The 144179-nt window shown below is 39.4% G+C and overlaps 3 protein-coding genes across 4 annotated transcripts in view; 1 reads left to right on the plus strand and 2 right to left on the minus strand.

Moving 5' to 3' along the window:
* Positions 1-14270: 14270 nt before the first annotated feature.
* On the minus strand, positions 14271-84258 carry SLC26A7 (solute carrier family 26 member 7). The gene is made up of 18 exons (XM_037379083.1): positions 84040-84258; positions 67085-67195; positions 62824-62996; positions 54276-54440; positions 47277-47429; positions 45793-45875; positions 44027-44174; positions 41893-42006; positions 39764-39841; positions 38368-38463; positions 31860-31966; positions 29659-29722; positions 24343-24480; positions 22548-22596; positions 19746-19843; positions 16663-16717; positions 16470-16573; positions 14271-14306 (listed from the first exon to the last, which is right to left on the minus strand). Exons 1-18 carry the CDS (start codon positions 84230-84232, stop codon positions 14271-14273), a joined length of 1965 nt encoding a protein of 654 aa, XP_037234980.1. The 5' UTR covers positions 84233-84258.
* A 28707-nt stretch (positions 84259-112965) lies between these two features.
* OTUD6B (OTU deubiquitinase 6B) lies at positions 112966-124741 on the minus strand. Its single transcript, XM_037380889.1, has 7 exons — positions 124597-124741; positions 121959-122113; positions 120428-120523; positions 118671-118983; positions 117057-117118; positions 116262-116368; positions 112966-115151 (listed from the first exon to the last, which is right to left on the minus strand). The coding sequence occupies exons 1-7, from the start codon at positions 124688-124690 to the stop codon at positions 115067-115069; spliced, it is 912 nt and encodes a 303-aa protein (XP_037236786.1). The 5' UTR covers positions 124691-124741; the 3' UTR covers positions 112966-115066.
* An 18822-nt stretch (positions 124742-143563) lies between these two features.
* The window catches only part of PIP4P2 (phosphatidylinositol-4,5-bisphosphate 4-phosphatase 2), a 24758-nt gene continuing 24142 nt past the window's right edge, over positions 143564-144179 (plus strand). Inside the window, exon 1 of one of the 2 annotated variants that reach the window (XM_037380917.1) lies at positions 143564-143976. In XM_037380917.1, coding sequence (XP_037236814.1) covers positions 143871-143976 — 106 coding nt within the window. In that variant the 5' untranslated portion in view covers positions 143564-143870. The remainder of the gene's footprint in view (positions 143977-144179) is intronic. The other variant, XM_037380916.1, reaches the window with a different exon arrangement.

The following is a 144179-nucleotide window of genomic DNA, read 5'->3' on the forward strand; positions in this document are numbered from 1 at the left end:
TGATATTACAGACTCCTAGGTCTAGGGAGAAGCGAGATGTATTCAGACTATGTTGGTCTATAATACAGACATATTTGCTTAAAATTACACATATCTTCAAAGAAATTGATGGCAGAATCAATCTTTCTAGCCAGAGGTGATAAGTCATAGCTACACATGCATTCTACGGGAACGACATGCTGGGAAATGTGAGCTATCCAAATAGGGCTCCTATGTCATTCTATAGACTGCCCAAGAAACTAGGCAACCGTTGCTTCATTCAGTGACAGGTATCTTGAACTTAAATATCTGTTGGGTGTGCAAGTCCATTTTAAGCAATATAGTAGCCGCTCAGAATATGTCTTGTTACCACTAACCAATTGTGTGACCAACTTCAAGGAGAAGTATCTACACTGCAAAGTCTATCAACAAAACTAGTGCAAAGTAATCTGCTGCAATCTCTGCATGCAGATACAGGCCTGGCCAGGGATAATGAATTAATTCTCTCTGGGACTGAGACAAATGTTGGCAAAACAAAGGGAGGTTGACAGTGATTTTAATTTTTTTTTCTTCTTTTGCTGTGTTTTAGTAGGCTGGCTGTGGACAGATCTGCAATCACTGAATTTTTTGCTTAAGCAACTACCCTTTTTGAGTGAATGCAAAAAAAGCTCAACCTGGTGAATTTATTACATTTTTGCATTTATTGCATTGTAGGAGGAATCAGATGACACCACAAATGAAATCATGAGAGAGTCCTCCAAAAGGATTTTAATGGACAGAAGTATTTTCAATAGTAGGACATTTGCCTAAAGGCTGTTAGAGAAACCTCTCCCCCTTTCTTTTGGCTTTAGGTCTATTTTGAAACATAACATAGCTTTTTTGCCCTTTTACCCTTCTACTGTCACTGTTTTTAGCTGGAAATATTTTTCATCAGATAGGAGCGTCCTGTACAACAGGGAAAGAAAACATTTTTGCTCTTAAAAAAAACCCAAACAACTATTCAAAGGTTTCATTGTGGAATGAGAAAGGGTCTGATGACATTTTCTAGCAGCCAGCAAATCGTGCTGTCATGCATAGGGAAAAAGCCACTAAAATATCCCCAGCTAAAATATCGCAAAATTATGTAGAGCTCAATCCTAGGAAGCCATCTGCCATGTGAAAGCTCCACTGATTTCTAAAGGCGTTCATCACAGGCAGGCTTGCAGGACTGGACGCATAATTTGTCCCTTTTAGAAACTGTAGCTGTCGAAAAGAAGCCTTCATGAAAAACACTTGAGTGGCAGAGGCTGCCTGAAAAAAAGTCTGTGAATTCAATTGGGCAAAAAAACCCACCACACACCCTCAAAAGGAACTTCTCTGCTGGCTGAAAATGCACCACAACTGCAGGTATAGAAATGAGCTACCCATGGAAAGGTTTGATCCTGCCATGTGTATGCCTGGAAATCTGCCTGCTGTCAGGGAGTTTTCTGCTCCAAAAAGGTGCAGACATGGTTCCTCCTCAGTAATTGTCCTTTTCTGAATTATCAGCCCTTTAAAACTAAGGGTACATAATGCCAGCTCATATGGAGGAATTTTTGACATATACTACACATATATGGAAAGATGTGTATATATATTAGTATTGCCTTTTATTTTCTTTATTAATGCCTCTTGGGAATGGTTTAGTGGGTCCTGTCTTGGGACAGGGAGATGGCTGAAGAGCCTCTCAGGGTCCCTTTCCCAGCTCTGTGTTTCTGGAAGCTCTAACCTCGATGTGGAGGAAACAGTCTGCAGAGAGGCAGAAGGGGATGTGTTTTACAAATTGCAGCCTGATGAGCTCTTCAACAACATTAAACACCCATGGAGAGTTACTATAATACAAATACTAAATGAAAAATCTTTCATGGCAGTAGTGAAAGCAAAGTCTTTGATATATATATATAAAATAGATAAAATTCCATTAATTTTCAACTTGGGACAGACGGTATATTTGAATTTACAGACACGCCAAATGGTAATTTTGGCTTCCAGTCTTTGAGATATGGCTGATCTATTATGGGTGATAACAGCATATGCTACTTTCTGAGTCAGTTTCTGTTATGTCATGAGAAGCACCACTGCTAGTAATGGAAGGCATTTTAATATTACCTAAATTGCCAAATGAGGTTCATAGCATAGAAAATACGTGGGCTCCAAAGGTAGATTCAATATTTCAGATGAATGTCAGATTCTATACTGAGTAAATAAATCAATGAAAGCAAATCTCACATGACAAATCAACACAGTATGTAGCTTGTTCAGAATTTTTCTTTGACGATGTCAAAGGGTTGTGTATCTTGACAACTTTCTTTAGCTGGTTATGCCTGGGAGAATTAATGGAGACATTTGGCCTTTGTGGGTCTGTGTCCGAACTTGTATGTCCTGGGGAGGTAAGTTGCTGCTTGAGACGCTGAGGAGCAGCAGCAAACAGCCGAGGAATGGGAGCATCTGAGTGCGATTTGATGGAGCAGATGTTGCATCCCAGCACTCCACAGCTGCCTCAAGGCTTTGTCTGGTGTCAGCCTTCTCCTAAATGAGTTTTTATAATGAATTTATCTGTTAATTGACACATAAAAATCTATGTTAATATAACATTAAGGATCTATCTTAAATTTACAAATGCCAGGAAACTGGAGGGGAAAAATAAAAGCCTAAGCTTGACTGTCACCAAAACCTACCTGCTGTTTTCCATGGGGAAGAAACCACTGATGCAGACACACAGACACACTTTACATGCCACAGAATTAAACATGACTTTTTTTTTTTTTTTTTTTCTGGTACTGGCTAAAGGAAATAGTATTTCTGTGGAAAGATCCCTTTTGACAACTGCATGGGCAGAGGCAGCACCTCCAACACCTGGTAAAGGTTTTGGCGGTTGCTCCTGACTCTCGGGGGTGTTGCAGTATTAGAGCACTTTATTTGCTTTTACTTGTTGTTCAGACTTGTGGCTCTGGTGGCACCACAGTTGTCCCACCACTGACCAGGCCAAGCAGTAAAGCATTTCCCTTACTCCTTGCAGAAATATAAAGATGCTCCTCATTGCTCTTTCAGTGTTTCCACCATTTTGAAAACAAAAAGCTAAAATCCTTAGTGGTGGCCCGCATTTCAGATGTAAGCTAGGGCAGCTCCTTCAGTACAGTAGCCCATTTTTTACCTTATAAGCTGAGAAATCCAGAAACAAACTCCTTCTCAGGCTAATAAGATTAAAATCTATGTTTTATCTTCGGGGGAATAGCCTTCTCACTGGTGAGATAGGATACATTCCACCAAAGCTATACTAAGAAGAGTTTAAGCCTGAATTTGGGTAGTGTGGGAAAAGGAGAGACTCTGTTTTAGTGCCTGGTCAAGCCATATGAATGGGGAGCTCCTGGGCACCAATCCCTCTTCTCAGGACAATTTATATATTTAATGTTAAACCACCACTACAAAGACCAGATCCCAGGAACTCCACATTAGATGGCCAATTCATGCCCTCTGTTGCCTTTACCCCAATGAATCTTGTTGCTCTCTTTTCCATGCAGAAGGGTAATGTCCATAGGAAGGAGAAATTGTAGAAGAGTTAAGGCACCTTCCCAAGAGAGGAACAGGAAATGCATGGCTGAAAATATCCAGCCAGAAACAGTGATTAAATCTGGACATCTTGGCTTTCAGGAGGTTGTTTAAACCATGAGAACATGTAAAAGGGCACAGAAAGCCTAAGCCCTTCTCCAGCTGTGTCTTGAAAAGGAAAGAGGGAACCTTTTTTACTTTGTTAGAAGAAAATAGTCAGTACCCACCTTCATGAAGCCGAGGCTGGGAAATGAGGGCTATTGCACCATGGTCTCCACAACCCAGGATGTGCTTTATATTTGAACAATATTCACATAAGACTGTCCAGACCACCTGACTGTGTCCTTGTTTACATACTGGCTGATAGCCAGTGTTTAAGACTGCAATATCAGTTGCATCAGATTTTGCTGCCTGTCTGGAGATGGGAGAGGGCTGCCACCAGGCGCCTGTACAAGAGCTGATGAGAGGCAGGGTGGCAGCCAGCATGTGTAGCAAGAAGGCACACTTGGCCAAAGTTGCTGTGGTCCCTCAGGCACACAGACTCAGAGAGACGCTGAGGTTGAAAGGTACTTCTGGAGGTCCAACATCCATGCTCAGACCAGTCAGCTACAGCAGGTTACTCAGGGCCATGTTCAGTTGGGTTTTGATTATCTCCAAGGATGGAGATTCCACAGCCTCTCTGAGCAACCTGCTCCAGTGTGTGAACACCTTCATAGTAAAAAGCATGTTTGAATGGAATTTCCTGTACTTCAGTTTGTTCCTGTTGCCTCATGTCCTGTTCCTGAGCACCACTGAGAAGGGTCTGATTCTTTATTGCCCCATCAGATACACCCAGGTAAGATCCCCCTGAGCCTTGTGTTCTCCAGGTTGAACAGCCCCGGGTCTATCAGCCTCTGTTCCTATGTCAGGCTTCATGGCTTTTCTTGAACTCACTTCAATACATCCACCTCTTCTGCTGGGAAGCCCAGACCTGGGCACAGTAGATTTTAGTGATCTGGTGATACTCACTTTAAGCTCTCAGACCACACCGTGGTACACACAGCCCAGGCAGGCAGGATGCTGCCTTTCCAAGCTGAGGACCATGTAGAAGACAGATTCAGCAGCTGTTCAAAACCACACAGATGCCTCTCTCCTGATAAACAGTGTAGTAATGCCTCTGGCTACAGTAATGCCTGGCTGCCCTGTGCTAAGTGGGTCGCAGTAGTCCTCTGTGTAGTGCCTGCACATCTCCAGGGTACTCCAGTGCAGCTCTGAGGGTGCATGGAGGGTACTAAAGACATCTGTCTACTGTACCACCTCGTTTTACACTCCCCTGTGTGGGCAGAGTGGCGACACGCACCAAGGCACAGGGAGTCATGTCCCCATGAAGCTCTATCAGCTTTGTTCTTAGCTAACTGATGACTAGTCCTATCTGACAGGTTATTCTAAAACCATTATCGCAGTTTTGAGTTAACCTTTCAACTGAAAATGTTTCCCCTTGACCTTTCTCTCGACTCCTATCCTAAATTTTTTTGGACAAATGCCATGAACAGAGCTGCCACTACCCCTGCTGGCTCCTGATGAAGTATCTGGGTGGTGACATTGATAGAGAGGCAATTGAAGTGCTTTGAACACAGTGTTTGCAATGACTGTCCATAACACAGAAGTGGTAATGGTTGGGATACACCTGTTCCTCCTTGTGGACCACCTGAAAAAGTGTAGTCTGTGAGGCTAAAAAGAGGCAGATGTGAGCTTGCTTATACATGTATCTCATGCTTATACGGATGAAACACTTATGATGCTGCATTTTGTTTGAAAAAGAAGTCTTACTCTAGAAAATCACACAACTCTGTTATTGATATGATGTAACTGAAATGTTATTCAAAGCACATTAGCAGGATCAATGGCATTGTGGGGAAACTATCCTTGTGTGAGGCAAACTGCACTTTGAAGAAAATGACCTCGCATGCTGACCCAGGGCCTGCCAATAGCAACTGGTTAAATTTTTTTGTTGTCTGCTTCTCCTTCATCCAACACCTCCATGCAGCCTGACATCCCAGCTGCACCCTGTGCTCTTCAGCTTTTTCCTCCATTCACAATATCACACAATCTCATTGCCTTGAGATTTCTTCATCCATACACCCTCTTCCCACACCCTGCTGCCCACCCCAGTGCCCTTCTCCTCCCAGTCCCATGCACCACAGCCTCACAGGCTACCAATATCTTAGCTCTGGTCTCCAGCTTTGCATCTGCACTGTCTCACATGTAGTTCAGCCAATACTGCACCCATTAGCACTTGGGCTGTGCAGTGTGTAGAGCAGACTGTCTCCTGCTGGGAGGGATAGGAAGGAGGAAGGAGCAAAGCAAGCAGTCCACTGGCCTGGAGAACATCATGGGTCCCTGTCCTGGTTTCAGCTGGGACAGAGTTAATTTTCTTCTGAGTAGCCGGTGCAGTGCTGTGTTTTGGATTTGGTGTGAGAACAGCGCTGACAGCACACGGATGGGTCTGGTTGTTGCCTCGTGATGTTTATACCAAGTCAAGGACTGTTGGGTTCCTTGCGCCCTGCCAGCGAGAGGGCTGGAGGGGCACGGGGCACTGGGAGGGGGCACAGCTGGGACAGCTGACCCAAACTGGCCAAAGGGATATTCCATACCATGGGACGTCATGCTGAGTGTATAAACTGCGGGAAGAAGAAGGAGCTGGGGAACATCCAGCATTATGGTGTTTGTATCCCAAGTAACCATTATGTGTGATGGAGCCCAGCTTTCCTGGGGATGGCTGGACACCTGCCTGCCAGTGGGAAGTGGTGAATGAATTCCTTGGTTTGCTTTGCTGGCATGTACGGATTTTACTTTACCTATTAAACTGTCTTTATCTCAACCCACAAGTTTTTTTACTTTTACCCTTCTGATCCTCTCCCATATCCCACTGTGGGAGGAATGAGCAAGTGGCTGTGTGGGGCTTAGTTACTGGCCGGGGTTAAACCAAGACAGTCCCCTACAGGTCACATCTCCGTTTCATGGGACTGGGAATTGAAGAGGCATACTGAAGATGTGTGAAATGGGGGCAACAGTGGACCCAGGCCAGTGCTGAACCTGAGCTATGATTGGCAGATTTAAATACAATTTTACTACTGAAAATAAAACGAAAACGATCACAAATTGCAGATTTCAAATGTAATATTCCAAAACCTGTTTCAAATCTGGAAGCACTCCAAGACCAAAAAAGTGCACTTTTTTTTCTTATCACTTAGGATTGCTCTCATTCTTTCAAAACATGTCTTCCTTTATGGAGTTACTCTGAATTAAGAATTTGGCTATAGGAAACAAGCTAAAACAGAAAGCAATGAAGTTCCAGAGATTTAAAAACAGTTGCAGAGAGAGCAAAGAGAGAAAGGAACTTGAAGCAAAATGCTGAGAGTGTTTGAAATTATTAGTTTGTACTGGGCTATAAACAAACCACACTGGGGAGCCAACTGACAATTCCAGTACTGTGACTATTAAACTCTCTTGGACAGGAAATGTCATGATGTTATTTCAAAATATATTTTAGGACTTTACTAACAGAGATGTAAACACAGCAGGTCCATAAAGGCAGAATGGAAAATTAGCTATAGATGTTACAGCAAAATAATGACCACTGATACCACAGAGAGTTGGATCCTAAGGCAGACATGATGTTCAGTGTCTGGTGCATGGTGTATACCAGGGGCCCTCAAACTTTTTAACCAGGGGGCCGGCGCGCGGATGCAGTGGCAGGCAGTCATCTGCAGCTGCTTGGTTTCCCCCCCCAACCCCCGGCGGGGGGGGGGGGGGGGGGGGGGGGCGGGGGGGTCTGTAAACACCGGGGGGTGGATTGAGGACCCTGGGGGGGGCCATATCCAGCCTGCGGGCCGTAGTTTGAGGACCCCTGGTGTATACAAATGGACAGTCCTCCTCAAAACTGCAGGACTAACAAAACTCTGCACTCCCCCTTTGTCACAGAGAGCATGCAGGATGGACATGATCTGCCAATTACTTTATTCTCAAGACTGAATGAGCAAATACCATCTGCTCCTTCCTCCTTCTATACACAAGAGCAAAAGACAGGAATCTTGTTCCCCCCAGCTCATAGGCAGATTTACAGGCTGACCCAGGAGTTTGCAGATTAAAGAATTTGCATAAAGAACATGCGTGTATGAAGGTCGATGAGTATTAGAGCAGGTAACAGCAAGCGGAGGTGTATGAAGTACTTCAGGATAGAGTTGTATGACTACTCTTTGGGTAACATTACTTTTCGTTTCTGAAAAAAACCCTCCATCCGCCAACTACCACAACTGAATTGTTGCTATAATCACTATAGCCTGTTCAGGCTTCAAACAGCAAGTCAAGTCCCAGGCAGTGATGGCTTTAAAGATTATTCTTTGTGATTATAAAGCATGGTTACCGGATTGCACAGAAAAGGCAACTTGATGATGGAACAGGTCCTTTCCAGTCCTCTGTTTGTAAAATCATCTACTTTTTCTATCAGTTTATTGGTTCAATCACCCCAGAAGCTACAAGTAGTGCAAATTTGAAACCATCCAAGGGATGTTATGTATCACTCTGTGACACTCCATCACTTTGCCTGTGGACTGATAGACACCTAATTTCTGAACTAACAAGCAGCAAGCATTTTTAACTATACTACCTGGGTCTACAAATGACAGCCTGTTTTTTCTATTTGCTGATGGCATTGTTTAATAAAGTTTATGATTTACTCAACAAAGCAAAAAATGTGCAAAAAGTACTTTCACCCAAAACTTACAACTATTTAAGTAATATTTAAGAAAATTTCCACAGCATTGTAGAGTTTTTAAGAGTTCCTAAGAGTTTAAACTGTGACAGCATCACGATCAAAGTGTGGGGACAAAAAGTATTACCACCACTGAGTCAGTCAGAGCAAAAACCCAGATTTAAATTACAATCTGTGCAACACTACGAGCCACTCCCTTGGTCTTTCTTAATTCATAACCACCTGAATGTATCCAGCACAAAACACCTCTTTATTGGAGAGCATATTAGAAAAAAATTAACCAGCCATTTCTCTGCTTTTGCTCGTCATGCTCTACAGAAATGCTGCAGAGCCAGAGGATTCCTGTTAGGGAAGGACTTGCTTCTTGAGTTACCTTTCAAGTCCCTGGTGAGAGCTCATCTTGGGCTTTTGCATGCACATTCTGGGAATGAAAAGAATGATGTTGCTTGGCCATCTCACTCCAAGGTGGTTTCCTTGCTATTGTGTGAGTGTAATTGAGAAGTATAACTCTAGAAAATAGCCTTTATCTTTAAGTGTATCATTAAGAACATTTAGCTGTATAGCATCTAGGAGTTTATGGCACGGCAAATTGTTTATACTTTTGCAAGCCACTGTAAAATTAAAAATGTAGAGGTTGCATTAATTTTGGTAGAGGCAAATGCCGTCATGTATTACCAGACTTGAAAAATTAGGCTGCTACTTTCAAGGCCATTTTTTAAAAAAATATGTCAATATATTTTCCATTAATGCCATCCTAACTGTTGGCAGAGGAGGAGGGTTTACCCATAATTTCCTCTCTACTCGGGTAAGCCACAGACTATATATAAGCAATACCATCAGTATGTACAAATTGGATATAAGGTGCACCATTTACTGATGCAAATGACAAAAAGACATATTCAAACAACTGTATATGCATAGAGGCAATATTGGAAAAATTGCCCCAAGATTTCTATGTCTCTTATGGAGGTAAAAACATCTGTTATATGCCATACACCTCTAAGAACTGTGAGGTAGTCAAACTTATGAATGTTAATACAATTTCTCCTTTTTCCTTATTAAGATTTAATACATTTTGAGGTTGAAGAAGGCAACATATCTCATTACAGACTGGTTAGTGCAGAACGTAAAAAAAAGTCTTTTAAGTATCGAAATAATGAGGGCATTTTCTTCCTGCTACATGTAAATTGTCTCATATTCCAATTTATTTCCATAGAAATTTATTGTTGCATATGCTAATACACAGAATTTAAACAAGAAAAAAAAATTAAATGCATCGTAAAACATATGGAAACATACAGATTATGTGATCTTTACTAAAAATCCATCTTAATGATGAAAGCACCATTTAGCATCCACTCTGGAACTGCACTCCTTCATTTATTTATGAGACACTACTTTCTGTAGACAAAGAAAGTATCTTCCAAAAATAGGAGTGCCATATTTTCAAAGCATACTGTGTATTTTATTTTAGTAACTAGTAAATGTCAAACAATATTCGTACACAGTATTGATGCATTAATGTTTTCATTCAACAGTGAAGATACCTTTCCTTGTTACATTATATATTTATGACACACAGAGCTGTCAAATAAATTATGTCAAAGCAGCTAAAGCCAGACCTTGTGACACTTGAATCATAGAATCAGGGCAAATAACCTTTAAAATGAAAGACATATGATGAGAACTGGAAACATTTAATTTGCATAAATATAATGTTAACAGTGTTTCCCTTATTACATATTTCATGCCTAATTTATAATTGTCACTATATTCATTTCTTAACATCAGTTTGCACTCTATTTTTTTCCTCATTGCTTGCTTTGTTTTGGAACGTGTGAAACACAAATTCTGTAAGAAGCATATGATCAGATCGCCATTTTAATATACTTCAATTAGCACATCTTAATTTTTGTGGAAAACTCTTCATTCACATAATGTACTATCTGATATTTAGAATTAATTCCTAAAAATAGCTAAATATTCCTAAACACATCAAGCAAATATAATGTCTGAAAATACTGGGCCATCTCTTGAAAACAATCTTGTATCAATGTTTTCCTGGGAAGTGCAGAATACACCAAAACGAAAAATACAAAACCCCAAAATGTTCAAAATCGAAACAATGATTTTCATAAACTAGGTGAGCCATACCTTTTGAGTTTAGGAATGTAAAATCTGAGTGCCTAATTATACCTATGGGAATCAAAGTGAATGGTTAGATTTTCAGAATTGCTTACTACCCAGAATACTAAACTTGTTGGTTTTATTAGCTGAAACCTGTTCATAAATGAAAGACTTCTTTGAGCTTCTGCTGGAGGGTGCAGTCTCTCCCTCACGCCGTTAGAAAGAAGGTAAGAACAGAGAGCGCTCCCCACTTGGCAGACTCTGCCCATATTTCTAACATGGCACAAGCTTATGTACACAGGCACACTTAATAAAACTTTGCATTATTCTCAAAACTCCCTAGGGATATTCAAGTAAATAAGGCTAGAAAGTAGAAAGATGAATGCCTGCCTCAGGAGGGCACAGTAACGACAACCCTTATTTTTACTGTCTTGTAATTCACCTCCACGTGGATGGCAAGACCGGGGTCTGCACCGCCATAAGGAGACACAGACTTTGTGCAGCCTCTTTGCTACAGGGCGAGTTTGGCTCACTCAGCCCTTCTGAATCAGAAGAATAAATATGGTTTATTCTTTTCTATTCTGTAATATTCTATTATTTTATAATAACTGCAGTTGAACTAGATGATAGTTGTAGGTCCCTCTCAACCGAACTATGTTATTCTATTCTATTCTGTTCTGTTCTGTTCTATTTATTCTATTCTAGTGAAACTAACTGGGAAGTTTTGGGTTAAGCTCCTGTATATTTACATAGTAATTCTTCCTGAGAGCCAGAGGGAGGCCAGTGGACAGTCTATACAAAGAAGCATTGAGGAAAGGGTTGAAACAGATAGCATCCTCCAAAATTTAATCTAGAAGGTTTAGGGTATTTCCTTCAAATCTTCACCAAAGAATTGAGCAGCTGTTTATCAGCTGACTCCGCAAATGAAGGAAACACACCACCACCACCCCTAGGGATTTGCAAAGAACAACTCGGGCAAGACGCTAAGCAACTCCCAGCCCACCAGCAGAGCACCTAGCGATCTCCTGGTGCCCAGTCACCAGTGCATGAGGACTGATGGCATGTCAACCAGGTCGTTTGAAGACAGGCAACGTGCAATCACCAGTTTTAGTAAATGTCAATAGCTCAGAGGGGTAGTGATGGAGAAATTCTTCAGTAGTGAAGTAATTAGCCCACCTAGGTCAATGGCAAAAGAGAAATTACCCTCCCTCACCCATTAACCATGGCTCTGTAAAGCAGTTCTAGTCTGACGGAGCTTAAACTCAGTACAGGTGTTTTAGAAGCAATTAAAAGGGCAGCTATAGTCACAAGTCCCTTGAATGCTCTGTTCTGCTAAGAAACAACTATTCTAAGTGCTGTCACTTGCCAGAAAGGGAATCTAATTAACCATGTATATTCTCAGAAATAGAAAGAAATCTAGGTTAATTATATAAGGTAAAATATGTTACAGGAATATTACAAGTATCCCAAAGCCCAGTATTGAAAGGTTAGGAAATTTAGAGTTATGATTAAACATTTTAAGGAAAGGCACGTATTTCATCCCTGATTCTGCCCTGAGAGGCAATCAAGCAGTAATCACATCATTAGGAGACTTTAAATTTGAAGTCTTACACTGATGAAACACTTTTAAAAATGACACTGTGTCACAAGAAGGTCTTTGAACTAATGGGAAATAAATGTCCATCCCAAACCAGCCATTTAGCTGGGAAAAGTTATTCTTATTGAAGGCAGTGGGAATTGGGAGCCATTTTGATTAGCACTACAAAATTGTTAATTCGATGCAGAGATACAGTGGGTTTCATCAAGGGCTAATAGTACAAATAGTATCTGTGTTGTTCCATTTACAAGATAATTCAGAACAAAACCAGAGGTCCCCTGGTAGAAGCTATCTTTGCTAAAGACCTATTTTTAACAATTTCATTAATCAACTTATCTGTAAATTTTCAGAAAAAAACATTTAGCCATCAAAGAATAAATACTGAACTTGGTAGAGAAGACACCATTTATTCATTTGTTCAGTTTGCAATTAGGTAGAGATCTCCATTCAGCTGTGACATAAAATTGATGCTTCTACAATGAAAGTACATTGTAAATAGTTTCTGAAGAGTTAATAAATTACTAAAACTGTTTGAGGAAATTATTAATCAAATGTTATGGTCTGTTACTGAGTCTGAGGATGTAATGAGTCATTTGCATTCAACTACAGCATCTGAAATGAATGCACTTGGGACAACATACAGAACTTATTTCTCCTGTGTACAGCAAGCATCTCACAGTTACTAATCAACCCTTTGCATATTAATTACGAAGGCAGTCTCAGAAGAACATGTACAGAACAATTCTGGTCATCTGTGGGACAAAGTGGGGAATAACTCCAAGAGTCACCTATGACTGAAAGGGTAAAAAAACCCATGGCTCTCTCCCGTTGTCTTCTAGAAGCGTGGACTCACCAATACCAGAAGAAAAGCCTTAACACAACTATGCGGAGATGTGAAAATCACTCTATGAAGCAGGCAGCTGCTTTGGGCAGACAGAGCAAGGAGAGTCCAGACAAGCATACATATGTAACTGTTGCTGAAAACAGGATACTTAGCATTAGATTTTGTCTATACGCTCCAGGTGCACGAAACACCCTTGTACTTCTCCTCTCTGTAATACTAAGATGGCCATTGCGGCTGTGCCATATTCATTTACCTTTTACCTTCCATAGTTTTTTTAAGTCAGCGAGGAAAAATCCTACTTCCTCATCCTTTCTCGTTTTTTGTTTGCTTTTTGCTCAACTCATGTTTTACTGCTAGTGTTCATGTATGGCAACAAAGGCAAGAAGAAAAAAATCATACATGTTGCCACATAACATGATGCTGATATGACAGCATAATCTGATACGATTGCTGGCAATAGTTACAAGCCAAATACTCAACCTGTGAATTCCTCCACCCCATTTGTGTGCTCCACATAGCACTGCACATCAGGATTTGGGCTGAAATGTGGCACACACCATATGTGTCTCTCCGCTATCATCTCAGCTACCACAGCTGAAGATTTCAACACCGAACAAATCATAGCTCAGAATGGAAATGCAGAACAAGTTTTGGAAGAATATTACCAGTTTTTCCTCTTCAATCTGAGCTAAAGAATACCTGTGGCTTTGAAAATGTAGCAAACCATAATAATAACTCATGACAGCCACTGGAGGGGGAGGCAAGTCAGTGCACTTAGCCAACATGCATCTACCTTCTCTGAATATACAGTGCTCCCACTGACCCTGGCAGGCATTAAAAAGCATACAAAACCAAGTATGAAAAATGGAAGCATACGTTAGCTGTGATACAATGCTGTTCCTGCAAATGGCTGTCTTGAACAGAAGGAAGGGTAAGTAAAGCCATTAGAAACAGTATGCATTGTTCTGTGCCTTCCTGCATCTACTGTATTGATTATAACACACTATTTTTAAGAGTTCATAACATCTCATTATTCCATACACAAAAATACAGATGTGTATTACAACTAATGTTACAATAGAAGATATCTAAAAGAATATATCTCACTGGTAAGCAGTCAGTACCTCGTGTCTGCTTTCTAATAATTTGTATCTAAACGTATATAAAAATATTATATAAAACCACTATAGAAGAATTGCATGAACATTCTCCAAGTGATGGCAGCTGAAAGATTTTTTTTTTTTCTCTGAATGGCAGATCAGTTATTAGTGAATGTAGCAAATACATACGGCATACAAAAGATCATCTACGAGATCTCCTGGAGAAAAAAGCTAAGGAGAAACCATGGTGTAGTTCATTCTGAATATGAGCAGATTAAACTAGCCATATTCAATGGGTTGACATCACACTTCACTCTGTTCACTAAACTTGCTGTAATTCTAAATAGGGGAGAAACAGGAAAAAAAAACCATATTATAATATTTTCCTAGAATATAATGCAAAATTAGCAAATGAAGCAGTGCTGGCTTGAAAATGCCACCATTATAAAGACTAATAAATAAATTAAAAAAATTATGATGAGGATGAACAGATGAGTTTCTCATCAACTTATCAACATAAACACGAGCATTACAAAACATTATCCTTGGAGAATGTAGATAAGAGCACCTTTGCATTTCCAAACAGCAGCAGAGATTAAAAGGAACCATGAAGGCCTCTTGCCTCTGCCTTTCTGCCAGTGAAAGACTATTTCCTGCTGTGGGGTGAGGCTCAAATGTAAATTGGAATGAAAGACTTCCCCTAAATCTCCAACTCCTTCCTCCTACCCTTCCCTACCCTTCCCTTCCCTTCCCTTCCCTACCCTACCCTACCCTACCCTACCCTACCCTACCCTACCCTACCCTACCCTACCCTATCCCATCCCATCCCATCCCATTCTATCCTGCCTTTTTTCCGTCATGGAAATACTCAAAATTCCTATTGACCTTAGCATCTTTAAAAGACACAGAGAGGTACACAGACTGTGTCAGTTATTGTGCGGTGCTGCTATTGCAATCATTCTGCCTTTTTACTCCTGTTCAGCTTATCTTCAGGTGTTAAACATAAGGAACACACAAAAAACCCCAAAGCACATGCTTTGAATACTCTGAAGAAGTATCAGCAGCACATATACACAGTTCATAATTACATTTAAAATTTGAGGCTGTGAGTGAGCCTTTTGGATTAATCTGCTAAACCACTATTCAGAGTTTTGATTTGCCTAGCAGCTCTGGTAGAAACACGTGATCAGTTCCTAGAAAAGTGGGCTTCTGAGCTCTAACTCCACCTTTTCTCTTTGAACATTTGTCCTGGTCTGTCCCTATCCCATTTTTGTAAGATGGAAATGCTAGCACATAAATATCTTACAACAATATAGGAACATTAATTAATGTCTATAAAGAATGCAGACATTTTATAACACAACAATCATCCTAATTCATCTAATCAGACCCAGACAAAATATTCAACAGCCATCCCCATTATTTTTGCCCTGCAGTTACCATTTCAGTAAATTATTTTTTGAGAACAACAAAATGAAAAATGTTGAAAAGCTCTGAAAAGAACATGTTTTTTCTGGTCAATCCACTGGATCAGCTGTGCAACTTACCTTATCGAGATAAATCAATGGAAAGTGATTTTGTCCATAAGCAACTCTAATTCAATTAGTAAAATATAAAGTGAAGAAAAAAACCCACCCTAAACCACAGACCATTATGAGTTTTAATGTCTCTTGGAGAAGGCTCTGAGCCAAGTTCTAGCCATGTTTGGAATCATAAATAAAACCATAGGAAAGCACACTACTTGTAATGCATGCTCAGTTACGTTGGGATTACAATGGAAAAGGCTCACGTGGTTTATGAGGAAAGCCCAGGTTTACAGCCTTTTAACAAGGAATGCAAGAATTATTGAGCAAGTAAATACATGTTCAAGCAAATGCATATTCAAGCCTCAAGCCTCAGTTTCTGAGCCAAGCCTTCCTTCTCCGTCTAGCTCTCTTTTCCACCTCATGCAACTCTTCTCCCCTTTATCCATCAGTGAGCAGGCACAGCACACTACAGTACAGGATAGTGACAAACTTATTAGCTTGAAACAAACTTGCTAAGGCTCCAGAAGCATCACGGTCAGAACAGTGCAGTGCTGTGTGAAGCTGATTTAAGCAAGCCAGGCTGAGGAAGGGATGAGTGTAGTTTCAAAAATGCAGAACTGGGTGCGAGGTAGTTTGCCTCCCTGAGAGGCTGTATTAGGTGTTTCTAGATGACATTACACTTTGCAGTGGAGAATGCACCCAGACTGATGCCCCACAACACAGCATCTCTGGATTTAGAAGACTGAGAAGCTGTTGTTAAAGGAGAGATGGTGATGGGAAGAGAGCGCTAGCAGGAACAATTTGGTAACTGCAATCCAGATGCTGAGGAGCAGTTGTAGAGAATAGACAGATAAAAAATCTCTATCTAAACGGAACACTGGGTAAATAAGATTTTCCCAGACTTTAAGAAATTGCTGTGAGCATCATGTGTGGAGAAGAAGCACTCCACTTCACCTACCCCTGCTGTAAGTCTCACCCTGTGAATTTGAATGGCATCAATTGCTGAAGAAAGAGATTCAAAGAAGACAGGTTTTTCAGATTCAAGATTTCCACCATGCTGCATTGCTTTTATCAAGGAAGCTGCAATAAAACAAACATATGAGTACTGATAAGGTAGTGAGGATAGATAAACCATTATGTTAAGAATTTTGCAGTAAGCTGATACTTGCCTTTGCAGTGTGCTAGCAACACATCGATGTGTCTGCTTTTACAGTCCATGTAAATCTATATGTGTGAAAACATGAAATTCAAAAAAACTGTGTAAAATACCAACAGAGAATAAAATACGCAAAAAAATAACATATTCAAAGCAAGGCAGAGTGCATGGAGTGCTGCTGTTGAAGCTATACTGCCAGCAGCCACCAGAGCGAGCCCTTCTATAATGCAAACACCACGAATCCACACCAATTTCCTCCCCGCTCCCCAAAGTACTCTATACGGCTCTGCTGAAAAATAAATCTGAACTTGATTGACAATTTTGCATTTTTTACTATATTTTTTAGGGTTTTTTTTTCCCCAAGTTCTCCTTTATCTTCTTTATTAGCAAGTTTTCCCATCTCCTCTCCTTATGCTTACCTACCAGTCCACAAGACAGGAATCAGATCTAAGAAACTTTAAGACTTTTGTCAGTCTATCAGAAAAGCACCATAACCATCATGCTACATTCTACAGTAAGTTGTTCTTTATTCTTTCTTTACAAAGAACTGTTGTGGAGTCTCCTTCTCTGGCGACATTCAAAACCCGCCTGGCCACAATTCTGTGCAACCTGCTCTAGGAGAACATGCTTTACCAGGGGGTCGGACTAGTTGAAGTCCAGAGGTCCCTTCCAACCTTGACCATTTTGTGATTCTGTGAAATGTTCAACTTTACAGAGACTAAGTATTCAGTAAGCTAGAAAGTAAAAATAAAAAAAGAAAAAGTGAAAATAACTTTAGAACCAGCATAGGGCCTTTTCCTGGGAGATAAGGAACATCCAAATCAGTCCCTGCTTCAAAAAACGGTTAAATAATCCATGTAAAGTGGAACCATGCTGAGAGAACAGATTCAATGAGAACCACATGAGAAAACTCTATTTTTAAAAATAAACCAAAAGCCTGACTTAGTCTAAAAATCTCTCCAACCCTAGCAGTAGTGATGATATTTCGAGGAGTGTAACAACAAGGACATGTTGAATGTGCTCCTCCTCTGAGTAACTCAGTTTTGGACCAGTCATTCACTCAGAGGCTGCACTCCCAACCTGTGCACTTCACAGCCCACAACAGGCTTACCTGTCAAAAAACTGTCAAACACTTCTTTGACATAATTTGTAGTTCCGAGCTCTCTTCAACCTTTTGGAAATCATTTCACAATTTTTTTATAATTAATGCTTTATTGAATGCCCTATACTTTGAGGGGTGATCTTGTAAAGAGTAACTCCCACTAACCTTATTTTTCCAATTTTCTTTTTGAATATATCCCCACCTATATATGTAGTTTTAATTTAACATTTTTGAGGCAGCACTTACTTCACTGCTTAATCACTGCAGTAAACTGAGAAGATGTTTAGGATAAGCAAAGGCCTGGGCTGAAACCCAAGTCCAAATCTAGTCTTCTATCTTAGAAAAATTGCATGAATCCAACTGTGCATATCCACTAAAACCTGTACCTGCTACACAACAATGGAAACATAAGAAAAAGCTTTTGAACACAATTTTTCATCCACTATATAGAATCGCTCATTATGTGGAATCATAGTCATAGAATCATTTTACGTTGGAAAAGACTTTTAGGATCATCAAGTCTAACTGTTAACCCAGGACTGCCAAGCCCACTATTAAACTATGGCCCTAAGCACCATATCTACATATCTTTTAAATACTGCCAGGGATGGTGACTCAACCACTTCCCTGGGCAGCCTGTGCCAATGCTTGACAACCCTCTCAGTGAAGAATTTTTCCTAATACCCAATCTAAACCTTCCCTGGTGCAGCTTGAGGCCGTTTCCTCTTGTCCTGTCACTTGTGACTTGGGTGAAGAGACTGACAATCCCCTCGCTGCAATTCAGGTAGTTGTAAAGCAATAAGGTCTCCCCCGAGCCTCCTTTTCTCCAGACTAAACACCCCCAGCTCCCTCAGCTGCTCCTCACAAGACCTGTGCTCCAGACCCTTCACCGGCTCCGTTGCCCTTCTCTGGACACGCTCCAGCACCTCAATGTCCCTCTTGCAGCGACGGGCCCAAACCTGAACCCCGGATTCGAGGTGCGGCCTCACCAGTGCCCAGTGCAGGGGGACGATCACCGCCCTGGTCCTGCTGGCCACACTCTCTGATACAGGCCAGGATGCTGTGGGCCCCCTTGCCCCCCCGGGCACACTGCTGGCTCATGCCCAGCCGGCCGTCAGCCAGCTCCCCCAGGCCCTTTTCCCCCAGGCAGCTTCCCAGCCGCTCTGCCCCAGCCTGCAGCGCTGCCTGGGGCTGCTGTGACCCAAGGGCAGGGCCCGGCACTGAGCCTGGTTGAACCTCCTACAACTGGGCTCGGCCCATCGGTCCAGCCTGCCCAGATCCCTCTGCAGAGCCTCCTGCCCTCCAGCAGAGCAACACTCCCCCCAGCTTGGTGTCAGCTGCCAACTCACTGAGGGTGCACTCGATCCCCTCATCCAGATCACTGATAAAGGTATTAAGCAGGACTGGCCCCAGTACTGAGCCCCAGGGGACAGCACTTGTGACCAGCTGCCAACTGGATGTAACTCCATTCATCACAGTAACCAATGATTACTGGGTTTAGTCTTCTGAGAGCTTCTTGGAGCTCCTGTAATGCCTGAGGAACCCAACTTGCTAGGTATGTAGCCCACAGGAGAAAACATGGAGATTTTTAAGACCTTAGACTTAGCAGAAAGCAGGACATACAGATAAAATCACAGAATTAAAAGCTGAAATTTTAAAGGAGCAAATCTATACATGGCTCCACTTCAGCTGACATGACAGGGTCAAATATGACCTAAAACATCTTTAAAACTTCAAAAAAAAAAGTTCAGAAACACTTCTCCATTCTATACAGATATTTATATTTGCACTGAATGTCACTCAAAATCTTTAGAATTATTTTTCATATAATTTTATATATAAACACAGTGCAGTTTAATACCAAATCTGTGTTCATATTTTCCATGAGTGACACGTTTATCCACTGATATAGGTGGAGTGACTAGAAGCTTGCCCCAATAACTCATATGTATAATTATATTTCCATGTACAGAATTTTCTGATGTTATGAATACCTGAAGCAGCACTGATATTCCAGTGTAGTCAAAAAAATCCAGTCCACTGCAGTCTAGTATCAAAACACATCGCTCAGTGTGACATGACTGCGACTCACCTACACATTTGATAAACGAAAAACTTTAATTAAAAGGGAGAATAGTCAAGAAATGTGTATAAGAATAATGATAGTTCAACAAAATAAACTCAGAATATCACAATTAAAAATTACTATTAGGTACTGGGGTATCATTAAGCATATGGCATATTTTACAAGCACAAATGGAGGACCTTCAAAGCAATGAGATGGAGTGATGATGGGCAGAACATATTATTAGTGAGATGTTTTAGACAGGAATAGTCTTTCAAGAATTTAAGAACTGCTTCTTTAGAATTGATTTTCTAAATGAGTCAGGATAATACCTTGGCTGGATTGGAAGAGTTTACATAGGATACACAGGGAATATAGCTCTCTTTTAAGTTCTGATATGACATTTATTTCTGTAGTGCTTAAACACCTGTCTATGGCTTAACTAATATCTGCCCATAATGAAGAAAAATATGTAAAGTGAAGTGTTTCATTTTCCTATGGTTTTATTGTGCTGGTTTTTGTTTGGTTAATTTTTTTTAATATAATATCACATAGTGATGCTGGAGAAAAAAAGATGCTAGTATGGTTTGTGAAGGCCTTATACTCATACTTCAACCTCAGGCCACCTTGTGCGTAAGCTAAGCCTGCACTGTTCCAAATGTGTCCTGAACTAACACATAGCTAAACGATTCCTGGCTTTCATGAAAGGAAAACTAGAAAATAATGTACATCTTATTTACATTTCTCTGTGAACAAATGTTCATAATAGTTATCATAATGTACAAAACTCAAAAAAAAAAAAAAAAAGGAATTCTGAATGTAAAGAAAACAGAGGTAAAGATTTTAAACTCTTGAGGGGACAGTATTTCCCCATGGTGTAGGTTTAAAATGGAGCTAACTCCTTTCTGACAGTAGTCTGAAAGCCTTTTGGACTTACACCTCCAGAGATTTACTGCCTTTGTACTGTCCAACATACATTAACAGATACATACCGAGCAAAAATACAGAATTTTAAAGCGAATCTCCTGCTTGACATCACTGTAATGGAAACTCAGAAGGGACGTAAGAGAACTCCTAGCTGCTCACTGTAATCATTTGTATACATTTCCTCTGCCTCCAAAACAAAAGAACATAGTCTTTTTCCCTGTTACTTACCCCTGCTACCTTCCCACCCAGCTGGCATCCTGCATTGCAGTAGAGGTTGCCTGGCTTCTAAATGGGGAGTAGGGGCAGACCTGCTCCCCCCCTGAACCAGTGCCAAGGGCAACAGTAGCTGTTTAGTTTGGTGCTGATACAGACCAATGGCAAATTGGTATTCCCCAGAGGGAGAAAGATTTTGACAAACATGTAAGTTGCTGCATTTTCCAGGATGACTGCCATTAAGGATTAAAGATTTTGCCCTCCTGCTCCCATCCTTCCTGAAAATTTAAGCTCCACGGTTTGTTTTTCTCTTTATAGGAATTTTTCTTTATTCTTTCTGGGTTTGGGGGGGGGGGGGGGGGGGGGGGGATGTGTTAAAGCCTCTGTGAAGTGTCACCATAGGCTGGTTTGTACAAGGAACAACAGGGCATTTAAGTCCTCAGGGTAGGACTTATGCTATCAGAAAGGAGGTCTTGTGCTGTCTGTCAGTTCTGTAACATGAGAAACCAGTTCATCTAAAAAAAGACTGACATATGTACTGTCAAGATCTTCTCACACATAGGGTGCTGTGCAGTCTTTTAGTATTTTACAGTATAGTATATATTCTTCAGTAGCCATTACCATTATGTTGCTACGGGTTACAGAAAAACACCCTGTCACCTCCAAGTAAACTAAACACTGTAATATCATACAAATGTCATGATACTAGTTAATAAATGTAAACATTCAGACAACAGCCTCCAAATCAGATTCTCTACTGTGGTCTTAATGCTTATAAGTGTTTTAAATAAACACAGTGGTTTAATTCCATCCGTAATAAAGTAATCTGTATAAAGTATCCTCTGCAAAAGGTTGCTGCAGCTCTTCTGTGGGAATGTATGTGCTTTGGTTTGTTATATATATATATATATCTATATATATATATATTCTCAATGTGTGAGAAGAGTGGAATTATCCAGCTTAATCCTTAATTGAAAGCAAACCCTTAGGTTTTTTTCTTTATTCTATACTTTATTGATATATTGTACAATATTGGTGCCCATTGTGTCACTGATAATTCAGTTGACATTTTCTGAGATTTTCTCCTAAGTGGCTTTAAAGGTCACAAAGATTTAACACAGCTGTAATCTTGTCCTATTTTTACTTTTGCATACTAATATCCAAGGCTCACTGTGAATGCAAAAAAACAAGACCAGAACTTAGCAAAATAGCCTCTTAGGCCTTCGTCTGAAGACAACCCAGGCAGTAAAGTGGGAAGTGATTCCCACCACTGTGTACCTGTCTCAGTACACACACAGTGGTTCCTGTGAAGTAAGTAGGGACTCCTGCAGAAAAGGTATTGTCATGGGCTTCCTGCTTTTGAAATCTTCAAAAGTCATTCAAAACCAGAAAAAAAATAGAACCTGTTAGGCCAAGGTTAACAAAGTTCAACACTGTTTATCACTCATGCTTCATTGAATGTTTCATCCAACTGAAAATATTAGTTTCCAGACAACTTAAGTTCACCTAGAAATAAATAGAAAAGTATAGAGCCATTTTGCACACTTACATCTGTCTTGGTTTTAATATCATTAATAGATAATTAACTCACCATGACAACTTCCATTGGAAAATGAACAGAGCAATGTGTTCTGGTCACACTGAAATAAAAGCAACAAACTATTAACGTACCAAGGAAAACTAGTCCAATGCAAAGTAACCAGAAAAAATCAATGCAATCCATAGGAATTCTGTTTCTCAATATCAAAGTTAATTCCTTTTCTCCAAAATCATGTTCTACGCAACAGCCTATTGGATATGTAATATTCGCTGGTATGTATGTCAGTATTCTAAAGTCATACCAAACTGGTATTTTGCTTTTCTTTTTAGGTGTCTCAAACTATTGTCATGTTTGGATCCACTAGAAAGCATATAATGAACATGATGCTTTTGGGCAAGCAGGGGTTGGTTAAGAAGTGGTCAAAAGTGGGAAAGATGTTCTTGAAAAGATAAATTCTAGACAGTGATTTTATAAGAGTATCTTCTGATTCATTTTTCTTCTTGCTGCATTCTCATCTGCTATGCTAATATTTCAGTGAAACCACTTTGACAAGTAAATTTATTAAGGAATTACTTTTACCTGGATAAATGTTTTTATGATTTCAATATGACTGTTAATTTCACAGGAGAAATATATGTTAAAACCAGAAATACAGCACAAAACCAAAATGCAAAATGCAATTTTTTTCACTTCCATTAGGTGCTACAGAAAGACTCTTATTCCATAAAAAAAATATTTATGCACAGTATTTCAGGCAGCTCTACTGCCAAGAACCTTACAAAAGAGACAAAGCATAAAAATTTTCTTCCTAAGTACTTATACATTAACTTATTAAATTAACTTATTACACTTATTAAGTCATAAATTAATTCCATGCAAATCCTCAGTAATTTTCCTCTGTTTGGGGGTTTGTTATCATGCTAAACCAAATCAGTTGGCCTAGTAGAATCAAGGAAAAAAGCAGCACAATTTCTGAGCTGAATTTCTGAACGAGAAGTCACCCATCAAAGTAGGTTGGGGTAGCACAACTCTTTGGCAAGAGACGGCAGAGGTGGTAGACCCACATTGCTGAACACTGTCTTAACAACCTATCTAAGAAATAGCTCTGAATTTTGTAGCCCAATTTACCAAACTGCATGAAATTGCCTACAGTAAGCATTGTATGGTATTGGAATATATTAATCAAAATGGTTGATAAATAACACTTTTCCCCCTTTTAGGGAATGTTGTAGGAAGTCACAGTAGTTATGTACAGATAAACTCAAAAAATACTATTCTTACAAAGATTTTCTCTAAAATCAAGTTATATGTTATTTGTATACTGTTAATTTTTCCAATGCAATCAGTGCAGAAAATGAAAAACTACCTTTGAGAAAAACTTTAGCCAGTCTGTACCTTCTTTCTAAGTCTCCTGGAATTATTTATAGTTAGAAACAGAAATGAAGTGTCTCTCTTATGGACTTATTTCCAGGGAAAAAAACCCAACACATTCTGTTCAAGTAGATTTGTAGCTCATCATTGTCTTTTTAAAATCACAGCTTTGTATTAGCTGAGGTTATGTGCGTTCTGCCAGAAATTTTTAAAGAGTTTTGGGACAGTGCTTTAATGTCTCTTACAAGATCATATACAGAAATAATAGAGAGAGTCTTTTCAAGCAATAATAAGAAAATAATCCATATTGAATCTGATTAAGATAAGGATTAACTTTATTCTAAATTAATCATTTGCAATATTACCTTTTTTTATCTCTTTCAGTATCTCATTGCAGTCTCTAAGAAATGCAAAGAAAGCAATCATGATCTTCAACATTGTCATGATGATTACTGAAGCATATAGCACATCTTACCTTGTTTACATCTTCACATGCCTGGCTGCTGGTGCTATCCTTTTGGATTATCTTTATCAGGTCAGCATGAAATTTCCTGGCATTCAGAAAGACTAACGGGTTGTTGACTGAAACTATCTTTACCTGTTTTAATGATTCCTGTGGAATGAAATAAACATAATGCTGAAAAGATTATCTTGGGTTTGGAGACTAAAAACCAAACTAATTTCTTTAAAAATCCTGAAAATTTCTGTATAACAACCTAGAAGGAGCTTTGGATTGTGAAAATGATTTAACAGATAACTATCTTGATCAGTCTTCACACATAACTGAAGTAAAAAAGGAAATATAAGTAACCTATAAGGAAAATACCCTTAATTCAAGATAACATGAAAGAAAAATCATATTCACTATGATGCATAATACTAAGACCTATTATCTGGCAAATAATAGTAGCACTGTTTCAGTTGGTATGATCCCCAAACGTAGGCAAGACAAGGCTTGCAGACAGGGAAGATTTTCTATCACACAAACACATGTACTGGAAAAAGTGCATAAGGTTTTGGGACAAACACTGTGAATGGTTTGGGGGACACTGGAAATGCTCATCTTGGTCATCTGAAGATGGCTTTGGTACAACAGGGGTATTTCTCCATGGAAATACTTAGTGGTTCCAGACCAAGCTTGAGTGACACATTTCAAACTTTGCCAGGACATATCTACAACCAACACAATAAATAATCTACAAGAGAACGATCAGCTGACCCAAGTCCCATCTCTGCACTTCCTTGAATTAGTTTCAACCAGTTCACCAGGTACCTTCAATGAAACTGTGTAGCTGATAACATGGACATTGCAAAGCAGAACAATTTCTGAAGGGCATCAGATAGAGGTCAGAAACCCCCAGGTTCCAGAAGAGAACCTTTCCCACAAAAAAAGGACTATTTCTTTCAAGGTGGACTTATAAAGCACCTTTACAAGCCATGTTCCTGAAGGACAGCACCCCATGGAAGGGACCCACCCCACTGGAGCAGTTTGTGAAGAACTGCAGCCCATGGGAAGGACTCATGTTGGAGAAGATCATGGAGAACTGTCTCCAGTGGGTGGGACCCCACGCTGAAGCAGGCGAAGAGTGTGAGGTGGAAGGAGCAGCAGAAACAACATGTGATGAACTGACTGCAACCCCCATTCCCTGTCCACCTATGCCACTCAGCACAGGGAAGAGGCAGAGGAACTGGGACTGAAGCTGAGCCTGGGAAGAAGGAAGTGGTGGGGGGAAGGTGTTTTTACAATTTGGTTTTTCGTTCTCATTACCCTGCTCTGATTTGAGTGGTAATAAATTAAACTAATTTCCTCAAGTCAAGTCTGTTTTGCCCCTGATGGTAATTGTGATCTCCTGGTTCGTATCTTGACTCACAAGCCTTTTGTTATGTTTTTTCTCCCCTGTCTGTTGGAGGAGGGGAGTGATAGAGTGTTGGCTTTGGTGGACACCTGGCATACAGCCAGGGTCAAACCACCACATATTTATATATAAATATATTGGATATCAACAATCACAATCTCAGCTGAAATACTGGTTTTGTAGGTAGGTAGAATTAAGGTAATTCTACTAAGCTCTCAATTTTCCACAGGTTGTGAAAGATGCCTCTCTTTTCCTCAGGCAAATTAGGTCTGAGACAGACGAAATTCAATGTGGACCACAGTTGCTTTGATTTCTGTTGCTTCTATTTCAGACTTCAGGAAAAGTCTGTCGGTTGTTGCGGTCTTACTTTTTCCAGTTGTACTACTTGATCTAGTAAAAGATATTACATCTACTTATAAAGTTCTTTATGTATATTCCAATAAATAACTGTATTAAGCTTTTACACATCTATTGCTGTAAACAGGAATAAGCAGGATCATGTGTGGCCTGTAAAAGTTACTAATATTTTCAGTAGCATTTTCTTCTTTCTCTACCTGACCAGCATGCATGCAACTAGAGAATCTTAAATAGTCACAACAACACTGTTCATAAATGCCAGTTGCCAAAAACATAATAGGATTATTTTTCCTTTCAGGCATATCTTTTATGGAAGCTGGCTATCTCTAGGTTACATGTAGAAGTTCAGAATATTCTTCTTCCAGGTGGAAAATGGGAAAAATGGGTCCTTGATCGCACTACCGCATTGCACAGCAATGATTCCCACTAGGTGATTTCACATGCAAAAAATGGTATCGCCTATCATCAGCTTCAACAGTCTCACAAAAAACTTTGCTCACTTTTGAAGAATGAGAGCAGGATGAAAGACACCATTCTGCTGATTGTAATGGGCATACACTGCAGCTGACAACACCACAGCAGGTCAGCAGCAGGCTGTGAGGGCACATCAGCAGATCTGGTTCCAGGAAGTTCTCCAAAAGGATTTCAGTCCACAAAAGTGCTATATGCAATAAAGTATGCTATCACTAAGTGCAAAAAGGGGTCTGGATACAGAAAATATCCATTTACTACTTAAATAAAATATCTGATTTATGTATCAGCTCTCCTGTTTGTGGCAATGGCTATCAGGAAGCAAAACCCAAGAATTTGCAAGAGAATACAGGTCAAAAAGCCACTCTTCTTCCTAACAAAAGTCATGTAACAGGGTCACACTCAAATACAAGTAAGTGAAGCTGACACAGACTATTTTTTAAAGTAGTTTCAAAATGTGTGGGATTGCATTGAAGATACGCAGTTTACCCAACAGACCTTCAAGCAAAACAGGAATGGAAAACTTCACCACAAACCACACAAGATACCCCCTTATTGTAGAGTTCTATTCAGACTTCTGGGAACCAGATGATGTCTTGGACACCACCACAAAGGAAACATTTCAAACATCCAAAACTGAGTCAATGAACCTCAGACTATGTATAGGGACTTTGTGCAATTTACCTATAAATGTGATTGTGGTAAATATCACATCACCAACATACTTTGGTCAATCAAGTGGCAAAGCCTAACTGGCAATTAAAAGAGCTAAGATTATATGAAAGAAAGATCTAAAGTAAGTGAAAAATGGAGGGCAATATGTTTGAATGGAGAAATACTCCAACATCCCACAGATTCCCATAAAAACAGTTATACACAGCTCAGTGCGGATACAAGGGAGCATCTTGGTGCCATAGCAGAACTGGCAGAATGGAAGATGAAAACTAAGAAAAAGGAAGACTAATGTGCAAAGGTCAAAGCCTGTATGATCAAGAAGCTGATAAGCTTCCAAAAATACGAGGTGGAAAACTGGAAAGGCTTAAATTATGAGACTAAATCAAGCAGATGGCAGACTTAGACACAATCTTTTGTCCAAGATGGGCAAGGACAACTGTACCAAATTTGGCTAAGTTATTTCTGGCTCTGGCTTGGTTCTAGCTCCTTTCTTAATAAGAAGTGTTATGAGAAAAATAGACTTTGTCATGTCCTTACTAGGAAAGAAAATTATCTCAGGTGACCTATCCCCGCTGCCACTTAGAAGGATACTGGCAATTGCCCCATGCACTCTGCACAGCATTGTCTGGGCTTGGGTAAGAGTTCAGCTCAGTGAATGCCTGTGATGCAATGTGTTTCACATAAGCTTCTAAATACCCTCTTGATTTTTTCCACATTAAATTGTCTTTTCTCTTATTGATGAAATAACCCCTATAAATCCACAGACCTTAATGGCAGAGTAGATCATTAAGCTTGCATATTTTCATGTTTAAAAGTCCTGTTGTTTATGTCTAAGTTGTTATTTACCAGAGAAACTGGGATCAGTCAAATATTCATACATTAAAAATTACTCTAAATGCCTGCTGCAGCTCAGTGACTCTAAATTCAATTAAAGGCATTTTTCTAGAGCTTGAAAATATTTTCCTTCTTTGTTTTGTGTAACAAGCTCTTGAGCAATTTGCTTTGTTAACAAGATGTTATTTTCCCCACTGCCTGCAGACACTAATGTGTTATTACTTGGTTACTTGCATTAATCTTAATGATTAAGATAAAAAACCAGGGGAGCAGTTAGCTGAAAAAAAAAAAAAAAAAAAAAAAGACATACATTTGGATGGGATTTGTACAAAGTATTTTATGAACTTATATGAAAAAAAGTGTGCATATCAAATTTTGGTAACCCATCTCTGACAAAGTTACTCCAACATTTTTCTTAAGAATGAGAAGTGATTTAATAATTGACATCTGGGCCAACCTCAACAACAGTGTTTTTAATTCACATTTCAGAGTCCTTCCCATCCTCATATACCTTTCACATTCCATCATTGTTCAACATGCCAAAACAGTAAATGCCTCTGAGCCAAGTTTAGATTTTGAACCCCAGATAGATCTTATGGAAAACATTTGTCAGAAAAAATAAGTTCTTTAGAGGACAGTTTCTTAATGGTGAGATAATAACTGCTAAGCATGTTGCTTACTGATACGTAAGACCCTTCATAAGCATTAGGAAAGAGGACATAGTTGAAACTGCTACGGTGAGAAGGCACAATGTCCTAATGATGGAGCTCTGCACTGAAAAGACACATGGTTCTACTTCTCTCTTGGCTGCTGACCTACCATTTTATTTCAGAGGAGGGAGTTCACCTCTCTGGGTCATTACCCCTCTTTTCTTACCATAGGCATGACCACAAGAAACTTCAATGATAATTGCAATGAAAATAACCAAAATAATTTAAAATCTCTGACTGGTAGGTTTAAGTTTGTAAGAAACCGCATTTTAAAAGCACCGTCTTTGGGAGAGATTGTTCCATTCAGTTTTCACATGAGGGTACCCTTGTTTGGGTACAGTGGCGAGATGTGTGGAGCAGTCTGTGACAACTTCATGCTGCTGTCCCTCCTTCCCCAGCCACACACAGTATCCTCTGGGACAGTCCGATCCCAAGGGGCTGGTGGCAGAAAAGGGGTCAGAAAAGAGACTGCAGATGATGAGAATATCAAAGGACTTTCAGGAAATGAGGAAGTCTGATAAGAATATAAAGACAGCTATTGTCTGCTCTGATGGCCCCTGCCCTTGCTGCCAAGACACTTCCTTAGACTTTGGGATTAAGAAACTTTTACAAAGAGCAATTCCTAACTTAAAAGTAACAAACAAACAAAGATAGACAGATCTAACAGGACTTGCCTAACTTCACTTTGTACACCAAAAACAGAACCAGGAAAATATTCCAATTTCTGATTCCCAGACTGCTTTTGTATTTACTACTTCATACTGGCTTTAGATTTCAAATGGTCATACCATAAAAATGTTCCCTTGGCTCACTGATTACAATCTGGTAACCAACTAGAGAAAATACATAAATCTGAATGAGTGGAACACACACACACACAAAACTTACACAATTATCTTCTGTTTTGTATTTATATTCCACTTTCACATTTTTCAAGTTCAGTGTCTTTGCTCTGTAATCAATACACAGAGAAATTCTGTAAGGCAAATTGTTAGCAGTCTGGAACAGAAGCAGCAAGAGACACATCCCAAAACTACAGCATAGAACTTTATAAAGTTGTGGCAATGAATCCATACATATTTTCAAGCATACATAGCTTTTTTTTTTTTTTTTTTTGTGTGTGATAATGATCCAGCTGAAGAGTAAAAGGCACATTTTAAAGTTGCAATATATCACTTTGAAGATATGAATAATGGAAATTTATGGTAAATAAAATCTTAATTTTAAATTTCTGTTTTGTAGCTGGCCAGAGAGCTATTCTTAAGTCAAAGTAGCTAAAACATAATCCACGGCTTCAAAATTAGAAAGGTATAATTAATATTTTTTTACCTGCAAAATCATATTGGAAGGAAAAGAAAAAAAAAAAAAAGAAAAGATAACAGAGAGCTATGGGCCATGAAAACTAAGGACATTTTATTTGTCATTTAAACATTGCACTCTAGTTACCAAAGTGAGGGACCTAACTGGAAAAGCCAGTACCCCTGTGCTCTCTACACAGCCAGTGAAAAGAGGACGTTGCCTTGACAAGGCAGCTCAGTGTAGGACCTTGTGCTTCAATACATCCCTTGTGCAGAACAAGAAGACTACAAAACCAGCTATCAACAGCTCTGTGCCTAAAGCAGGTAATGGAAATAATACCAGAATACAAACATTTACTAGATGCGTCAATGTGCAAGGAGTATTTGCAGGTACTGGGGTCGGCTAAATGAGGCTTGCAAAAGTCAGCTGTTCTCTCCCGTTTGCATAAATCAAGCTGTAGCTGCTGCTGGTTTTAATACATTCTGATATATAATGTACTACGTCCAATACTCTGGCATCTGAGCAGAAACTTCACAATAAATCATCTATGGTATTTTTCTTGCTTCGCTTTTGCTGACACCTTTACCCATGGCTTACTACATGTTCTCCTGCTAACCTCATCAGCACAGTACAGATTTTAGGTCTATTAGCTGTTCAGTGCCTTTAGATTGCAGGGACAATCATGTGCAACCTGACTGAAGAGAACAGAAAACACTGGGAACAATCTTATTTACTTTAATTAGTGCACGTTCAGACTGAGGTCTCTGGTAGACTAGGCAACAAAGGACCACAGTCTTTTGTGTCAGATATCCCTCCCTTTCTGCTGTTGGAGAACCTCAGACGTAAACAATGTGAAAACTTGCCTTTTCCTTTACCATCAGAATTTATCAAAAGTTTAGTTGGCTGAGTAGAAGAAGGTTACCACAAATGTACTGATTGATTTTAACAGAAACCATTCTTCTATAATTTGTAATTGCTGTGCAATTTTGAGCTATTTTCATGGTAGTTCTGCAACTTACCCTATGAGAACAGAGCTATTAACTTTAACAAGCATTAAATCGAGCTGTCTGTATTGTGCTTAATTTCAATGTTCGTGCAAACAAGTGCCTGCAAGCAGCAAGTCATTTCTAGTACTGGTGAGCTATGGATTAATTGTGTAGCACAAAATGATCATGAACATTAGCTGATATTTTCCTTTACTCATGATCCAAAGCAGCAACTGTAATGCATGCAAAAGAACATATGAATTTCTGTTTGCTTGTTTCTTCGTCTTCACTTTTCTAATTCATACATAGAACGTATATTTTTTATTAGGTGTTAGAATAGTTGTGCAGTTATGTTTCATCAATAAATATTAGAAGTGCAAATGTCAACGATCAACTCCTGTGCAACATAGTTCCTAGGAGTTTACAAAGGTGCCTAGTTATTAAGACTTGCCAGATACAGTTTCTCCTTAAGGAGCAAACAAATATCTAATGGAAAAAAATAATTTTATTGATCTTCCTGTTGATCCTATGCTACCTTTACCTAATGAATCATACAGATGTATAATACTAAGAGAAATCACAAAATAATACCATAGTATGAAATGTCTTGGAGATCCTTAGCCTACAGGAAATACACGTTTGACTTCTTTTGAATTGTAGTATACTATATTTTCTGCAACTAAAAAACTGGTTTCATTGTTAAATTTAGTATACCGTATGTCTATCCTGACTGTGAAGCAATGCGGCACCAGAAAGAAGACATAATGATGTGCTACTAGAACATTTCAATAAATTGTTTCTCACCTGGGAAAGCGGAAAATCATGGTTACTGTAGTGCAGACAACACCATACAACAGTCCCACGTTAGCAGCAAAACATATTGTAAACACATAGGTACTAACCCATATGATCTTTAAAAGGAGGGAAACAGAAAGAGGTGATTAGTTGTTTTCATTTTTGTAACAATGTGCATTTTATGAATCAGAAATAAAGATTTTAAAAATGAAGATAGTTTCTCAGAGGTGAACATTTGGATCTTTGAACTGGCAGATATTGCAGACTGAATTAGTGATTTGAAAAAATGCCCCTCTATGGGAGAACACATATGACATGGCGCTACTCATGCCAATGCTCACAGAGGCTCCTTTCAGAGTTACTTAAAATAGCATATGTAGTTGCACTAACAGCATGACTCAGAACGAACTTAGTTGTTTTGTAAAACCTGTATTTATTTTTCACATTCAAAGGTTTTGTCAGTTTCTTCACTGCACCCATTTAAAATCCTCCTTTCCTTTTACACAATGAGGTACCCTAAAGGTCAAAAACAGAGAGCTCTTCTTCCACTAATTGTGTAAGTGAGAATCATAATTTGCAAAGAGGTTAATTAAAAGTGGCATTTATCAAAGTACAGCTGCCTAAACCAATTCTATAACAAATAAAAAGTATCGGGGAATTAATTTCTTCATTTGGAAATGGTGAGATTTCAGATTACTTCCCCATCTTTCAATATTTATTAATAAAACTTTGGGTTAATTTTAAATACAATTAAAAAAATACAAAGAAGAGTATCTGAAACAAACATCACTTTGGCAAGGAATTTAAAATATTAAAAAAACCAAAAGATTTTAACATTTGAATTTTTAAAAAATATTTTCTAAACAGAAATGACCAATTATATTTCCATGCATCAATGTTGTGTAGGGCTGAGAAATATCCAGATATGATTCAAAGGAGAAAAGAACAAATTACTTGATTTCTGATAGCAACCTAATGTCAGCACAAATTTCTTTCCTTGAGGGAGCCTTAAGCAAAGACTGCCACATAATCTTTATATAAAAAGTGTTAAAGAAAAATGGAAAGTATTTTCACTCCTCTAGATATACTGATCTCCACAGGTGCCTGTTTCAACAATTACAGCACTTCTTGTTAATGTTCGCAGAGGAACAGATCATGTTACAATGGCACAATCAGTGTTAAAATTATCCTTTCTGATGCTTTCACTCAGCTCAGGAAAGCCAGAGACAATAGAATACTTTCAGCTTAACCACAGGAATTTTGTCAAGCAGATTTCAGAACAGTTAGTTTATGAATAATACAGTATAAGTCATACCATACTAATTTGTGCTTCACAGAGGACAGTGTGTTACATGACTCTACCAAGAAACCTTTTCCTCCCCCGTCTTCAAAACTCTAAGCCGTTGCAAAAGGTTTTTGCAGTCTCTTCTACAGCACAGCTGCTAGGTAAAGAGTTAGTTCATTCTTTGAAATGGTGCTTGACCTCCAGTTATATTTTAAAATTACATCTTTTACAAATTGTTGCATATATATTTGCAAAGAATACCTTTATAAGCAACAAATACTGAGTTCTGATTAATCAGTGAGAAAATTATAACATTTACAAATCAAATATATATTTATGAAGGAGCTTACTGGACATGAAAGGGCTAAGGGAAGTACTACAAACCTGAAATTCAGGCAGGATCAAGAACTATCAGTCCTGATAAGCGTGAACCCTTCCCAGCACCTGAGACCAAGCAATCCACTTCAGCTGCAGACCTGAGCCTCATCACATGTAACTATATCACTGCTGCAAGACCTGCAAAATTCTTCTGTCTCAGAATAAAATGGAAAGCATGCAAATACAAGGTCTATATAAGAAGAATCAAAGCCAAAATGTTTAAGTACTGCTGAGTACTGCAAAAGTTAGTTGACTGGGTCTTCAGCAGCCTAATATCTTACATCTTAAATGTAAACAGAGACTGCCATTGTTGTAGAGGACCAGCCAAAACAATCATATTCTCATCTGTCGGTCACTGGTTCAGTGCTTTGTACTGGCCTGGAGTCAGAACTTTTTAAGGTAGGGTAGCATCAAACTGGTAGAAAAAAGTTATGTTGATATGACAGACATTTTTTTAAATCATAGGTTGTCACTAGGTTCAGCAAAGAAGTCATAAAAATATCAAAGTTCTCTTTAGCAACTTATTTCAAGATGACTATTAAAGACTCCAGGACAGATAGAACGTAATCATTCTTCAAATCTCAGCAATAATGTGTTACAGGCACATTTTATTCTTAAAAGTCAAAACAAAATCCACCTTCAAAGTATGTCTGTACTGTAAAAATTAAAAAAAAAAAATATCTAAAGAAATTCTAAACAAGCAGAAGACAGGGATTTATGTTGAATCCTGCATATATCAGAAAGTGTTAGAAGCATTGAGAGGTACAGTGACTGTCTATATACAGCAGCTGCCTCTGAAACTCGGTGGACAGTGTGTTTCCACCTAGAGCTTTTCATCTCACAGAGTCTACACATACACCACTGAGGGGAGTCTAAAATTGGAACTTGCTAGTAAAAAAACATATAAATAGGAGAAGTGGGAGAATACTCTGTGAGCCAATGGCTAAACAATGCAATACTAAAGTACTGTGATACTAAATGTTTCTGTAGCACTTCAAAATCAGATTATAAATTTCCTTTTTTGTTGCAGATTGAGGAGATGATCAGCTATTGCCTGAATGGGTAGGGCTTCATTTCACTTGGCTTAACGATCTACAGTACAGATGCCTACAGCTGGGTGAGCTGTCCACATTCCCATCATAATCAATGGAGATTTAGTTATAAGAGTGAAGAGAAATCTGGATGCATTCATCTAACTCCCACCTGATTATGCTGGTGCCTACTTGAGGAAGAGATGAATCATACCCTAACATGCCTTGACTGACCAGCTCTGTACTGTCTGTAACGTGAGGTTGTGATGGCTTGCTCTAAACAGAGGCCCATGCAGCAGTCACCAGCACACAGCCAAAGGAAGAATCTTATTGAAGTCCTGTTCACTCAGTGAGTACCTTGGCAAGGAAGATGCTGGAGTCCTGGAGGAGGGTCTGGCTCCACAGAGGCTGAGTAGCACACCCATGCTTCTACATCCTTCTGCAGGCAAGTGACTGATGTGTGCATACATCCTCAGGGTACCCTTCCTCAAAACTTATGATTCATCCAGCTCTGGGCTCCCCAGTTCAAGAGAGACAGGGAACTGCTGGAGAGGGTCCAGCGCAGGGCTACAAAGATGATGAGGGGGCTGGAACATCTCCCTCATGCGGAAAGGCTGAGGGAGCTGGGCTTGTTTAGCCTAGGGAGAAGGCTGAGAGGGGATCTTATCAATGCACACAGATATCTGAAGGGTGAGTCTCAGGAGGACAGGGCCAGCCTCTTTTCAGTGGTCCCCAGTGACAGGACAAGGGGCAGCGGGCACAATCTGCAACTCGGGAATTTCCACCTGAATGTGAGGAAAAACTTCTTTACCTTGGGCATGACAGAGCTCTGGCACAGGCTGCCCAGAGAGGCTGTGGAGTCTCCTTCTCTGGAGACATTCAAAACTCACCTGCACATGATTCTGTGCAACCTGCTCTAGGAGAACCTGCTTTAGCAGGGCGTTGGACTAGCTGATGTCCAGAGGCCCCTTCCACCCCTGACCGTTCTGTGATTTGGTGATTCTGTGAAGTGTTGAAGTGAGGACCACTGCAGCTGTACAGCAGGAACTGCTCAATAGTAAAGTGGTATATAGTAGTTCTTTAATATAATTTTTCACAAGCATTCCATACACAATGGTTGAGAGGGTATTTGATTGCAAGCTGCCCTGGAGACAGATGGACTGATATAAATAATATTCTTTAAGAAGAATTTATATGGTAATCATACTTCCAACGGATTAAGCATTTGTAAATTCCTTCCCACCCCACCGAGACTAAATACAGCAAAAGTATTATAACTCAGGGTAGTATATTCACTAATGCAGGAAAGATATAAAATCTCCATAGCCCTAGGATGTCATAAGCTAGAAGTATCCATGTAAAATTACTATCATAGAAGAGACAGCTTCCTACTTTGTGGAAAATTGTTTATATAGCAGAGCCCTCAGAGCTCTCAGAGTCCTCTCACAAACTGGGACCCCTGTGTGATGAATAGCTGAACAAATCTAAAAGTCCATCTGCCTACTGAGGATAATATGTTAAAAAGTTCTAAAAATACAAGTAATTGCACCAGTTTGCTCCAAAATTCCATGGAAGACCCTCCCAGGTCCCCTCCTCCAACTATTTTGACAAAATAGTTTGACAGGGTGGTTGGATCCATGTCTCAGAAACCCACACTGGCAAGATCTTGGAGGCTACTTGTTGAAAATGTGACCCTCCTTGTTGGATCCACTTTAACTGCTGAATTAGTATCATCTTTACATCCTTACATACTTCTACATTTAAAAGGATTATGTTTTAAAAAGAACTAATCAACAAATGAATATTACTCATCCTGTTTGCATTCAATGAGAAGCTTAAAGAAGCATGAAGGAGCAAGGTAACAAACCCCATGATATTCTGTTTCCTTGCACTATCATTTACCAGACCTGTAAGCGTAACAAACCTGACTTCTATGCTACGTGACACACACCCTTCAAAGAATCAGTTCCAGAAAGGACAGCTGCTAATTATTTCCAAATGTTTTGTTAGAGTTTCTATCTTCAAAACACTTTGGATAACCTGAGTAGTGGAACGGATTCATTTCCAGTGTGTTGTCGATTGCTGGGGTGAACCTTTTCAGGCCAAAACCAACACCAATGTAGTTACTCAAATGCCTGGGCTTGGTGGGGCTCCTCAGACCAGGCAGCAATGTAAGATCAACGTTTATAGCCTTACTTTAGATTATACTGCTTAAAGGAAGATGATTTACCCTGTCAGGCTAAGAACTCATGGTATAACTACTTGAAGATAAATTATTGTTCAGGTATGTTCATTCAAAAAGATAAACCCAGCAAACTCCCCCACTCTATAACCTCTCTTTGAGATATAATGACACATGTCAGAGATGTACTAACTAACTATTCACCCATTCTTTCCTGCCAAACCCACAAAAATAAAAATCAGTCAGGCTAGTCTATCTGTGAAGATGCATCAAACATAGTGAGATTACAGAATATGCTGCTGGAAAACTTATCTACTTATTATCTCAATGCATTAATAGAGAAGCTATCTCTCTCTTCTATAACTACCGATTTTCTTTAGTCCACTGTCCCCAAAATAATTCCTGATCCACATCATACACCATTTGCGTCACTGGCAATATGGGATAAGTTGAAGATCAATACAGTACAAGTGATAGAAAATATTTTCAAAATTTTGCTGCTTGAGGAACACAAGATTTCCTGAAAGACAGAGCTTTTCTTCTGGATGATAAAAAAATGAACCACCAAACAAATACCCACAACAACAAAAACCCACCATAGTCTTCTGCAATGAAATGTGAAAAATCTCGCATAGCCAAACTTGATGTTGTTTACTTAGTGCTGCTTTTCATGCTGAAATCCAGTACTCTTAAAAAAAAACCAACAAAAACACAAGGTTTTATTCAGTCTAAACCTAACATTACTGCTATAGAATAATAAGTCACTGGTGAGTCCAATGAAGTCCAATATTACCTCCAGTAAACTATATTTCTCACCACAGAGAAGGAGGATATGGCCAAAATACCTTTCTGAATACTTTTTAAATAAAACAGAAGTTCCAAAAGCTTTATGAGATGTCAGTATGTATTTATGGAAGTGGTTAGAGCTTTTGGTTCCACTAATCATCCAATACATTTAAAAATTCCCTTAGAAGAGAGGTCTAGGAGTCCTCCTAAACCTGGACTCATCTTTCACATTTGCTAGGTATTCTGTGCAAATGTATGTCAGGCTATTCAGAATTTGCATTAAACTAGATTTTCATACTATGTCTCTTTCCATCTCTCTCTTTTTTCTGATGTATTCCTCCTCTCATACTGCAGAGTCTTTCATTACGATCAAACAGTAGCACTCTGCAAAATCTGAAAAAGTTAAGGCAATTTACTCACAGCACCCTCAGACATGTATCTTTCTGCATCTCTAGTGTTCCCAGTTGTGTTTGTCCTGTACCTGTACCATTCCATAGCCCCAGAGGACAGAGATAACAGAATCTCTTCAATAATACTACAATAGCAAAAGCATGCTAACCACTTAGAGAATGCACACAAAATTAGACACACATCTGCTCAGATTAACCTGATCTGTCCATATACACATCTTTAGCATTAAATCAGGTTTGATTCTTTATCATTCACTAAAATTCCATTTTTTAACACAATTGACATTACAGATACTGTTATTTGGTGAAAGAAAATAAGCCAATAGTACACAAAACCCTTAATAATAATGGCTCAGACTTATCTCTTCTGGGCCACGGTACTATTAAAGTTTATTTAGCAGGTATAGGGTCTCAGGAAAACCACCTTAGGTTATGTTTCACTTACCCAGTCTATTCTATCCACGTTCCAGTATTTTTTTAAGTCACGGAACTGCATTAGCATCCCCTTTAAGCCCACAACAATAATGCTTGCTAGCACACACTGCATAGAAATAAAAAACAAAGGCTGTTTTCAGAACTGGTTTTTTTCAATCTAGTGGTCAATATTGTAATTCATCTATCAAAAATCTGAAGTTAGTGTTTCAAAAATGGGATGAACACAGGTGTCCTTGTGACACAAGCAGTAACAGTATCAAACCCATTTTTCTCTTCCTGAAGACAACCTATAGGCCACCTAATTGTGAGACAAAAATGACAGACATTAAAGGCAAAAAATCAATTAACTCTGAGGCAAACAAAATACTTTATTGATCTCTGAATCAGAAGGGGGAAGGAGATGGCTGAAGAAATAATCTGGAACCAAAAATGATGGAGTACAAAACGATGGACTTGCAGTGCATAGGTGGGGAGGGCTAAAAAAAGCAGAATAAAAAAGAAATAAAACATTAAGAAAGCAACACAGAAAAGGATTTTTAAACCATGGGAAAAGAAGCCTACAGGAAAACAGTTAAAATTTACATATAATCCGTACAAAAAATGAAGGGAGGAAAGCAGGATAGTAAGAAAAAGGACATATTGTGCACCCATCTTCAAGTGTCCTTGCTTTGCATGGTTAAAATAAGCTATGAAAGCATCTGTGTTTGAAAAGTGAGAACTTTCAAATGACACTGTAAACAATAGCACAAAGTGAATTTAAAACACTGTTGACTTAAAATTTAATGTACAAACACGGCAAAATTACAGATAATTATGGAGATGTATTTTGCATCTTTGACATGCCTCTAATTAAAATTCACTATTAATTGTAATACCAAGCTAGATATGGCTTATGTGAAAACACACCACATTGCTTTTCAGAGCCTTAGTGCAGATGTGTTCTATGACAGAGATAAGAATACCTTATAATCTTTCTGTAATTAAGCTTAGATCTCTGTCTACAATCATTTGTGTCAAATTTATTTGAAAAGCAAAGTCATCCATTATATGCATAACTAAAGAAAAATTGAGGATCTTCATTAATTTCTACCACACTGTCAATTTACAAATCCACAGCAATCTGGATGTATATTTTTCATAAACTATGTGCCAAAAGTAAGTAGAAAGGAAATGCTTTCTTATATACTTATGTGATAGCCTATATATTCAACTATACATGTGTAAAATCTGTATGTATTATGTTGTCACCTCTGTATTTTATGATTTCAAGACTTGCTGTGCCCTTACTTTTCTTTCCCCCATTAAAATTAGAGCTGTTTTAGAAGTAGCACAATCTTTTCCTGAAAGAAATGAAGTCATTAGCAAATGTTTAATATAATCTTTTAAAAAGATGGTAAGTACCATACCATAGGCAGCCAGTACAGCATAGGTCCAATTGCATAGATCACCACAAGAATTAATACACAAGAGATAAGGCAAGCCACCTAAAACAATAAACAAGAAAAACAGATTATTCAGGCTAAAAAAAAAGGAAAAAAGTAAAATATGTGGAAAGGACTAATTATCAAATATTGCAGACAAAGTCAAGAATGAGATGTTGAAGATGGTAGCTATTAATGTATCTATGGATTGCAGATGCGTACGATTTTAGTTTTATTCTCTGGTGATTATCTTCAGCCAACTACAGTGAAAACAAGAGATTTCAACATCTGTGCTTGACTCCGCTGACATCACACAGACACAGACCACAGCATCACTTACACACTTGGTTATCAAATGGAGTGTGTGTGAGCAGAATCTCATCCCAGAAGTTCTGCAGCACCCACTGTCATTCTGTAACATATTTATAATCATGCACCCTAAATGCTGCACTAAATAACAGATCTGTCATGTGTTGTCATTTTTGCACAAGATTTTTAACTTCTTTTACTGGGATCAACACTAAAAGGAAATTATTGTGTTAAGTCAGAAACCACCAATGATTTCATGTTCATATCAGTAGACTTTAATTTAGAAAATGTAGGAACATTTTTTTTATATATTAAAAATTATATTTAACACAGGTGACATGAATCCAGACAAATATACAGTCTAAGAACTATGTTTCTTCACAGTATTGTAAGATATTAATTTCATGGAAAACTACAGTAAAATTGCACTCTCCTACTCCACTCTGACTGCTCACACAGCAGAATACTTCTGGTCTCATTAAGATACTGTTCAGATTCACAGAAGGTTTTTGACGATAAGTAGACAGATGCTTACTTTATTTTTGTATTGATAATATGTTTCTTTACTAAAATAATCAGGTTTCATTTTAACAGACAAGTTGTTAAAAACAAAACCAGACAAGTTGTTAAAACACTAGAAAATTAAAGCCATGGTGTACTGAAAAATACCATCAAGAAGGATAGACAGAGTGTTTACAGGAAAAGAGACGCAAAATCTGCTGGTAAAGTCACAAGGAACTTTTCCCTCTTTCCATCTTCCCAAGAGGAGGAAAAAGAAAAAAATCGTTGATTCCGTTTGAAGGACACTTCTAGCCCATGATCATAGAATCACAGAATCAGAATGGTTTGGGTTGGAAGGAGCCTTAAAGATCACCTGGTTCCAACCCCCCTGCCATGGGCAGGGACACCTTCCACCAGACCAGGTTGCTCAAAGCCCCATCCAGCCTGGCCTGGAGCACTTCCAGGGATGGGGCATCCACAGCTGCTCTGGGAAACCTATGCCAGGGGCTCACCACCCTCACAGTTCAGAATTTCTTCTTGATACCTAATTTAAATCTACCCTCTCAATTTAAAGCCATTCTCCCTTGTCCTGTCACTACATGTCCTTGTAAAAAATAGAATCATAGAATAATACAGTCCGTCACTTCTGTTTTCTCCCAGGAAAATATATCACTGAAGAATAAATTACACCACTGAATCCCAGATATAGCTGTTAGAGAAAAAAGGGCTGCATGGAGCCCCTGAATTTTGCATTTCTTTCATGACATATGCCAGAGTAAACTTAGTTCTGTCTGTGTAGTCAAAGGCCAAAGCTGGGAGATTACTTGGACTTTTTTAACAAGTAGCAATTAAGGTTACTTCCACTTTATTTTGAAAATCAGATAGAAGCACTAAATTAAATCCATTTTTTTTTCTAAAACTTTAGTTCAGCCTGTACCATTAAATCCATTAAACACCATTAGAGGGCACTTATGTTACAGTGCTGACTAAATCACATAAAACTGAAAGGGTTTGTGTGTAGTTTCCTGCAGTCTTACAACACAACTCCAAACCTCCTTACTGCCACAGACTTTAAAGTCTATATTGAATCAAACAGGTAAAAATGAATAAGTGGAACCGTTAGCTTTTCCAGTAAGACAGCTGCTGCATTCCATGCAGATTGTTAGAAATAACAGAGCAGAGTCATTTCCCAGGACAGAAGGAAAGGGAGAATAGGGAAATACAACGAATAAAATTCAGTAAAAGTTCCAGTGAGCAGTTCCCATAGCCTTAATTCTCCTGTGTACCTCACTGTAACACGTTACCTGTGTTTTGGCGCCTGTACTGTACAGAAGTGCCGTCCGCCCCATTGCTGCAGCACTTGGTATGCAAAAGAAAAATGAAGGAATCACGTTGCTGAGGCCATGAGCCAAAAATTCCTGCAAAGTTATTAAATAGATGTTAAAAAGAATATGGTTTTTTTTCCTATTCTGTCATTTCAATGCTTCTTGTCAACAAGGGATTGCAAATATTAGCAATGACAAAGGATGGCCATGTTTTTTTGGGAAAAAAAATCACATATGTGTATCATAAAAGATCTCCCAACAGAATATATTTTCTTACAACTCAGAACTAATCTGAATGATAGAACTGCTGAGCAAGAGTCATCAAAAGCAGGAGGCACATTTTGTTCACAGAATAAATGGTATTGCTAAGTTTTGAAGATGAACTTCAACCAAAATATTTACATCTTGATCCATATCTGCTTTTTAACAGGCCAGAGTCTCAAATAGTGGGATCTGGACGGTGTCCAGGTTGTTTCTGGCTTATGATTCTACTGGAAAAAGACAGCCACTGATTTTATTTCTTTTAAAGCATGCTTTAGTGAAAGTGAAGTATGGTAGCAATACTATCTGCATGCTGTCTTTCATTACAAATGTATTTGGTGTTTATTCACACTCAAATTGCAGCTATGTCTGAACAAAGATTTACAGAAGCAAAAGTGGAGAAGCCACCTTGTATCTGCAGCCTAATCTGAACAGTGTTTTCTACAGAAAGCACAGCAACTTAGCTACCCAACATCAGCCTTCTTCCCCAGACTACAAGGAGAAAAGAAGTCAGTACTGCTAGAAGTGCTTAGGACACAAATGTTTTTGTGTCCAGCCATGGTCATAAGTTTGTCTTCACAGCACAGGACAGCATCACCTTAAAGGTCCCCAGACAGCCTCACACACCCACATGCCACCACACAGAGCCCTGTGCCTGGCCTCTGAATGCAGTGCAGCTATACCACCCCACTGCCATTGTCATCTCTGTTCTCATAGAGGTTTTGCTCTTTCGCTCCATAATTCAATGCAGACACACACATAGTTTCCAACACCTCAGTAATTAAGCTGTGCAAGCCACAAGATCTCTGAAGGTGCAGAAAGACACACAGGTTGCTGTGCTCCATTCAGTGCTCTTGAGCCAATGCAGCATATCACCCTGAAGTCTAACCTGTATTGAGCTCCAAGCATTTTTCCTTTGCTCCCTAGAAAATATGGCTCTGAAGCATCAACAGAAATTAATGACCTATTCTATTCATTCTGAAAAGCAATTGAGACCTGAGTAGACAAGAACATTCCCACCAGATTTTCCAATGATGCAAGAGTTGTAAAGGACATGAAAGGATGTTAGGAAGACCAAGCTGTGTAGATAGGGTGTTCAAATAGACCTCCACCTGCAAAACCAACTGTTCTTCATTTATCCCAGATCACTTAGGAGAAAGGTGGAGGCAGCATTTTTACCACACCGCACTATTGCTAGTCACCTAAATATGAGCTTTTCTTACCACAGTGCTTGAATTACTGTCTCCGTGGATCTCAGTTTGACTTGGAGTTAATCACCCGCCATGACAAGCAGTGGGGCTGTGCAAAAGGTAACATCTTACTTTTATTTAAGCATCCCACTTTATTTAACTTTGCACAGAAAGCTTCTGTGGCTGCAAATTTCAGGCAGCACTGTCTGAACCCACTCTGCTTCTTTAATAAAAATAAATCTTTATTTGGGATGAGACTTCTACTTGGCGTAAACTTAATTTTATAACCTGTTATAAAATGTTATGTCCCGGGGCTATAAGTACCTGGTTTGGTTTTAGAACTGCTTTGTTGCTTCAGTCAGTGGCTGATTTAACATCTTAGCTTGTTTTTAAGAACTCAGCTGCCAGAGAAGATGTCTCATCTTAGAGCACTGGAAATACATTAACACCCCAGGCCTGCACTGAATACAGCATTACAAGATTATCCTGAAGGATGCGTTTCCCCAAAAGAAGTAGCTTAACCAATTAGGGTGTTCTGCAGAGCAAGGCCTCAGGATCTCACATGGAACATACCCTTTCCTACTGGGCATTCATCTATAAGACATTTCCAAAATGGTGAAGCAATTTCAAGGCTTACTGACAGCAAGGAGAAAAAGCTTTACCTGGTTGTCATCCACAGTGTATTTAAACTTTTTAGCAGAGCCTTGAGCAAGAGATAGTGATGCTACATAACCAACCAGTGCTACTCCAAAAGCTTCAGTGACTACTTCAGGCAGGACGTTCATGGGTGGTGGTTTTGGTGATGGTAACCTATAAAAAATAAAGACAGTCCTTTTTACAAAGCCTGATACATAGCCTCAATACGCTCGCAATTCATGAAAATACAAGAAAAACAATCTTCACACACAGCCAGCTAATTTTTGTAATACTTGTGACATTTTTCAATATTTTAGATTAACAAGATCTGAGTCTATGGGGAACTGCAGATGAAAACTTGTAGAAGATGAACTAGTTTCAGATGGAGTATTCCATTTGTAAACGTCAATCTGAGAAACTATGAAAAGATTAAATTATCTTCCTTGCTGACAGATGAAATCATCAACCATTCCCTAATTTTGTAATGCTCAATAAAAGAGACTCTACTGCATACTTTTTCTTTTTTGTAGTTGACTTTTCTGTAATGTTTAGTTTAAATCTTTTAAACAGTATTCCTGTAGGTTACGAACAGTATGGACATTTATTTCATCTAATGAGACCTTCTAATTGGGACTGCAATGAATCGCCTCGGTTAAGAACCAAATCACCCCAGATTGCCTCTGTACTCCACAAAGAGACTTCACTCTCCCCAGAGCACAAATCAAACTGCCTAGGAGCCAGATTGAGCTCTTAAGGTTTTTCATACTCTCCACTGACAAGGCAGTTAGGTATTTCAGGTAAACGCCTAAAAACGCATAGGAATGGTCCAGGCTCTACTTCTGTTTTTCAACACTACACAATCTTCTCATTAGTTAGGAAAAAAATTAGTTCCTGATTGAGTCTACATTAATACAATTTAACTGAAGTTATTTAATTTAGCACATATCAAAAACCCACACTTAGCTCTCTTTTAACTTCAGATACATTGCATGTAATAGCATGCCCTAAATACTTTAACACAATTTTCTTTCTCAGGAACTTCACTTATTTTACTTTATCAGTGCAAGCTACCACATATGCACCCATGTTGTCTTGGACTTGTACTCTGTGAAATTGAGGGAAACCCTGCAATTTCCAAAGGAGAGATTACACAACAGCTATTCTATTCCTTACTAACCCTTAGAATTTGAACATCCTCTCTAACATCTAATCTAATTTCTCTTTCCAGCTAATTATTGTGAATATTTTTTTTTCCTTCTCTTCAAGGTCATGGAGAAAAATGTAATGCTATCTGTAGTCAGAATGCCCTTTTCTAGATTAAGCATATCTAAATCCTTTAAATTTCCTCAGAAACAACATTTCCTAAAATTACTATATAAGTGAGTAGAGAAGAACAAAGTCGAGTAATCTACAAGCCTTATCTCACTGCATGTCCTTTCTGCTACAGTAACCCAAGGTAACCCTCAAAAAGCAGCCTGCAATAATCTTGTAGAGAGTGCTCTGCCCTCCTGTCATACATCCATCAGCCATCAACAGGTAGTTAGTACCTACTTTTCATTCCATAAAGTAATAATCTATGAAAATGTGCAAGAAAAGTCTGCATTTCTATGATATCTATACAGATGTACCTTGTTAACATGGGGTTGAATTGGGGGACAGTATTTGAGGAGATGGGAAATAAACATAATGGATTTTTGCCAATTTTTATTTCAGAAAACTACTTTGACCTCTTCAGAGAATGTTCTCAGAAGTAAACATATTTGAAAGGCACGAGCTAATAAAAACACATTACCCTTCAGGAATATGTCCCACAACTTCAAGCCCGTAGGTGTATTCCATATCAGCATAGTAGCAAGCAATTGATGTAGCAATTATCTATTGATTCAACATAGAAAAAAACATTATGTTTCTATTGCATTTTACTTATCACATGGTCCCTATTATTGCCATACCTAAGCACATGATATTCATTTATCCTTAGATCAATCCAGTAAGACAATGAAGTATTATCACAAAAAATTTTGCAAACATAGAAGAGATGCAAAAAAACCCTAAAATCTGTATGCAATAACTAATTTGCAAAAGATAGCTGAAGAAGAACTATGGTGGAGTTTGTATGTTCTCTGTTCATGAAAGGGATCTGTACGATTCTGTGTGAAACCCCAGGAACATTGCCAATCAGTGTCCCCACAGCCTCTGTGCAACATGTGCCCGAGACCACTGCCATTCACACAAGCAGCTTAGAATGATTCATAATTTAGGTGCTCCTGAGTGGTCTGATTCAGCTGATATTCTCCGAGCACATCTAATCCAGATGGGCAGTGTCGACATCGACACAAAACACAGCAAAAAATGGGGCTGCTTCTTATTTTTATGTTCCAGCAGGTATAAATCTTGGGGAGGGAGTGAACAGTTTGTCCCTGAGAAGGTTCAAACTCACTTCCTACACTTTCAATGAGATGAGCAGACAAATCCCAGCAGAACAGGCGCAGGTACCAGTCCATGATCCTCTGTTTGCCGGTACATTTTAGCCAATATTGCTTAAAAAGTAACACAGAAACAGATCTTAGAGCAGGGACCAGAACCACACTACCTCTTTTTCCAGCATTTTGCCCAAGAAAAATTATTTTTTTGTAAATATTTTTTTCCAGCGAAAGAAGAGTAATTGTGATGATCCACTCTGAAAAGCACCGACCCTTCATTTTTTAAATTTTCTTTGAGATCTAGAGAAAAACAGAAACCTTCTGTGCTGGTGCTGATTATTTGACTACAGCTTAATCCTTAAAGCAGGGATTTACAATGTAATAGCTAATTTCAACTTAGCCTATGACATGTGAAAGGCCATGTAAGTAAAATTACAGAAAGCAATAGCATACCTATTTAACTTTGTTGCAGATAAATAGCAAGCAACATCTAAGCCACAACTACCCAGCACAAGACTTGCCTGGAGTTACAACATGCCAATTATTCATTTTCTATTTCAAACTTCTTACACTTTAATATTCGAGGCTTTGTATTCTTGTGATTATGCAAAAACTAGTAAACACATGAAAAAAGTTAAACAAATTAGGAACGTATGCCATTTCTTTCTTAATTATTTAACCAAACTCTTTCCTGTTCTTACAATTAACATACAGCCATGAAAATGAGCTATCCATTTAATACATGGCAGGTGTGGCTGTGGCTAACTATAGACAACACAGCAAACTTCAGCAGATTAGTTGAACCGCTAAAAGCTTTGTAAGCAAAAAGTCTGATATTTGATTTTGTACTCACCAAAACAAGATCGATGGGAAGAACAATTTTAATGTTTCTCTGAAATTTCTCATTCAGTTCTTTGACAAGAACAAGCACCACAATGCTCAGCAAGGAGAGAAGTAAAGCCTCCAACTGAACTGATCTGATATTCTCAAAGATGTAGGCATAAATCTACAGTGAATGGTAAATAACAATCACAGATTAAAAATTATATCATAACATCTTAAATAATCTGTGAGAGCTGAATTGATACAGCAGGAGTTGAGTCATCTGACAAACTGGCCTACACTTAAGATTTTGCAGGGAAGAAAGTCAGCAATTTACTATTACTATGGACTTTGAACACTCAAAAAATACACTGAATATTTGTATATATGAATTTACAAGTTTCTGTTGGTAGAAGCCAAGAAGATTCCAGTAAATGTGATGCATGTCCTTTTCTTATTCAGTCTCATTAAATTTAGTGAGATAAATGAGTGTTGCACAAAAATGTTGAGATGCTTCCATACCCAAAGATTTATTTTCAGTGTCCATATCTCATAACATCCGTCAAGTTTAGTAGCAAAAGTTACTTCTGATGAAAAACTTTAAAAGACAGAAAGGAGGGATAAATAAAAGGAGAGAGAGGAAGAAGAAGAAGGGAAAGAAAAATGCAGTAGTGGCTGGATGGAAGAGAAGCAACAGGAATCTTCCTAGATGAGCATCCTCTTCAGGACACCCTCTCCGGTGCACAAGGGAATCCATCCAAATACTTTTCCAGAGTAACTGTATAACTTCAGCAGGGCCCACTCAGTCTCCCCGTTGGTTGCTGCTGCCCATTACACTAAAAGTGCTCCATGGACCATGCTTTTATCACATCCAAATGCTGCACGTGCTAGTGAGCTGTCAAGCTTGTGTATGTATGCTGTTGTTTATTTAAATAACTAATGTTCATCTGCTAGGCTTGTTTCTTTCCTTAGCATACACTTGTAAGTTAAAAGCTGCAAAAAAAAAGGTAAAAAGAGGGTAAGGGAAGAAGGGGTGATTTACACATCAGTGGCAAGTACTTTCCAGGGGAAACTGTCCACAGCAAGGTGCAGGAATTGCAGGTGCAAGGGTGCAAGGGTGGGGCGTGCTGGACCACAAGGTTCACAGCCCTGCCACAGCAGTCCATGGGATGCTGGGGAATGGATACATCACTGCACTTGGCATGCAGATTACAATGTTAAAAAAGAACGAGAAGACCGGAGCAGATACATGGAGCTGCAAATAGGATGCTTTCAGCTTTTCAAAGGTTAAGTTGTGGTGCAGTGTGCTGTAAAAGATGGCTAGAAGAGTATAGTCAGGTCTATGATGAAGAAAGGAAATATGGTGCTGAACATAAGGAAGATGTGGAATAGAAATATAGAATAGGAATAGAGTGACCAGTAGTGATGAATAACAGGGATCACTGATGATTAATGCAATTTTGTAAGTAACAGCCTTAGAAGAATGCAGTTGCCTTCACACCAGCACAGATGACACAGTGAACTGTAATTTCAGTACTGGTCTGAATCTGAGGGTCTGGAAAATGAGACATAAATCAGTATGACAACAGATTAACAGAAAGTAATGAAAAAAATTGCAAGTTTACTGTAATGGTTAGAAGAGGTGAAGAAAGTCAGAGGGAACCTTGGTCCTAATAAACAAAGAAATAATTAGATCCCCATCACAAATTATTTTAAGGCTTCATGAATAAAAGCAATAGTCTAATGCCTGGAGGAAAAGAGAGGCAAGAAAATTGATATAATACACATGCTTACGAAAGCTGCAGGGGAAAAAAACCAAGGTAGCCTCAGTCCCTGGGATTCTGCATTTATATTCTGGGAACTATTGTGTAGCCTGATATGTAAACCACGGAGAGAAGAGAAGTTAAAATCTAGGATGTAGATTTAGACTGCATCACAGTAACTTCTTTTTAAACCACAACATTATGGATAATAAAATCAAGCGGCTGAGGCTTGAAATAATAATATTAAAAAAAAAGTGTTTTCCCTGGTAATGACTCAGACCACTAAAATAAATGAAAAGTGACACTTGTCGTTTTATGAAAATAAACATTAATAATTTTCTGCCCCAGAGAACCCATTCACAAATACATGTATAAAGCTAACATGGTTTGACAGTTTGGAGCTTAAATACATATATTTGTATTGCACAGGGAGAAGTACTAGAAAAAATATCTTAGGAAAGAACCTTGTTTTAGCAGAAAGGTGGTCAATATGATGATAAAAGTTTTTTTGTCCTGTTCTGATTCTATCACTCCTTGAAGAGATGACGCTCATTTTGAAGAATGAGTAAATTAAAATAATTTCCTGATCTTTCCTCTCTCATGCTTTCTAAGAATATTTTCATAATCTACAATGGGAAAAAAAATATTTGAAAAACACCTAAAACTGGTTACAGACAAATAGACAAAATTTTAGTCCAGGCCTTGGAAATTTAGCCCTTGGAATTGTGATTAAGGATGCACAGTATAACCCAGCACAAACATTTCTCAGAACCCAGGAAAACATTTCAAAATCTACTTGTTAAATAATATGATCTATATATGTCATAAATCTGAAGAATGGTAATGAAACCACAGTTTTTAACCACATATGGCCCCACTGTAATCAGACAATGTGTGGATTGTGTCTTGAGTGGCTTGGGACTAGTCTCTATACCCATAATTTTCCAAGAACACATTTTCAAGAGAGCACAGGATTTGGCTCTGTGCGAAGCAGAAGATGTGATTAATTAGGATAAAAGGAGGCGATCTGGAAAACTGTATTGCAAACTGCGCCCACAGACTCACGAAAGGCTGTGCTAGATCTAAGATGAAGTGGTAAGAAAAGGGAAGAAATAGACTGATTGATAATCGTTGAAGTCAAAGGGATATGGGCTTAATTTGGAATGAACGGTGTCTACTGAAGTGTCAGTATCAGCTCTCTGCGTTTATGGCATTTAATTTAATTTTCCTAGACAAAGAGAGACATGAGTGAGATTGGGTGAATACGATTTGAATGAAGGCTTACAAAGAGATACGTATAAGCTTTTATAATTTCTGTTCTTCTTTATAAAAAAGAAGCTTCCATTTAATTCTTAAAATATATAGCTAAATCTTGTAGACCTTTGTCACAGCTTTTTCAGACTTTGCAATAAATACTTTATATGATCTGTCTTGTGTATTCTGTGGTGTTTCTCTTCAAATTGTGCCCTTCAGTATACGGTTTACATCAGTCAATGTTTTGTTGCTCGTACAAGTTCTGCAGTGTCTGTGGTACACTGAAACAATGCTGGCAGTAATACATAGATATTAAATCATTTACTACACCAGGCTAAAGAGCTTCTATTGACTAGTCTGTTCCCAGGTAATCAAACCGCTCACAGGCTCTTCAGAAAGAGAAAGAGTGTGGTTCTTAACATGAATGTAGCTAACATATACTAAATCCATCTCTCTATGCTATACAGTTCACATGTTATACTGTCCAGTCAGTTACTGTATTCAGCCGAGCCGAAAATGTAAATCCTAAACATAAGGACCTAAAGTTCAAGCTTGTCATAGCACTGGCATCTGATTCAAAAGAAATACTTACAAATGTTCATCACAAACCTCGTTATGAATTCAGTATTTTACATATTTTGATGATGCACTTACAGAAATAATTTAGAAGTCATGTAGCAGAATTTAGTTTGATATTGCAGTGTACAAAACAATTTGTTGTGTCATTATATAATTAACAACATTCTAAAACACAGCAATAATATATTAATTGAGCTTTTTAATTGCCTTTTTTTATTGTTGTTGCTAGTTTTGTGTAAAGATTTTTAATGGAAATAATCTGACAATAATAGGAGGAATCAGTGAACTTTTTGGCAATCGATGCAAATTTGCACATAAGTGGAAAAAGCAATTCTCTAACTTTGCACACATATATATACTGACACTGAATGTCCCTATTCTCATGGGAAATTAATGGCTTTGAAATCCACTATATTTTCACCTGCTTTCATAGGGCAATATCACATATATGAATAATGTAATGGTTTATATTCTAGAAACTATGTGTATTCTGATGTGCTAATGAAATGCTCTGAGTTCTTTTTCTTTAATGTAGATATGAAAATCCAAAAGATTCTAAAGTGAGTATAGATGTCGAGGTAAACAAAAGAATTAAGAGAACATATTACTTAAAATATTTAATACAGTTTAATAGTAGATGACCTCACTGCATTTTCAAATATGTTTCATTATGGTGCTTATTAGACAATTGGAACACACTGTGGGAAAAAAAGTGCAGGCGACTACTGTGAACTGTATAGTGAATAAACTGGGGGGGGGGAGGGGGGGGGGAAAGGAGTAATAGCAGGAACATGAAGGATTTTTCAACACAACTACAAAAGACCCTGTTTTGGAAAGTCAGTTTGTTATGTTGCAGCTCATTATGCAGTGCTGCATTTTCTCAGAAACCTGTGGAAGGATTAAATATATCTACACTGGGATAAAAGGAAAATATGTTTTTGTGATTTCAGATATTAAGTAAATCTTGATGACACTTTTCTTCTCCCTTGTAAAAATTAGATCTTACATGTAACCTTCCTTCACCATTTTTCTTTACCTTCACCTTGTCCTTCCCATTTGCAAAATACTGATTGATGCTGCAATGTGCAGCTCAGTTGGAGTATTACAAACCACGTACAGCGAAAATGATATTTAATAAATTACATAAACTGTGTAAACACAAAGATCCCATAGGCTCAATGCCAGTGTAGTAGATATGTTCTCCATATGCAAAGCTCATTTTTACATATTTAATCATGATCTCACTTGCTATAAAGAATCCATTTCACGGGCTTGCCTTACTTTCAACTCTCCTATCACACTTTATTAAACATTCTTATTCTTGCTTTGCCAACCCAAAGGCTGCCTGAGGCAAAGCAATTGGCTTTGTGAGTGGGAGGTGATTTGGAGTGGAGAAAGAAAAAGAAAATGTGAGCAAAAATACCAGTCTTTGGGTTTCAAGAATTTGGAGTAAAGAACATGCCCAGAGAGACATGCCAAATTTGCCTTTCACTCTCTAGTTACATGTGCACACTAACACATATCTAATTAGTATAATTTTTATTATTTTATTATATATAAAAATTATTATTAAAATCTGAATCTGATGCTTCTGACTGAGGTGCTGGATCTTTTTAAAGCAATCCATAAGTCTGAACAGGTACCAGAAACCTTTTAAAATACCTGTATGGTAAAATTGTCCCTTCTAAGTAAGGAGACATTTTTCTTATTCTTTTAAGTTGTACAGAGGGGTTTTTGTTTGTTCATTTGTTTTCATGCAATTCTAAAGAGCCATTCAGAACCTTAGCAAAATCAGGAAATATTTTCTTTGGAAAACGTTCAGAGGGGTTTCATTTCAAAAGTGAAGTGAATAGCAAAGAACTTACTTCAAATACATTAAAAAATACAAGGGATAAGGGAATAGATTTCTTTCAGAGAATTTCAATGACCTCATTTATGATATCACCAACACACCAACGTGGAAATATTTCTTCGTATCACTGCTGTTCTTTATTATTGCTCATAATGTATATTTTGATTATGTCTTGGCTGTGGTGCTTAACACCAGTCATATCTAAAAGATGACAATATTCCTATATATAAGTATAGTCACCATGGAAACACCATGAAAAAAAGGCTAGTCACATTTTATATTAAGAAGTATTTATGAAAAGGCTTTAAAAAAATTAAATAATATTTTGATATATGATGAATAGTCTTACAGGCCAACTGACTACTCATAAAAATAGCTATGACACTTTTAGTTATGTCCCTACAAGATAAATAACTTGTCAAGATAAATAAATTTTATTTATTGCATGCTCCTGATTCTCATTAATAAATTGGTCCTGTAAAAAACTTACCAATGGATTAGTCATAAGAAATGTTATCAAATTTATAAAATACTATGAAATAGCAGTCTAAAACCAACATATTCTCATCACAGAGTTCACATTAACAAATCCTCCCAAATAATAGGAAAAAATAAAGAGCACAGCATTACAAGAAAATATAGTGCTTTTAAATAAGGTGTCTTAATCTAGTGGCTAACTAGACGAAGCCTCACTTCATCTGGTAATCAATTCATTTGTTGCTATAAATGCAATTAAATGTCACCTCAGCAAGTAAATAAAATTTTATTATGAGCAAAATACCGTTTTGACAAATACTCTTGCAATATACTCTTGTAACTAATGCTCTTGTAACAAAATACTCTTGTAACTAATGCTTCTGCCAAGAGATTATGCTCACAGCACCTAAACTCAGGGTTTATTGGTATAAGTTACCATAAAGAATATGTTCTTATAACTTTTACGCAGTAAGACTATACAGCTTGGCCCTTTAAGGTTTCAGCCAACAATATCTACTTTCCAAAGGGAGTAATCATGATACTGTATGAAAGGCTGTATGCATTGTACAAAAAATACCTTAAAGCTGTACATTTTCTGTGGTTTTGGCAAAGTAGTATCATGTCATAAAGCAATGAGTAACATAGGTAAGGTAACTTTTGCATAGGAGATCTACAAATCATGGTTTATTTTCCTTTTACCCCAAAATAAGCTGTCAGCTGTCATTCAGCAAAATATGAAGAAAATATGTTTGGATTGGTGTTTGGATATATCCCTCCCACATGCTGATCCAGAAAGAGTTAATCCTCCCTGTTAAAGTGTGTAATTGCTCAGGATAATAAATGTAATCATTGGTGCTGTAATACAAATATTTCAAATTGATTACTGTATCCTTTCAAAAGAAGACCCATTTCTGCTAATTCTTCATCAGGTTTTCCTAATCTGTTCTCACAAACAGACCTAGCAAGATTAACATTTTGATATTACATCTTCCATTCATTCACACATATGCCTAACAAATTTCTTACACTTACATATAGCCAAATAGTGCAGTTATTTAAGAAAGTATTAGCTAATGGAATAACCCATGTCTTTTACTGAACTCACATGAAAAAATCCCAGTGGTCCTGATATATACGGCATTTTCATTCCCAGCAGATACTTCACTTGAGAAGTCACAACATGTGTAGCTGCTCCCGTGGTCATCGCGCTTATCACTGGTTCTGTTAACAAGAAAGTGGCACTGCCCAACTGCAGCATAAACATTGCTACCTAAAAGGCAAAGGTACGAGTATCAGCAATTACAATAAAATGCAGCTTCCTGGTGACAGGAAAATGTGCCAGAGTCCTTTTAATAAACTGTAAGATAAATAAGATAAAGATAAGAAGCAAAAATCCTTTGAAGGACAGCAATACCTGAAAACAGAACCCACTGAAGCTCTGTGGGTTTACCTGAATTATCTTACTCACATCACTAGTTTACCAGACTTTAACATTAGTTTAGTAAAAAAAGAGGATCAGAGAAACTGTCTTCATGCAATGCTTAGTATTCTCTCCCACTTAAATACGTGAGCACAAGAAACACTATAAAAACATCAGCTCAACACAGCAACATGAAGTAAAGCAACTCAAAAGGCAAGGGTGATGCTAAGACTCATTCCTGCCCCACTGCTATTCAGCCTGCACAGGCAAAGGGCCGTATATCTTTGTCCAGCTTACAAACTGCCAGCACGTTGATACCAGGATTCCCAATGTTAGTAATTTCAACAGCTGCAAAATGTGTTAGGTGCTAAAACTACAGAGCGATGAGTCCATGGTGAGAGCTCCATCATCCCACAGAGCCCTGCCCCACCCCAGGCTGCATCATCATCAGTTTTCCTTCTCATGCAGTCACACAACTGCTTTGCTCCTCCTGCGGACCCTTAGTCTCCTGATATCCCACTGTCTCTGCACATACAGTTCAATATACCATGATACTTGATGCTCTCATGCTGCAATATCATAATATCAAATACATCAAGTATCACCAGTCCACTATCTCTAGTTACATCAGCTTCATATGTTGAGGTGTCTGGGTTTACAGGTATCCAGGTGAGGAAGCAACAGAAGTTGCTTCACATGGTGGAGGATATAAAAATATTTATCTTCTTTACAGACAAAAAGGGATGTTTATATAGTTATGTGTTCTGTATGAACAAACTTTATAAACTTATAGTAAAAGTAAACTATTTTAAAGACCTTTAAAATCTGCTTCCTATGCATGTGGCAAATGCTTGACCTAACAAAGTAGAATATATGTATACAGTCAGAAAACTTAAAAAAGGAAGAAAACTTCAATGTCCAATTTCATAAACACAATCACATATACAAATTGGATTTCTCTGCTAGAAATAGAAGAGCAGGCTTTGGCTCATCTGTATTTGACCTTGACAATTATTTCAGCTTTGTTGCAATTTTTACAGAAGTTATTTCAGAGTACAAGCATATAATGAAAGAATAACATTCCTCTCTAATCCAGGAATCTGGACTACAGCTGAATCTACAGCTATTGTAGATACTTTGTAGCAATATAAGCCAAATACCCAAGGTATTACTGTGTCCTGCTGCATTTTCTCCCCTTATCCTAGACGGCAATCACTCTTTTCCTCTGAAGAATGAGATCTGACACCTCTTAATTCTTTGACCAAGGTTGTTACATACCTACAGGTGCTACTGTGGTTTGCATAACAATTAATCCTTTTCAGATCCATATTAAGATATTAAGTTACATTTAAATCATCTCCTCTTAAAATGAGTTCTGCAGATTCATTAGATAAAAAAACAATTTCATACATCTATAGTCTTGCATTTGTTATTCTTATGCCTGAAAAGGTACATGTTCTTGGCATAAAGTTGTTCATTACAATACTTTCTAAGAGGATTATTTTGTGTTTAGCATACTAAATATCATCCTTTTGGAATATGTGACAGTCATCTTTGCTTTATTTTGTTTTGTTCTGAAGCTAAAAGAATAATTCTAAATGTTATCATTCTTTATACCTGAACACTATTTGTGTTTTCATCATGAACCTCACCTGTACGCAGTGAGCCATAATAGCACGAAAGATATAAAAATACCAAAGTGAGTGGCTTTTAATTTACTACAGAAAGCTCTAGTGAACAATTTCCTCTTCCACCTGAGAGATTAATTCTGAGATTTTTTTTTCTAACTCCCCCTAATAGCATGTGAATGGCACTGTACTACGAACAATCAGAATATCGATTGCCATTCAAGATTGGACCCCCATAGTGATAATTACTGTTCTACCCTCAGTAAGTAATAATTTAGTTAGTTGGGCCTAAAACTGATAATTACTAACTTCAGATATTTTGTTTAGATGTTTGTTCTAATAGTGCGTCTATTCATGTATTTAGAACATTTTTCACAGTAGCAAAGTTCAATAAGAATTAAATTCTCCCTTCCCTAGTGAATTTTTGTTTGTTTTCTAAGATCAGTTTGCATTGTATGGATGCAAAATTTCTAACTGTGTAATACCTTGTTTTCCAGAGAATGAGATGGATGTTTATTTAGCTGTGGAATCAAAACCACAGAGACAATTCTGTGAACTACATAATGTCACAGAGAAATATTAGTTAATATTAGCATTTCAGATGAAGTTATTATGGTGAATTACAGTGACATGGAAACATGATTGCAGGACTTCACAACTTCAGCACCACTCATATTTACTTCTTTTTTTTTAACTTTCATTTTTTTACTTTAAATCTTCATTTTATTTTAGGGAGATGCTTCACAGATAGTAACTAAAAGGTCATATTTCAAAACTAGTTTTTATTGGGTTTTTATAACCGTAGGTTATGTAAACTACATCCAAACTGTGTGGTTTCAGGTAGACAGTTTCTGCAGCCTCTCAGTTAAACAAGCAGCAGCCTACATTTGATCCCCACCTGTTACTACAGAAGGTAGCTCCAGAAACAAAAGCTTCATCAACACGTACATCTTAGTATTTATTTACATTCTAGTTAAATAAATATAATGTGCATCCACGTATCTTCCATGGTGAAGATCTAATAATGAAGCACCAGAACAGAAAACACCCAGGGAGGAGAGTGGGATTGTCAGCATAAGCTGCTGTGAGAAACTCCTGCTGTCCTTGCAACATGAGTCATCTACAGAAACTGCTTAGATCAAGATGGGGCAAGAAGCTGTTCTGAAACCAGTCTCCCAAATCCAGTTGCATGTGAGTTTCCTTGACAGATAAAATTTTTAGCATTTATACAGGCCCAGACTGACTCTCCAGTGAACCCTCCGTGCCAGGCAACAGGCACATAGCTTGGCTGCCACTGCGTTTTGGGTAAACACTGTTTGAAACTAAGCTGAGCTGACAGCATAAAATTGCATCACATTGCATTATGTCATAAAATGTTTCACCCGCTAAGCAATAACCAAAATGTAGGAAGTAAAATATTCTTAAGGAAATTTCTAACAATCTACTTTATCTTCATTGTGGTTGTGATGCTCAGTTTTGAGGAATTTCCATCTTATTTTCTGATATATGGCATGATTTTTCTTCCTTCTACAGATGAACTACAGGGAAAACTGACAGTGAAGTGTCAGAACAGCAAAAACTAAAAAAAAAATAAAATAATGTCAAAGGTAAATGGGTTTCTCTTTTCATTATTTATACTAATACTAGGCTTTTCTTAAACTGTAAAAGAAAGAAAATTTTCATATATTTTAAGATTGTCTCCAGAATTGTCTGTTTTTCAAAATTCAGTTTCTAGGGGATGAAGGAGTGTTTTAGAGAGAGAACAATTATAGTGACAAAAACGGTTTGAAAGGCACATAACTAGTTTATTTGTGCAGCTTTTCCAGTACATCATACTATGTAAAAAGGCTCATTAAGAAATAGCTTTCTTGAGATGAACTTTGCTTTCGCCAGGTAGACATTCTTGATTAAATTAATGTGAATGAAATCAGGAGCTGTCAGGGAAAGGAATAAAACACAGGAGAAAGTAAGGAAAAGCTGCCTTGAGTTAATGCACAGTAAAGGAGAAAAGGTCATGGAAACAAGTTATAAAACCAAGTGATTAGACAGAAATGGTGGAAGGTGAGATTTCTGAACAAAAATATAGAATAATATTGAAAACTAAAGTTTAGAATGGAAGAAAGATAATACACAGGGAACCTTTTCCTGCAGCTGTCTTTACTGTTCTGGAATTTGACAAGTAGAAGAAGAGAACAGGGTTTTAGCCAGGAGAAGTGAAATGAGTAATTGAAAAAAGCAAAGCCCTCTATGTTCATTAATTCAAGCCCTTTTGGTTCTTGTCCACTTTCAATACTTTCTTCCCATGACAACACGCTTAGTTTATTATTGTTAAAATTCCACTCTCACTGTGTAGTCAATCTAGCTTTATGGCCAGTAAAATTTTTTATCATTTAACAGCTCTTTGGGAATCACTAATGTCAAACTTTTTGTCCACAGTAATTGAAAGGCTGATATCGTGTTACCCGCTGCTTGTATCCAGTTTTAGAGAATAGATTTTAAACCCCTCAAAACTCAATGTTCTGGAAGATGCAACTTTTTTTCACCATTAAAATGAACAAAAAGTGGTGGTATTCTTTCCGGTAATTTGCTGCATGGGCCAAGAAAACAAGGTCAGCCATCAGGAATCTCTCTTGGAGGGGAGCAGACTGTGAGCTTCTCATTTAGTATGTTGTATCGGTTATCTCAAAATCAGAGGTTGCAAAAGTGAAGACATCTATGGACCACCTGGAGACAACAGTCAGACACAGACAGTTCCCCTTAACTAAGTCATCCATTTAAAATTCTTCTTAGGCTGTTTCAATATACATTCTAATTGTTAGCTTTTGGTCTTCTGAAATGCAGCTCTGAAGTTCATTCTGGATGGCTTGAGAGTGTTTGGTAGCTTCTGGTGGTGTGTGGAGTGACCTTTCCTCACTCCAGGACCTGTAGAAGACTTCTTTCTGTGGTCTTTCTGGACTAATATGTAGCATGCTGTACAATTGTGGGAACCAGGACTGCCATCCAGCCCACCTGTATTTTTCAATAAGCCTGCAAGAAGTTATTTCCACTGTGAAAGAAAAGTTAACTCTTTTCCTGATTATCACTGTACAACAAAGGCTCATGTTTGTACCTCATGAAAAACTCTGTGTAACATAGAATAGTGCAGCATAATTTTCCCCACAGGGAAAAAAATCTTTGGACATGAATACTAACCTTGCAAAAGCACACTTCATCTTCAAATGTGCTCATTCGTTACTAAGTAAACTGATAATAGACCATGTAAATTTGTTCTCCTGATAACCAGAAATACTTTCTATTTTCAATACTGTATATTAGAAACAAATTATATGTAAGTTTTTATAATGCAGTAGCTGAAAAATTTACCAATGAAACTGTAGAAGACTCGAATGCAATAACCACCTATTTCTCATTTACAGCAGAGTAGCACAACTGAAGTCTGTAGCATTGCAGTCCTTAAGAGAATAAAGCCTTTTTTTTCTAGGATGAACATTATTTTTTTCTCACTTTGCACTGCAAGTGGCTTTCCTCTGTTTATTCAGCAAATTTAATGTTGAATTTCAGTTTAGTATATTGATGTTTTTTATAGACACCTATATTTATGCAAGCGTTCCTGCACATATAATTTAATAAGAGGGGGAAAAATCTTACCTAAAAGCCTTTCTTTTGAGGTGTTTGTTTGTTTTAAATGTTATAAAGGCATCATTCAATTCTAATTACAAAATTCTTCCACAGGCATCTGTTATGTTCTGCCATTTCCTCTTCCCATCAATACCGCGGAGGTATTTAATATCAGGGAATAATTCCATTAACTTGATTAGCTTTCCATGCCCTGTTTATATGTTTTTTATGTATGTTACACAAACATAAAAAAATCTGCACTATACCTTCAATTCCGCTTTTAAAAATGAAATTATGTCTATGAATGCATTATATTAAATGTTTCTGATAATTACAGGTCTTATTTTATGTTTGCTTATTTTCTATTTTAATACTGTTATCTTCATCAGAATGCCTCTTAAGATAACTAAATATCTTCCCTCTTCTATGAACACTTCCTCAAACATTAGATACAAAAAGTAGTTTAGCAATCTGAAATCGATTACTTGAAAAAAAATTAAACAGCTAAGCCCCAAATTTCAAATCTTATAAGCTCCACCTACTCTTATGTGATGATCAGAAACCAGTTCTAATTTATTTCATACCTAGATGGCACTGAGATTCACAAAGCCTGCTCAGAGCTTGCCTCACACACAAGCGCACACTTATGGGCTTCACAAAATACAAGCCAAGCAACAGCAGCTAATCGCAAAAACACATCTCTTGCCTTTGCCTTCCCTCCATGACTTACTATTTTGTATTGGTTTTTTCCTTTCTTTTCTTTAGCATTATTTGCTGATTAAAGTACTTAGCCAGGGTACTAGAAAAATACTGTCAAATTGCTTTTGTGGCCAAGGAGGTTCAGGTCTTTGCCTACTATTTCTAAGATGGAACCAGCTGTTTTGGAGACGGACATTTCATCCTTTGTGTGGAAGCTGCTCAAGGTGTGGAATAGTCATAGCATCAGTCATCTTTGTGTAGTTAGCAGCTGGTTAGAGCACTGCATTTTGACTTTTTTCAGAATAATGAAACAGTAGACACCATAGCTCAGATCTGCTCCCTTCACAGAGGAGTACCATCCCAACTGTCAACTACACTGACAATTCCACTTTGTGTATTTCATTGTGTCTTCAATGGAAAACTGTTGCCTCAAAATGCATCAACTTATTCCTCTTGTGCCAGAATACCACATCTATTCCAGGCTATTCATTAGCTTCTAGTTTAACATGATAGGTAGAAGCAGGTCACTGACTTAGCTCCCCATTAACAGTAAGATATGCCCTGTCACCTTATCTGGGAATTGCAGCAGCTGTTAGCCAGGAGCCTGGAATCATGATGAGAAATGTGGATTCTAATGCTTAACAGCACCTGGGATGATAACAAGGTCAGCCTTGATCACAGCCTTGATCCAGACTTTTACTTGCGTATTGTGTATCAGTAGTTTCAAGGCACTCGTCTAGGAAAAAAGTATTTTAATCTCATCTCTAACCATTAAGCTCACATAAATGACTAGTGGTGGCACTACAAGCACCAGTTTTGTCAGCATGACTCTGATGCAAGTGGCATTACTGACCTGGGAGAGAAGCCCATGCACATAGCCCAGTTTCCTATCAGACCCACTTTGAAGATGCAGGCAGAGTATTTTCTAGTTCTCATTCCAATCAGGCTTAAACAGGACATAGGCTGAGATGAGTCAGCTGGTGTGGCTGGAGGCATGTGAAAAAGCAGAACTTTTCAGAATGAAAGAGTAAGAAGTCTAGAGGATTTACACACCTAATGGGATTCTGCAGCAGCCAAGCAAAAAAAATCTGCATCAGGTTTTGAAGTTAAATCAAATGCAGGCACCAACTTCCCACTTGAGGCATTTTGGCCTCTCTGGGGGCAACATAGGAGATTGTCAGGCTGTGAACGCAGCCCTCCCACATGAAGAGCTCTGTGTATGCTCAAAGGACTCTGTTATTGCAAGCACCTTGCACATGGATGCAGTGTTGTGTTGCACACACTGGTGCAATGGGACAACACATGCAGCAGCCAGGCACAATGAGCACCAGCTCTACTCCATACGTTGTCTATAGGGTTTCCCTCATGCCGCTACCCCAAGTCATAGTTCTGTAACCAATAAAAGAATGAAAACAAGTGCTACAGAAATGATCATGCTTACTGATATTTCCTACTGACTAACATAAGCATATGCCCCAGTTCCTGCCAAGCATGTCAGCCACTGGAGATCCCATTCCAGGCTCCTTCGCTCATCCATGCACAGTAGAGGGATTCAAAGCACCGAGCGCAGGGGTCTGGGTTTCTTTGAGAAGGTTTCTACCCAGGAGGTGTTGCAATGTTGAGTGCTGGAACATCTCTTCCATTTTAATATTTACAAGGAAAGAGGGAAACCTTCTTTGAAGACCTAAGCAACTGGCAATGGATAAAGCAACTCAGCACTTGTGGTCAGAATAGGAAGAGAGAAGAAATTTAAAAGACCTCTGATCATTTGAATAAGCTTTGGGGAATCACTTAAAGACATCTGTTTTACTAATTTATTTTGCTTTAATGATGGGTGTGTGAACTCTAAAGAGAATTTAAAGATGTTTTCCCTACTGTTTTTAATTATTGAATATTGTATAGTATTTCTCTTCAAGCCAAGAGCAATAGAAAACCTCAGGAATATGTCAGTGCTTACCAGGAGCTGATTCATGATTTTTTTTTTCTGAAGGAGAAGGAAAGAGGGCACCAACAGCAATTGAATATTATATTAGAGCTGACTGAATGTGGTCTTAATTCATATTGCAACACCCTAGGAGCATGTATACATTTAAATTTCATAAATACTACATCTCAAAAAAAGGAGCAGAAAATTTTTAAAATACATTAATTACATCATTCATGAACATTGGACCAGATCCATGGTTCATTTTTCTCAGAAAAAAAACCAAAAAAAAAACATTACAAAAGTCATAGCTGTCACCAGTGCAATGCATCAGTAGCATATAGAATGTGTATGTGCCACTGACCTGAATGATTCCTCCCAGAAATGAAACTGCTGCTGCAACTCCAATCCTCTGCATTTCAAACTCTGATAGGCCCAAAACTTCTGAATTATTGTTTGTAGTGAAATTAGTGCTGACTGAAGGAAGGAGACGCTCAACTGCGTTGGCTGATATTAAGGAAGTCAAGGCAAAAGTACCTACAAAAAAAGCCACACATCAGTCACCAGTAATTCTGTATCTGTCTGTACTCATCACTCACTGTCTCTTTCTCAAAACTTGGCCGTTAGTGCCATTGTTGTGCATCCCTGTCATGATAAGAACAATTTTTAAGGTAATCTTGTAACACACATTTCTTCATGTAAAATACCATTTGTACAGACAATTTAAATGTAAATTTTTTGGTGACCATATTAATTTAGACATGTTAACAAAAGAGGTTCGAACACAACCCACAATTATTTCAAGCTGTCAGAAAGGCTTTTAACTCACCCTGGATGAGATGAAACAGCTTTTCGTCTGAGAATCCCAAATGTTTACCATTCAAATTTCTAGGGCAATTAATTCATGCTATATATACAGTACCTAGCCCATTATAGTTAGCAGATGTGCAAGTTCAAAACCTCATCAATCTGCACTCTAAGAAATGGAGGCAGATTATGAGAGAAATTTTTATTTGCTGAGAAAGGTAAAGCAAGTTGAATGACACGCAGATAAATAAGGATGGTAATTCAATATAAAAAAGCACAAACACATTCATGCAGAGATCTAGGAGCGTGAAAAATGCCTTACTGTGTCAGACAAATGGTCCATCTTGCCCAGTACTCTGCCTCCAGCTGTGGCAATCAGAGGTGTTACCCAGGGAGAGCACACAAGCCTGGCCATTTTCTGCAGACTAGTCCCCTCATAATTTCCCAGCATCCATAGCTGTTGTGTCAGGGAAGTGTATCCTTATCTATCCCTTTTAGATTTTGTTTATGGACTAGCATTCACGAATCAGTCAAAGCTCTGTTTGAACCTGCTTGTATTTTCTGCCTCCACAATGTCCTCTGGGAGCAGGTTCCAGAAGTTCATCATCTGCTGTAGTATTTTCTTTAATCTATACTGTAAAAGCCTTTTAAAGTGATGCCTCTCCCATGTCACTGAGCTCTCCTTATTTCTGCTGTTGCAGGGCACAGTGAACACAGTTCTACCTTCACCTCAGACTTCATAGAATAAACCTCCTAGCACGAATTCCTTGGGAACCTACCAGGGACACCTCCACCATGAAAAATGACCACTAATTCCTACCTTTTGCTTCTTATCCTTTAACCTGCTAATAATTAATAAAGGACTTTTCTTCTATCACAAGGACAACTTAGTTTCTTTAGTAACCTTTGGTGTGGAACCTTATCAGTAGCTGACCCTTCTGATATCTTATATTCAAAGTATTTCCTTTTCCCATGTGCTTACTGACACTCATACAATACTCTAGGAGGTCAGTGAGGTAGGATTTTCCTTTACGGGAGTCATATTAACTTCTCTCCAACAAACTCTGATTATACATATATTTCAGAATTCTTACTTTTATTATAGGCACATCTGCAGTTCCCAGGGTACCTTCCAAAGACCTTCTGACAGTGAAATTACACTGGAAACTTGACAATTCTGTGACCATGTCACAGAATGTCCCTGTTACACCTTTGTCAGGAAGGTATCCTACCAGTTTCCTTCCCAAAGTCTTGAAGTAGTTGTATTTAAAGAACCTTTAACTAACAGTTGGATCATCCTCTCCATGGCATTCTTCAAATCCCTTCTTTTAGCCTTCTAACTTCCTGTATATGTTTGACCTGTTACATTTCATGGCTTTCCTGCTCATCTCATTTGTCCAAGCTTTCCGTTTTTCAAGTGCTAAAACCCTTCCTTATGACATCCCCCTTAATTCTCCTGTTGAACCATGAAGGATTTTTTTTGATCACATTTTCTTTTTTGCATCATGATACACATTTTACCTGGGCCTATAATATTTTTTTTTCAAGCAACGCTCAGGATAGTTGTATATTTTTCTCTTCAGATTGCCCGTTAACAACAACAACAAAAAAGTTTACATAAAATTGGATTTGAAAACAATTTATATAACATTTTATCCAAAATCAAAGAGCTGTATGTGGTATGATGACAGATGAAGTGCTCTCAGAAGGTGCCTCAAGTTCAATTACCCCAAAAACAGTCAACAAAAAGGTGTAGGGGTTAGTTGCTCAGGTGAGTAATCTTTTAAAGTAAATCATCTATCTCACAGAAGAGACATTTCAAGTGAGTAAAAGTTGACAAAACTGGGCCATTGATGAATTTTCTATTTCATATTAGCATGGCAGACTTCACTAACAAAGGGCACTTTTATAGCCTGTATACATATGGAGAGCCCTGCTGACCTTACAGAAAATGCTGGCAGGCGAAGAGATTGTCATCAATGTACATGAGTAATTATGGAGCATTTGGCAATCTGAGGCAGGTGGTATAGCTCCAGTTCAACCTGCACACCGTAACACCTTAACCAAGGCTGATGGGACAAATGCATGAGACATTTCTACTGAAAGGACCAACAACATATGTCAAAGACATTTATTTAAAAAAAATCTTCGTGACTACAAGAGAACATTTCTGTTGGTTTTTTTTTTGCTTAAGATTAAATTCTGTAATAGAAACCTGTGGAAGGAGGTTCCACACCAAGGACTGTACAGGAATACACAACCAGGGAGCTGTGGGACTCAGAAAATCATTCTCTGAGTGGGAATCCCTCCCAAGAATAAAAATCAGACTTAACAGCTTGTACTTACCCTTTTTATCATCCATTTTCATTACTAGAATTTGTGTCAGCCAGATACTTTTCTGTTTTCCTGCATATGGTCATATGATGGATTCTTGTCTTCCTAATAATCTTACACCAACAAACTACTGATAATACACTGCTAAATCATTCATTTTGAAACAGCTTTTTAACATAGGTTCATGTTTTAATAAATATACTAATCTATCTCTACTCAAGAGTCAAAATTACTTTCCAGATTCTAAATTTTCACTTTTTTTGGAACGCTTCTCTTTTTTTACATGAGTTGAATACATTCTATCTCTCATTATAGCATCAGATCACTAACAGCATCCACAGATCCTTCTCGAACACCAAAAGACTCAAATATTTTCTGCGCTTCTAGGGAAAACAAACCTTCAGCTTTCCTGTTTCTCTAAGACTATTTATAGCTGTTCAGCAATTTTCAATAACTTAACAGCAACTTTGAACAAAAAGTGCTCAAAATATGTGGCTAAATTCTTAGTAAAACATTGCATACACTCAAGAGCATACACTCAAGCAATCAGATTCTGCAGACTTAATTTTGTGTGTGATTACCCCAAACCATCTTTCCTCCTTTCAGGAGTTTTCCTCCTCCACAAGGAAAACACATCTCCTCCCTGCTAAAATCTTCTGACAACCACAGAGGCTCCCTTCCTTCACCCAGTCCTACTGGGCCTGTCTCACCCTTCCTGAGAACTTCAGAGGCCACCAAGCGCCCACTTCTGCACACCTGAAGTGCTTGTGGCTAGATCTCGTGAGTATTATTTCTAACTTCCATCCATAATTTGGTTTCTTTGGAGTCAGAGCATTCACCAACCTATTAGGAGATCAAAGCCATTCAAGGCTTGCAGCTGCCGTTGGCTCTGCTGAGGGTAAGCAAGTAACTCAGCGCTACTAGCATAGTAGCTAGGGCACGCCTTTCACTGCCCATCTAATTAGTCTGCAAGTGGACAGGAGTTATACTGAACTCATTGGGAGAATCTCTATCTTTAATACTGTAGCAGGTAATAGGCACAGAAAGCTTTTTTCCTGAGAAATGCAGGTTTTGTGTTTCAGACAGGTGAGAAGTAATGTGTGTTTTCTGTGGTTTAAGAAGTGATTGAGCCCTTTTCATTCCTGTTTGCACATATCTTGTTGGCTGAGCCCTCTGTTAAAATCTTAGCCCGAAGCAGATTTCTAGAATTAAAATACAAATGCCCTTAATAAACTAATTTACAAAGGAAGTGTCAATGGAATACTAAATCATAATGGCAGGAGTAACTCCAATATATTCTTAATGAGGCTCTTTGAAGTACTTAAACTGGCAAAAAAAACAGTTGTAAAAAGAAGCACAAAACCATTTTATTTGTGTTTAGTCTCAGATAACTTTCCTTCCACTGGGCTTATAACACCCACAAAAAAAAGTTTTGGTTTCCAACTTCTTGTTTCTGAAAATGTTTTTAGCAAATAGACACTTACCTGTTGCAACATGACGTCCCATTCCAAATATGGCGTAAATAATGACAGGGAAGAAAGAGCCATATAAACCAAAAACCGGATGGACTGAAGACAGAACAGCAAAGGCCAGCCCTATAGAAAGTTGAATGGCATTACTTCACTAATGAAGATAAAATGTTCTGCATGCAATTTTTTTAAATGAGGAAACATCTACGATTTTATTAGAGCAGGAAAAAACACACCTTCATTTACAAAAACCTTGAGCATAAGTCAACTACTATACAATTAGGATCAGGAAGGACTGTGGAAGGTTTTTCATCAATTGCCTGTCACCAAAACCTCACACTTTCTTCTGAGTCCTGGTCACCAGCAGAAACAATTAGGTCACAGATACAATCTATGGCACCAGCTACCATGTTTCCAGGTTGTCTCCATTAGTCATTCCAAACGTTTTTTATTAGCCAGTCCTCACAGGAGGAAGCAGCACCATTTCACCCCTACCCTCGCAAACATGGCTTTGAGACTGCCAGGGCTCCAGGCAGTCAGATGGTTATTTCTTACAAACAGTTCAAAACCTATAATTTTGGTTTGGATGGAGCGCGTTCAGTCTGCTTTGTTCTAATTTCTTAAATAAAAAAATATCCCAGTGTTCATTGCCTTTAGATGCCTGAGTTTTTAATCCTTTAGCTATTAACATTTTTTTCATTATGTAAAGCTGTCAGTCCTGAAACAGAAAGTATTTTATTTTCATATTGAGATGGAAATGAACTGAATTGGTTAGGATTTAACTTTACAAACCTACCAGTTACCTTTATTGCTTAGCTGTAGACAGCATCCATCTTTTTCTTAGAAAGCCTAAGAATATGCCAAGAAATCATCTTTTACCAGAGACATTCCTGCAAAGCAGCAGCTTTGATTGTTTAACTTTAGAAACCTAAGACAGCGACCAAGTCTGCACTGAATTTTTGCAAGTCAGCAGAAAGAGACACTCACCAGACTATGCTTCAGACCAGCAGCCTCTACTGCCATTTCACTGCCCCTAGGAACTAAGAGTAGGAGAAATGGCCTGGCAGAGCTGCCCCATAAATCTTGGTGAATACCTTGCCGTGCAGTGGGGAAGGCAGGACTGGCTTCTGTAACACACAAGATGCTTTTCTAAGGTCCACCTTCAACCTGAGTGGCCAGTCTAAGCTAGTGTATATGTGTGTGTGCTGAGAGAATGAACATGGCAGAGGTGATTCAGATCTATGAAATGGGGCTGCCTTCTGTGTTACATTTGAAATTTCCAAAGAAAATTAAATGCATAGTATTAATTGTTCTCACAATTGTTCTCACAAACTTTCCTGACTGCTGCAGAAAGCATTTTTTACCTGAAACATTGGTGTATGGGGTTTGAATAATATGCAAAGTGCCAAAAGAGTATCTTTGTTTATAGGCTTTCAGTGGCAATTCTCAAAATTTTGATTCAAGAGTTCTCCTCTTGTATTTTCGTTTGAGTCTGTAACAAAGAGCACATGATAGGGGGAGGCAATAAAACACCAGAAGGCCAGAGGCATCAAGTTCCCTGTGAAGTAAACAAGGCCTAACAGTTCACCTGTTCTCAGAAAAACATTACTGTGAAGATCTTGCTGAGATGGATCTTACATGGATCATCTTCACTCACACTGCGCTCAACAAAGCAGCACTATCACTTGTGGCTTGGAGAGGAGAGATTTTAAAACATTTATGTTTCAAAACTTTGATGCCCTTTTTAAAACAGAAATAGACTTTGTTGCCCTTCTGCCTTTTAATTAGCATATGTACAATCATTGCTTCTGCTCTTTTCTTGTAGCACACCATTATCATGAACCAGAAAGATCTTTGAAATTATAGTTCTACATCCATGTTCCCATGATCAATAGACATAAAAGAAGGTTCTGACCCAAAAGCAACACAGAAGGGTGTGCCCGAGGAGAATAAAAACAGCACAGGAGAGAACTGCATGACCCTATCCAGACAAAAGTGAGCACAGGGGAAAAAAATAAAGAAAAGGAGAAAAAGATTTTTAAGGCTTGCACTGAAAATCTCTTCCACTATAACCAATTTATGAACAAACAAACAAAAAACATGAAACCACAAACGTGGCAATTTATTCACTAGTAGAATACCACTCACAGATATTCCAGGCTTACAAAAAAAGCATTATGCAAGGCTAATTTATTTTACTTTCCAAAAAGTTAAGGATTCAGTAAAATCAGTCTGAGTTCAGTCATACTTTAATTATAACAACATAATTGAAATGAAGCAACCTCTCTGTGTGGACAAGCATAGGGAAAATACACAAGATTCAGCACTGAATGTTGAGCCAGGTTTGTACTTTACAAGATCGACTGGGAAGAGGTCTATAAATCCTGGTTAAGATGATCTGCAAAATGCTCTGTTTCAGATCCTAATTAAATGAAAAGAATTCTCTAACACTGAACCAGAGAATTACAAATATAGAACATTTTCATCTGAAAACATTCCTATTTCCAAAAATTTCCTATCTGCGTGCTGCAGAACTTCTACACAATGCATAAACTCACCTAGCTGAGTTCCTTTGCATGCTTTCCTCCTTACTTTTTTCTTTTCAGCAGCTATTACAAGGGAAGCACAAAAACTTCCTCTTCACCAAGAAAGGTTAACAATTTTGGAAGATATATTTTGAAATATCAAGTTCATTTTGCGGAAGGCAGATTGTGTCCACATCATTGTAAAGTTTGTGCTTCCACTGTCTTAATTTTGCACCTTGAAGTTTTCCTTATAAAATCGACACAGTTCAGTTCAAATTGATTTTGACCCTAAACAACTTTACCACTCAGTTCAAGAGGAGGCTAGCTTAGAAGTTGTACAAAACAACACTGAAGAGTACAGTAATACACTGCAGGCTAAGCGTCCTGGTTTCAGCTGGGACAGTGTTAATCCTAGTAGCTGGTATATTGCTGGGGGTTGGATTTAGTATGAGAATAATGTTGATAACACACTTATGCTTTCAGTTGTTGCTAAGTAGTGTTTATGCTAAGTCAAGGACATTTGCAGCTTCTCAGGCCCTGCCAGCGAGAAAGCTGGAGGGGTACAAGAAGCTGGGAGGGGGCGCAGCCAGGACAGCTGACCCGAACTGGCCAAAGGGATACGCATACCATATAACATAATGCTCAGTATGTAAACTGGGGGGAAACCTGGCCAGGGGCCGCTGCTCAGGAACTGACTGGGTATCAGTTGGTGAGCAGCGAGCAACTGCATTGTGCATCACTTGTTTTGTGTATTCTAATTCTTTTATCATTACTATCATCATTCTTATTATTTGCTTCCTTTTCTGTCCCATTAAGCTGTCTTCGTGACAACTCAACAGTTTTCTCACTTTTATTTTTCTTATTCTCCCTCCTATCCCACTGCAGGGGTGAGTAAGCGAGCTAGCGGCTGCGCGGGGCTCAGCTGCCAGCTGGGGTTAAACCATGATACTAAGCTAAAATATTTCCAGAAGAGGGACTCCTAGCTCTTTTACTATTCAATATTTCCAATTAATCCAGGTTTAAGAACAGCATACACTGTTCTTTCCTCTCAACATTTATGAGGAAAACAAGGGTTCAGCTACCACAAGATATTCTGTCACCATCTGGCTGTAAAAGCCAATTCTTATTTCTCTACATATGTTTACTTTGGTTTTATGTTTCCTAAGACCTTCTGAGTCTGAAACATTTGACAATTACAGTCAGACTGTGTTTGATCCAGCATAAACTGTACATGTTGTGGGTAGAGCACAAGAAACTCAATCCAGTCCCAGATCACCCACACAGAAACTTTGTCAACAGCTCAGCTCAGCTATCTGAACAGGGCTGAGTGGAACAAAGAGGCACAAACTGAGCAAACCCTTACAGTCAGAACTGGCCAACAGAAATCTGGCATGAGTCCTGTAAAAATGTGGAAAAGGGGTTACCCTGCCCAGCAAAGCCCCAACATCCAAAAGGAATTTTTCTTTACTCACAGACTTGTTGCTGAGAAATATCTCTTGTTTACAGGCAGACAATCTAAACATAAACCCAGCCCTTGTTTTCTGCCTTTCATGCGTAAACCTTTCAGAATCTTTTTGTACTTAGTTTCTAGAAGCTGTGTCTCCTGTTTTTTTCATGGTGAGGTCATGGCAGTCAGGACAGAGCTAAAATTACCAGCCTCTGACTCCAGTTCTGGCTCTGTTTGTTAGCTTTTTGCTCCCATTACTGAAGCAGGTCAATCGTGTGCAAGAACAAAGAAGCATTATAAAACAGAATTAGTAAAGTCTTCAGGCTTTCTGATTTGGCATATAACGTTCTAAAAGGTTCAAATACTTTTAAAGATATAATCAGTAGTATATTTCAGCTCATTTCATTAATTTTCATATTAAACTTCACCACAATGCATTCCATATGCTCCAGAAGTAGTCAAAAGACAGGAAACATTATTTTAAATTTTTCATTCCAAACAGTAATAACACTCAAAAGAAACAGATCATAAAATAAGGATCTCATAATCTTCACTGGTAATATGGAGAAGCCTCTATGGCAGTGACATTAAGGTTTTCAAATAAGTATATAAATTCCATGGAAAGAAATGCAAACAAAGAATGAAAAATAAGTTCAGATACAGCACATCAATATTGTTGTTCTTTCTTTTAACTACCTCCTTATCATAAGATAACATTGTGTGACAGTCTCATTGAAAACCATGCTTTCTGACTAGCATCAGATGCGTAACAATCTTTTAGTATGCCACAGCAAAAAGCAAGAGTTGCTGCACCACTTCTGGTAAATGTCAAATGCAGGTAACTACAAAATAACAAGCCTGATACAAATAGAATCAAGGCCATGTCCTATCACAGGAGAAAGGTCTCCGTTTAATAGCTTCTGATAAGTAGGCTAGTGCCAAACGTACAGCAATAAAAAATATGTTTTCCGAAGAAAGAGCTATGAATCATCAGAGTATGATCAACTAGTTAACAATTTTCTGCATCTGGAAATACACTCATGTTACATACATATATTCTGAGCAAAGCTACACCATGTCTTTTGAAAATACAATATGCAAATCAGAAATTTAAATGAAGAAGCAGGAAAAGTAGTACATCTATAGATAATCCAAGGAGTTTCAAAATTTGTCTCATTTACTACTTACTGTGGAAAGCTATAAATTTAAAAGTTTTTCTGGTAGTGTATATATTCAAATAACTTTTTATTATTGTAATATTCTGTTTTTAAATGTGACTATATTAAGATGGTCCAACCTCAAATTTAGGGAACCCAAAATTACACTGATACATCTTATCCCACTCAAAATGCTATCTGCAGTTGTGGTCACTGTCTGATGCTTCAGAAAAAGATAATTTCTCCTTTTGTTCACAAACCTGAATTACATAGTAAGAAAAGTATTTCCTGTAGATGCCCTAAAATGTAAAATTAACACATTTTAACAAGTCTCCTGCCAATTTTTCTTTGAGAACCTACAAATCAGGCACCCAATGGCTCATATCACAGGCTTTAATTTCTAACTCTGGGATAGCTAACTTCCACTGAAGAAAAAAAACCCAAACAAACAGAAAACACTTTTAATACTACATTTCATAACAATTTTCCTATACAGTCCTACAGTTCTGGAAGATTATTTGACACTGGCTTGTTAAAAGTTATTAACACAGAATGATCCTTTGGAAATAATGTCATTTACCTCCAAAACCTGGAAAGTCCAGTGTCAGCTCTCTCGGTGGTGCACATGTACACCTCATGCTTGCAGATCTCTTTCCTAATGGCACCATTTGCTGGGGCTGTGCATGTGCATTATACCTTCTGTCTGATTGATTTATTTAAAGAGAAAGTGATAAGAGCTTAAAATCATTCCTTAGTTCTTCTGTCATTCAAAGCCTGAGGCAAATGAAGAATGTAAAAGCAAGCTGGGAGGACATTTTTCAAAAAATGTACCATTTATCTTCAAGAGACCACACAATGTTGAGTTAGCAACCATTTTCTCTTTTTTGAAGGATGCTTCAGTGCAGCTCCTTCCCATGCAACTGTCTCCTTCAGACTGATGAGAATTAAGCATCTCAGCTCTATTAGTCATAGTACCTGAACTCACAATAATTAACACTATCTGAAATGCAGCTCTGCCAGTGTACCATGTGACAACTGTGTCAAAGGTATGTTTGAGAAAGCACTGTTCTGTTTCTGCCACTTTGCAGATCTCCAGATACTGACATTTGTATCCTCATGTTCAAGACAAAAGATATGTAAGTATTACAGTAGAAGAAACAAGTGGGCTCTGTGACCCATTTATGAATTCTCTATTTGAGATAGCTTGACCCTTCTGTACATAAAAAAGCTTGGATACACACAAAAACAGATGGGGGTAGGGGGTGGGAGGGGGAAATAATCTAGTATTTTATTTTCTTTTAACGGAGCTCATGAAAAAAAGAGCTATGACTCTTGACAGACAAACAGAGATTGTCTCTAAAATAAAATTAAAGAGGCATTTTGCAAGTGGATTATAGGGAAAGGTGTCTGCATCTCAGTAAGAATAAATAGAGAATGAAACCCATAAGAAGCTTCTGGCAAGCAGGTAACTATGAGGCAGCCTTTTGAGAATGTCATGGTTTAACCCCAGACAGCAACTAAGTATCACACAGCCACTCACACACTCCCCTGGCTCTCCCCAACGGGATGGGGAGGAGAATCTGGAAAAAGGTAAAACTCACAGGCTGAGATAAGAACAATTTAATAAAGGAAAGAAAATATAATAACAACAACAGTTGTAATGAACAGAAGAGAGAGGAAGAGAGGAATAAAACCCAAAGGAAAAAAAACCCCAAAGTGATGCACAATACTATTGCTCACCACCTGCTGACCGATGCCCAGCCAGCCCCTGAGCAGCAATCAGCAGCCCCCGGCCAACTCCCCCCAGTTTATATACTGAGCTTGATGATCTGTGGTATGGAATATCCCTGTGGCTAGTTCGGGTCAGCTGCCCTGGCTCTGCTCCTGCCCAGCTTCTTGTGCACCTCCCCACTGGCAGAGCATGGGGAACTTGAAAAGTGCTTGATTGAGAGTAAGCACTACTTAGCAACAACTAAAACATCAGTGTGTTATCAACATTATTCTCATACTAAATCCAAAACACAGCACCGTACCAGCTGCTAAGAAGAAAACTAACTCTATCCCAGCCAAAACCAGGACAGAGAAGCATCAACCCTGTGGAGAAACAAAGACCAGTTGTGACTGATAACAAGCCTCAATCAGATGAACCTGACTTCTTGAAATCCTTGAAAAGGGCATCCATTTTGATAAATTGGTGGCCAAGGATCTCAGCACAAAGGGTTTTCCTGGTCTCTCTGACATGGAAGATTATAGGTGAAGTCATTTCTTCTTCTTCCTTCAGGGAGTCAGCATTCCCTGGACTTGTCAGTCCCTGTCCATGGTGCTCTGGCACCCCCAGGCACAGGGCTCGGACATCTGTGCGGCTTATCGGGTCATACTAAGACACGTGCACATGGAGATTAGGCCCCAAAGGATTTAGAGGTCATTCAGAAGCTGAATTCACATTTCTAGTACTCTGTCAGAAGGTCTGTATTAGCACATATGTAACTTGGAACAATTTTAAGAGGTTAGAAATGAGATATTGCATGCACAGCAGCATTAGTGCCTTTCTCCTCTGATGGAAAGTCGTATAAATATGCAACATTGCCCTACATTTGCTTACTAACATGTTACATTTCATGATCATCTTACAGCATTATTCTTCGTATGGGAGAACTGTAACAGAGTTCAGCTGGACACGTTTTCACGAATAATTTATGACCTACATGGATTCTCCAATGCCTTCTCTAGGAGATTTTTCTGGCTCTGTTTCCAAATATGCTTATTCAGTTTCATCTACACATGATATTTGTATGCCAGATGTATATTTACAAGACAGCTCTACCTCTTAATAAAATTATTAGCTCCAGTTAGTCTGCTCAGAGAATATTTATGTCTACATTTATGGGCAGAGTCTGAAAAAAACCCTAGCAACCACCACCCTTGAGAAGACACAGCTGGAGCTCCTCCATGAAAAGCTAAAAAAAAAATAAATATATATATATATGTATGTGTGTATATATATATACACACACACACATATATATATAAAAAGTTTTTGGCATCATGCCTTCCAAAACACTGGGCACCAGTTCTGGAATGCATGACGGCAGTATAGTTCATTTTCTTAATGGCAAGGTCTCCAGCCAGTGTTAAGGAATCAGCTGTTCAACAATAAATCCAGCTCAAGATTAAATTAACTTTAATTAAACATACGAAACACACCAATCCTCAGTGAGTTATTATTGGACTTGCAGAATGAAAAAAAGAAGTTGGCCGGAATAACAAAACCGATTTCATCGGATGCCATCTACATATTTTGCTTTCAGAGGAAGTATGTCTCAAGAGCCCTCCACCTCCCAAAAAACAGCCCACCAAAACCCACTTAATCCAAAGCATTTCTTGCTCATGATAGGTCATAGAAAAGGCAGCAAATGCATAACACTGCTTATAAATACTATATGAAGTATATCCATGCGCTAGCTGAATACAAAAAAAATATATTTTTTTAAAAATTACGAACTGCTATAGTCCTAAATGTGATAAATTTGAAAGTCCAAACCTTATACCCTCATACTCCCACATGGGCAACTTTTGAGTATATGCAGTACAGCACATGGACAGATGTTTATTTTAAAAAAATAACATAATGTTTATGAATTCAGCTAAATACCAGGAACTCAGCAAGATAAAGCTTGAATCCAGAAATACAGTGACAGTTTTTCAGTTTGAAAAAACACACAGAATTGTCTTAACTTATTGATAGACACACCTCAGTTCAAAGCTTCCCATTTTTTTTGAGCATCAGCAGATATTGAAAGGAACTATAAACTTGTGAAGGAGCCCCCTTGTGCTCTGTATTCTTTTCCTTCTTATGACAGGCAAACATGTAATTTAGTACATCTATGAATGCAATTACGTGATAAGCAGATGCATCATTTTATCCCAATATTGTAATGAATATTTTTAGAACTACTTCCATTTTTAAGTCTAAACTTATTCCTGCTACTTTATGCTCATTTAATCATGTGCTGCAACTGTCTTTTACGTTAAATGCCTTTCCTGATAAGGAAAAAACTTTCTCTGGTTGTAATTAACCTGTCCAAGCCATTTAAATCTTCTCCCAAATATAAACTTTGTTTTTCCAATCCTTCTTCTAGCCTTTTCTTCTCCTACTGAAGCTTAAAATCATCTTCCATGAAGAGAGGCAAACAAAATTACACATTGGATTTCAGCTAGTGGATCAACAGTCAGCACTACCTGTAGTTATCAGCCTCTTTGCAGCTCCTAACCCACCTAACAATCCCTTTTTTTCAAATAGGCTAATTATTTTCCAGCAGATCATTAAAATTACCCCTAAATGAGAGCATCAGCAGAGTTGTCTTTAGAATGCATACATAAATCTGAAGCAAAACCCACTAGCTGTCCTAGAGCCTTGTTTCAGAACTGTGTGGCAGATTCAATCACTATGGTATCCTTTATTGCTATACATGCAAATATTATTTTATTATCATTGAAGGGAAATATTGCTTGCATCTGGTCCAGTCCCTCATCTGCAATACAGACTTGTAACTTGGATACAACACTATACTCACTATGATCTAATCATAGAATATCATTCCAAATTTGACAGGATCATCAAAGGTACTTGTTACCGGACTTGCAATGTCACTTACGTATTCCCTCAGAGTTCTGAGATGATAATTACCTGTCTCAGCCCTTGATCTGAGTATGTTTCAACTCCTGTGTTTAAACTTGGTTACATATCCATGCATTTGACCATTTCCCTCATGGGCAAAGTCATTATCCTTCAGTAAAACTGAGATAAAGTCCCAATTTTGTACTGAGCCTTCAGTTTAGATCAAATATTTAAGTAGAAAGTACCATGTCTTGGTTTTGTCCTCTTTTTTCTAAGGCTGAAAAAACATTTGTGGGTTTGTGTTTTTCAGAAGAGACTGTCATGGTTTAACCCCAGCTGGAAACTAAGTACCATGCAGCTGTTTGCTCACTCTCCTTCCCCCTGCCCCAGTGGGATGGGGGGTGGGGGGAGATTTCGAAAAAGGTAAAACTCACAGGTTGAGATAAGACCAGTTTAATAGTTGAAATATTGTTTGAAAAAAAATAACAAAAAGGAAAAAGGGAGAGAGGAATAAAATCCAACAAGATGAAGTGATGCACAATACAACTGCTCACCACCCACTGACTGAGGCCGAGCCAGTCCCCAAGCAGCGACTGGTGGCTCTATCGCAGTTAAAACCAGAGTAGGATCTAACTCAGTTGTGATGCTGGACATTCATATTAGTAGCAAATAATTGAAACCTGTATTCTTTGCACCATAAACTATCAATACATGATTTTGCATGAGGCATTTCTGTGTTTCAAGAAAAAGCACTTTTGTGTTTCTAATTTCTTTCCCCATATACTTTTCTATTACTGGACAGTGTAAAGAGCTCGAAGATGCTTTAATGAAAAGTACAGGTTGCAAGTATTATCATCACCCAGTGAATGACAAAACAGAATTTAAATCATGGGTTTGTTTAAGCAGGAGTCTCTCTGATCATTAGTGGCTTGCAGAATAGTGTTATATCACCAAAATCTTAAGCGAGATCTTGGAAGAAGCTTGCGGGGAAGGGTTGATGCCTGAAGTTAAATACCTGCATTAGGAATTTACATCCAGAAAGAGTAAAGCAACTTCATGTGTTAAGCAAAGCACTTAATTTTCATATTATATAATATCCTAACCGAAGTACTTCAGATATATTTGTGTCCCCTAACTATATAGAGAATGATGTACATAAATTATGTACACTAATATACATATTCAAGCAGACTAACTGGGGATAAGTTCTCCATCAATTAACTCAGTTGCACAACGTTTGTATTTGTACAGACTTTTTCAGACAAACTCAGAGTTACATTTTTTAGAGCCCATGACAGTCAGAGAAGCTTACTGATGGTTTGCAGCATTACCTACATGGCTTCTAGATGCCAGCCTTTTTGGACAGTATGCGTGGTTCTACCCAGAAAAAAAATACCAAAACAAACACACAAACAAAGAAACACATTCTAAATAACAACCCAAAAGCAAAAACTGAGATGTGATGTACCAGCCAACACGCTTTGCATGATTTAAATCCTAAGAGAAGGCACAAAGCTATTTGTTTGAAAAAGACAAGATTGGATGAAGGCGGCTAGCAAAATGGATTAATGAGAGATGGATCAACAGCTTGGTGATGAATAAATGATGCCAGGAAAGATCAGCTATGAAAGGCCTTGAAAGTAAAGATGAGTAATTTGCTTGGTGCAATAAAAAGTTACCACAGACTGTGAAAATGAGCTAAGCAGCTGCATTCTGAAGAGATATGAAGGGGCTATAGCACATGTTCAGAAGGCTGCAGAAAAAACACAATGACATCTTTATGAGATTTAGCTACATGAAAGACTGCATCATAATGCATCTTAATATTATCATGCAAGGAAACTGAGACAAATTCAGACGCAGCTTGATCAAAGTATGCTTCTCATACAAGTAGGTGGTGTCCAGGTCACACAAAAAAGCCACAAAAAGAATCCTGGTGTTATTGTGACAGGTCAATGGATGAGTTACAGGAAAGAAAACAGTAAGACTTGCCTTAACCATGTTGAGCATGAACTGTTTATTACCCACAATGACACAGATATACTAGCTGAGAAACATCTCACCTAAATTTTGATGTCTACATCATCAGTGTTTACACCTGAGTGACTTGCCTGTTACACTCCATGGAAATCTTACCAATATAATCAATCAGACTTAACAAAGTAAAGGATTAGGTTTAGTCAGATGAATCACACCTGTGGTGAGTTGATCCTGGCCAGCAGCTAAGCACCCGCCCAGCCACTCATTCACTCCCCCTCAAAGGGTGGGGGAGAGAACCAGAAAAGCAAAAGAGAGAAAACTTGTGGGTCAAGATACAGTTTAATAAGTGAACAAAAGAAAAAGGAAAAAAAATATTCATGGAAAAGCAGTCATTCACGAACTTCCATAAGCAAATTGCTAAGTCTTATCAACCAGATCTCCAATGACTAGTAAGAAATACAAGAGTGGCTTGTTGCAAACTACATATTTACACTCCAGAAAGTTTGTTTTATTAGCAAAATTTCAAATTGGAGAGAAAAAAAACCAAATTAGGCATTTATGAGACATCTACATGGACCTAGGAATTGAATTTGTGTGTATGGGGGAAGAACACAGAATGAAACGGAAAGAAAAATCTTTACATGATGATTGTTGATGGGGTATTTATAAATTCCAAAGGAAAAGAGAAGAGAGCAATGAAGTCATAGTCCAAGCAGCAAAGGATTTCTTTGTTCATGTAGAGACATCTTGCTGCAGTCTATCAATAACAGGTCTTTGAGAAACACGGACGAATTGGGTAGTGATTACCAAAACATGAAAATCAAATTTCTTAACTGTCTGTGAAAATATACAGCAAACTTGAAGACTGGATGACAAAGCTCATTTTAGATTCAAGGGTTATTTTTCGGCCTTAGGTATCAGAGTAATAATAAGAATACTGTGTCTGAAAAATAAGGTGTTGAGCTCTGTATTACTAAATGATAGCTGGAACTAATGAAGCCTAAATTCTTTTACTGGTTTTTATTCATGGCTGACTGACTTTACAGTCTGAGACAGTGCAAGTTCCAGCAGAATTTTTCCAGTAATTCATGCGTTTGAAAGGGCTTTTTTTTTCTTTTTTTTTTTTTTTTTCTACACAGATTACCTAATGCCTAACAAGGTATAAATTTGTATTATCGCTTTTTAGAACTTGGAGGATCTGTTTCCACTGGTCATTTTCAAAAAATCTGAAGAACATAATTATCTTTGACACTTTCCTTCATCTTCTGTATAATTAGCTAAACACCTCTAAAATTAGAGGATATACACAGAGACCATAGAAGTATTGCCTCAATAGATTAATAGGACATAAGAGTTAAGCATTGAATTTTGGGGCTCATGAATTAAGACTAATTTGGCATTTTTAGTGGTCAGTGAAACAACTACAGGAAAACTTGGAAAATGATTACTTGGTTTCAGCCATGACTCATCACAAATGCCAAGCAGCACATGGTGATAATGCCATGCCTTTCCTTCCCATCTCCCACGTTCCTTGGACTCCTCACCTCCACCCCAGTACTGGATCCATTTGTTGTACTGAATGTTGTTGATCAATGGATTCCCTCTGAATGGTTAAATATGACTTGGGCATGTGTTGTAGTTTAAGCCCAGCCAGCAATTAAGCCCCACACAGCCCCTCGCTCACTCATTCCCCGCAGTGGGATGGGGGAGAGGATCAGAAGAGTAAAAGTGAGAAAACTTGTAGTTTGAGATGAAAACAGTTTAACATGTAAAGCAAAAGCCATATGCACAAGCAAAGCAAAACAAGGAGTTCATTCACCACTTCCCATCAGCAGGCAGGTGTTCAGCCATCCCCAGGAAGGCAGGGGTCCAACACGCGTAAGAGTTACTTGGGAAGACAAACGCCACCACTCTGAATGTCGCCCCCTTTCCACCTTCTTCCCCCAGCTTTATATGCTGAGCATGACACCATGTGGCATAGAATATCCCTTTGGCCAGCTGGAGTCAGCTGTCCTGCCTGTGCCCCCTCCCAGCATCTTGTGCACCCACAGCCTGCTGGCTGGTGGGGTAAGATGCAAGGCAGAAAAGGCCTTGACTCCGTGTAAGCACTGCTCACCAACAGCTAAAAACATCCCTGTGTTATCAACACTGTTTTCAGCACAAATCCAAAACATAGCCCCATACTAGCTACTATGAAGAAAATTAACTCTACCACAGACAAAACCAGCACAGCATGCTTTAAACAGGTTTCAAAAGCATTTGAAAAGTAGTGGCAGAATTCTCTGCAGAATTTATTACGTAATTTCATGTGGATTCTTTGATAGCTATTGTATTCTTTATTGGATAACATTGTGAGAGAGTAAGGTTAACACCTTAGGCACTGAGGCATATGGTTTTACACTTAGTTCAGTGCTAGGCAAGGTAACACCTTACCTTCTAAAGATCTATTTCTTCCACACTGTACATAATTACTCAGGTAGCGTGCTTTTCTTGTACTCCGTTCCTAGACTCTGTCACCACGGGACATAATTTCTAGTTCATGTGTGTCCTGATGGAAGACATTTAAACCTAAATATGAGCTCAAGTGTTTCAATTTTCAAGTAGCTGACTTGAAGGTATCTTGCAGGAGTCTGAAGTCTTTAAGTCACATCTAGAATCTAGTAATTTTGACCCTGAGAATGATGAATAGTAGTAGTTCTTTAAAACTTAGTCCAACATAAAAGATGGCATAAGAACAGCTATTCTGAACTATCCTATACCTTTATAAAAGACTTTTTGGGAGAAAACATTACCTGCATACATTGATTGCTGTATTTATATTACTTTGCTCTTTTATTTTTCCCACTTACAGGGCAGAAACCAAAACCTGCTATTGTGTACGAATTCTCCATAAAGAGTTTCTGAAAATTCTGTGAGAAGCAGCAGTTATGAGCATTTTTTTTTTGTTGCGTTCACTACGACACACTAAGGACAGTGATTTTCCTCTTTCCTACCTTCCTTTACAAAGGGAAGCCAGTTATATCATCTAAAATTTAGCTTAGATGTTGGAACACAGACACATTACACCAGATCAGAGCAGCTGCCAACCTGAATAGTCTGAACATGGCCAAGGCCAGATGAGTAAGAAATCCCACAGTAGGAAAATGTGAAAAATGCAGCCCAGTTGGAAGGTCTTTCTTAATTATTCTCAAGCTACTGGACTGCTCTCTACCCTGGAATATGCAGCTTCCATCACTCAGAAAACTGTTGCTTACGAATACAACTTGCAGGTTTTTTCTGTATGCTACCATAACTCAAGTTTATTTCCATATACTTGAATTTACTTAAACATGTTGCTGCAACACCAAATGACACTGCTCTGCATGTCAGTTACCACTGGTTACTAAATTTTTCTTACCATTGTTAGAGTTTCTGCTTTCATTTAATTACAAAACTTCTTGTTTTGTGGATGGAATGAAACAGACACATATAAGACCTCTCAAAATTCAGGGTCTTTTCCCTTCATGCCGTATGACAAATGAGTCTTTATTTTCTTGCATAACCCTCTCTGTGAAGACATTAAAGGATAGTCCTGATAACTGGAAGGCTTACAACACTAGGAAAAGAGCTAATGCAAACAGGGTCTAAATAAATATGTTGTGTTTAAGCTAAAGCACCACAAACATGGTAAAATATTTTGGTATCTAACTCTCCTCCTTTTGAATCCCCTAATATCATTCTGAAATCTTGAAAAGTAGTGAGGAGAGAGAAAGGAAAAACAGATCAGCAGGAGGGAAGAGTTTCAATGTATTTGGTTTTAAACAGCATAAAATAAGGATAAAATTGTTTCTAGAGTACTTAAAAATAATCTAGAGAGATAAAACCAGTATTTCTATCTTCCCAGGATCTTCTTAAATTTATCTGTTACATTAAATTACTTCTTGGTACAAGACTCAAACAAGAAAATCCTGGCTAAAACTAACAGTAGTGCAGAACTGCTGTTTAACTTAATGTTTTTGATGAATTTCAACAATACTGTTATTAGCAGCATTTTAAATACAATTGCTGTATAGGCACATACTAGTGAAATCCGATACTTTGCAGTGTTACATATTAAGGTTCTTAAAGTTAAATCATGCCAATGCAGATGTTCCTAATTACTTTAAAAGCACAAATACTTACACAAATTAGTTGTTTCCAACTCCAGCATAATTCAATTAAAGGAGTGCTTATAATGTAACAACATCAATGACAGTTAAGCATAACTAATATGGGAAATTGTTAAGAAAGAATCAACATGGTTTACATAAGGGAAGGAGTTAAAGTCCATTTGAGCAAGATAAGCAGCTGTGATTTACCTGAGGCAAATACAAAATATTGCCAAATGAAGGTGACACTATCAAAGACACATCAAAAAACTGAGAAAAACATTTAATTCCCAGTAGCAATCACTTTACAAACCCAGATTACTGGGACTTCAGGTTTCTGCAGGTAATTGTGCAGGCTTTTGTTTTGGGGGAGTTTTTCCTTTTCCTTTTTTTTTTTTTTTAAGCTACCAAATGGAGTCTAGCTCCACCCCTGCCTTGTATAGCTGCTTGAAAAGAGATGTGGTAGGTAACATAATACAGCATTAAATCAACGCAGAAGCAGAAGTACGCAAGCCATGGATGCAGGCAGATTCTTTCTGTGGGTAATGCCTCTGGCAGGAGCACCCTTTATGCACAGAAAGTTAGTATTTCCTGCTGTGCTCTGGGCTTCCAAAGGTTACGGTATAATGCCCATGTTTCTTCCCAAACCGCATTTCTTACAATGCAATTATCACGTAGATGTATTTTGCTTTCCATATGGAATAGGGAAAAAGGTAGTCATTTAACTGATAAAACATTGTATAAAACCATATGCTGTGTGAACACAGTTGCTGCTCTCTTATCTTCTATATTAAGTCTGTGAAAATTTGTCAGAAAGGTGGGATATATAACAAAGTTCCAGCTCACAGAAATTAGCTACAATAACACAAGGTATTTCTATCCACTTTTGCACATCCAGTATGTACACATAACAGTTAAAAGCATATATTTTTTCCCTTATATTTATATTTAGATTAAATCAACACTAAACATACAAGCATGCCTTTGTTTTAACCAAAGCTTTATGATAATACTAAACAAGGAAAAAAAAAGAAAAGAAAAGAAAAAGATGACCAGACCGATTCAGCATGACCAGATTTGAAACATATGAATTTGAAATGAGTTAACTGACTGTACCTTGAGTCACCTGTTGGATGGCTAGCATCATCCCAGAAACTGTATCGGGAACCAAATTTTCCTTCCAATTGTAGACAGGCACCCATTTCAAGATGGGCAGCCTTCTCATACACCATACTTTGACATCTTCAAAGCGAACAGCCTGGATCTTCCTCCAGACTGCATTTCTTTTCCTTTTTGCTCCTGTCATCATTGCCACCCCACAAAAGCAGTTCCTCTTTCAGAAGAGTGCACAGTTGAGGAATCACCCTGATCTGTGTCAGTCTCCAGTTTTCTTCGGAGATTTTGCAGTTCCAAAACTACAGAGAAAGAATAAATGAGCAGAAGCACTTAGGAATTCTGCAGCTGCTCTCTAACTTTACTAAATAAAAACACTTATTAAATGCTTCAATCATATAAAGAGCTAAATGAAATTCAAGAACCGTTTGTAGCAAAGATCACATTTTCTGCTCTTTGCAAAAATTTAGTCTAGTCTCAAGTTAGTTAGTGATTCTTTCCAGTAACCTCCCGCTTTATATTCCTTGTAATGCCTGTGCTTTTGGCCTCAGTCCAGTGGCAAAATGAGGTATTACTGGGGGTGTGTGCGATATAGGCTGAGCTATGCTAATATGAGCGGGAAGTGCCCAGTGGAGCAGGCATCTCCCTGCCAAGCCCAGGAGAGCTGCCTTGCCTCTCCTGGGGGTAGATTTTCTGGCCACAGTCGGAAAGCATGAAGTCCTCCATAACCTGGTGCTAGCAAATTTGTTTTACTCCGTCAATGTTTTGTCTTCTGAATGACAGTAAAGAGCTTATTTATGTAGAAAATGCAAAACAGCAGGTAGCAATAAGTACTGACAAAAACATACACAGATTGCATCTGTAGGCTGAAGCCTCAGACCTAAATGTAACAAGCTCATAGTGCAGTGAAGGACTGCAGGCTATCAGCTCCGCATGGGAAGTGCCAAAAATGCTTGTGACGATCACTCTCCTTCACAGCTATTCCTTTCTACTCCTGGTAGTCCACACAGCAAAGGCTCTCTCAATGAAGACTTCACCAAATAATTTTTGATCTTGTAATCACAGAATGGTCAGAGTTGGAAGGGACCTCTGGACATCAGCTAGTCCAACGCCCTGCTAAAGCAGGTTCTCCTAGAGCAGGTTGCACAGAGTCACATCCAGGTGAGTTTTGAATGTCTCCAGAGAAGGAGACTCCACAGCCTCTCTGGGCAGCCTCTGCCAGAGCTCTATCATGCCCAAGGTAAAGAAGTTCTTGCTCACATTCGGGTGGAACTTCCTGAGTTGCAGATTGTGCCTGTTGCCCCTTGTCCTGTCACTGGGGACCACTGAAAAGAGCCCGGCCCCGTCCTCTTGACATTTGGCCTTAAGATACCTGTGTGCATTGATAAGGTCCCCTCTCAGCCTTCTCTTCTCCAGGCTAAACAGGACCACCTCTCTCAGCCTTTCCCCATAAGGGAGATGCTCCAGTCCCCTCATCATCTTTGTAGCCCTGTGCTGGGCCCTCCCCAGCAGTTCCCTGTCCCTCTTGAATTGGGGAGCCCAGCACTGGACACAGCACTCCAGATGGAGCCTCACCAAAGCAGAGCAGAGGGGGACAATCACCTCTCTCAACCTGATGGCCATGCTCCTCCTAATGCCCCCCAGGATCCTTCTCTGTAGAAAGTTTTCCTTTCTTCAGACTTCCCCTCTTTCCTCCAGGGTCTGGGAAACCTGAGGGCTGGCCTTAGCAGTAAAGACTGAAGCAAAGGCGCAATTCAGTAACTGCCTCCTCTGTGTCCTTCATCACCAGGGCGCCCACCTCATTCAGCAGCATGCCCACATTTTCTCTAGTCATCCTTTTACAACTGATGTATTTGATGAAGCCCTTCCTTGACGTCCTTGTCCTTGTCCTTGACGTCCATCATCAGATTTAATTCCAGATGGACCTTAGCCTTCCTCAACGCCTACCTACATACTCTGACAACATTCCTATATTCCTCCCAAATGGCCTGTCCCTTTTTCTACATCCTGTAAACTTCCTTCTTCTGTTTGAGTTTTGCCAGAATACTCATCTTGGGAGGCAGCTAAGGGACATATATCGCTGCTCTGGTTGGCCTGGCCTATTCACTAGTTGGATGTGATGGTGTAAGCATTGCCATATCAGACCCCTCCCACCAAGTCCTTCAGTTTAAAGCCCAGCTCACCATGTTGGCTAGCCTGCCACCAAAGAATCCTTTGCCTCTTCTAGACAGGTGTATCCCATCCCTCCCTAACAGGCTATAGCCGTTAAAGAATATCTTGTTGTAGAAACTAAAACCCTCATGATGGCACCAGCCACTAAGCCAGAAATTGATTTGTATTATACATCTGCTTCTGGATGCACCCTTTCCTTTAACAGATAAAATGGAAGAAAAGATAACTTGGGCACCAATATTTTTATTTGCACCCCCAGGGCTTTATGGTCTTCCTTGATTCTGCCCAGGTTCTGGCTTGCCCACATGAAAGAGTAGTAGTGGATAGTAGTCTGTGCAAGTTGTGAAACCCTCATGGCAACATCTCAGACCTTAGCTCCCAGAAGCCAGCACACCTCACATGAGTACTTGTCAGACTGGCAGATGGGTGTCTCAGTGCCCCTTAACCAAGAGTCACCTACTATGAGCACCCAAGGTTTCTTTTTATTGTATCCACTGTGCGCTGCTGGTACAGCTTCTCCTTGTGGACCTTGCTTGTGGGTGCCTATAGCCATTGAAGCTTCATATCTGGTTTGGTTGTGATGCTGGAGGGTGAAGACAGAAGCAGAGCCCTGCTTTTGTGGGTCCCCAGGGTCCAAGGTGCCTCATTTCTTTGGTGTCTGCTACAGGAACATGGTTCTGAAACCACCTATCTATCTCCATCTCGGCTCCTCTGATACTGCGCAGCCTTTTAACTCTTCCCTGCAACTCGGCCACCTGACATAACAGATCATCAGCCTGTGCACACTTTATGCATGTACTTACATTTTCTCCAGGAGAAGGATCCGGGCACTTGTTGCAAACTAACTTTTGTACTAATATCTCCTTCCTTACCAGTTCTGTCTGGGTAGAAGCACCAGACATCTCAGGGACTTTCTTTGCAGAAACACTGGTTTTCAGGCTGAGGCCAGTGCCCAACCGTTATAGCAGAGACCTAGAGCACTTCCCTTGACTGTGGCCCTGCTAGCAGGGCGCAGGGCCCTCCCTGTGCACCCTGCCACACAAATGGCCACACAAACTGCCACATCACGCCCTGGATGGTAGCACCCCTCAGGGTCATTTAAATCTCATGGCAATGCCCAAGCTGCATCAGCCTTGCTCATGAGAGCTGCTGGCTCCTGGTAGGATTCTCAGCTCTTGCTTGGGTTTCCCTGGCTCCAGGAACCCCTCTGTCCACCTTAATCTAGTGCTCAGCCACAGGACGTACCGTTGCCACTGCTGCGTGCCTCACATGCCTCGCCAACTAGTAACGTCATGTACCTTGTGTACAATACACAGTACTCAGACACAAAGTGATAAGAGCATGGAAGACCTTTGAATGTCAAGTCATTTAAGTGTCTTGTTGGATATGGAGCAAGGACACAGTGGCTTTCCTTTAAGTATTTTTTATCTCTGCATGGGACAGAAATTTAATGTAAAATGCAAGGTCCATCATATGTGTGAAGTGTCTTCTCAATCACCATTCTGCATCAGGCATAAAAATAAATATGCATTTTTAATATTTTAATTGTATTTACATAAATTCATTTAAATGTTATTATTTAGATTAAAATAAAGCATTATTCATCTGAAAAAACTTTAGAAAAATGAGGCTTCGTTTCCAAATGCAATAGGGAGAAAAACACAAGGGCAAATGCAGCACAGTTCATTCTACTTAGTGACATTTAGGTGGTGTCAATTGTTGTGTCTCTTAGAAGTGCAAAATGAAAAAAGAAAAAAAGAAATATCAGGAAAAGATTGCTTAAGACAGACTCTCACTCTTAACTATTTCAGGCATACTTACTCTTTGCCCTGCCCATCCTTTAACCATGCACACTTTTTAAAGAATAGAAGAAACACAAGACAGGTTTATCCTACTTCTGTTCACTGGAATAAGCATCTAAGCATTGATTCCTTTTTTCTTTTTGTTTTTGTTTTTTGTATTTTCCTTTAGTGTTTTTTTTTAATGTGGAGTTTGGGTTTGGGGTTTTGTATGTGTGTGTGTTCCTGCTTTTAGCTTGGAAGTGCAATTCAAGGATAATCAAGGCTTTTACGGCTGCCACGTGTTCCACAACACAGACCCTTCCCTACTTCCAATGATCAGAAGTAGACAGGAATCCTTCTAGATACAGCAAGAGTTACTCAGCTGTCAGGAGGTGCTTAGTTTTGATAAAATGTTCAGTACCTTTAACTATAATAGCATTTTCTGGGGAAAAAATATAATAAAACACATCTATACATAATTTGTATGTACAAAAATAAATCCAAATATGGATACTTGTGTGAAAGAGACTAGTCCCATTTTGTTTAATACAAATTACGTTCCCTAGAAGCTCTGAATATTCAAAACAATACCCATTACAAAACCAAAGAACCTTCACTAAACACACAAGAACATACTCTCCATTCTTCAAACTTCTCACATCAAAATGCTGAAGCTGTTCGAAAAAATCTATAATTGAGATTTTCCCACCTTATATTTGCAGAGTCAGTAAATCTGGACAATTTTCATCAATCCCAGACTAGTATCTGAACTCCTAGGATTAGCTGTATCAACAGACTTTTGTCCCTCACCAATAACAAGGGATGGTTTCTCTCTATGGGTGTGTGCATGCGTGAGGGCAAATATCTTTACAGCTAAGACTTGAAAATTAGCCCTGTTAGACGCAGACAGAACTGCACATGCAAAGTCTTTGGGATGTCCACGCTGATGTGGAATTTGTGCAGAAGTTTTGTTTTACTCCAACAGTTACTTAGATAAGTTAAAAATTGCATTATCATTAAATCTGGAGTTGATAACATCGTCGCCAGTCTTAAATAAGTATTCCTTGTTGTAACTTTGAAATTAATAAAGTACTCTTAGTTAGTGACACAAAGCAACATATCATTTACAGCCCCCCAGAAAAAAGAAATCAAAAATTTGAAGGGAAAACAGATGCATAGGTATGCATAACAGCAAGCCTATACCTCACTAGACAAATCTAACATTTGAATCTTAAAGAAACATCAAAAAACACTATCCTGAAACACATATTGTATCACACACACACCCTGTTTAAACATTTTCCCACCAGGTGAAATTCATTAACCAATGAACGTATAATCTATAAACACCCAGACTATGCAGATTTGTCATACTTCAAACTGTATCATGATGTACCTGAGATATCAGGACTATGAGATCCTCTCCTTTCCTGAAGCAGGCATATAAAACTTCGTTCTCTGGAACACCAAAAGCGAAGCATGAGGAACATTTGGTTTTATACATTTAAGTCAGTATATTCACACACAATTTTAAGGTTAGATGTTTTACAATTAGCTTTTTCAATGATCTTATGTAAGGAAAGCCTATTTTCTAGTTATTAGTTGCTTTTTCTGAGAAACACAAAAAAGTATGATTCTAGTACTGTACATATCACCAAATGATCCAACTGAATATATAATGTTTGAGCTTTCCTCACCTTTTCTTCAGTGGGGAAACTGATTTCCATTCATCCTTGTCCTCTACCCTGACCAACAATCTCTATGAACTCAGTTTTGATGCTGCTATCGTTCTGTCAAATACAGATAACAACGTCTAAAGGATTAAGAGGATACTAGATGAAAGATGTAAGAAAAAAAATCTTGATCACACAAAGCTTGTGTCTTTAGGAAAGATAGCTGAAATTCCAAGAGAAATCCTGTTAAAAATTCCAAGTATGTTTGACAAAGCACAGCTGGATGGGAATGGAAGTCAGATTTAAAATAAGGGGTGATAGGTACTAGTTCAAAGAGACCAGACTGTGCAGTTCATAAATCACAGAACAGAGCACACGAGGCTATTATACAAGCTACTGGAAAGATAAGAGAGTGATAACAAATGGAACAACATAAAAACAGCGACAAAAATCCACACCTTTAAAAAAGCATTTGAATGTTGAGAATTTGTAAAAAAATAGGTTATCAATCACACATATTACATAAAATTTTAAACTAGACCACAGAGAAAGCATATGTTTAAGCATGCAAATTATTTACTACTGAAATTTAAGGAAATTGGTCCTCTGAAATTCTGGTGCATAAAACCCGAACATAATTCACAAACTCTGAAGCTTGCCAATATATCTTCCACGGTTGATTGCAATGCATTTATTTTCAGTGATACCTAACTCTAAAAGTACTCCTGATTTCCATCATCAAATACTTCAAGGTGGACCTAAATTTAAAAAAGGTATGATTCTTGCCCTTCACAAAACAGATTAAGCTAAGTCTCTATCCTTTCTTCATACAGGACGATTAGGAGCCACTATGGTGACAGAATATCTCCTTTGCCACAGATTAATCAGAATTATCGCAAGATAAAGGTGAGTGTCCAGGCAACACAGAAGTCAGACCTGACTCAAATGGCTTGGGCTCGGCTGTTAACACTCTCCTTGTCAACGGGCTTCTCAGCCCCGTTGGTGATGCTGTGCTCCACACAACTGTGTGAAGCAACACCGACATCGAGTGGCTTCACTTGGTATTTCTCTTTGTTTATTGCTGAGCCCAAGAGCACTACCTAGCCTCACGACATGATGGTTTTGGAACTGGATAATGTTAACTATGTAGTTCAAGAACACAACATGCTAAAAATCAAAAGCCTGCAGCATCAATAAAAGGTTCACTCATTACATTTCAAACGTATTTACTGGTCAGAGATTTAAGACAGGAGTTCCTAGTGCCCAGGTACCGTCTGCTCTCAGCTCATCTCATGAACAAGAAATGCAAGTGCAGAACAGGCAAACAAAAAATAATCTGATAATGCAACAATCCTTTTAAACTCCGTTCCTGTTGAGATATTTACAGCTGACTGCTAATAAAAAGTCACACAGGTGCTAAGAAAAAAAATTTAAGTTCTTGGGAAGTTATATTAAATCATCTAACACATCTAAAATGAGCCTAAAAAACCCAGTACTGTCCATCTCTTGGGGAAAACATGAGTAAAGAAAATGTAATATTTTTTTTCTCTTTTAAGGTTGTTTCTTGTAGCAGTTTGAAAATACCTTCAAATTAGTAAAAAAAAACAAAAACTTTTTTTTTTATTTTTAAACTGGAATGTGTTACCAAATAGGCTGAAAACTAAGATTTATGGACTCATACATTTGAGAACACATCTTCATAAGGAAAACATATAAATATGTATACACATACAATGACATTAAACACAGAAATATTTTGTGGTAATCCTTAGTCTTGACGTAAACTTGTCTGTGCAAGAGGCATGCTGTTTAAGGTCTCAGCACCAAAAACACACGTTCAAGAAATGTTTAAATCACAGGCATCTGTTTCTTTGTGTTATTTCATTTATTGAAACATAAGACAGAGTACATAAACCAGATTTTCTGATTATCAAGTGCACAAATCAGCCTATAAGGCATGCAATGAAAGCAGAACGCTGTAACTTTGGAAATCAACAGATCCAAACTCAAGTGACCCCCTTCCCTTGCATGTCTTATGGGCTGGCAGGTGCTTGGCAGTCTGTGGAGCAGAGCAGCCACTCTGTGTAGAAGCAGCTCTTCACCAGTTTCAATTCTAGCCTTGACCACCAGAGAATGAGGTTCAAAACCTCTGCTCACTCCAGGTCTCCTTTCATTTCGAATTGGTGGGTACTGAGAATGTAAATATATCTTGAAGAAACATTCATCCTCGTGTCTGAGACCTATCTGTAAATGATAATGCTGAGACCTGGCCCACCAAAGGCTGTGGGACACTGAGGCACTGACGCAGCTGGGAAGACCAGACCTGATCCCCTGTGACAGGGCTCCATTTTTCCTGGAATTTAGGTTCAACAGCCTTACTAGTTAGACAAACAGCAGACAGGTCTAAAATGCTAATATGTTCAAAAAAATGCAACTCATTGTTCTTAAGCCACCAAAGGGTTCATACCTCAAGTTAATTTTTATGAATATGATGTTCTCATCAACCACAGAATGTTTAGGTGCTCACCAATTACAGCTTGTCTGACGAGAGAATTATTTGGGAACACAACAACGGAACAAGCATTCCTGAGGAACTTTATCTCCAGATATCCTTAGAATCATAAAATAATTTGAGACGGGAGAGACTTCCAAAGGTCATCTCATCCAAATACTTCATCATAAAAGGGATAACTTCAAAGCCAGATCAAGCTGCTCAGGAACATTTTGTATATCTCCAAGGATGGAGATTCCACAAGCTCTGGGGACAAACTGTTCTTGTGTTTAACCCCCCTTGCTGCATTTTTCCCCACTGTGCACTCAAACAGAATTTCCCTTGATGCTGCTTGTGAGCATTGCCTCTTGTCCTGCTATTCCACTCTGACAACAGCCTGGTTCTGTTTTCTCTATTACATTCCTTTACTTGTTCCTCAGGCATAAGACTCCTTTGCTTCAGTTAACTTCGCTTTCAAGTGGACTCAAAAAATAAGACAGCCTTATTAGAAAAATAAACACACATGAAGCTTATCAAAATGGTAATTGTCTTTCATATCAATAGACAACATATGTTGACTCCAAACCTTCAGACAGAAAAAGGTTAAGTGCAACAAACTTCACTTTAGTGGAACAATAGCAACTTGTGACTAAAAAGAAAGCCACCCCTGTGCCACAGTAACTCTACTGCCTGTGACTATGTGGAAAAGAGGAAAACCTTAGCTACCATCAGGATCAAGAAAAAGAATAGTTTTAATAGTCATATAATAGATTAATTAAACAAATTTCAAGTAAGAGGAAAATAATGCTGAAATATGATATCTATGTCCTCTGTCTTTTGCTTTGAAAGTGATGCAGAAAGAATCACTTTCCTATAGCATCTTCTGGGTTGCCCTTTCTTCCCAAAAACGTACACTACATTAAATACTGTGGGCAATGTAGAAAGTTTTCCACATTCTCTCTCATGAGAGTTACATCATCTTAGAGCAGAAGAATGGATAATAAATCAAAGATTATCCCAATTTACATAGCCTTCCTTCAATGGCAAGTTTTTGTTCTGACACCCTTGCAGGGAGAAGATACCACTGCCTCAATAATCAGAAATACCTTGCCTCCAGACCCTTCAGCAGACCAAATCCCTTCTTTTGCATCCCATGATAATCTCATCACACTTGTTTTCCTCTAAATGTCTTATTTCTACCCACTCTTACAATGCACTGTGCTGCTGCTAACTTACAGACACATCATTTGATGCAAGTACTTAGAAAAAACTGCGATTTGAGTGTCCGTATACTTTACCCATTGGCTTAATTTCAGCCAGCTGAAATGGGTACTTAACCACCTCACTGAGGAAACTAAATTAACAGTGTATGTATAAAGCAGCATATTAATCCAGGTCTGTAGGCTGTAATAATATAAATCGCAGTGGTAACAGGTTTTACAACATGTGACAGAAAGTAAGTCCATTCAAAAAGGAAAGCCTATGAAGTGTAATAATTAAAATTTAGTATTTAAACAGTTAGTATCTTTCTGGCCTCAGAGACAGCAAACCAGTGGAATTCCAGGGCCACAGCCAAGCAAATTCCATGAAACCTGTGGGACAACTAAAACACTCCTTGAAAAGCCTATTCTAAACCATTAGCATACTCATGTAGTCCTTTATTTCATCATTTTAATTAAAAATATTTGAAAACATGTTTTATGAGACTACCTTGTAGTCTGCATACTTCACAGAAAGTCTCACATGAAGAATGCACAGTGCATACTAAATAAAAAAGGGGTTGCTTTCCAAAGATGGGCCCAGAAAGACTTAAATGCTTTCCTTCCTCAAAACTGTTGCTTGCCACACTGACTTAATGATCATCAGCAAATCTGGTGTATTGCATGGAATGCTACCCTCGTGGCTAAGAAGTTTGAGTGAAGTCAAAAACTTCTGTGCTACTAATAATCTGAATTGTAACATCAACTTTTATGGGTTCCAGGAATAAGCCTGAAAGATATACAGAGGCATGAGAACATTATTTTTATAAACAACTTTACTACTATAAAGAATAGTAACCTCAGAAAACTCACAATAAACAGTTGTACTGAACTATCTTGCTTACTTCAATAAAAAGTCTTATTCTTGCTTGCAACTTGGTGAACTACACACACACAAGATACTTAAGTTTGAAATAAAGTATTTTAAACCACCCCATACATGTTTCCACCACACATTAAAAAAAAAATATAATTCCAACAGCTTAGAAATAAGACAAACTGAATCCCCCAGTGTACTTGCCAAGTGCTCTGAAATCAGGAACCCTGTTGTACTTCTCCAGCACTTTCTTCCAAAGTGTCAGGAACTCAGTACAGTACTGGGCACAGTAACTCAGAACACAAGGACTTGCATGCCACATCCTTAAGAAGCCATGAAAATATATTAAAAAAAAAGAGAGAGTGCTCATTCAAAGACGTCATCCAGATGAGTCCCTATATTTTATTCAAAGTTCACACTATACAGATCCATATTCCCTGATTCTTAAGCCAAAGTCCATTTTAATTTGCATAAAAAATAAAGAATAATTGATATGACAACCCAATCAAATGCAGCTACCTGCACATTTTACGCAACTGATTAAGTAAGAAAGTAATTCCATGTATGATGAGACTTGCATGGTCTGGACTCTGTCATTTTTGCCCTAATTGTTACTGATCTATTATTACTGCAGAAAAATCTGTTCTAGGTGATCTTGAGCAATGCATTCTCTCTTTATAACTCCACTTCAAATGCTAGTTAAGATATACTCCTGTTCCCTTCTGATGTGATGGCTAATGACCTCATTGATGAAGAAAAAGGCTGTCATTTTGCTGCTTTCTGCAGTATCAGCTGTTGCTCAGGTCAGACAATTTAACATTGAATAGTAGCAAATTATGTATTCTCAGTAAAAGCCTTATGGCTTTGAAACATGATCCCAGACCCTGGGGTTCTAGGGAAATTATCCACATCGCACAACACAACACATCTCATTTTTCCTGGGAGTATGAAAATGGCACCAAGGAGAGGGTGGAGAACAGCTGATAAAGACAGGACGATGTGCTTCGCGTGGCTGTGGCATGCACTGCTATGATCTGCTTGAGGGAGCAGGGAAGAAGGATAAGACCTTTGCCCATGGTCCACTAAAAAGAAATGGTTAATTCATCATCATGACTGAACTGTTCCCCCTTTAATTAAATCAGACTTTTAAGGTGTTTGAAAAGTTTGAAATGTGCTTAAAGAGAAATACACCACTGCTATTAGACAACTGTGGCAGAACTTCAGCTGTTTTCCAAAATAATCAATATCTCCCCTAGACAGCTCCACACCTTATGAAATTGTTACCCTCCCTTGTCACAGTGAGGGAACACAGACAACTGAGATCATTCTGTGCCACTACTCACTCCTAAATGTTTAAAGACTTGTATTTTTATCATGTATTGCCAAAACAGAAAACCAGCGATTGATTATATGCAAATACATTTTGGAAAGTAATCAGGAATACTGTGGTTTTCACTGTATATGCATTTAAAATGTTACATATAAACTACAAAATATTTTTTTTTATCCATTCCTCAGCCTCCTTTTCTGTAATCCCATACACAATGGGAACACAAAACCTACGTCTTACTGAATGAAGTCCAACAGAGGCAAGTGGAGGGTCCTGCACCTGGGGAGGAACAACCTCACGCACCAGCACAGGCTGGGGCTGACCTGCTGGAAGGCAGCTCTGCGGAGAAGGACCTGGGAGTGCAGGTGGACAGCAAGGTGCCCATGAGCCAGCGGTGTGCCCTGGTGGCCAAGAAGGCCAGTGGGATCCGGGGGGACATTGGGAGGACCGCGGCCAGCAGGTCAAGAGAGGTGATCCTGCCCCTCTGCTCTGCCCTGCTGAGGTCACATCTGGAGTGCTGTGTCCGGTGCTGGGCTCCCCAGTTCAAGAGGGACAGGGAACTGCTGGGGAGGGCCCAGCACAGGGCTACAAAGATGATGAGGGGACTGGAGCATCTCCCTTATGGGGAAAGGCTGAGAGAGGTGGTCCTGTTTAGCCTGGAGAAGAGAAGGCTGAGAGGGGACCTTATCAATGCACACAGGTATCTTAAGGCCAAATGTCAAGAGGACGGGGCCGGGCTCTTTTCAGTGGTGCCCAGTGACAGGACAAGGGGCAATGGGAGCAAACTGCAGCACAGGAGGTTCCACCTGAATAGGAGGAAGAGCTTCTTTACTTTGGGAGTGACAGAGCTCTGGCACAGGCTGCCCAGAGAAGGTGTGGAGTCTCCTTCTCTGGAGACATTCAAAACCTGTCCAGACACAACTGCAACCTGCTCTAGGAGAACCTGCTTTAGCAGGGTGTTGGGCTAGTCAATCTTCCAACCCTGACCATTCTGTGGCTCTGTGAATTTAAAAAAAAGTCCATGAGATTAAATTAATTTTCATAGTTCAGTTGTGGAAAGATTTCTTCTGACCCCAGTGATTGCTTAATTGGCTGTGGAGTGTTTTGTTAAATAAAAATGCACTTGAGCGTATGGCTGGATAGTTTGCTGATTCAGGTGCTTAGCAGTTGCTTTTGTTTAGTTCCATATTTTCAAAAATGACACAAACAATTTTCTTTTGCCTTTTCCCCTCATAATTTCTTTTCTATTGTTACTTTTGAAATTTAGACTTTTTAGCTCGTGTTGATTTTGCCTTCCCTTGCACTGATTTACAATTCCTTTTCCTCCTTTTATGCAAGATTTCTACATTCTGGCTCTCATACAGGCATTTCCCTTCCACCCCATTAAAACCTGTCCTTTGTGCTCAAATGTGCTGATGCAATTATTTACCAATTTCTTCTATCACAGATCACTTTTGCACTTTCCCAGTTTAGAATTACTTCCTTCAAACAAATCTTCCATTCAGAAATTTGTAATATTTGTATGTTAGGCATTAGGCAGAAGAGTGCATAAAATAAGCCATATGTAGCACAGATTTGTTGGTTTAGACTGTAGTTACTTTGAGTTGATTTTGCCAAAGCTGAAATTGTAATAGAGTTTCACTGGAGAGAGGGGAAACTTTCTCCAAGGTACAACCATTTCTAAAAATATCTTGCTTTAAGACACATCTCGGGACAATTTGTACAGAAAACCTTGTTACCAGGATGAGAGGGAGAAACTTAAATTAATTCAGAGAGCTCCTTTTCAGACTTCAAAGAAATCTGGTGTTCTTACTTATACATTTTGAATGAGAAAGAAGGCTAATTTCACCTACATGTACTGACACCAATTCGCCACATTCAACTAAAATTTCAGTCTCCATGGACAGAAGAGCTCTGTGCACGCTCCTCTCTTACATTTCAGATGCTCTCTGGCCATCCATAAGGGGAAGGAGGAAATGTTACAGAGAAGTTCATGAGAAGGTAAAGCAGCGTAAAGACACTCGCAGACTTCCCTTTATGCAGATTGTAAAGAACTAAAAAGGAGTAAAGGGAACCTAAGGGAAACCAAAGGTTTGGGCAGCTATTAGAACTGCTACCCAGATTGCCACACCGTGACTTCATTTTCCAGGTCTTCTTTTACCTCCTGCTGCTACGAGCCATCTTAGACCCCAGTGCCTGAGGGTCTCGTCCCTATTTATATAATTAATATCTACCCCTTATATAATTAAGATCTCCCACTGTGATGTTGCCTTATTTATTTGTACATTTATCTGGAGAGTGTGCTACTTAAAGAGTCAGCAACTTAAAACAATGTCACCGTAACATCAAACAGGAAACACTGTGAAACGATGCTGTAATGAAGCTGCTTTTGAAAAGGAAAAAGGGGACAAACCTTTCAGCGTGAACTAGAATATCTACACAACAATAAAACCGTATGGGACACGCATTATTTTTTGTACATAAATTACAGAGATTTTTTTTAAGTTCTACAAAATTCTCTATGTATATATTTTTTCCTGAGGTTTCTGAATGATAAACCTGTTTGTGGATGTCTTCCTACATGCAGACAAAGTTTGTACAAGTGCCCACAAGGACATTAGCTATGTGACAGCACTTGTATAAACTTCAGTAATACATATTTCTCCTTGTCATAAATGGATTTTGATTCATGCCCCACTCAAAGGAAAAACACTATATACATTACATAAATTAGCTGAATATAAAAAATAAAATCTGCTTAGGTTCTCTTTCAGTTTTTGAAATAATTGGGGTTTATATCAGGTGTCTGTCATGTTATATCTTAGACAAAGCAGCTATGAAAATAGTCTGACTCTGATCTTTTTGTTCTTGGAAATCCAATCTGATTGCATATAAAATGTGACCTTTATAGACCTTCAAAGGGAAAGCACAAATAAGGTTCCCCAATCAGCTCTGGTCTTTGTCATTTCCATACACTTGGGCACCTCCCATAGCCTTCTTAACATCCTCTTAATGTCAGAAGGATATAAATTTAGTATGCCATGTCTACATTTTTATTATACCTCAAAATAAAAAATATTTAGGTGTTTTTAAACTACCCTCTTGCTGAAATGTTCAGGTTTGGGAAGGTGTCAGAATACCTGGAGTATTAGTGAGATACCTCTTACCGTTTGCACAGATGTATAAAAGAAGTTCGTTGTCTCTCAGCCATTCTTATTGTTCAAAGTGAAAAGATCATGCTAAAAGTCTTCACTGGCTCCATCACAGAGCCAAAACTCTCCAGAAATGTTTGCATTCCAGCCATCCTTTATTCTAAACAGAAAACCTATAGAAAAAAATCTGCACCTGTTTATGGAACTTTTATTTACTTTTTCTTAAGCCTTACCAGTATCTACTGTAGGAGTGGCAGATTTAGTACAATTGTTTCAAAATAAGTAACTTTGAACCAGTTGAAGAAGCTTACTAAGCACATCCTTAAATCCAAGCACACTGAGAATCCCACTGAAATTACTAATTATATAATTACATGTAGGAATACGTTTCCTGAATCTGCATTCTCTTTGTAACATCATGATCATTTCAAAAGGGTGAGAAATAAGAAACAAATGTCATTTCAGGGGAGAGAGAAATTACACAATAATCAGATTCTCAGCATAAAAGAAAGTAACAATAATACTGTTTCCACATGAAATCATTCATAGGAATAAAGACCGAGTATAAATATAGAATTTCTAAAGATAAATTCATGCTTTCTCAGCGTTTTTCAATAAGGTATGAGAGCCTCTTTCAGTTTAAATTTGTTCCAGAAAAAACCAAAAAACTCCAAACATTTCAAACCTGATCTTTTTTCTTTATTTTTAACAATGTATCTGTTTCTATATTAGGACATCTGTCCACCACATTTTAAAAGTCAATTTCAAAACTAAGGAAAGGCAGAATTTATAATGAAAATGCTGAACCATATTAGAAATAACACTTTATGCACATCTAAACATCTTCTGCAACTTTAAAATTTGAACTCAAAAGTCTTTAAACAAAAAAATGTTGATCACAATATCAGATTACAACACATGGAAGAAGCCAGTCAAAAAGCTATCACATATCAATTGTTTATGGTTTACCCAATAAAACCCTAACTAATGTTTAAGCAATGTCATCTGCTTGATCTGTCTGTTGCTGGAGTTTAAACAACCAAAAACATCACCATTACAGACTCACAAGAAATAATTACATATATGAATAGATTACTACTTCAGAATTCATTTTCCCTCCATCTGGTGTACATTTTATTTTGACCACAAATGAGGTACTATCCTAGGGAACTAATTAACAATTATTGTAAACAATACCAAAGAGAGCAATCTGATTGATCTACTGAGTGCATTCCTTGCTTGCTGTATGGCACAGCAACAGCAACCGGTCTGTGACCACACTGGGTAGAAGCACAGCACCGTCCCTATAGGTAGCAGGTGTACATTCAGTTTATTTTCATTTTCTTCTGCAAATAAAAGACACTGTATAAACTTTCTGAAGAAAAGCTGTAACATCAACATTTCAAAATCATCTTCCACAAATCTGTACCACAAATACTGCTGAATTCCTATTCTGTCAAGCATCCTGTAAAGTGTTAGGTTTTTTCCAAATGTTTAGAAGGCACAAAGGCCTCCAAAGGCACAATTTACACTTAGATTTTGTCTTCAAGACTAATATTTAAATGTAAAGTTCCTTAGGATGGGGACCACTGTTATCTGCTGTGTTGTAGGCAACACTGAACAAGGAGTGGACAGTAATGTTGCTGCAGAAAAAAAGTTTTCTGAGACCACAAAACCAACTTAGACCATTTTTTATTTGCACTGCAGCACAGTACTAACTGTGATTGGACTTCATGGAAAACATCCACACTGATAAATAATTGAAAGACAGAAAATGAACTTATGCATCGGACCCTTCAGTGTCCACACTGCTTCATTTTTCACTCACCCCCTGGACCTTTGGGGCTGCCCCAGGTAACTAGGCAAAGCTTAGAGGAGGTTTCACTTCAAAAAACAGGGCCAAAAGGCAATACGGGTAAGGTTACATCAGTTCTGTCTTTTTCTGGATACTCAGTCCTTCAATGTTATATCCCAGAAGTTTTTCTGTCCCCACGAACCCCTAAAAATCCTCCTGCTGCACTCCAAAACCTGCTTCCATTCTATAAAAACTTTGCCCTGGCGACCTGGACAAACTGCCCTCTATTTGTTTCAGAAACTTCAAAATCAGAGAGGCACACAAAGAATAATGGCTGTTTCTGAGAGCCACGGGCACACCATGCGGGGTCCAGCTGAGTGCCCAAGGCAGCTGCTGCACCACACAGCGTTGGACAGGCTGCCAGCCAGCCTGTGCCACTTGGCTTCATGGCCAGGGGGTGACACCCATGTAACTAGAGGCAGATCTGATCCTGAACAGCCTAAGGCTAAAGAGACAGGATGGTCAGACAGTCAGAGTGGCAACAGAGAAAAACCACCCTGACTTCTGGCAGTGGGCTGCAGCAGCCTTCTGCCCTGCTTCCACCTCAAGGTCCAGCTGTGTGACGCATCTAGCAGATTAGCAACTCCTCTCTTCAAAATTCAAGATGCTATTAGCATTACTCGCTACTCAAAATTCAGTCCAACATCTTTAAAAACCTAACTCCATTTCTATCCATAGCTAACAGACCCAGAAATTTCAATTGCTTGAGCAGGGAGTTGCACTTGATGATATTAGGAGATGTCTCCAACCAAGACAATTCTGCGAGCCTCTAGCTCCATGAAATGGATGACTTGTCAGTAGCAATGAGGTAAGCAGATACTGTAAACAAGTTTCTCACTCATTTTTTTTATAATAGTTAACTGTGTCTACAGAAGTGGGAGCAGAAGCAACATCCAGCTGGGAAGTTGTTCAAGCTGTGGTGAAATCCAGCTGTTACTGTTGGCTGGGAGCAGTTCCACTTTCAAATAGCTCTTACGAGATTTGGTTTTCCAAAGTGTTGACCATCTTCAACATTAATTTCTGTCACTTACATTGGACCCAAAATGCATTCATATTCAATGTCTTAGAAATGCTTTATAAACCTATAAATTATAAAACAGAATAAGGCCTTTGATTAAACAGCTGTATAAGAAAACAAACAAATACCAAGTCCTTCAATGAAAAGTTCTCCTATTTAGGATCATCCGGAATGAGAAAAACAACAGAGCTTTAAAATTCAAATACTTTGGGCACATTAAAATTAATTTACTTCCATAGAAATGTATGCACATGCTGAATAGTACATGTTCAGGATTTCCGGTTTCTCAGTATTGCACATCCAAATGCTTCCTAGAGATTTACAATTCGATCTCAATTTCTCATCCCACATCTACGTGTAACTCAATTCTCTTTCGTGTTGCAGAATTCATCATTTTACAGACAAACTATTTAACCTCGATGACCTTATCTACCACAGCAAATCAGTGATCTGTGTAACGAGCACAAAGATGCACCTGTGGTCAACTGATAGTATAGGAAGAACAACCAGCAATTCACAACAACTCATAAAAATTAGGCTTGCATAAGACCACAACCTTTACAACTCAGTCATAAACAAAAACTAAGAGCAAACTGTCGTGGTTTAACCCTGGCCGGCAGCCAAGCACCACGCAGCCGCTCGCTCACTGCCTCTCACCCAGAAGGGTGGGGAGGAGAATCAGAAAGGAATGTAAAACTCAAGGGTTGAGATAAGAACAATTTAATAGGTAAAGCAAAAGCCGGGCATGCAGCAAAGCAAACCAAGGAATTCATTCACTGCTTCCCATGGGCAAGCAGGAGTTCAGCCATCCCCAGGAAAGCCGGGCTCCATCACACGTAACAGTTACTTGGGATGACAAATGCCATAATGCTGAATGTCCCCCCCTTCCTTTTTCTTCCCGCAGTTTATACACTCAGCATGACGTCCCATGGTATGGAATATCCCTTTGGCCAGTTTGGGTCAGCTGTCCCAGCTGTGCCCCCTCCCAGTGCCCCGTGCCCCTCCAGCCCTCTCGCTGGCAGGGCGCAAGGAACCCAACAGTCCTTGACTTGGTATAAACATCACGAGGCAACAACCAGACCCATCCGTGTGCTGTCAGCGCTGTTCTCACACCAAATCCAAAACACAGCACTGCACCGGCTACTCAGAAGAAAATTAACTCTGTCCCAGCTGAAACCAGGACATAACCACAAATAGGTTATCAAATCAGACCTTTGTTTTGAAGACATTTGTCTTTTCCTATATCCATAGGCATACAGAATGTAAATGCTAGTGCCCTTAAGCGACTGTGCAACCGTGACTAAAAAGCCAACTGTATTCTGTTTGAAAACTTGGACTACAACATTGCTCCACACTGTTACAGAATATCAAACAACACTGACAAAAAAAAATTAAAGACGCGTGGTTGTTTTTTTTTCTCCAAATTTTAGGTTTGAATTACTGCTTCTAATTTTTAAAAAATGAAATTGCTTGTCTGATTACCACTATGGAATGCTGAAGAATATTTAACAAACTGAGAAGCCCATCTTGCACAATAATGCTATAAAAACTGTCCTGAAAGCCAAATTGAAAAGAAAGATATTATTAGCTGATGAAATATAATTATCTCCCTTTACGCTAAAGTGCTTGAAAATATCCTGATAAATATACATGCTGTACTTTTTAGCTAAATAATAATTATTTTCAAATGGCAAATGTCAATGAATACACAAGTTGACTTTTCTGTTAGTGCAAAAATTCCCAGTTCCTGTCACTGCCATGCTGACTTCCCTCTGATGAGAAAAAATAGCAAGAAAAACACCTAAACAAAAATGTCCTCTCCCAAGTACAGACAGAAATGTATTTTAAAAAGCCTCTGAAAAATAGTGAACTTCTCTTGTTTGTTGCTTTCCTTCCATGAGTTATTAGAAGAATTTCAAGGCTGGAAGTATTTATTGACATAAATCTTAGCACATTCCAATGCAGTTCTCCAAACGAAATAAAAATTTGTGTATTTAATGTTATGAAATACCTGAAATATCTGTTTTGTTTGAACATATCTACAGCAGGACCAATTATAGCTAAAAGAAAGGAATTTCATGTTGTCTTTTAGTACTTAAATAAATTGCAATAACATATTAAGCAGTAAAAACCCTACTTTTTGTCTGGCTTAATTATCAAGCTCAGCTGCTTTTCACTGACTTCATTCTATCTAACCCAGCGAGGTAATTTTAGCTTGCATGGAATAAATCATTGGCAAGATTAACAATACATATTAAGATGATGTATGTTTTATTGCTGCTCAGCTAAACATGTCAGCTAAAGTAATTATGGCTATGAAGCTGCGTTTATGTTTCCATAATGGGACCCTTTAAGTCACACACATTTGGAACGAGGCATATCCACCTCAGTCTCTTTCAAGAGCAGTTTTTAACTGCATTACATCATTTCTTACGGGGTTGAAAGTTCATTATCCAACACACAAATCATTTACTCCCAAACTCTGTAACTTTAAGAGGACCTAGGGAAAAGCTAGGGTTATCAGCACTACAGAAAGTAAATACATATGAAAGTGTGTCTTGGGGCCTGCATGGCTGAGGGAGATGGAAACAGAATTTAGGACTTTCCATTTCCAAGTCACTCTTTGCATTATGTACTCCATGAGTAATAATTGAGAGTTGTTACTACAATTTGATGTTAGCTCCTTGGCCTGAGTGCAGATACGCACAGATGAAGTTCAGATTTTGAAAAAAATCATCACGTAGTTGGGACTCTTCCAGCAGCGGCAGCAGAGGCAGTAAGAACTGAACATGCAGAGAAATCATTACCTACTCTGAGATGGAGAAATCCTTTCAAAAGAGGTGAAAAGCACATGAAATGAGTGATTTCTGTGTAACAATTGGCACAGTTTATGTCCAACTAACAAAGTCTGCCAGAAACACTCCATACTTGTTGGGACTGGTGCTCCGTGACGTAGATACACTCAGGGTGAATTACAAAAGTTCAAAGCACCCACTGAGTGAGGTAGCTAATGCTGTGTGATGGAGCCCATTACTGCTGTCCAGTCCAGTCTTATACGGCCTTCATTTAATGCAGTGCAAAAAGTAGAATATGCCTTAATGGCATGTGCAGCTGCTGCTAATTTAGAGGAGGTACAATCATAAAAAGATCCTTGGAAATACAAACAAAAAAAGAAAGAAACTGAAATTCAAGTGGAAAACGAAGGGTGCACTGCTCATCATCTGCCCAAACGTGGTAAGAAGAGCTCTTTGCATGGGCTGCGTTCACAGCCACCATGGTGTACAGGTGGGAGCTCAGGAATCTTAAGCAAGGACTAAGGTCAGTGGCTGAAGTTCTTCAGTAACAACTTCAATAGTCCCCGGCCCCAGCAGAAAGATGCTGCAGTGCATCACTGCAGTGCTTCAGCTCCTTTCCAATAAGATGATTTATCTGAAAAGCCTTAAGTATGATAGCTCATATGAGAAACGCATGGCTAAGGATAAGAATGGAATGGAAGACTTGTCTAAAGGAATAAGCATCAGGTGAGTTAATCTTACTGAACACAACACACCAGCATGGTAAATAGGATGAAATACCTTTAAAGCTGTTCTAGTCTGTTAGCTGGCTCTATCAATCAGAGACAAAGTGAGCAGAAAACCCTGAACAAATGTCTTCCTCACTTTGACCTAGGAGGCCAAACCTGAAGAAGCTGTAAAACTCAGCTCAAACAGAGGAAATCTTCAGCTAAAGATTTTCTGAGGCCACAGGAAAAAGGGACCTGCAGCCTGAAGCAAACACACAGAACAAGTGTTTCTCTTGCGTCCATGGCTACCAATTTCTCAGTGGCTTTTCCTCCCCTTTTTCCCTGTACAGAAGGATGATGCTTGTAAAGTGAAAGAGAATAATCTGGTCTACCTGAAGTTAGTGCCACTGTGAGCTGGATATCAGTCTGGAGGACTACTGGAGTTCCTTTCAAAACTAAAGTATTCTACGAAAATCCTGCTTCATATTTACTCATCTGTCCTGCACTGCATTTTAGAAAAGCACGAGCAAATTTTGACATTTTGCAAATCAACTGTTGGAAGGTACTTGCTCAGTTGAGACCCACATTCCAACCCCACTTTCCACCACCTTGCATTTTAGTTCATACTATTTAAAAAACAGGTTATTATACTTAAGAGGTAAAAAGTAAAGGATATTTAATGCATATCTCTTTGTGTGTAGACCTTCAAATACTTGGTCAAACTAGCCTTGAAGCCATTAACTGAATGAACAGAATGTCGTGTGCTTTGTGTGCCAGTTATATGTTCAGCACTGACTCCAGAAATTTGCTTAAATATTATTTTAGTTTAGAAAATAGACTGGAAAAGATCCTAAGTACCAGTATGTGAAATATATATATATATTTTCTTATATGTCCACAGGCAGATGAGCAACATGCAGAACCATATTTTCATAATGCAAAATATAATTTGAGTTACTGAGTATAGTTATGAGTTGTCTATTCCCAGGCTTCTTTATTTCTAAAGCAAATGTTTGTGAGATGTACTACATGCAAAATAAGAAGTTAAGCTGCTTCTATAATTTTTAAGGTTCTTCAATTAAGATTTACTGACAGTTTTATTCTTGACAATATGTAATTAATATGTACAGTGCTTAAATAAATAATTCATTAACTTTCATTTGAAAAATTGGAAGCTAGAAGTGTTTCAATGCTGAGACAATCTACTATTAAAATTGCTCTGTGATTTGCACTGAAACACTTACAGATAACAGAATTAAAGTACATCTAAAATCAGTCAAGTAAAAGACATTTTTATGTGTTAATCTCAGATATTCTGATCGCCTCAGATCTTAAATAGGCTGAGCTTGACAATTTCTAGCTCTCTAGTAAACCATCACTCAAGTGGCAAGATTAATCTAGTAGAGCAAATGAGGATTAGCTGTTTGATTAAAATATAAGAATTATTTATTAGAAGCACGAAGAGACTATGTGCTTCTAAATTTTTGCAAAGGAAGATGAGCTTTAACTTAGCATATGCATGGAGCATCTGTCTTTATTTCTTTATTCTTAAGTAGCTTTTTAATTTGTAAAACAATTGATGTAAACTGAAGCAGCAAAACTATTTAGTTACCAACTCCTGCAAACTTTTCTGTTGAAATAAAGGGAGGACTTTAGGTTAAGGGAATTACACCGTAAGAATAATGCAGTGCTTTAGAAAAAACCCAGCAGCTGTTGGTCTTCTGAAGACTAGCAGTGAGATAATGCAAATATTCCAATTGCTATAACTAAAGTAATTCAAACCCAACTATTTAAAGTAATTCTTCAATAATACAGAGAATTTAAAGAAATTTCAGATTAGCTTTTTTATTGGTGCATTTCTTTGTTATTTTTTCTGATGATGTTCACTCACCTGATTAGTAGGAATGCATCCATGAATAAAACAGATGTGTAGACAACTGAACAGAGATTCATTTTTTAATCATTCTAAAGGTGCACTTTGCATCATTTTTAATGTACTATTGTCAGTTATAGATTTTTATTTTAAACATAATGGTGCAAACAAAATCAAAGCTCTTGTGTCAATGCTTTGTGAGAAACAAAGAATAAGTTCTGACTGATGGATAAGTGGCTTTAGAGATCTTTGCTAAGTTTCTTTTAAAATTTAATGACAGAAATTTCAGGAATTACTTTTCTATTTAATATTATATCCTAATTATGCCTTCCTATTTAAGGTGATAGTTTAAATTAGCTAAAATAACTTCTAGCCCCCCAAAAGTATTTTATTTATAAATCTTATGCATAAGTAATTATGCATTAGAGATTCTGCCAAAAAAATTAAGCCTACACATTTACTAGATATCCTGTTTATTCTCAGACTGTTCATTTAGCTTCTAATATAATATTAGTCAGCAGTTCACTATTTTTATGGTGCACAATACAGGGTTGGATCTTTTCCCCTTACTAAAGTGCACATTTGATTACAGTCCTTGAAATTACCTTTTATAAGTGCTCTAATCTTGAAAACATTGCATATCAATGCAATTTATAAAGACAATTTCAAGACTCTTAAATCATGTAACGCTTGTTATCAGTTTTGGAAAGCCTGCTTTTTGAAGGTAATACCTTAGTTTGCGCATGTGGCAAACTGATGTTACATGCATCACTGTGATATGTACCATACATTGTGAGAAATAAGTGAGAAAGCAAGAAAGCCTATATTGAGACCTGGTTTCACCTTGTACAAATAGGCTGTCTTGCACATTCTTCTTAAAATACATAAATAAATCTTGCAGGGAAAAGACACGGATTTTCCTACACAAGATTTGATGGAGATTTCATGATCAAATGTATTTACTAAGCAATAGTTTTCAAATTTAGCCTCTGCTTTGTCTTATTTTTAACTTAAGGCTCTGGAGTTGGCTAGGGAACTCAAACTGTGCAAAACCCCACTATTGGTAAAATTAGTAAAAACATCTTGGTTGATGTGTAGCAGGCGCCCACTACAACATAGCCTACATACGCCACCCCTCTGGTCCTGACCCATAAGCTATGACCAGACCTGTCACCTGTACCACAGCTGAGCACTAAGCTAAACCTCTCCTCCTCACCTTCCCAGCCTGTCCTTCCAAAAAAGCCTGCACCGCTCCAGTCATGCAAACTATTCTACATTTCTTTTTGTTCCCAGTGATGTCCTAGATCTGCAACAGTCCACAGACTCCCAGCTCCAGAGCCAAAACTCTGTAGCAAAGAAGTTTTTTCTAAAGGTGCTATCACGTGGGATAAGTCAGCACATATCCTACAATGTAGAAGATGTATTGGTACACAGATTTTAAATACACAGCTTTCTCAGTACACCCACATAGTGCCCAAACGTCTTAGTTCAATTATTGCCTAATTCAGGAAAACAATCTGTGTCCTTCCTGTCCGTCCCCATCGCCCCAAGACCTCCCCCATTAAAGGCACTTTTTTAAATTAAAAAAAAACAAACAACCTCAACAGCTCTATTCCTACATATAACATCAAGGGTGTTTCACAAAATATGTTAGAAGCTCAAAATTGTCTAACTAGAAAAAGACACTTGCCATATTTTTTGTAATGTGTCCTTGCACTATAGGGGGAATATCACTTGTTATGTCTGGGAAAGCTACCAGTCTTTTAGAAATAACCGAATCTGTAAAACATGAATACATTATCAGAGGCATGACATCCAGTTTCATCTGCATTAAAACCGAAACTTTTACTTGATTGTCACAAATAGACATAAAAAGTAAAATGTAAAAGTTTGGAATATCAGCAATTTTCCTTAAGAATCTTTTTGTTATTGTTTTTACTAACAGCACAGTTTTTCAAGCTGGATTTGAAGTATTCTTTCATTACATTCTCCAGCTTCTTGTCCCATGTAGGTTTTCTCGAAGACCTCCATGTCAACCCTGCAGTTTGCAGAAATTGTGATGAAATGTTCAGAAACAGATGGATAACATACTCCAGCCAGCAGATCAGGCACACAGCAAACATGACAACTAAACCAGTGGCATAAAACACAGGATGTCAAATACTGATAAATATGTCAGAGATTAAAATAAAGTTTTTAAAAACCATTGAAATAATCTGCAGTTCTACCAACCAGTCAGGGAGGTGCAATGAAGGCTGTCAGTGAAGCTACAGAACAGGTCTCTCTTTCAAGGAGCTCACCAAACCCCAGCCATTTGAGACTGCTGGTTATACAATGCTACTGTTAGAAGATATTTTCATATTATGAAGTAAATGATGAGCTAGGAAAAGCAGCAAATACTTACCTTCTTTTCTTTCCTCTTTCAGAAACATACCTTGGCATAAGAACTTACCCTGCTTCTGGCTTTTGGAGCCCCAGGTCCTCAGCTTGCTCGAAAGAGTATTCAAATACCTTCCAGAATGCAATTATTAAAGTGCATTTTCATGACTTACATAATAATTTCAAAAAAGATATCTTTCTCAGATGTTTTCATAAGACATTATTCTTCAACAGGAAGAAAAAAAGCTTTGAAAAATAAAACAGCGTTACTCACATCTGGAAGGTTTTTAAGTTTTTGTCTGGACAAACACAGCAACTTCAGACTCTTCACATATCTAATCTCTTCCAATATGCCAAATATTTGCAGGACTGATGAAGTTGAGCAAGCCTTTGCAGAAAATATAGGTCCCTAGGAATATCTTTTATCTTACTATTTAAGCTTATGCACTCCACTTGTTCTAATTTATAAGGAGGATAAAGCTTTTCAGTTGATACCTTGATGTATTTATTTAATCTGGAATATAGAGACTACATCAGTTTATTTTTAATTTTACCAAATATTTTTTGTGTGTGAACAGTTCTTTTTATGATATACCTGTTTATAACATACAGAGGCAATTTTTAAGGATTTTAGCTGTATTCAAATGTATGTATACCACATATGCCTCTAGTGAATAATCATAATCCATTTATGTTATGGTGTGGGTTAGTGTTCTTACTGGAGCCAAGGAAAGCACAGAAAATGCCTCCTGTACGTCAGGTCCGATTTTTAAGTCTGCTCAGCTACTTACACAGACTAAGTAATCAACATGGGCTGCCTGTCATTCACAAATACATCCCAGGAGATCAGCTGGGAGATAAAGGAGGGCAGGTTGTACCTTGAGGACTAAAAATGGAAAGTTGCACTTGCAACAGTTCCACAGCCTGTGAAAGATGATGGCCCAAAGCGTTGTCTACAAGGATGATGGAGATGGGACATTGTCATCCACTCTCACCACAGCCTTCAGGGTGCCTCCGGGGCACTCGGCATTCACTCCTCTGGCACGAAGGGTGTTTTTCCCCTGAAGATGCCACTTACCCAAGCACACCTACGCAACGTGTCTGACCAGCGCTTCCCAGAACATACACCCCAATGTATCTGCGCTGCCACCACCCATATCATCTATGAAAGAGATGCTGCCTAACTCCACTTACTCACTTGTCACATCAGTGGCTTCATAAGATACAGGGCAACCAGCACTGGTGAAGGAGGGAGATTGGAGAACTGGGCAAAATGCAAAGCCCTGACACCAGCTGCAGGAGACAGAGCCCCTACCCCATCTGCCACCAGCACAGTAATTCTCACTGTTGTTGTTCATAACAATATTACACTTGGGCATAGCACAGCAGAGGGGGGGCACCATCCCACAGCATCCCATCTGCCCAGCACCTCTTACTCCTTGAGACAGTGCAGGAGCAGAGGGGACGTGTTCTGCACAGACTGAAATTTCAGCCTCGGGTTTTTTCCTGGGGCCTGTCACAGCTCCTGTTGAACTGCTAGTTAAAAAGAGGAGAGAGGAAGGACAGAGCACGGGCAGGAGGCAAAAAGCACCTCTAATGACAATTTTGCTTCGAGGCAAGTAGTTGTGAAATAACCTCCCCACTTTTTTTAACTGTAACATTTTAATATATGTAAACACAACAGGTTATAAGAATTGTACTAATGTGTGCGAGGAACAGCCGTGCCTCATTGCATTTTATATTTCTTTTAAAAAGTCCTTGAAGTCATGGAATATTTGAGTAATTTATGACGGGCCTGCACTCCCTCCCACTGTCTCCCATCTCCCAACCGCTTTCTGAGGCCAGTTGCAGCCCACTGCTGGGGATGCAGGGAGAGCAGAGACCGGGCAGGGACTAAGGGGACAGGGACAAATGCTAAAATGCCTCCAAGAGGAAGCCAGTCTCTTCTGTGCCTCAACTTGCCCAGCTGCACCCATTTCTTTCAACAAGTTCTTCCCTTTAAGAATACTGTACACAATGTATTGCAGACCACTAGGCAGTTCCCCTCACATTCATGTGAGCATTCTGACTGGAAACTAATCGCAATTACCTTGCGGAGAAATGACTGAACAGCCCCTAAAAGAAACAGCGGTTGAAGAAACTGATGTCAATTAATTCCATATAAAAGAAAGAAAAGCTACATATAAGCATATAATAATACATATAAACTCAAAGTAAGTACTGCTACTTTGCAGAGAAAATGTAATCTGAAAGAAGTTAAAAGCTAAATCCTGCAAGAAACCTTCCTGTGGTGGTTTGACTCTGGCTGGATGCCAGGTACCCACTGAAACTCCCCTCCTCAAGCAGACAGGGGAGAGAAAAATATGACAAAGGGCTCATGGGTCGAGATAAAGACAGGGAGATCACTTAGCAATCACCGTCACGGGCAAAACAGACTTAACTTGGGAAAATTAGTTTACTTATTATCATTCAAACCAGAAAAAACACCTTCTCCTCACCTCTCCCTTCTTTCCAGGCTTAATGCCCAATTTCTCTTCCTCCTCCCGCTGCACAGCACAGGAGAATGGGGATTACAGTCAGTCCATCACACATTTCTGCCTCTTCTTCCTCCCCACCCTTTCCCTGCTCCAGCGTGGGGTCTCTCCCATAGGAGACAGTCCTCCGTGAACTTCTCCAATGTGGGTCCTTCTCACGGGTTGCAGTTATTCAAACTGTCCCAGCGTGGGTCCCCCCCACCAGGTGCCGTCCTTCAGGCACAGCCGGCTCCAGCATGGGTCCCCCGTGGGGTCACAGCCCGGCCAGCAGCCCTGCCCCAGCCTGGGCTCCTCTCCCCATGGGGCCACAGGGCCTGCCAGGAGCTGCTCCAGCGTGGGCTGCCCAGGGGGTCACAGCATCCTTTGGGCACCCACCTGCTCCGGCATGGGGTCCTCCATGGGCTGCAGGTGGATATCTGCTCCACTGTGGACCTCCACGGGCTGCAGCAGCACTGCCTGCCTCACCGTGGGCTGCAGGGGAACCTCTGCTCCAGCCCCTGGAGGACCCCCTGCCCCTTCTGCACTGACCTGGGTGTCTGCAGGGCTGTTGCTCTCAGTCTCACTCCTCTCTCCTGCTGGCACAGATGTGCCATTTTTATTTTTTTCCCCTCCTTAATATGCTATCCCAGAGGCACTACCGCTGTCGCTGATGGGCTCAGCCTTGGCCAGCAGCGGGTCGCGTCTCGGAGCCAGCTGGCATTGGCTCTGTCGGACACAGGGGAGCTTCTGGCTACTACTCACAGCAGCCACCTCTGTAGCCCCCGGCTACCAAAACCTTCCTGTGTAACCCTACTACAGCTCTGTTTCACTTGATCATTTTTATGTATGGAGCAGTTCAATAGTATTTTCAAATACAGCTTTTCAGAATAGTTCAATTTTAATTGCTAAAACACAGAGGATAAATTTTGTTTAGAAACAACTCAATTTCATGAAGAGTAAAGCTTCGTCTGCTTGAATAGGAATAGTCAGTTGTTGGAGAATTCATACTACAGTAGGACCCACAAGCCATAAAATAAATAGGTAAACTTTTTGATAATAGGAATTCAGTAGGGAACAATCAATCAAAGTACAAAATAGAAAATGACCACCACAAGACCTGCCACAAACTGATTTATTACTTTTTGGCCAGTCCCATACAGCAAGAGCAAAGATCTTTCACTCACTATATTAAAACATTATTTCGCTTTATACAAATTGTAAACATCTTCAACAGGACAAACTGTTGGTACAGGCATTCCACGGCTCTGGCATCTTTTCTCTGGCAGTTAATTGAATGAAAACCCAATAAAACAAAGAACTTTTTTCATGGGGTAGCTAAAAAAATGCAGCATATGCATTTAAAAACACATCCGTTCTAAGCAAAACACAGAAGAGTATTCCTGATTGCTATTTTTAGTGAAATTTATAGTGGTATTATGAATAGGAATATTTTTTCCATACTGCTGTAACCAATTTTTTGTTTAAAATTAGAAACATCATTTTATACATCAAGGTAGCAAACTAAATTGTACAGTAAAGCAGCTGCTATAAATACAGCTATATTTGCTATACTGTATCAGGTAAATAAGGACATAAAACCTCCCAATCCAGTTAATACTTGTTTTCCTGGCAGGAACCAGTCTAAACAAGTCACAATTCAAGTTCTGCTTCTCCAAAACCCCTTGCTATAATTGTCTGATTTTTTCCTCTCCCTCTCTCTCAAAGTGCTTTAAAGCAGACAATCTGATCCATAAAGTGAACACTTATCTCCTCCTCAAGTAAGAGCAGATTGTTCTTTCTAATTAATAAGACCCAGGAACATCAATCTGCTGGCTAACTTTACTGAAGGACTACAAGATACGCACTGTTACTAGCTTATAATCCTCAAATCAGAGCAAAGGTGTTTAAACTCGACATGAATCACTTTTTTCCGACTCATCAAAACTATAATACAGACAATGGTCATGTTATTGACTAAGGCTTAAAAAAAATAAATTAATTTAAAAATCACTTCTATTGTTAAAAAACAATTGCATTAGAACTTTGGTTTCAGTATACTTCTAATTTTGGAGTCACATTTACAGTGACTTAAAAGACAAAAATCTATGTTTCTAATGTAAAAAGTCAAGCCATATTAAAAAAAGCCACACCTGTCAGGTCTCTGTGCATTATTAGAAGCAATGAATATTTCAGTTTAAAGGTGATCTGCAGAAAAATTAAGTTCCTGACAAAACCCAAGGTGGTTATTTTTACACTTGAATGCAACCAGTTGTTTTAAGCATTATAAAATACCACATCTTTGATCACAAAGTGCTTAGATCAGCAGATCCATAAATGATGTGTTGAGTTTCACTACCTGAAGTGAGGACATTGAAGGGCTTTTAGTTTGTAAGATTTCTGTATCATCAAAATGCACAAATGAAAGATCATGAAGGATGAACAGCACCGTTAACTTGCATCAACGTTACGATGTATAAACAACAACGTTCTTCCTACAAGTTCAGTATAGAAAGAGCATCAAGATTCAGTTCCTGCTGTCAAATGGAAAAGAAAAAAAAAAAAAAGTCCTCAAACCTTGCTAAAAATCTTAGATGAAAGTCTTTAAAAATAAAACACTGTGATTCCTTCAGCCGAGCAAGGTATCAAGATATTCTACTACGGGATTTGTCTCCAGCTCTTCTCTACCCAAATGAAGAAAGGGATCCCTCCTAGAGCATTAAAGCTAGATCCTGACAGAACTAAAGAAACGCTGCAGAGGATATTCCATCAATCAAAATAAACAATCATTTTAAATACCTTAACTCTTCCGTGAGCATCAAAATCTGCCCAAAATGATGTAACAGGAACCTTCAAGTAACTAATTCTTCAGCAGAAATGCTGATTAACCAAAATATTTACTACTCTATCTTCACTGCAGCATGGGATGAAGGTCTATTGGGGGAAAAAAAAAAGTCTGACCAACATAGCCACCTTTTTAAAGATCTTCTAAACATGCTTAATGCCAACAAGTTCAAAATACTGTTGTGTAGTTTTGATTTGATTTGGTTTTGTTTTAAATTAAGAGCTGTTTTGGATTTATAGTGAAAACTTTTAAACTAAATTGAAAGGATTAAAAATGAAAAAAAAGCATAACTTTCCAGTCTGTCTGGAAATTGTCTGGTGCCCAACACATCAAGACACAGCTATTATCCATGTGGATTTATGACTTTTGTATGCTAGCTGCCATTTTCCGTGGCAGCATCTGTTAGAAGTTTTACAGAATTGTAATGTTCTCCTAATCCATAGGCATGTCTCATATACCTAAAAAAAGAAAAAGTTACAGAATTAGTGTTCAGTTTAACTAAAAGTATGTGTCATGACAAACATTAACAGCACTGGAAGACAGCTTAAATTAGAACAGAAAATACATTGGGGTGCATTAGGAGGAGCATGGCCAGCAGGTCAAGGAAGGTGATCGTCCCCCTCTGCTCTGCCCTGGTGAGGCCCCATCTGGAGTGCTGTGTCCAGTGCTGGGCTCCCCAGTTCAAGAGAGACAGGGAACTGCTGGGGAGAGTCCAGTGCAGGGCTACAAAGACAACTGACTGGAGCATCTCCCTCATGCGAAAGGCTGAGACAACTGAGCCTGTTTAGCTTGGAGAAGAGAAGGCTGAGATGGGACCTTATCAATGCACACAAGTATCTTAGGGGTGGGTGTCAAGAGGCCGGGGCCGGGCTCTTTTCAGTGGGACAGGACAAGGGGCAACGGGCACAATCTGCAACTCGGGAAGTTCCACCTGAATGTGAGCAAGAACTTCTTTACCTTGGGCATGATAGAGCTCTGGCAGAGGCTGCCCAGAGAGGCTGTGGAGTCTCCTTCTCTGGAGACATTCAAAACTCACCTGGATGTGACTCTGTGCAACCTGCTCTAGGAGAACCTGCTTTAGCAGGGCGTTGGACTAGCTGATGTCCAGAGGCCCCTTCCACCCCTGACTGTTCTGTGATTCTCCGATTAAATAACAGAGTACTAATAATGACAGCTTTTAAATTCTGGTGACTTCCAGGCACAGACTGACATAAACTTGTAAGAGGAAAAAGTTTCCTGCTGCATCTTATATGAATTTCACTATTATTTTGTAATTATCTAACAGGTTAAATGATCTTGTAGCATTCTATAATGCAGTGACTGAATCACACTTCAGACTGACTGTCAGCATTTTAAGAACTCTAATTACAATATCTTTAAACTAAGTGTGTTAACCACAAACATAAATTCTGACCTGCAAGATCTTTATTCAAGAAATGCTTAAATGTCAGATAAACAACAGAAAATGAAAGAGCAGGTGAATCAAAAAAGAAAGAGGGAGAATCAAAGCTGAGCCCTCTGATATAGAAGTGCACTGATTTGAAGAAGGGATAAAATTACATACTTACACAAGTATTATTGGTTTGCCTGAATATTCTTCACCAACAATAATGGGTGGGGAATCCATCTGCACTACTTCAATAGGTGTTTGCAAAATGTGAGACAAAGCCCTTAGCTTTAAGGTATAAAAACAATACAATGATATCATTAGATCCAATGCAGGGGAAGAGAAGAAGACATGGCATTTAGTTTTAGCAGACATCAGTTCAGACATCACATTTCAAATACTGTCAGAAAATAAACTTTAATAAAATAATCAAAACTATTTAAATGTTTTAAACTTTAATTGAAAACAGGTTGTCTTAAATTAATCACTAATTTGGTGATACAACACAGGTAACATTGAGCTAGCTTCAGTAATTTGGTAACTACTTTTTCATAAAACAATAAATAAGACAAAGTAAATAAATACTTATTTTCTCAAACTCAAGTTCTGGTTTACATTATAAAAATCTAACATTGCTCTGCTCTAGTCAGCTTTGCTACCATCTTAGTCTGCATAATAAAATGCTTTCTCCTTAGAAAGTCTTCTTCCGCTCATATTATCAGTCTTTCTAATGATATTTAAAACTACTGAATTCATTAACTTATGTGTCATCAAATACATCAGAACAGTGGTGCACCATCACAAAAGCTACCAATTCGGGAACACAATTTATAACCGTAGAGGAAAGTTCTTGATAAACTGTTTATGACTACATTCTCTTATGCCTTTAGGTGTTCTTTCTTAAGAAGCCCTTTTTTGAAGGCATATCCACCCACTTTGGAATTTCATAAATAAAAATTATCAGTGCAATACTTGCCTCCAGCTGACCACCCCATGCAGCTGTATTTGCTATATCATCACAGTACTTTTCAAATTCCTCTGTGGGAAAAGAAAAGACAATTTTTATTACTTATCTTATTTGAGAACAAGCAACTGAGGAAAAATATTGGTCGTACAATGAAGAACTAGAACCTGAAAAGTCCAAACACACCATACAAAAAAACATGTATGTCCACTGAAGAGAAGGAAAGCAACAGAAAAACACCAGAGGCCCCAGAAAAACCACCCCATGACTGTTTTAGAAGGAAAAATTAAGACAGCAGACAGGAATAAAAACAGGTATGGGAATAAAAAAAGTACAGGTTTAAAATATAAACTTTTTCTTTAGGGAACTGTTGACAAGAAGCATGAAATTGCAGTTTTCTTCCTGTTGGATATCAGAAAGTATTTTCTACAGTCTCAAAACAACAATGTGATAGCAAGTGGTATGCTTCGTTCTTACATTAGTTAGGTGTCAGGTATGTTTTTAAAATCTTATGACTGTAGGAAGTTCAATGGTTTGGTTTGGATTTTGGTTTTTTTTTTTTTCTAATTTCCATATTAGCTAACTTGTTTTTAACCTCAGAAGTATTTATTCCCAATAGTTCCTTTTGTTAAGAGCTAAATAAGTCTTTTGGAGATCATGTTCTACAGAAACCAAGCTTTTCAAAATATAAATTGCAACCCTTCAGGCTTCTGAAACCCATAAATTGTTTTTGATAAAGAAAAAATGGATTTTCTGAAGACTGCTCAGAACTGTTTTTCATACGTTCCCCTTATAACAGACTTAAGAGACATAAGAAAACCACAGCTCCCTGCTGCTCTGCAGAACTTCATTCAGTCTTCTCTTGGGGCACATTTATCCTTTTGCAATTATCTCTGCCAACATGGGAAAGATACTTTCTACTTCATAAAAGCCCCCAGTCACCAAATGAAATCTACAGCAATAACTATTAAATGAATGTAGCAGTAGACTAAAAAAAATTCTAGTGTTCCAGACATGCAGTAAGAAATGAGTAAACCATGTATTGCTCAAATAAGTACATAAATTCCATTTAACTGCATTTACTCAGCCACTCATTGCTCACACTGAATGCCTTTGTATTTTTTAGTTTAGTCTGCTTTTAAGGAAGAGCTCCAAAAGACCTAGCATAAATAGTGAAAATAAAGGGTAGAATAAGAGAAAGTGTATGTGCAAGCTATTATAAATAATTTGCTTGAATTTCACACTCTAAGTTTTCCTATGTAAATTGAAAACACCAATATAAAAGTTGACAGAAAATCACCACTAACCTGGTAGAGAAACTGTTTACAGTACAACTTAAATCACATCCCAGAACATGATTACCAAGTTCTGATTTTTTTTTTTTTTTTTTTGGGGGGGGGGGGGGAATAATGTTTGCTAGATTACTTAAAAAAAAAATAAAATTACAGAGATTGAAGTGTACCAAGTTTCATAGCAGATCATAATTCTGTGTTCCACAGAACACAACCAAATCAAAGTTCAGGAACAAACTTCGTAATGAATTAGTCCCAACTGAGCTGTAACTGAGAACAAGATATCAGAGATAGTTGTAACATTTTTTAAAATCTCCTATACCACAAGTCTTACCTCTGCTATACATGTCTCCAGTACTAGGGTTTGTAAGAAATGGCAGGAAGTCATCAAAGTGACTTTGCATATACTTTGCTGTTTGGCTCCTCAGAGTTGCAACAGTCCAGGAATTCTGGTGATCCTTGAGCTGATCTTCAATAGCTCTGTACATGCAATGGCCATCTGAAGGGATCTGTTTGATTTCTAAGTGCCTTGCTGCCAATAGGGAGGCAAGTTTCTGACTTTCAAGATGTCTAGCACCCGTTAAATTTTCTATCTCAGCTTCAGCTATCCTTTCTTCTCTTTCTTTCTCCAAGGCAGCTTTTTTTTCCTTAGATTAAAAACACATTAAAATTACATCAAATGTTAAAATTTAGAAGATTCCTGTAGAGTTCTTGACTCAGCGCTTGCTTTCAACTCTTCAAATGTCTTCTCAGTACATTTGTATCTGAGAAATGTTCTCCCAAATCAGTACCACCAAATCTTAGAGACCTCCTAAATCCAAACTTTAGCAAATGGTAAGTGACCGATAGATCCTAACTGCCTCTTACGCTACACCCAAATGTATGTGACAGGAGAAATCTTAAATATATCAACATGCAAAATAACATTTTTTACAACACCCGTAAAATCACTGTTATAATAGTAATTTCTTCAGGATCACCTATTTCACCACATTGTCAAACAACTTAAGTATGGGAATTCTAATTCAACAACAGAAAATATTGCTCTTTCATAATAAGCATGAGATCTACCACTTACGCATATGATTGCATAATGGATCTCATGTCATGAAACTGAAACTGCCTAGGGCTAGGTACTATACATCATAAAAGACTGCTCCTAACATAAAGGACGGATAAGAATGCATACAGAGAATACTAGAGGGGATGTAATAATAAATAACATAAAAATTAGTTTAGTAGAATGCTTCTTAAGTTTACGCTTAAGTTAACAGGCGAATAAGAGTCAAAGTAAATGAGTAAATAAAAAAAGCAGCAGTACAGAGAATGATCTTTTTACTTTCACACTTAAAATTCACCACAGATCAAGACCAGACTGGCTTAGGCAACCACAATATAGGAAAACTACGCTACAGAGTTTCTAGTTTGCCTAGACAGGATGCGATGAATTAAGACCATCCTTTTATCATGTTTGTTACAAGGCAGCTCTGCAGCAGCGACCATGTAACAGTGGATGGATTCTGCAATAAAGCAGTGCTCCTCTGGCCCTGCATCAACATTCAGGCAGGTACAATGAGAACGTTAATCCATCAAAATTTAACATCTGAAGGTTAACAAGAGTTAATCCTAATGGCCTGGACACCAGGTAGTGTTTCTTAAAAATTCAAAAATTTACAAGAATTTCAGTATTCATGTTCTTTGGTTAAATGTGTAAAGTTCTACTACTTGCATATTTTCCATGTATTTTACATTATTTTCATTCAATTACCTTACTTTTATTAATATTTTCAGTTAAATTCTTTTAAAATCATTTGCTTTACATCATTTGCTATTTCTGGCTCCCATCTCCTGACCTATTCTGATTCCCAGCTCATGGCTGAGGGTAAAAAAGTACAACTATTTATAAAATGCTTACATATCTCTAGGTAGCAGCTTTACAGATTGTCAAAGCACCCAGTAGGTACAGCATCAATACTGAATTAGCCAGGTAATGCCCCCTGCAAAATTGTTTAACTTTAGTTATTACAGTTCAGTTTAAGTGACTATAACTTCAATAAAATATTTATAAAATTTTTAAATGTAAAGTCATACCCGCCTCTTCTGTGCTTTTGATATTCGAGGATGCTGAACCTGTTGCTCTACTCCTTCAAGCTCTAAATTTGCAACACCATCAGCTATAGAATCTGTCTAAAAAGAAAAAAGTTAAATGTTCTTATTAGTATAAATTATAACAGAGATGTGCATCTCCTGAAACGATTTTAAATTGTGTTCCTAGGTAATTCCAGGGTATTTTTATGGTTTAACCACAAAGATCAGTGTATATCATAGAACCTATCAAAGCCAAGTGTGAAGAATTTCACATTCCAATCCACTGTCATGCGTTACTTTTTCTGTAGTGTCCACAGAGACAGTTACGAACCGTGTATCTCAAATTTAATCCCTATGTTCTCTTACAAGCTTCCATACTCAAGCATGAACGCTGCTCACTGGCTGAAAGGGAAAGTTTTCCTCACTATACCAGTTGTTGACCAAGGTACCCAAACAGCCATTATCAAGTTCTGTGACAATTAAAGCAGGAGAAGGCTCTAAAGCATAACCAGCAGTTGGAAAAGACAGGGAGTTGACACATCTCAAGAAAAGTGACAAAGCTAATGCCATTAATAGTATGAACTAGATGCCACCCTTGGAATCATAAGTGTGTTTCAATTTGAATAAAAAGTTTGCGAAGTGAAAGACACCAGACATCTCAAAACAAATTCCTCTCAGGCAAAGTTACATCCAGGGCAAGCATTTTACCTTGAAAGATCCTCCACTGTAACGTTTCAACTCTTTTAGCAACATAAAACAAACTCTTAAAACTAATCTAAGATACAAGCAAACTGGAGCACTACGTTTAAGGCTTACACACTACCTGCTTAAGCATCTGATTAAAAACTTATTACAGAAGATTGTTACAGGGTTGTAACTCTCACAACTGAAAACTTTTTCCACAAGGATTCTCAGCAGATGCTTCTCAGACAAGTCTATTTCCCTAAAAGCCATTCAGAAATGTTTTCACTCATTTTCAAACAAAAATACATTCACTTAACTCTTTGTTTAGCTACTTACGGGAAAACACATAGTCCAGAAAACATCAGGCAGACAGGTTTTTGTTTGTTTCTTTACAAGATTTAAACAGCCAAAAGTCATAGACTGTCAGGAGATGTATGAGCATGGAGCATTAGCATCATTCACAGCTAACTGTACTGCACCAATTTAGCCACAAGCTCTATTCCCATTTAGATTAGGGAAAATATATGAACAGGCCTGGTCACACAAAGAGTCATTAAGTGACAATATAACGGAACTTGAAAAAAGATTAAGACAACTGAGCTATTAACATAGCCTTAAGAGCTAAACAAAAAAAAGCTGGACAACAAAAAAATCCATGTTGTTAAATGCCCCTTCTAGCAATGCTCACCCACTGCAACAGCTGAATCTTTCCAAAGATTAAAAAAGTTACTAATACTGTAAAGAAAATGAGAAATACTTTGAAGTGTTACTTCATTACAATTTTTAAAAATTAAAGAAGCCCTAACACAAATTGTATCTGTACAACTTCAGCTAAAGTTAAGGCACTTACCTTATTCTGCTCAGGTGACACTTCCTTTAGCTGCTTTAATTCCCCCTTATGCTTCTGTTCAAGTTCTGCCTCTAGTTTGGCAACTTCATCAGCCAGCTGTTTTCGTCTCTTTTTATCATTCTTGGGAACAGCATTTTTCATGCCTTGAATTTTTGCTGTTAGAGAAGCAGTGTAATAAAACATGACCTCTAAATACAGATACTCCACAGTCATCGCAGAAAAAAGAACTGGAAGTCATGCAGAGAAAAAAAATTACAAGTATCAACATATCCGTATGTTTTAACGGTTTAACGGAGACTGGCTGTTATAGTCATCACATTTTAAAGCACCTATATTTTTCTTAAAAGATACAAATGTTATATGTGAAGAAAAGAAAAACTTGTGCCAGGTCACTATTATAAATACTTAAGAACTTCATTGATGCAGCAGACCTCAACCTTCAAGAAGATTGATTAAGCATTGAGATCTCAAATCCTGTCACAGGAAAGATGTGTAAATTCTTAATCACACAAGCAGCAGATTAAAAGTAAAAACAGAGGTTACCCGTCCTTAAAATAAAGTTTCTAAAAGTAAAATGTGTATTCAAGAAGAAAAAAAACCCACCGCCACCTTGCTTGAATTCTGTAAGTATTTTTAGGCTGTAAGTCAAGGCTCCGTTTCTCAAATCATAGAATAGTTTGGTTAGAAGAGGTCTGGAGGTCGTCCAGTTCAACCTCCTGCTCAAAGCATGGCTGAATTCAAAGCCACACCATGTTACTACGTTAATTCAGATTGACTTGGAGTTTAGTCCGATGACTGTGCAAAGTCTCCATGGATGGACATTCTATAACCTTTCCGGGCAGTTTTTTTCCAATCTTTAACCATTCTTGTTATGAAAATATTTTCCCTTTTTCCTCCCATGAGGGTATTTCTTGTTACCACTTTCAGCAGTTGTCTCTAGTCCATTCTCAACACTCTACTTTGAAGAATCTGGCTCCATCCATTATGCAGCGGAAACTACAACCAGATCCCTCACACTCTCCTCTTCTCCAGACTGAAGAAGCACAGCTTCCATAGCCTGTGCTCTTACATGACCTCTCCCTGTTAGCTCTCATCACTTCTGTATTCACTGTTTTAGAGTTACAGCACCAATTATTTAACACCCTGCTTGCTATTCATCACCTGTACATTTTCTTGTCCTTTACCCTTGACTGACACAATTGAGCTGAAGATGATGGCAATAATGAAACTATTCAAGAGATGGCAGCAAGAATGCTCATAATGAAAATTTTCTGTTAAGCATTCAATATCACAGATGAAGCAGCTGAGTTTAACAGACAGAAAAGCAGTTTTATTGATAAAAATCAACATAATGGGGGAGAAGGAAATCTAGGACTTGAGGCACACACAAATCCACCATGAGAGTATATGGACACAAGGATCATCAGTTGGAGGAGATGCTGGATTTTCAGAGGCTGGGATTAACCTTATGAACAAACTATTTTGCTATCTGTCAAACAGTTAATTATTGCACTTACCAGGAATATATCTTTTCAAGTAGGAAAACATGCGCCTATAGGTCACCTGCCTCTCCTAACTGAGAAGACTGGGGTTCTGTCTTCTGTGTACCCCTCCCACCTTTAGGTAGCAGGGCACTAAAATTGGATACCTCCCTATCATCTTCTCTAGGTGGAAAACCCCTCTGTTCCTCAGCCTCTCTCAATCAACCGGCCATGTGCTCCAGCCACCTAACCACAATGCTTGATCCTATCTCTCTTCTAAATTTCAACCAAATCTGAGGGAGGAAAAGGCATCTCAGAATAGTAAGTTCCTATAGACTGAATGGCACCATGCAGCCCAATCATGTCTTCCCTTCTTTAACCTTCTAACAGATAAAAGGCTGCAGATGGGCCTATTTCATTACATACCAAAAGAGCCGAACAAGGAAAAGGCTGTATATGAGCAACAAGAAAGGCTTAACAAAAAGGTTATTATCCACCATAAAACTCCATTCAACAGAATCCAGCTAACAAAATTAGTCGATTATATTCATCTACGTTGACAGGGTGGTAAAATGTGGCTCGTGAACAGTTCACACGGAGTACTGTAAGACCACACGGGTCTCCTACAGATACATTACTGCGGCTGGGCTGCATATGGAAGCTCATTCCAGATCAGTTGCACTGGGAATGAAGGTAGCTGCCTGGGCGGCAAGGTCCCTCACGCAGGCTTTTCAACCTAATACGCCTCACAAAAACACACCTTCTGTAACTTAAAAGCAATGCAGCAAAGCGTTAACATCACGTTAACAGTCCAGCGTTCCGTTACGGCTCTCCGCCAGGGAAGCCCGCAGCCCGCCTGCAGGACAAGACCCCCTCCCATCCGCACAGCACGGCCTGGGCACCTCCGCCCCGGTTCCGGTACCGACGCCCCCTTCCTCCGCATGGACTCCCCTCCCTCCAAGTCCGGCGGTGCCGAGCGCGCACATACACACACACACACCCGCTGCCGAGCGCGGCTGCCCGCCTCGCCCCCACAGAGCGGCCCGCAGGAGAAGGCCGAGAGCCGGGCCCGCCCCGCTCCCCCCTCGGCGGGGCGGCCTGAGGGAGCCGCTCTCCCCCCGCCCGAGCCCCCTCCGCCGGGCCGCGGCGCCCCTCACCCTGCAGCTCCCGCTTCTCCTTGCGCTGCCGCTTCACCAGCTGCTGCAGCGGCCCGCCGGCCGCCGCCTCCTCCTCCGCCCCCCAGCCCTCCATGGGCGCCCGGAGGCCCGCGGCGGCGGCGCGCGTGACCCCCAACCCCGGCGCGAGGCGGGAGCTCGCCGCGCTTCCGGCAGCACCGGCCCCCGGCCCCGCCCCCCGCCCGCGGTCCCTCGGCGCCGCCTCGGGCGGGAGCGGGGCAGGAGCGGAGTGGGGCGGGCGGCCCGGGGCGGCGCTCCCCTGCCCGTGCGGGTTGCTCCGTGCGCTGCCCGCCGCCTTGCCGGACCGGCTGGTCGCCGTGTCGCCGCCGCCCCGCTCTGTTAGGGCCGCGCCGTACGCCCGGCTGGCGGGAATAGGCGGCCTCTACCGCCGCGCCTGAGCCCGCGCGTTACGGGCCGCGAGCTCGGAGCGCAGCGGGAGCGGGGAGCGTTCCTGCCGTCCCCGGGCTGTGGGAGCGGCGGGGGCGGACAGGCCGGTGTTACGGGGAAGGCGAGCCCCGTCCTTACCGCGGGCCTCTGGCGCAGCTGCGGGGCTGCTTGCCCCTACCTCCTGCCCAACAGATAGGGCATGGCTGTGTCTGTATGCATACTCCGTATGGGCAGGTCTTCACTAAGAAAAAAAGGTAGTTTACCTCAACTTGAGGTGAATCCTGTTGAGGAAAGCTAGAGGTGAGAAAGGAGTTGGTTGAGGGTTTTGTGTGATTGATCACGTTAAGGAAAAGAAATTAAACCCTTCGCTTTTGTGCAAAATACACAGTGCCCTGTGTGTGCGCATTTTTTATATGAAGCTACTTAGCACTAAAAAACCCAGGAAGATTCCCAGTTTTTCAAGTTGTGATGTCTGTGATTTGCGTCTCCTCACCACTGTGAGACTACATCTTGGAGTGTAACATTTTTATTACAATAAATTCCAGATTTCCTGATGGGAGTCAAATCCCCACCTCAAAGTGGGAACTACAATTCTTGTTGAGTCCTAGTGTGGTGTGAGATGCTTTTCTATTCAGTGCAGTCACCAACGTTATTTTGTGGAACATTGAGTTCATCAGGCAAAATATAATTTATAAACTTTAGTATGTTAATTGGATTTAAAATTACTCAAATTGAGAAAAAAATTGGCAATGGAAACAGTAAGTTTGCGCTTAACTGTTACAGCATTGCTATTCTTTTACATTTTTATCAACAGACCCTCTACAAGAATATCTCCCTGGAGATACTTATAAGATGTGTAGATGTGGCACTTGGGGACGTGGTTTAGTGATGGACTTGGCAGTGCTGGGTTAATGGTTGGACTCGATGATCTCAAGGTTCTTTTCCAACCTAAATGATCCTACGATTCTATGAACCACACTGTCAAATGCAAAGAAAGGAAACAGATTGAAAGCAGAATTGTAAGATGATGGATCAAACTCTCTTGCTGTATAGGATCACCCAATTTTTACAATTCTGTTGAAACATAAATAATTTTTCCAATTTGTATATTGATAACCTGGAAATGTATTTTCCCCTTACCTCCACCTGCTTTTTTCAGCCTGTTAGAATAAAACACATCATAGGTGGCGGCGGGGGAGGGGGACGGGACGGGACTGGACGGGGACTGGGGGGGGGGGGGGATGGGACACACACACACATGACAACAGGAAGTCTCAGTCAGAAAGAATGAAAGGGAGGTGGTTGGCTTTTAGCTAGGAAAATAGGTTAGCACTGGAACTTACTAGGGTGGCCCTATAAATATTTCTGCATGCTACCAGCAAATCCAGAATAAGGACAACTCCAGGTTAATTTGCCTTGACTAATGTATATATGTGCTCTGTAGCAGTTTGTCAATGACATTTATTTGTTCGCACAGGTATGTATATATCAATATGCTGATATTTAATACATGTTCTTAAAAGTGCTGTATAGTTTAAAGCAATAAATACTGGTTTATACCTTCTGCATTTTAGTTTCTTTTAGAACCTTATACAGCTAAGGACAAAACCATCCTTTTTACCATAACAAGGGACAGTAAGTAGTTGTTCAGACATGACCCAATCCATCCTTCAGGCAGGCTGTGCTCTCCAGTGTTTTGGGGGACTGAAGTCTTAAAGCTTTCAGAGAAAAGGTAGCAGAGCCTACTTCTCTCCAGCACAACTGTCCCCAGTCAAAGGGGGATACATCCAGTGAGGTCCCTGTAGTGACTACTGGTTTTAGTCTGTGCTTCTGCCATATCTTTAGCAGTAAGCTGAAAGAATATAGAATAAATACCAATGACCAAATAAATAAATACCTCAGGTGACCAAATGTGAAGTGCTAAGTGATGATGAAGGTAGGTTGATTAAAATGACCTTATGATATTCTAGCCTCATTTGAACAACGCCTATCATAATGCGTTGTTATACAGGAATGGAGGTTTTAGGGCACACTAAGTACAAGGGAGTACATTGTAGAGAACAGTGGTATGATAAATGCTGGGGAGGTCATGCTGCACAGCCGTCTAAAGATGAGTCTCCTGTGCTGCCATGAAACCTAGAATAAATGAACACTATTAAGACAAGCACTGCCCTTGCTAGCAGCAGGCCACAGGCTCAGTGCCAGCTCCACGAGGTCCCAGTCCTGGCCTGTGGGGCTTCTTGTCAGCCTGTGGTGAGAACCTGCCCTGCGAACGGAGGCTCTGTGCCAGGCAGCTATTGTGAACTGGAGTTTAACATGGGACAACAGCAAAGGCCTTGAAAATACCATTGAAAACAGGGATCCGAACATTATAAACAGCTAACTGATGGCCAATTACTGGTTGAAAAAACCACAGTCTCACAAATTAGGAAGATGACTGCTTTGAGCATACAAAAGGAAAGCAACAGCTGAGCTAGAGAAAAACAACCAAGGAGCAGGAGGAGGCATTTGCTAAGACCTGAGAAAGTAACGGTTTCATTTTGCAAGGTATGGGTATGGCTTGGGGGGTGGAGACCAAAGGCTGCTGGCTGTTCAGAAATCATTTCAGAAAAGGAAAAAATTCCAAATTTGGTGAAACCGTCATCATGGGGACCTGCAGCCATGATGTCTCTGCGGGTTTGCCAGGGCCACAAGCGTGCCACCTACTCTCCCTGTCTATGCCAAGGGCGCTGCCTCTCCCTGCCTCCTTGCCCCAGGATCCCTGGCGCCTCAGGGACCTCTTGACCTGCCAGCTCATCAGGACCACATACATCTGCTTTTCCCCCCACAAATTCTGTGTGTTTTTTCCTCTCTGACACTCTTGAAACACTTAAATAGAGCCTTACTGCATGTAAGCTCAGCTTGGCTAATTATAATTCCTGGGTAGAAAGAGTGGTTCAACAGCTAAGGTCATAATGAAATAGAATGGTTAGAAGCTGAAATGAAAGGAAAAAGAGAACTGAAATCTGAGGTAACTAACTGTGGAACACTTTATCTAGGATGTGATGGGTTCACTGTCACACAAGTCTTTAAAACAAGACTGAAAGCTTTCCTGTGGATATGTGTTAGCTCAGCTGTAAATTACAGGCTCCATGCAAACAGCAGTTATTGACTCAGAAGTCCAGCTATATTACCATAATGGCCCTTTCTCATATTAACATGTATTACTTCATTAATCTGTTCTGTAGGAATTTGAACCTCCCCTTGAAATCAGTGATAGCTGTAAGATGCTCTGTACTGAGCACAGTCTGTGTCTTAGACACTGTCAAAATTGAAACTTTCAGAATTAAGGGGCACTTTTGAAATGTGACTGAATATTGTCAAGTTAGTCACTGAAGTCAATGACTGAGGGTTGGTTACCTTTGATATCAGCTGGCTCGGACAGTGAATTAATCAGCGGCCATGTTCTCTTTCTTTTGTATTTCTTTTCTGGGGAGGAAAGCCTGCATGGCTATTTAAAGTATTACACTTTGACATCCGTTCTAGTATCTTTCTTCCAGTGGTTTCACAGTGCTCAGTAAGCGTGCTGAAAATCAGAAAGGTCATTTGTTCATTGGTATTTTATAAGTAAGTTGGAGTGGAACCCCTGGTACTTCTGTCACTTTAAAAATCTTGATTTTGTCTCTGCAGTTGCAAAACCAATAAGCTAATGCTGTGTAGTGGACAGTTTTCATGACAGCAGTGAAGAATATCCAAATCTTACCCAGCTAAATGTTACAAAACATTGGTTGAGAAAAGAAGCTGTCTTACTACTTTTAGGTCAGTGTGTATTTCATTCCCCTCCATTATCTCCAAGAAATTTTTTTGCTGAACATTGAAGTGAATTACACACTGCTTGTAGCCATACACAAAACTCTTTTAAAGTGGTGCTGTTGTTTTGTTGGGAGTTTTCTCATATATGTACTACATAGCTAGTCAATCTGGGTCACTTGATCCCAGGTACTGAGGCAAAAGTAGCTCAACTTTCCTTTAGTCTATGCCATAAAATTGGCTGGTAGTAAGATTTGCAGTTATTCTACATGAATTAAGGAGTATACATGACCTTGCAATGAAGCCTCAACACAACGTGAAGATCAATAAGGCACATTCTTTAAGGCTCCTAAAATATCCTAGCATGGTATATGTTGTCTGAAAGTTCACTTACGTCGGTAAATGAACTAGCTGAGCTTTTCCAGTTGTTCCTTTATGTTTGCTGAAGACAGTGCTAACAGATTTTCACAGCAGGACATCTGCTTCTAAGATCCCTCAGCTGTAAATCTGTTTTCTAATAATTTTTCAACACGAATCTGACAAGCATCAGGACCTAACACAAATCCAATCACTTAATTAAATCTGTAATGAGTCATGTTTATCAGTTAAACAGAATAGTGGGGTTTATTTCTGGATTTGACATTTTGGAGCTCACAAAGACCAATGTACTTACCTTTTGTATTTGTAGCATCAGAAGGTGTAAGAACTGTCTTGGGTCTCTGTTAACACTGAGTCAGGGTCGCTCATTATTCACAGTTATCTTACAAAATGCTGGGATGCAGAGAAACTGTGGCTGTTACCTGGAGACATCCTTGATTTCTGTGAAGACTGCTATTGGGAAATGTGAGTGTTAATGCTAGCACAATTGTGCCAGCCTCTGCAAATGTATTGTGAGCTTTGCAGTGTTTTGTTTTCTTGAATATCAGCAGCTGGAATGGTGAGATTTAATGAAAAGCCTGGATTTTTAAGCAGTTCTCTTGGCTATATGACTGAGAGAGAAGATCTGTTTGACAAGAGGTGACCTGAATGCATCCTAAATGCTCATAAACAATAAGTAAAAAGAAAAAGCCCAGCTCCAGCTCTTCACACTGCTTTTCAGTAGAAAAAAATGAAAAAATTGGACACTTGGGATTTCCAGTACCTAAGTACAGTCACTTAGTGCATTCAGCAGAGACTGTCAATCAGGTTTCATCGCAGGGTTAGCACATCACATTTTGCTGGTGTAGTCTTGGCAAGAATCTTGACCAATAATCCACGCTCTACTAACCCCCTTGAAGCTGCTGTCATTTTCACTATGCTCTTTATTAACTTTCTAGACTGTGGAGTTGCCAACTACAGCTCGTCTTATTGCTATAAAACAATGAAAGAGTGTCACATGCTAAGCAGTCATTTTTTTGCCAGGTAATCTTTCCAGATCTGCTGATAATGAAAGAGACTAAAAGAGGGACCCTAGCCTTAAACTGCTAAAAAGTAGAACTGCACAGTTACTGTAACTTCTGAGACTCTCAAAGTAGCATTCATTAGTAAGCATTCCAGCTAAAATTGCATTTTATTTGTACATAGATTTCAAGACAAATATACGACTAAATATTTGTACCATGATTCGTGCAATATAATTTCTTATATCAATAAAATACCAGATCATTGCTGTCTAGCATACAGACCACTGGTTAACTGTCTCCATCATTTTCACAACTGAATCAAATGTGTTTGTCTATGCCACACAAACTGCTGATGTACTTGATCAGAGAACCTACACATGCATCCATACTCAGCAGCAATGGGGAGGTCATAGGGGATTCGAGAGTAAATCTGCTGGGTGACAATCCTAAATGCTGGTGGTCTGTGAATAGTTTCAAAACCCACCTAGTGTACAGACCCACACACACTGAGATCTACAAGTAGGATCTTCATGTACAATGCCATGCAAAGAACTCATAGCTAGGAGCAAGTTTTTGCCCTACTAATTAAATTTTTGAGCACAAAAATGAGGAAGCCACCAAATTAGCTATGATAACAGCAACACCTTTAGTACGGACATGGCAGATAGTACGATTACCAGCAAAATTTTATTCTCTGATTTTTTTTTTCCAAGTTGCTTGTCAACATGCAAGATTCTGCCAGCAGCCCTGGTGCTGCTCCAGTTGGGTACAACTGGTCCCGCAGGCTGGTGGAGCAGTCTGGCCAGGGTTGAAGCACCAAGCTAGACCCATCCTCTAATCCCAATGCTGGGTCGCTGTTACCCTCCACAGGGCTGAGTACTGGAGCCACCTCTAGTGATCTTATCTGCTAGGTACCTGGGGAGGGAAGAAAGAAATATGCCTAACTTAAGTGCCCTAAGGACAAGGAAAAGACAAGCAGAAGATTCAGAAAAGGAGTCTGGAGACATAATCACAGGGAAGGGAAAGGGAAAACTGACTGAGAGCAATGAAAGGAACACTGGTCTAGAGAGGTGATGGCTGGAGAGAGAGATCATTGCTGTGACAAGAGGAAGGAAGGTCCAGAGCTAGTACAGAAAATGGAAGAGGGAATTAGAGAAGGAATTTTTGACAAAAGGAAGGGAATTTGAGGGACAGACTTTTTAGTAGGGCCTGTTGCAATAGGACAAGTGGTAACGGTTTTAAACCGAAAGAGGATAGATTCAGAGAAGATATAAAGAAGGATTTTTTTTTATGATGAGGGTGGTGAAACACTGGAAGAGGTTGCCCAGAGAGATGGTAGATGCTGCATCCCTGGAAACATTTAAGGTCAGGTTGGACGGGGCTCTGAGCAACCTGATCTAGTTGAGGATGTTCCTGCTTATTGCAAGGGGCTTGAACTAGGTGACCTTTAAAGGTCCATGCCAACCCAAACCATTCTATGTTTTTAAAATAGGGGATGAACAACGGGACTAGGATTAGTTAGAGAAAAAGACAGGGAATCACTGATCCCTGTCACAGATAGATGGAGTTGAGAAATAGCTCTGGCAAGAAGCAAGGCTGCAACAGAAAATTTGGATAAGTTGAGTGAGAAGCCAGAATCAAGGAACTGTGCATATGGAGGAGAAAAGCAAGAGGTAAAATAGGGTAAGGACCTGGAGCTCAAAAACATGAGTCCTGGGGCAAGGAAACAGTTAAAAGATATTAACAAAACAGATGGACAAACTCCAAGACTCTGCAGTGCAATCCCAAAGTGAGTGGGCCACACCAGTATTCTGATTGACATGCAGAGACAATGCTGCACACGCTCCAGAGAAAACTATCACACTACCTTCAACATCTACAAATAGCTGAATAATTAGCTGATGAGTTTAGCAACAGACTTTTGTTTGCTCTTGCAGTGTGTTGGAGTGAACACCCTCTACGTGGAGGGATTTATGACTGAATAGTGGAGAGGGATGTGACGGAATAAAGCAACAAATGATTAGACAATGAGCACAATTGAATTATTTGAAAAGGTGCAGAAGAACATAAAGCTATGCATTATAACTGTGGGGCTGTAGGTACAAAAGCACTACTTCAAATGTTTCAAACAAGTGTCAGTACTTAACATCAGCCATCTTTCGATCCTTCTCACAAATTCTGCTTCATGAATTTTTATCTCTAGACTTACAGAACCTATTAATAAGAATCTGCCAGAGTTCTCTATACCTTTGCAGTGTATCATGCAGGAGAAAAAAGAAAATCCAGCATTTTTTCCAAATCAAAAGCAATAATTAAAGCTGATATGTATTTCCATTAATCTTATTAAACATTCACAAAAATCCTTTTCCATACTTACAAGAAAATGATACAGAAACAAAGGAACAAATGACATTATTCCTTCTGGGTTTTTTGAGAGGTTGGGTGGGTTTTTTTGGAAGAGGAGGAAAACAGCTTTTAGGGCTTGAATCTGTGGCAGAACTGAACTTTCTATTTCCTTAGAAATCCTATATCAGTTTCTTTGAACTCCGAACTCCTGAGGGTGGTGAGCCCCTGGCAGGGGTTGCCCAGAGCAGCTGTGGATGCCCCATCCCTGGAAGTGCTCCAGGCCAGGCTGGATGGGGCTTTGAGCAACCTGGTCTGGTGGAAGGTGTCCCTGCCCATGGCAGGGAGGTTGGGACTATATGATCTTTAGGTGCCTTCCAACCCAAACTGTTCTATGATTCTATAACCTTCCAATAGCATGCACTCAAAAATATGTTGAAGAATTTTATTCATTCTTGCTCTGTCATCTGTCCTAAGTAATGTGCCCAGAGATGTTGCCATGTCTGGTTGCTGTTGAGATGCTAAGGACATATCAGCATATCAGAACATAGATATGATATATTTCTTACAGAAGGTTGCTGGGATTTTTTGTGATCTGAAATAGATAGCATACTAGACATTTCAAATGGTATAGCAGGTCATCTGGGAGGGGTTGTGGAAGGAAGGCAGAGCTGAAATTGTAATAGCTGCCTGCAGGAAATAAGGGAAGTGGAAGATATCTGTACTGCTATATGAACATTAACTAGGAGCACAATGTAAGGTCTTCCAGTTCTACAAAGAGAGAAAAAAATATGATAACTTAATCCGTATTTATTAGCTCTTCATTAGGAGAACTACTTATAAAGATACTGCATTGGCATTAAGTACACTCATTTCATTGCACCTTTTGCAACTGTATCGATCTTGAAACTTGTTTGTAGTACCAGTAAAAGGATTTTTTCTATTGAATTGTTATCTCAGTTGCACCATTTTGCTTTCTTTCTCCTTGTTACACATCCTGCATGTTTTCCCCACAATCTTAAGATTGGTCAATGGATAAGGATAAGGCTCCTGGCTCCACTTTGACCTTTCCCAGAAGGATATTGGGGTTTGCATCAAGAAGCTGTAAATTATTCTTCTGCTGAAGATCATGATACTATTAGCATGTTTCTCATATCTTTTTCATCAGTAGGAGAATAATGTATGTGTCCACTTTTCTATTTTCAATTTGTACTGACAAAATCTAGATATAGACAAAAAAATATTTCTGTTATTTTTATTCTTATAGCAGGAAATTCCACTTTCTAGTAGCTGGAGTCTCTCCAGGCTTCTAATTTGTCTGGTTTCTCATTGCTACTATGTTTTGTAGTTAATTACAATTTCCTCTTTATTGGTGGCTGTGATTAGACTAGCTGTTGCCACCCTTGCATCACATGCTGAGAGACACACAATAGGACTCCATATTTGTAAAACTAAATTATTTCTTTATGAAAAGAATCAATTAAAGGCATTCTGCATGTGCAGCCAATATTTAGGTGCAAACATGCAACAGTTTAATTTCTGGGTATCTATAGTAAACTCATCCCCCCCTTAACCTCTTTTCCTTCCCATCCAGTTATGTGGACATTTCCTAACTCACAGAAGTTTTGCAGAGCCCCAGGCCATAGTGGAGCCAAGCTCAAGGCACCCAATGCTCTTTAAGAATTTCAATCAGTTTTCCAACATCTGCACAGTCCTTACGCAGCACCTCTTTTGGCAGCTCCCAGTAGTAAAGCTTACCTTGGAGACAGGCCATCACCAGCATTTTCAGTCCCTCAGTCTGATTTCAAATGTTTGCTTTCAGATGCTGGTGATTCAAGGATTGCTGGTTTAATATGACTAGTCCTGATCACATTTGAACACTACATTAACAAATGCAGTTAAGTTTAAAAAGCAGCACTGTGCCACTTCAATCTACACAACCCATACCTATATGGAACAGTCTTTGCAATACCATTTGAAATGTTTTCATGAATCTACTAAGCATTAGATCATCAGCAAGGCTGCTACTTATCTGAAATAAAAATGGATGCTCTCATAAAAAAGCTAGAGTAAGAGGCCCTGTTACTCTTTTTTATTCTCCTGGACAGATCATGAACTGTATGTTAATTGCTTAATCCATTCCTGAAATGAAGCAAATCTTTAATGAACATGTTGCATTAAATGAGTTCCGGTTGAATGCAAAGAAAGTTGCTCATTGAGACTGAAACGGCAAAGGGAATTCAAGTGAGACGGTTAATTATCCAAACTAGAGTTTGACCAAGATGCTGCTGTTCTTATGATATGTGTCATGGGATAGCTCATGATCAAAAGCTGTTGTAACATTGACTTCAATTATTAAGTTTCCTTCTTTATACTTAGTCATCACCTGATACTAGCAGGGTACAGCAGCTCTTCTTCCTCAGAGCAAAGGGTGCCACCTACTGAAGCACCAGAAGGAACTTCAGATTTTTACCTATTTTTCTTGGATGTATGTTATGTAGGTATTGACTAACACTGATATTGCTTGGTTTCATGGCCAAAGATTCAGGGGTGTTTCAGGCTAAAAAGTAACTCCAATTGAAACTGAAAAAAATGCTCAAATGAATGTGTAGGATGACTTTTTCCTTGTTGTTCCCCCCGAACGCCCACCCTCAGAACTAAAAATTAGAGATCAAATTAAAATTGTATATGATACCAATATTTAGAAGTGTCTAAAAATTTAGAAGTATCTAATTATCTCTGTAATGTTCACCCATTCAAGAACAGAAAAGAAAGTATAAAAAAGGAATTAAAAGGTTATTCAAAAGCTGCAAGTGCAATACCATCTGAACAACATTAGTAAAAAAATGGAATGATTTTACAGAAGGAAGTGATCTAGATCCATTTTTTTGAGTATTTATCGAGTACCAACTTCTGACAAATAATAAAGGAAGGAATATTTAGTATGTGTAGTGTGATTAAGAGGAGCTGAATATATTAAATAAAGACTTTTGAAAGCAGCTGGTGTCTTCAAGATGACCAAGAAAGCACTTAGCAGTTATGGTAATATACTGATACAGAGCTGAGCTGAAAAGGAATTTAAAACCCATAAACAATTTTCCTGCCAATCAAGATTACATTTTCCAGTGTGAACAATTTCTGAATTGAGACTAAAAATTCCTCCATTATTCTAAAAATAAGGTTAACTAGAAATAGCACCGGGACTGTAAAATAAATGACAGATGTGCAATCAGGAAAAGGTGATAACAAGAATAAGCTTTAAGAATCACAATTCCAGTTAGGAATAATAGAGGAGGTGTCCCTTTGTATAAATGAAGATGTCTTTACCATGATAATTTCTGTCTGTCATAACCTACTGTAGTAAAATTGATGCAGTCTAGTAAATTGCAGCTTTGTAACAGCAGCCTCTACATTTGCATGAGTGCTCTGTAGTGTCAGAAATAGAATATACAGGGGAAAAAAGTTACCAAAAATAGACTTGTCTAGTCACTGGCCAAATGCTACCCATTGCTTTTGGGAACAGAGGGTGGTGACAAGCAGAGGCTGTCAGTGCAGCGAGCATGACCCTTCCTGCTGCTTTGCTGCAATGTTCTCCTGCCTTCATAGCCCTGCAGGTGGGAAGGAGTCGGTGGGAAGAACAACCACTTTCTGCAACATTAGCTGCTCTCAACCTTCTAAGTCATCGTTGAAGTAACATAACGTTCTTTGTCTGGGTTTTGCCAGTGGGAGGGTAATTTATCACATAACCATAAGGGGATAAGCAGTGTTGATGGGACTAGAGATAAAATTCTTCTGCACGTAAGAGGTTTATATTTAATTCCTGTGCTCTATAGACCTACTATCTAATTTCTACTGTATGGAGAGGAACCAGCCCTTTCCCAAGTACAGATAAATATGGAATTATATGATCCCATTTTCATGGTGCTTGTATACCTTTGCATGTAAATTACAGACACATACATTAAAAGAAAAAAGAAAAAAACCCCTAAACATCCCAACATACTAACAGTTCCAGTGGTTATCATGTGGCTGTGCCTATCAATGGCAAGTTACAATCCTATATTGAGTCAGAAGCCTGCGCTAGGTTGCAGCATGGCACAGAGAAGTGAGAAGTGTTTTGAAAAGACTTGCCTATCTGTCAAAATATGCTCTCAAATACTATCCAGGATACTGTATCATAGTTATTGTATTAGATTATGTGCATTAACTTACAAGAAACCAAATTTGCAAACCTAGAGTTAGCTATTTTTATAAGTGGTGCTAATTATTATATCCTGCATTTCATACTATACACAGTAATGTAATTACATTTCTCAAACTATGTACAGAATAAAATTTTATCTTGTCATGGACTTGATCTTGCAGCACAGGATATCTCTGCAAATGAAAAACACAAGAGGATTTTGTGTACACTGTATGTGCTGCTCCTATGCACCTCTCTGTAGTACAGTTTTAAAAAATAAGCCAGGTCTTGTGTTATCTTACTGTGCCTCTTTCTAATGTAGCAGGTCTGGGAAAATGTACAAATAAGCACTTTTTCCTTCTGTTTTTATTCAACTTACTGGCCAAGTAGCAGAAGAGAAATTAATATAGTTCAGTGACACAGGAAAAGAGACATTAATACAAAGGCACAGAGAACAATCTCAGAAAGCTTGAGTCACAATTTACTTTCTCCTTCCTAGCACGAACATATCTAATATCTGAAATATCTAGAAATTACAAGTTAGCCCCAGACCATAGCCAGATCCTTCAAAATTTGTTTGACAAAAATTCTGCAAACTTGTTAAGGAAGATTTGTATTGTTCTCTTGTACTGTCTTATTCAGTACCAAAACTGGCAGTAGATGGGCTTTTAATTGGTCTCAGCCATTCTCAAGTAAGATTTTGCTATCCAAAGTTTTAGACATACGATACGACTTCAATTTCTGTCTGCTTAGTTTATTATACTCTTTGCATAGCATCTGAAAACGGTGCTCAGGCCATGGTGGGGCACAGAGCTGGACCATGTGCGACACAAATGATCCCAGGCTTTTCTTTTCTCTTCCTTTGGGCATTAGAAAGAAAGTTGGTTTAGCAAACAGCCCTTTGACTGGACTTGAGAAAACTGTATTCCATTTCTTACACAACAAGCGAGATATTACATAAACTTGCATAAACCATATTATGCTGGAATTTTTATTGGGGTTTTTTATTATCTTTTAAATGGTCAGGGTATTCCTCTGTGTCTTTGAACAGCTCCTATTACAATGGATTTAGGCTTGCAGTCTCTAAGCATTATTGTGAAAATAAAAACAATAGACATATAAAAGATCATTATCGGAGGTTATTTGTTCTTAAATAACTTTGTTCTATTTGTTCTAAATAATTTTCAGGTTACCTGAAAAAAGTCTCCCTAAGATATTTTTTGCACTTACTACTTATTAGAGATGCAAGAATAACGAGGAGTTGTAGTTTTTTATAGCATTGATAAAACAAATACTTTTTCAGTTGACAATGAGCTTCAACATTTGCAGCGGTTTGTCTCATAGTAAACTAATTTGATTCTTTCTTTTACCTAGGAAAAATAATAAAAAAAGTAAAATAACCAATGAGGACAGTGTTTTCAAAATGAAGAAAAATAAAACTTGGGCATTAGTAAGCTTCTCAAAAGATCACACTAAGCATGGGAAACTAATAAAAACAGTAGAAGAAATATGTTATACCCTGCTTATTTTATGTCTCTACTTAATGTAAGCCTTGTTAGTAACCGGTGTGCTGTCTTTCTAAGCCCTCATTTATTTGGTACGGAAGTTTATATGAAACAACCCAACTTTGGGGCAGGATGGAGAGGTACAGGTGTGACTGAAATCTGTGACACAGATAATAACACCTTGAGAAACCACCTTTGAAGGCTGTTATCAGAAGTATAGTTGATTCATTTGCCTGTGCCATTTCCAAAGCAGTGTTTCAGTTTCAGTTTACCTGCACTTATGAAGGCATTTTCCATAGAGGTACGTGGTTGAATCCACAGCCTTTATTGCTGGGAACACACAAGATGCCTTGGCAGCATAAACAGGTACTGCAGTACAAGACTGAGGCATATGCAGGGTGTGCTGGGACTCACTGGTTGAAGGAGCCTAGGGGCAATGAGGCCAAGCGTAGAAAACCACCGTGATGTGCCATGCACCGTGGTTTGTGCTATGGCACTGAACTGGGTAGTTCAGTCACAAGCAGGGCTGCTCAGGGCAGAGCATCCTACCTACCAGACAAGGCAGGATTTTCATAGAAGGAAAACTGCACAGCAGTGTAATTAAAGATGTATCATAAGGCATCTGTGTTCAGAGGAAGAAGAGCAGGAAGAAAGCAGCAAGGTGTCACTGCCTAAGTGGTCTTCACCCTGGCATTACCCCATGTTTTGATTCTTCCCTTTGCAGCTTGAGTAACATCCGAATAAACTTGTTACCAGCCAAGTGCATTGCCTTGCTTCCTGGTACACCTTTTGGTACCCTCTGTTGTAATTAACTGGGTCCATCCAACTTCACGTGGATACTGCAGACAGTGCTTAGCAGACTGACACATTAGGCTGCAACTTTTGAGTTGGAAAGTCCTGTAGACCTTCGGCTACCTTAAAAACATAGACTCAAAATACTGAAAAACAGAGGCAGATAACTGAACTGTTACCTAATTTCTGCTATTTAGACTGTTTAGCAGCTCAGGTGACTCGGGTTTAAAGGACTCTGGCAAGTCAAGTCACAAGGGCTGGAGGAATGCGTATTTTTTTTTTTAATAACAAATGTGTACTTATTTAGATGATGTATTTAGAATCATAGAATCATTTAGGTTGGAAAAAACTTTTAAGATCATCAAGTCCAACTATTAGCCCAGAACTGCCAAGTCCACCACTAAACCATGTCCCTAAGCACCACATCTATACAGCTTTTAAACACTTCCAGGATGGTGATTCCACCACCTCCCTGGGCAGCCTGTTCCAATGCTTGACCATCCTTTTGCTGAAGAAATTTTTCCTAACATTCAATCTAAACCTCCCTTCGCATAGCTTGAAGCCATTTCCTCTTGTCCTGTTGCTTCTTATCTGGGAGAAGGGACCTACCTCCTCCTGCCTACAGCCTCCTCTCAGGGAGTTGCAGAGAGCAGTAAGGTGCCCCCTGAGTCTCCTCCTCTCCAGACTAAACACCCCCAGCTCCCTCAGCTGCTCCTCACAAGACCTGTGCTCCAGACCCTTCACCAGCTCCGCTGCCCTTCTCTGGACACGCTCCAGCACCTCAATGTCCCTCCTGAAGCGACGGGCCCAAACCTGAACCCCGGATTCGAGGTGCGGCCTCACCAGTGCCGAGTGCAGGGGGACGATCACCGCCCTGGTCCTGCTGGCCACACAGTTTCTGATACAGGCCAGGATGCTGTGGCCCCCCTTGCCCCCCCGGGCACACTGCTGGCTCATGCCCAGCCGGCCGTCAGCCAGCTCCCCCAGGCCCTTTTCCCCCAGGCAGCTTCCCAGCCGCTCTGCCCCAGCCTGCAGCGCTGCCTGGGGCTGCTGTGACCCAAGGGCAGGGCCCGGCACTGAGCCTGGTTGAACCTCCTACAACTGGGCTCGGCCCATCGGTCCAGCCTGCCCAGATCCCTCTGCAGAGCCTCCTGCCCAACAGCAGAGCAACACTCCCCCCAGCTTGGTGTCAGCTGCCAACTCACTGAGGGTGCACTCGATCCCCTCATCCAGATCACTGATAAAGATATTAAGCAGGACTGGCCCCAGCACTGAGCCCTGGGGGACACCACTGTGACCAGCCGCCAGCTGGGTGTAACTCCATTCACCACCACTCATTGGGGTTGGCTGTCCAGCCAGCTTTTAACCCAGCGAAGAGTACACTCATCCGATCCACTGAGCAGCCAGTGTCTTTCAGAGAATGCTGTGGGAAATTCTGTCAAAGGCCTTACTGAAGTCCAGGTAGACAACATCCGCAGCCTTTCCCTCATCCATTAGGTGGGTCATCCTGTCACAGAAGGAGATCAAGTTTGTCAAGCAGGACTTGCCTTCCATAACCCCATGCTGGCTAGGACTGATCCTCAGTAGTCTTGCACGTGCCACACAATGGCGCTCGGGATGACCTGCTGCATAGCCTTCCCTGGCACCGATGTCAGGCTGACAGGCCTGTAGCTCCCTGGATCCTCCTTCCTGCCCTTCTTGTAGATGAGCATCACGTTGGATAACCTCCTGTCTTCTGGGACCTCTCCAGTTTGCTGGGACTGTTGATAAATGATGGAGAGCAGCTTGGTGAGCTACTCTGCCAGCTCCCTCAGTATCCTCAGGTAGATCCCATCTGGCCCCATAGACTTGTGCACATTCCAGTGGAGCAGCAGATCACTAACTGTTTCTTCCTGGACTGTGGGGACTTCTATCTGCTTCTCATCCCTGTCTTCTGGCTCAGGGGGCTGAGTACCCAGAGGGAAGCTGGTCTTACTATTAACGACTGAGACAAAGAAAGCATTAATTACCTCAGCCTTTTCCTCATTTTGTGGCAATGTTCACTCCTGCATCCAATAAAGGATGCAGATTATCCTTGACCCTCCTTTTGTTTTTCATGTATTTGTAAAAACGTTTTTTGTTATCTTTTATGGCAGTGGCCAGCCTGAGGTGTAGCTGGGCTTTTGCCTCTCTAACCTTCACCCTGCCTAATCTCACAACATCCTTATAGTACTCCAGAGTTGCCTGCCCCTTACTCCAAAGGTGTCAGACAACTTATTTTCCCCCTGAGATCCAGCCAAAGCTCTCTGCTCAGCCAGGACAGTCTTCTTCCCCACTGGCTCATCTTTTGGCCCATGGAGATGGCCCGCTCCTGTGCCTTTAAGGCTGCCTTCCTGAAGAATGTCCAGCCTTCCCAGACCCCTCTTTCCAGGAATAGGTCCGCATGCTGGGATGCTTAATAACAATAATTCTCAGCTGTTTATGCAGTCTTGAGCTGTCAGACTGAGTTGTGACATAGCTTTCCTTGCAGGTCCCCGAGAGTGATTTGAAGGTTTTCAGTCTTCTTCAGAGGCACAGCACAGCAGTTCAGTGGAGAAGGAGGTCCCACACAGACCATTTGCTGCAATTGCAGTGGGATGGACTAGGCACTGGTTGAACTCAGTGCTGCCTAGTTGGCAGCTTTAACAAGACATAAAATCTTTTCTCTCCTTCCCCAAACAAGAAAAATGGTAGAGAAACCTAGTTGCAAATGCTAGTTCCTGCACTTGGACTCCAAAAGCAACCCTACAGCTCTGTACTTGTTGAAAACTGGGCATGTAATAGCAAAATCATGGCCTGAAGATGTGCTGGGGTACAACCTGACTACTAACTTGTATGATCTGCATTTGACTTGCTAAGGTCAGCCTCACAGTACCTCATCAAGATGAAAGACTTAGGGGCATAAAACACCTCGAGCCCTCAAATTCCTCACCAAAAAAGCTTTTAAGTACTGATATGAGCTTGAGAGAGTTCTTTTTCAGCTGGCTGAAAACTGAAAGCTCAATCTGTTTAATACCAAAAAAGCATCTTCCAGGTTAGTTACCACATTTTCCAAGGGAAGAACAGTTTGACATGGCATGACTGCATTTCTTGCATGATGAAGACGGTGTAACACAACCAGCTGCCTTGAAGCACATTATTCCTTATGTGGTAACATCACAGCTTATTCAAATTTTGAGTTTATTTCTGCAGGAAATAACAATATTCAAACGCACAATTTTGTCCCAAATGAGAAAGAATGAACAGTATTTCAAAATTTGCTTCAAAATAAAAACTTTCTTTATCAGAAACATTAAAATAACAAGTGAAAACATTCTGTTTTGCCATCACATTACCACAGCTTATTAATTCCATATTATAGTTATTAAAGAGTTTTGTATTATAGTTATTAAAGTAAAAATGAATCATTTAAATCTTACAGAAATAAACCACATCAGCCTCCATTTAATTAAATGTTTTGATTATTTCTCACAGACTCTTGAATACATTGGAGTCCTTTTGTAGAATGACTTGATTTCCTAGACTCCAGATTTTTTGCTGAAAAACAGCTCCCGCAGAAAATTTTCAACATGATGCAAAAAATACTATTTTATAACATGTACTATTAAAGAAGGAATATGACCAGCTCATGAACTCTGAGGCCACAACCTCATCTTTAGCCAGTTCTTATGGAAACATCTACACGCCTTCCATGTCACGCGATTCAAGAAGCGGCTTGGTTCTGAGCAATGGCCCCGCGAGGATGCTGTGTGGCACCTGCAGTCATGTCTGCTTCTGTACAGAGTGACTGCTCATCTGCTGGTGTTATCACGGCATGGCAATCTCTGACCTACAGACAACAGAAGGACACGACACATGGGTGACAAACATCTGTCTTATCTCAATATAGGCTGAGAAATTCATCAGGGAAGACTATTTTCCCTCTTTGTTGAAGATTCCCAGATGGTGCCTGAGCGGGCAGTCTAGGCAAATGAGTCCTTACGTCCTCAGAGAGCTCAGTGACACTAAGGAGAGGCTTCTCAGTTGAGCAGATTTCATAACGTGTAGATTTATCTCCTCACGTTTTGAGTGCCCTTAGAGGTCACCGCCACTGTCACCTCAGAGTCACGCTTCAGCTGAGCCCTGAGGGTCTGCAGCCTCAGGCGCCTGGGCAAGGCAACTGGTACCAGTTGAACCAACTACAGGACTTCCCTGGTACTGCTATTCATAACCACAGCGTTTCAGGGGGGGGTGGGGGGTGGGAACAAAACCAAAACACACAAAAAACCCAAAAGCACTTTCCTTGGAAAAAAAATATTTTAAAAAGAAGGTTGCTACGCTTCTCCTCCAGACACCTTCCTGCTGAACCCGCCCTCGACCTACTGTTCTCTGCTACCGGCCATCGCCGACGGGCGGACGGCCTTCCCCCTGGGGGCTGCCTAGCCGGGGCACCGGGGCGCCCTCACGCCTCCCCGGGGCAGCGAGGGGGGCGGGGCGGGCCGGGCCGGGCCGGGCCGCGCCTCCTCGCCGCGGGCCCTCCTCCGGCGGCGCTGCGGCTGGCGGCTGGCGGCAGGGCCGCCGCAGAGAGGAGGCTCCCCGCGGCCGGGGCGGCTCGGGCCGCCGCAGCGGCGCTGCCCCGCCTGCTCCGCTGGAGGAAGCCCGGCCCTCCCCGGCCTGCCCCGCTTATTAGCCCGTGACGGGAGAGCGGTGGGAGGCAGGCCCGGCTCGCCCAGCCCCCGCCCCGCCGCCCTCCCCGGTCCCATTCATTCCCAGCCCCTTCCTCTGCGCTCCTTCCCCTTCCCTGGTGCTGCCGGCCCGGCTGCCTCCCCGCCGCACGCCGAGCGCCCGGCAGCGGGAAGGGCCCTTCGCGCCGCAGCTATGGCCGCCGAGGGGGTGGACGAGCGCTCCCCGCTGCTCTCCGCGCCCGGCTCCGGCAATGTCACCCCGACCGCGCCGCCCTATTTGCCGGACAGCAGCCCCCGAGGTAAGGCGGCCGCCGCCGCTCTCTCTGCTCGCCCGCCGCCGCGGAGCCGCCGCCCGCGGGGCTGTACCGGGCAGGGGGCGGGCAGGCCCCGAGCGGGTCGGGGTGTGGGGGGGGCCGGGCCCCTGCGCCCACCGGGGGGACGCGGCGCCTCCGCTCGGTTGCGGCAGCGCGGGGTCTCCCCCCGCCTTTGTCGGCGGGCGGCG

This window comes from Falco rusticolus, chromosome 3 (assembly GCF_015220075.1).
Source record: "Falco rusticolus isolate bFalRus1 chromosome 3, bFalRus1.pri, whole genome shotgun sequence".
In the NCBI taxonomy this organism is placed as follows: domain Eukaryota; kingdom Metazoa; phylum Chordata; class Aves; order Falconiformes; family Falconidae; genus Falco; species Falco rusticolus.

Coding starts and splice junctions, on each gene's coding strand:
- SLC26A7 (XM_037379083.1), bottom strand. CDS start 84,232: ATGATGACAGGAGCAAAAAGGAAAAGAAATGCAGTCTGGAGGAAGATC. Junction 47,430..54,275: donor GACCACTGGGATTTTTTCAT/GTGAGTTCAGTA, acceptor CATTCACTGTAG/ATTTATGCCTACATCTTTGA. Junction 45,876..47,276: donor TTCCCATCGATCTTGTTTTG/GTGAGTACAAAA, acceptor TTGAATCAATAG/ATAATTGCTACATCAATTGC.
- OTUD6B (XM_037380889.1), bottom strand. CDS start 124,690: ATGGAGGGCTGGGGGGCGGAGGAGGAGGCGGCGGCCGGCGGGCCGCTG. Junction 118,984..120,427: donor CAAAAGCACAGAAGAGGCGG/GTATGACTTTAC, acceptor TTTTAATCTAAG/GAAAAAAAAGCTGCCTTGGA. Junction 115,152..116,261: donor GGCAAACCAATAATACTTGT/GTAAGTATGTAA, acceptor TTCTTTTTTTAG/GTATATGAGACATGCCTATG.